This window comes from Ascaphus truei, unplaced genomic scaffold (assembly GCF_040206685.1).
Source record: "Ascaphus truei isolate aAscTru1 unplaced genomic scaffold, aAscTru1.hap1 HAP1_SCAFFOLD_169, whole genome shotgun sequence".
Classification (NCBI taxonomy): Eukaryota; Metazoa; Chordata; class Amphibia; order Anura; family Ascaphidae; genus Ascaphus; species Ascaphus truei.
This window is the reverse complement of record NW_027454584.1, coordinates 312,579-456,757: the sequence shown is the minus strand read 5'-3', so window position 1 is coordinate 456,757 and position 144,179 is coordinate 312,579.

Genomic DNA, 144,179 nt, shown 5'->3' with positions numbered 1-144,179 from the left:
ACACGGCGCATCTCATTACAGGGGCCTTTACACGGCGCATCTCATTACAGGGGCATTTACACTGCGCATCTCATTACAGGGGCATTTACACTGCGCATCTCATTACAGGGGCATTTACACTGCGCATGTCATTACAGGGGCATTTACACTGCGCATGTCATTACAGGGGCATTTACACTGCGCATGTCATAACAGGGGAATTTACACTGTGCATCTTATTACAGGGGCATTTACACTGCGCATCTCATTACAGGGGCATTTACACTGCGCATCTCATTACAGGGGCATTTACACTGCGCATCTCATTACAGGGGCATTTACACTGCGCATCTCATTACAGGGGCTTTACATTGCGCATCTCATTACAGGGGCCTTTACACGGCGCATCTCATTAGAGGGGCCTTTACACGGCGCATCTCATTACAGGGGCCTTTACATGGCGCATCTCATTACAGGGGCCTTTACACAGCACATCTCATTACAGGGGCCTTTACACTGCGCATCTCATTACAGGGGCCTTTACACTGCGCATCTCATTACAAGGGCCTTTACACTGCGCATCTCATTACAGTGGCATTTACACTGCGCATTTCATTACAGGGGCATTTACACTGCGCTTCTCATTACAGGGGCATTTACACTGCGCATCTCATTACAGGGGCATTTACACTGCGCATCTCATTACAGGGGCATTTACACTGCGCATGTCATTACAGGGGCATTTACACTGTGCATCTCATTACGGGGCATTTACACTGCGCATCTCATTACAGGGCATTTACACTGTGCATCTCATTAAGGGGCATTTACACTGGGCATCCCATTACGGGGCATTTACACTGCGCATCTCATTACAGGGGCATTTACATTGCGCATCTCATTACAGGGGCCTTTACACGGCGCATCTCATTACAGGGGCCTTTACACAGCGCATCTCATTACAGGGGCCTTTACACTGCGCATCTCATTACAGGGGCCTTTACATTGCGCATCTCATTTCAAGGGTCTTTACACTGCGCATCTCATTACAGGGGCATTTACACTGCGCATCTCATTACAGGGGCATTTACACTGCGCATCTCATTACAGGGGCATTTACACTGCGCATCTCATTACAGGGGCATTTACACTGCGCATCTCATTACAGGGGCATTTACACTGCGCATCTCATTACAGGGGCATTTACACGGCGCATCTCATTACAGGGGCATTTACACGGCGCATCTCATTACAGGGGCATTTACACTGCGCATCTCATTACAGGGGCATTTACACTGCGCATCTCATTACGGGGCATTTACACTGCGCATCTCATTACAGAGGCATTTACACTGCGCATCTCATTACAGGGGCCTTTACACGGCGCATCTCATTACAGGGTACTTTACACGGCGCATCTCATTACAGGGGCCTTTACACAGCGCATCTCATTACAGGGGCCTTTACACTGCGCATCTCATTACAGGGGCCTTTACATTGCGCATCTCATTACAAGGGTCTTTACACTGCGCATCTCATTACAGGGGCATTTACACTGCGCATCTCATTACAGGGGCATTTACACTGCGCATCTCATTACAGGGGAATTTACACTGAGCATCTCATTACAGGGGCATTTACACTGCGCATCTCATTACAGGGGCATTTACACTGCGCATCTCATTACAGGGGCATTTACACTGCGCATCTCATTACAGGGGCATTTACACTGCGCATCTCATTACAGGGGCATTTACACGGCGCATCTCATTACAGGGGCATTTACACGGCGCATCTCATTACAGGGGCATTTACACTGCGCATCTCATTACAGGGTCATTTACACTGCGCATCTCATTACGGGGCATTTACACTGCGCATCTCATTACAGGGGCATTTACACTGCGCATCTCATTACAGGGGCATTTACACTGCGCATCTCATTACAGGGGCATTTACACTGCGCATCTCATTACAGGGGCATTTACACTGCGCATGTCATTACAGGGGCATTTACACTGCGTATCTCATTACAGGGGCATTTACATTGCGCATCTCATTACAGGGGCCTTTACACTGCGCATCTCATTACAGGGGCCTTTACATTGCGCATCTCATTACAAGGGTCTTTACACTGCGCATCTCATTACAGGGGCATTTACACTGCGCATCTCATTACAGGGGCATTTACACTGCGCATCTCATTACAGGGGCATTTACACTGCGCATCTCATTACAGGGGCATTTACACTGCGCATCTCATTACAGGGGCATTTACACTGCGCATCTCATTACAGGGGCATTTACACTGCGCATCTCATTACAGGGGCATTTACACGGCGCATCTCATTACAGGGGCATTTACACGGCGCATCTCATTACAGGGGCATTTACACGGCGCATCTCATTACAGGGGCATTTACACTGCGCATCTCATTACAGGGGCATTTACACTGCGCATCTCATTACGGGGCATTTACACTGCGCATCTCATTACAGAGGCATTTACACTGCGCATCTCATTACAGGGGCCTTTACACGGCGCATCTCATTACAGGGGCCTTTACACGGCGCATCTCATTACAGGGTCCTTTACACGGCGCATCTCATTACAGGGGCCTTTACACAGCGCATCTCATTACAGGGGCCTTTACACTGCGCATCTCATTACAGGGGCCTTTACATTGCGCATCTCATTACAAGGGTCTTTACACTGCGCATCTCATTACAGGGGCATTTACACTGCGCATCTCATTACAGGGGCATTTACACTGCGCATCTCATTACAGGGGAATTTACACTGAGCATCTCATTACAGGGGCATTTACACTGCGCATCTCATTACAGGGGCATTTACACTGCGCATCTCATTACAGGGGCATTTACACTGCGCATCTCATTACAGGGGCATTTACACTGCGCATCTCATTACAGGGGCATTTACACGGCGCATCTCATTACAGGGGCATTTACACGGCGCATCTCATTACAGGGGCATTTACACTGCGCATCTCTTTACAGGGTCATTTACACTGCGCATCTCATTACGGGGCATTTACACTGCGCATCTCATTACAGGGGCATTTACACTGCGCATCTCATTACAGGGGCATTTACACTGCGCATCTCATTACAGGGGCATTTACACGGCGCATCTCATTACAGGGGCATTTACACTGCGCATCTCATTACAGGGGCATTTACACTGCGCATCTCATTACGGGGCATTTACACTGCGCTTCTCATTACAGAGGCATTTACACTGCGCATCTCATTACAGGGGCCTTTACACGGCGCATCTCATTACAGGGTCCTTTTCACGGCGCATCTCATTACAGGGGCCTTTACACAGCGCATCTCATTACAGGGGCCTTTACACTGCGCATCTCATTACAGGGGCCTTTACATTGCGCATCTCATTACAAGGGTCTTTACACTGCGCATCTCATTACAGGGGCATTTACACTGCGCATCTCATTACAGGGGCATTTACACTGCGCATCTCATTACAGGGGAATTTACACTGAGCATCTCATTACAGGGGCATTTACACTGCGCATCTCATTACAGGGGCATTTACACTGCGCATCTCATTACAGGGGCATTTACACTGCGCATCTCATTACAGGGGCATTTACACTGCGCATCTCATTACAGGGGCATTTACACGGCGCATCTCATTACAGGGGCATTTACACGGCGCATTTCATTACAGGGGCATTTACACTGCGCATCTCATTACAGGGTCATTTACACTGCGCATCTCATTACGGGGCATTTACACTGCGCATCTCATTACAGGGGCATTTACACTGCGCATCTCATTACAGGGGCATTTACACTGCGCATCTCATTACAGGGGCATTTACACTGCGCATCTCATTACAGGGGCATTTACACTGCGCATGTCATTACAGGGGCATTTACACTGCGTATCTCATTACAGGGGCATTTACATTGCGCATCTCATTACAGGGGCCTTTACACTGCGCATCTCATTACAGGGGCCTTTACATTGCGCATCTCATTACAAGGGTCTTTACACTGCGCATCTCATTACAGGGGCATTTACACTGCGCATCTCATTACAGGGGCATTTACACTGCGCATCTCATTACAGGGGCATTTACACTGCGCATCTCATTACAGGGGCATTTACACTGCGCATCTCATTACAGGGGCATTTACACTGCGCATCTCATTACAGGGGCATTTACACGGCGCATCTCATTACAGGGGCATTTACACGGCGCATCTCATTACAGGGGCATTTACACGGCGCATCTCATTACAGGGGCATTTACACTGCGCATCTCATTACAGGGGCATTTACACTGCGCATCTCATTACGGGGCATTTACACTGCGCATCTCATTACAGAGGCATTTACACTGCGCATCTCATTACAGGGGCCTTTACACGGCGCATCTCATTACAGGGTCCTTTACACGGCGCATCTCATTACAGGGGCCTTTACACAGCGCATCTCATTACAGGGGCCTTTACACTGCGCATCTCATTACAGGGGCCTTTACATTGCGCATCTCATTACAAGGGTCTTTACACTGCGCATCTCATTACAGGGGCATTTACACTGCGCATCTCATTACAGGGGCATTTACACTGCGCATCTCATTACAGGGGAATTTACACTGAGCATCTCATTACAGGGGCATTTACACTGCGCATCTCATTACAGGGGCATTTACACTGCGCATCTCATTACAGGGGCATTTACACTGCGCATCTCATTACAGGGGCATTTACACTGCGCATCTCATTACAGGGGCATTTACACGGCGCATCTCATTACAGGGGCATTTACACGGCGCATCTCATTACAGGGGCATTTACACTGCGCATCTCTTTACAGGGTCATTTACACTGCGCATCTCATTACGGGGCATTTACACTGCGCATCTCATTACAGGGGCATTTACACTGCGCATCTCATTACAGGGGCATTTACACTGCGCATCTCATTACAGGGGCATTTACACTGCGCATCTCATTACAGGGGCATTTACACTGCGCATGTCATTACAGGGGCATTTACACTGCGCATCTCATTACAGGGGCATTTACATTGCGCATCTCATTAAGGGGCATTTACACTGGGCATCCCATTACGGGGCATTTACACTGCGCATCTCATTACAGGGGCATTTACATTGCGCATCTCATTACAGGGGCCTTTACACGGCGCATCTCATTACAGGGGCCTTTACACGGCGCATCTCATTACAGGGTCCTTTACACGGCGCATCTCATTACAGGGGCCTTTACACAGCGCATCTCATTACAGGGGCCTTTACACGGCGCATCTCATTACAGGGGCCTTTACACGGCGCATCTCATTACAGGGTCCTTTACACGGCGCATCTCATTACAGGGGCCTTTACACAGCGCATCTCATTACAGGGGCCTTTACACTGAGCATCTCATTACAGGGGCATTTACACTGCGCATCTCATTACAGGGGCATTTACACTGCGCATCTCATTACAGGGGCATTTAAACTGCGCATCTCATTACAGGGGCATTTAAACTGCGCATCTCATTACAGGGGCATTTATACTGCGCATCTCATTACAGGGGCATTTACATTGCGCATCTCATTACAGGGGCCTTTACACGGCGCATCTCATTACAGGGTCCTTTACACGGCGCATCTCAATACAGGGGCATTTACACTGCGCATCTCATTACAGGGGAATTTACACTGAGCATCTCATTACAGGGGCATTTACACTGCGCATCTCATTACAGGGGCCTTTACACTGCGCATCTCATTACAGAGGCATTTACACTGCGCATCTCATTACAGGGGCCTTTACACTGCGCATCTCATTACAGGGGCATTTACACTGCGCATCTCATTACAGGGGCATTTACACTGCGCATCTCATTACAGGGGCATTTACACTGCGCATCTCATTACAGGGGCATTTACACTGCGCATCTCATTACAGGGGCCTTTACACTGCGCATCTCATTACGGGGCTTTTACACTGCGCATCTCATTACAGGGTCCTTTACACTGCGCATCTCATTACGGGGAATTTACACTGCGCATGTCATTACAGGGGCATTTACACTGCGCATGTCATTACAGGGGCATTTACACTGCGCATGTCTTTACAGGGGAATTTACACTGTGCATCTCATTACGGGGCATTAACACTGCGCATCTCATTACAAGGTCCTTTACACTGCGCATCTCATTACGGGGAATTTACACTGCGCATGTCATTACAGGGGCATTTACACTGCGCATGTCATTACAGGGGCATTTACACTGCGCATGTCATTACAGGGGAATTTACACTGTGCATCTCATTACGGGGCATTTACACTGCGCATCTCATTACATGGCATTTACACTGTGCATCTCATTAAGGGCATTTACACTGGGCATCCCATTACGGGGCATTTACACTGCGCATCTCATTACAGGGGCTTTACATTGCGCATCTCATTACAGGGGCCTTTACACGGCACATCTCATTAGAGGGGCCTTTACACGGCGCATCTCATTACAGGGGCCTTTACATGGCGCATCTCATTACAGGGGCCTTTACACGGCACATCTCATTACAGGGGCCTTTACACTGCGCATCTCATTACAGGGGCCTTTACACTGCGCATCTCATTACAAGGGCCTTTACACTGCGCATCTCATTACAGTGGCATTTACACTGCGCATCTCATTACAGGGGCATTTACACTGCGCTTCTCATTACAGGGGCATTTACACTGCGCATCTCATTACAGGGGCATTTACACTGCGCATCTCATTACAGGGGCATTTACACTGCGCATGTCATTACAGGGGCATTTACACTGTGCATCTCATTACGGGGCATTTACACTGCGCATCTCATTACAGGGCATTTACACTGTGCATCTCATTAAGGGGCATTTACACTGGGCATCCCATTACGGGGCATTTACACTGCGCATCTCATTACAGGGGCATTTACATTGCGCATCTCATTACAGGGGCCTTTACACTGCGCATCTCATTACAGGGGCCTTTACATTGCGCATCTCATTACAAGGGTCTTTACACTGCGCATCTCATTACAGGGGACTTTACACTGCGCATCTCATTACAGGGGCATTTACACTGCGCATCTCATTACAGGGGCATTTACACTGCGCATCTCATTACAGGGGCATTTACACTGCGCATCTCATTACAGGGGCATTTACACTGCGCATCTCATTACAGGGGCATTTACTCTGCGCATGTCATTACAGGGGCATTTACACTGCGCATGTCATAACAGGGGAATTTACACTGTGCATCTTATTACAGGGGCATTTACACTGCGCATCTCATTACAGGGGCATTTACACTGCGCATCTCATTACAGGGGCATTTACACTGCGCATCTCATTACAGGGGCATTTACACTGCGCATCTCATTACAGGGGCTTTACATTGCGCATCTCATTACAGGGGCCTTTACACGGCGCATCTCATTAGAGGGGCCTTTACACGGCGCATCTCATTACAGGGGCCTTTACATGGCGCATCTCATTACAGGGGCCTTTACACAGCACATCTCATTACAGGGGCCTTTACACTGCGCATCTCATTACAGGGGCCTTTACACTGCGCATCTCATTACAAGGGCCTTTACACTGCGCATCTCATTACAGTGGCATTTACACTGCGCATTTCATTACAGGGGCATTTACACTGCGCTTCTCATTACAGGGGCATTTACACTGCGCATCTCATTACAGGGGCATTTACACTGCGCATCTCATTACAGGGGCATTTACACTGCGCATGTCATTACAGGGGCATTTACACTGTGCATCTCATTACGGGGCATTTACACTGCGCATCTCATTACAGGGCATTTACACTGTGCATCTCATTAAGGGGCATTTACACTGGGCATCCCATTACGGGGCATTTACACTGCGCATCTCATTACAGGGGCATTTACATTGCGCATCTCATTACAGGGGCCTTTACACGGCGCATCTCATTACAGGGGCCTTTACACAGCGCATCTCATTACAGGGGCCTTTACACTGCGCATCTCATTACAGGGGCCTTTACATTGCGCATCTCATTTCAAGGGTCTTTACACTGCGCATCTCATTACAGGGGCATTTACACTGCGCATCTCATTACAGGGGCATTTACACTGCGCATCTCATTACAGGGGCATTTACACTGCGCATCTCATTACAGGGGCATTTACACTGCGCATCTCATTACAGGGGCATTTACACTGCGCATCTCATTACAGGGGCATTTACACGGCGCATCTCATTACAGGGGCATTTACACGGCGCATCTCATTACAGGGGCATTTACACTGCGCATCTCATTACAGGGGCATTTACACTGCGCATCTCATTACGGGGCATTTACACTGCGCATCTCATTACAGAGGCATTTACACTGCGCATCTCATTACAGGGGCCTTTACACGGCGCATCTCATTACAGGGTCCTTTACACGGCGCATCTCATTACAGGGGCCTTTACACAGCGCATCTCATTACAGGGGCCTTTACACTGCGCATCTCATTACAGGGGCCTTTACATTGCGCATCTCATTACAAGGGTCTTTACACTGCGCATCTCATTACAGGGGCATTTACACTGCGCATCTCATTACAGGGGCATTTACACTGCGCATCTCATTACAGGGGAATTTACACTGAGCATCTCATTACAGGGGCATTTACACTGCGCATCTCATTACAGGGGCATTTACACTGCGCATCTCATTACAGGGGCATTTACACTGCGCATCTCATTACAGGGGCATTTACACTGCGCATCTCATTACAGGGGCATTTACACGGCGCATCTCATTACAGGGGCATTTACACGGCGCATCTCATTACAGGGGCATTTACACTGCGCATCTCATTACAGGGTCATTTACACTGCGCATCTCATTACGGGGCATTTACACTGCGCATCTCATTACAGGGGCATTTACACTGCGCATCTCATTACAGGGGCATTTACACTGCGCATCTCATTACAGGGGCATTTACACTGCGCATCTCATTACAGGGGCATTTACACTGCGCATGTCATTACAGGGGCATTTACACTGCGTATCTCATTACAGGGGCATTTACATTGCGCATCTCATTACAGGGGCCTTTACACTGCGCATCTCATTACAGGGGCCTTTACATTGCGCATCTCATTACAAGGGTCTTTACACTGCGCATCTCATTACAGGGGCATTTACACTGCGCATCTCATTACAGGGGCATTTACACTGCGCATCTCATTACAGGGGCATTTACACTGCGCATCTCATTACAGGGGCATTTACACTGCGCATCTCATTACAGGGGCATTTACACTGCGCATCTCATTACAGGGGCATTTACACTGCGCATCTCATTACAGGGGCATTTACACGGCGCATCTCATTACAGGGGCATTTACACGGCGCATCTCATTACAGGGGCATTTACACGGCGCATCTCATTACAGGGGCATTTACACTGCGCATCTCATTACAGGGGCATTTACACTGCGCATCTCATTACGGGGCATTTACACTGCGCATCTCATTACAGAGGCATTTACACTGCGCATCTCATTACAGGGGCCTTTACACGGCGCATCTCATTACAGGGTCCTTTACACGGCGCATCTCATTACAGGGGCCTTTACACAGCGCATCTCATTACAGGGGCCTTTACACTGCGCATCTCATTACAGGGGCCTTTACATTGCGCATCTCATTACAAGGGTCTTTACACTGCGCATCTCATTACAGGGGCATTTACACTGCGCATCTCATTACAGGGGCATTTACACTGCGCATCTCATTACAGGGGAATTTACACTGAGCATCTCATTACAGGGGCATTTACACTGCGCATCTCATTACAGGGGCATTTACACTGCGCATCTCATTACAGGGGCATTTACACTGCGCATCTCATTACAGGGGCATTTACACTGCGCATCTCATTACAGGGGCATTTACACGGCGCATCTCATTACAGGGGCATTTACACGGCGCATCTCATTACAGGGGCATTTACACTGCGCATCTCTTTACAGGGTCATTTACACTGCGCATCTCATTACGGGGCATTTACACTGCGCATCTCATTACAGGGGCATTTACACTGCGCATCTCATTACAGGGGCATTTACACTGCGCATCTCATTACAGGGGCATTTACACGGCGCATCTCATTACAGGGGCATTTACACTGCGCATCTCATTACAGGGGCATTTACACTGCGCATCTCATTACGGGGCATTTACACTGCGCTTCTCATTACAGAGGCATTTACACTGCGCATCTCATTACAGGGGCCTTTACACGGCGCATCTCATTACAGGGTCCTTTTCACGGCGCATCTCATTACAGGGGCCTTTACACAGCGCATCTCATTACAGGGGCCTTTACACTGCGCATCTCATTACAGGGGCCTTTACATTGCGCATCTCATTACAAGGGTCTTTACACTGCGCATCTCATTACAGGGGCATTTACACTGCGCATCTCATTACAGGGGCATTTACACTGCGCATCTCATTACAGGGGAATTTACACTGAGCATCTCATTACAGGGGCATTTACACTGCGCATCTCATTACAGGGGCATTTACACTGCGCATCTCATTACAGGGGCATTTACACTGCGCATCTCATTACAGGGGCATTTACACTGCGCATCTCATTACAGGGGCATTTACACGGCGCATCTCATTACAGGGGCATTTACACGGCGCATTTCATTACAGGGGCATTTACACTGCGCATCTCATTACAGGGTCATTTACACTGCGCATCTCATTACGGGGCATTTACACTGCGCATCTCATTACAGGGGCATTTACACTGCGCATCTCATTACAGGGGCATTTACACTGCGCATCTCATTACAGGGGCATTTACACTGCGCATCTCATTACAGGGGCATTTACACTGCGCATGTCATTACAGGGGCATTTACACTGCGTATCTCATTACAGGGGCATTTACATTGCGCATCTCATTACAGGGGCCTTTACACTGCGCATCTCATTACAGGGGCCTTTACATTGCGCATCTCATTACAAGGGTCTTTACACTGCGCATCTCATTACAGGGGCATTTACACTGCGCATCTCATTACAGGGGCATTTACACTGCGCATCTCATTACAGGGGCATTTACACTGCGCATCTCATTACAGGGGCATTTACACTGCGCATCTCATTACAGGGGCATTTACACTGCGCATCTCATTACAGGGGCATTTACACGGCGCATCTCATTACAGGGGCATTTACACGGCGCATCTCATTACAGGGGCATTTACACGGCGCATCTCATTACAGGGGCATTTACACTGCGCATCTCATTACAGGGGCATTTACACTGCGCATCTCATTACGGGGCATTTACACTGCGCATCTCATTACAGAGGCATTTACACTGCGCATCTCATTACAGGGGCCTTTACACGGCGCATCTCATTACAGGGTCCTTTACACGGCGCATCTCATTACAGGGGCCTTTACACAGCGCATCTCATTACAGGGGCCTTTACACTGCGCATCTCATTACAGGGGCCTTTACATTGCGCATCTCATTACAAGGGTCTTTACACTGCGCATCTCATTACAGGGGCATTTACACTGCGCATCTCATTACAGGGGCATTTACACTGCGCATCTCATTACAGGGGAATTTACACTGAGCATCTCATTACAGGGGCATTTACACTGCGCATCTCATTACAGGGGCATTTACACTGCGCATCTCATTACAGGGGCATTTACACTGCGCATCTCATTACAGGGGCATTTACACTGCGCATCTCATTACAGGGGCATTTACACGGCGCATCTCATTACAGGGGCATTTACACGGCGCATCTCATTACAGGGGCATTTACACTGCGCATCTCTTTACAGGGTCATTTACACTGCGCATCTCATTACGGGGCATTTACACTGCGCATCTCATTACAGGGGCATTTACACTGCGCATCTCATTACAGGGGCATTTACACTGCGCATCTCATTACAGGGGCATTTACACTGCGCATCTCATTACAGGGGCATTTACACTGCGCATGTCATTACAGGGGCATTTACACTGCGCATCTCATTACAGGGGCATTTACATTGCGCATCTCATTAAGGGGCATTTACACTGGGCATCCCATTACGGGGCATTTACACTGCGCATCTCATTACAGGGGCATTTACATTGCGCATCTCATTACAGGGGCCTTTACACGGCGCATCTCATTACAGGGGCCTTTACACGGCGCATCTCATTACAGGGTCCTTTACACGGCGCATCTCATTACAGGGGCCTTTACACAGCGCATCTCATTACAGGGGCCTTTACACGGCGCATCTCATTACAGGGGCCTTTACACGGCGCATCTCATTACAGGGTCCTTTACACGGCGCATCTCATTACAGGGGCCTTTACACAGCGCATCTCATTACAGGGGCCTTTACACTGAGCATCTCATTACAGGGGCATTTACACTGCGCATCTCATTACAGGGGCATTTACACTGCGCATCTCATTACAGGGGCATTTAAACTGCGCATCTCATTACAGGGGCATTTAAACTGCGCATCTCATTACAGGGGCATTTATACTGCGCATCTCATTACAGGGGCATTTACATTGCGCATCTCATTACAGGGGCCTTTACACGGCGCATCTCATTACAGGGTCCTTTACACGGCGCATCTCAATACAGGGGCATTTACACTGCGCATCTCATTACAGGGGAATTTACACTGAGCATCTCATTACAGGGGCATTTACACTGCGCATCTCATTACAGGGGCCTTTACACTGCGCATCTCATTACAGAGGCATTTACACTGCGCATCTCATTACAGGGGCCTTTACACTGCGCATCTCATTACAGGGGCATTTACACTGCGCATCTCATTACAGGGGCATTTACACTGCGCATCTCATTACAGGGGCATTTACACTGCGCATCTCATTACAGGGGCATTTACACTGCGCATCTCATTACAGGGGCCTTTACACTGCGCATCTCATTACGGGGCTTTTACACTGCGCATCTCATTACAGGGTCCTTTACACTGCGCATCTCATTACGGGGAATTTACACTGCGCATGTCATTACAGGGGCATTTACACTGCGCATGTCATTACAGGGGCATTTACACTGCGCATGTCTTTACAGGGGAATTTACACTGTGCATCTCATTACGGGGCATTAACACTGCGCATCTCATTACAAGGTCCTTTACACTGCGCATCTCATTACGGGGAATTTACACTGCGCATGTCATTACAGGGGCATTTACACTGCGCATGTCATTACAGGGGCATTTACACTGCGCATGTCATTACAGGGGAATTTACACTGTGCATCTCATTACGGGGCATTTACACTGCGCATCTCATTACATGGCATTTACACTGTGCATCTCATTAAGGGCATTTACACTGGGCATCCCATTACGGGGCATTTACACTGCGCATCTCATTACAGGGGCTTTACATTGCGCATCTCATTACAGGGGCCTTTACACGGCACATCTCATTAGAGGGGCCTTTACACGGCGCATCTCATTACAGGGGCCTTTACATGGCGCATCTCATTACAGGGGCCTTTACACAGCACATCTCATTACAGGGGCCTTTACACTGCGCATCTCATTACAGGGGCCTTTACACTGCGCATCTCATTACAAGGGCCTTTACACTGCGCATCTCATTACAGTGGCATTTACACTGCGCATCTCATTACAGGGGCATTTACACTGCGCTTCTCATTACAGGGGCATTTACACTGCGCATCTCATTACAGGGGCATTTACACTGCGCATCTCATTACAGGGGCATTTACACTGCGCATGTCATTACAGGGGCATTTACACTGTGCATCTCATTACGGGGCATTTACACTGCGCATCTCATTACAGGGCATTTACACTGTGCATCTCATTAAGGGGCATTTACACTGGGCATCCCATTACGGGGCATTTACACTGCGCATCTCATTACAGGGGCATTTACATTGCGCATCTCATTACAGGGGCCTTTACACTGCGCATCTCATTACAGGGGCCTTTACATTGCGCATCTCATTACAAGGGTCTTTACACTGCGCATCTCATTACAGGGGACTTTACACTGCGCATCTCATTACAGGGGCATTTACACTGCGCATCTCATTACAGGGGCATTTACACTGCGCATCTCATTACAGGGGCATTTACACTGCGCATCTCATTACAGGGGCATTTACACTGCGCATCTCATTACAGGGGCATTTACTCTGCGCATCTCATTACAGGGGCATTTACACTGCCCATCTCATTACAGGGGCATTTACACGGCGCATCTCATTACAGGGGCATTTACACGGCGCATCTCATTACAGGGGCATTTACACTGCGCATCTCATTACAGGGGCATTTACACTGCGCATCTCATTACGGGGCATTTACACTGCGCATCTCATTACAGAGGCATTTACACTGCGCATCTCATTACAGGGGCCTTTACACGGCGCATCTCATTACAGGGTCCTTTACACGGCGCATCTCATTACAGGGGCCTTTACACAGCGCATCTCATTACAGGGGCCTTTACACTGCGCATCTCATTACAGGGGCCTTTACATTGCGCATCTAATTACAAGGGTCTTTACACTGCGCATCTCATTACAGGGGCATTTACACTGCGCATCTCATTACAGGGGCATTTACACTGCGCATCTCATTACAGGGGAATTTACACTGAGCATCTCATTACAGGGGCATTTACACTGCGCATCTCATTACAGGGGCATTTACACTGCGCATCTCATTACAGGGGCATTTACACTGCGCATCTCATTACAGGGGCATTTACACTGCGCATCTCATTACAGGGGCATTTACACGGCGCATCTCATTACAGGGGCATTTACACGGCGCATCTCATTACAGGGGCATTTACACTGCGCATCTCATTACAGGGTCATTTACACTGCGCATCTCATTACGGGGCATTTACACTGCGCATCTCATTACAGGGGCATTTACACTGCGCATCTCATTACAGGGGCATTTACACTGCGCATCTCATTACAGGGGCATTTACACTGCGCATCTCATTACAGGGGCATTTACACTGCGCATGTCATTACAGGGGCATTTACACTGCGCATCTCATTACAGGGGCATTTACATTGCGCATCTCATTACAGGGGCCTTTACACTGCGCATCTCATTACAGGGGCCTTTACATTGCGCATCTCATTACAAGGGTCTTTACACTGCGCATCTCATTACAGGGGCATTTACACTGCGCATCTCATTACAGGGGCATTTACACTGCGCATCTCATTACAGGGGCATTTACACTGCGCATCTCATTACAGGGGCATTTACACTGCGCATCTCATTACAGGGGCATTTACACTGCGCATCTCATTACAGGGGCATTTACACTGCGCATCTCATTACAGGGGCATTTACACGGCGCATCTCATTACAGGGGCATTTACACGGCGCATCTCATTACAGGGGCATTTACACTGCGCATCTCATTACAGGGGCATTTACACTGCGCATCTCATTACGGGGCATTTACACTGCGCATCTCATTACAGAGGCATTTAGACTGCGCATCTCATTACAGGGGCCTTTACACGGCGCATCTCATTACAGGCTCCTTTACACGGCGCATCTCATTACAGGGGCCTTTACACAGCGCATCTCATTACAGGGGCCTTTACACTGCGCATCTCATTACAGGGGCCTTTACATTGCGCATCTCATTACAAGGGTCTTTACACTGCGCATCTCATTACAGGGGCATTTACACTGCGCATCTCATTACAGGGGCATTTACACTGCGCATCTCATTACAGGGGAATTTACACTGAGCATCTCATTACAGGGCCATTTACACTGCGCATCTCATTACAGGGGCATTTACACTGCGCATCTCATTACAGGGGCATTTACACGGCGCATCTCATTACAGGGGCATTTACACTGCGCATCTTATTACAGGGGCATTTACACTGCGCATCTCATTACAGGGGCATTTACACTGCGCATCTCATTACAGGGGCATTTACACTGCGCATCTCATTACAGGGGCATTTACACTGCGCATCTCATTACAGGGGCATTTACACTGCGCATCTCATTACAGGGGCATTTACACTGCGCATGTCATTACAGGGGCATTTACACTGTGCATCTCATTACGGGGCATTTACACTGCGCATCTCATTACAGGGCATTTACACTGTGCATCTCATTAAGGGGCATTTACACTGGGCATCCCATTACGGGGCATTTACACTGCGCATCTCATTACAGGGGCATTTACATTGCGCATCTCATTACAGGGGCCTTTACACGGCGCATCTCATTACAGGGGCCTTTACACAGCGCATCTCATTACAGGGGCCTTTACACTGCGCATCTCATTACAGGGGCCTTTACATTGCGCATCTCATTACAAGGGTCTTTACACTGCGCATCTCATTACAGGGGCATTTACACTGCGCATCTCATTACAGGGGCATTTACACTGCGCATCTCATTACAGTGGCATTTACACTGCGCATCTCATTACAGGGGCATTTACACTGCGCATCTCATTACAGGGGCATTTACACTGCGCATCTCATTACAGGGGCATTTACACGGCGCATCTCATTACAGGGGCATTTACACGGCGCATCTCATTACAGGGGCATTTACACTGCGCATGTCATTACAGGGGCATTTACACTGCGCATCTCATTACGGGGCATTTACACTGCGCATCTCATTACAGAGGCATTTACACTGCGCATCTCATTACAGGGGCCTTTACACGGCGCATCTCATTACAGGGTCCTTTACACGGCGCATCTCATTACAGGGGCCTTTACACAGCGCATCTCATTACAGGGGCCTTTACACTGCGCATCTCATTACAGGGGCCTTTACATTGCGCATCTCATTACAAGGGTCTTTACACTGCGCATCTCATTACAGGGGCATTTACACTGCGCATCTCATTACAGGGGCATTTACACTGCGCATCTCATTACAGGGGAATTTACACTGAGCATCTCATTACAGGGGCATTTACACTGCGCATCTCATTACAGGGGCATTTACACTGCGCATCTCATTACAGGGGCATTTACACGGCGCATCTCATTACAGGGGCATTTACACGGCGCATCTCATTACAGGGGCATTTACACGGCGCATCTCATTACAGGGGCATTTACACGGCGCATCTCATTACAGGGGCATTTACACTGCGCATCTCATTACAGGGTCATTTACACTGCGCATCTCATTACGGGGCATTTACACTGCGCATCTCATTACGGGGCATTTACACTGCGCATCTCATTACAGGGGCATTTACACTGCGCATCTCATTACAGGGGCATTTACACTGCGCATCTCATTACAGGGGCATTTACACTGCGCATCTCATTACAGGGGCATTTACACTGCGCATCTCATTACAGGGGCATTTACACTGCGCATCTCATTACAGGGGCATTTACACTGCGCATCTCATTACAGGGGCATTTACACTGCGCATCTCATTACAGGGGCATTTACACTGCGCATCTCATTACAGGGGCATTTACACGGCGCATCTCATTACAGGGGCATTTACACGGCGCATCTCATTACAGGGGCATTTACACGGCGCATCTCATTACAGGGGCATTTACACTGCGCATCTCATTACAGGGGCATTTACACTGCGCATCTCATTACAGGGGCATTTACACTGCGCATGTCATTACAGGGGCATTTACACTGCGCATCTCATTACAGGGGCATTTACACTGCGCATCTCATTAAGGGGCATTTACACTGGGCATCCCATTACGGGGCATTTACACTGCGCATCTCATTACAGGGGCATTTACATTGCGCATCTCATTACAGGGGCCTTTACACGGCGCATCTCATTACAGGGGCCTTTACACGGCGCATCTCATTACAGGGTCCTTTACACGGCGCATCTCATTACAGGGGCCTTTACACAGCACATCTCATTACAGGGGCCTTTACACTGCGCATCTCATTACAGGGGCCTTTACATTGCACATCTCATTACAAGGGTCTTTACACTGCGCATCTCATTACAGGGGCATTTACACTGCGCATCTCATTACAGGGGCATTTAAACTGCGCATCTCATTACAGGGGCATTTAAACTGCGCATCTCATTACAGGGGCATTTATACTGCGCATCTCATTACAGGGGCATTTACATTGCGCATCTCATTACAGGGGCCTTTACACGGCGCATCTCATTACAGGGTCCTTTACACGGCGCATCTCATTACAGGGGCATTTACACTGCGCATCTCATTACAGGGGAATTTACACTGAGCATCTCATTACAGGGGCATTTACACTGCGCATCTCATTACAGGGGCCTTTACACTGCGCATCTCATTACAGAGGCATTTACACTGCGCATCTCATTACAGGGGCCTTTACACTGCGCATCTCATTACAGGGGCATTTACACTGCGCATCTCATTACAGGGGCATTTACACTGCGCATCTCATTACAGGGGCATTTACACTGCGCATCTCATTACAGGGGCATTTACACTGCGCATCTCATTACAGGGGCCTTTACACTGCGCATCTCAATACGGGGCTTTTACACTGCGCATCTCATTACAGGGTCCTTTACACTGCGCATCTCATTACGGGGAATTTACACTGCGCATGTCATTACAGGGGCATTTACACTGCGCATGTCATTACAGGGGCATTTACACTGCGCATGTCTTTACAGGGGAATTTACACTGTGCATCTCATTACGGGGCATTTACACTGCGCATCTCATTACAAGGTCCTTTACACTGCGCATCTCATTACGGGGAATTTACACTGCGCATGTCATTACAGGGGCATTTACACTGCGCATGTCATTACAGGGGCATTTACACTGCGCATGTCATTACAGGGGAATTTACACTGTGCATCTCATTACGGGGCATTTACACTGCGCATCTCATTACATGGCATTTACACTGTGCATCTCATTAAGGGCATTTACACTGGGCATCCCATTACGGGGCATTTACACTGCGCATCTCATTACAGGGGCTTTACATTGCGCATCTCATTACAGGGGCCTTTACACGGCGCATCTCATTAGAGGGGCCTTTACACGGCGCATCTCATTACAGGGGCCTTTACACGGCGCATCTCATTACAGGGGCCTTTACACAGCACATCTCATTACAGGGGCCTTTACACTGCGCATCTCATTACAGGGGCCTTTACACTGCGCATCTCATTACAAGGGCCTTTACACTGCGCATCTCATTACAGTGGCATTTACACTGCGCATCTCATTACAGGGGCATTTACACTGCGCTTCTCATTACAGGGGCATTTACACTGCGCATCTCATTACAGGGGCATTTACACTGCGCATCTCATTACAGGGGCATTTACACTGCGCATGTCATTACAGGGGCATTTACACTGTGCATCTCATTACGGGGCATTTACACTGCGCATCTCATTACAGGGCATTTACACTGTGCATCTCATTAAGGGGCATTTACACTGGGCATCCCATTACGGGGCATTTACACTGCGCATCTCATTACAGGGGCATTTACATTGCGCATCTCATTACAGGGGCCTTTACACTGCGCATCTCATTACAGGGGCCTTTACATTGCGCATCTCATTACAAGGGTCTTTACACTGCGCATCTCATTACAGGGGCATTTACACTGCGCATCTCATTACAGGGGCATTTACACTGCGCATCTCATTACAGGGGCATTTACACTGCGCATCTCATTACAGGGGCATTTACACTGCGCATCTCATTACAGGGGCATTTACACTGCGCATCTCATTACAGGGGCATTTACACTGCGCATCTCATTACAGGGGCATTTACACGGCGCATCTCATTACAGGGGCATTTACACTGTAATGAGATGCGCAGTGTAAATGCCCCTGTAATGAAATGCGCAGTGTAAATGCCCCTGTAATGAGATGCGCAGTGTAAATGTCCTGTAATGAGAAGCACAGTGTAAATGCCCCTGTAAAGTGATGCCCAGTATAAATGCCCCTGTAATGAGATGCGCAGTGTAAATGCCCCGTAATGAGATGCGCAGTGTAAAGGACCCTGTAATGAGATGCGCAGTGTAAATGCCCCTGTAATGAGATGCGCAGTGGAAATGCCCCTGTAATGAGATGCGCAGTGTAAATGCCCCTGTAATGAGATGCGCTGTGTAAAGGCCCCTGTAATGAGATGCGCCGTGTAAAGGCCCCTGTAATGAGATGCGCCGTGTAAAGGCCCCTGTAATGAGATGCGCCGTGTAAAGGCCCCTGTAATGAGATGCGCCGTGTAAAGGCCCCTGTAATGAGATGCGCCGTGTAAAGGCCCCTGTAATGAGATGCGCCGTGTAAAGGCCCCTGTAATGAGATGCGCCGTGTAAAGGCCCCTGTAATGAGATGCGCAGTGTAAAGGCCCCTGTAATGAGATGCGCAGTGTAAAGGCCCCTGTAATGAGATGCGCAGTGTAAATGCCCCTGTAATGAGATGCGCAGTGTAAATGCCCCTGTAATGAGATGCGCAGTGTAAATGCCCCTGTAATGAGATGCGCAGTGTAAATGCCCCTGTAATGAGATGCGCAGTGTAAATGCCCCTGTAATGAGATGCGCAGTGTAAATGCCCCTGTAATGAGATGCGCAGTGTAAAGGCCCCTGTAATGAGATGCGCAGTGTAAATGCCCCTGTAATGAGATGCGCAGTGTAAATGCCCCTGTAATGAGATGCGCAGTGTAAATGCCCCGTAATGAGATGCGCAGTGTAAAGGACCCTGTAATGAGATGCGCAGTGTAAAAGCCCCGTAATGAGATGCGCAGTGTAAAGGCCCCTGTAATGACATGCGCAGTGTAAATGCCCCTGTAATGACATGCGCAGTGTAAATGCCCCTGTAATGACATGCGCAGTGTAAATGCCCCTGTAATGACATGCGCAGTGTAAATGCCCCTGTAATGAGATGCGCAGTGTAAATGCCCCTGTAATGAGATGCGCAGTTTAAATGCCCCTGTAATGAGATGCGCAGTGTAAAGGCCCCTGTAATGAGATGCGCAGTGTAAAGGCCCCTGTAATGAGATGCGCAGTGTAAAGGCCCCTGTAATGAGATGCGCAGTGTAAAGGCCCCTGTAATGAGATGCGCAGTGTAAAGGCCCCTGTAATGAGATGCGCAGTGTAAAGGCCCCTGTAATGAGATGCGCAGTGTAAAGGCCCCCGCAATGAGATGCGCAGTGTAAATGCCCCCGTAATGAGATGCGCAGTGTAAATGCCCCCGTAATGAGATGCGCAGTGTAAATGCCCCGTAATGAGATGCGCAGTGTAAATGCCCCGTAATGAGATGCGCAGTGTAAATGCCCCTGTAATGAAATGCGCAGTGTAAATGCCCCTGTAATGAGATGCGCAGTGTAAATGCCCCGTAATGAGATGCGCAGTGTAAATGCCCCGTAATGAGATGCGCAGTGTAAATGCCCCGTAATGAGATGCGCAGTGTAAATGCCCCTGTAATGAGATGCGCAGTGTAAATGCCCCTGTAATGAGATGCGCAGTGTAAATGCCCCTGTAATGAGAAGCGCAGTGTTAATGCCCCGTAATGAGATGCGCAGTGTAAAGGCCCCTGTAATGAGATGCGCAGTGTAAAGGCCCCTGTAATGAGTTGCGCAGTGTAAATGCCCCTGTAATGAGTTGCGCAGTGTAAATGCCCCTGCAATGAGATGCGCAGTGTAAATGCCCCTGTAATGAGATGCGCAGTGTAAATGCCCCGTAATGAGATGCGCAGTGTAAATGCCCCGTAATGAGATGCGCAGTCTAAATGCCCCGTAATGAGATGCGCAGTGTAAATGCCCCGTAATGAGATGCGCAGTGTAAATGCCCCTGTAATGAGATGCGCAGTGTAAATGCCCCTGTAATGAGATGCGCAGTGTAAATGCCCCGTAATGAGATGCGCAGTGTAAATGCCCCGTAATGAGATGCGCAGTGTAAATGCCCCGTAATGAGATGCGCAGTGTAAATGCCCCTGTAATGAGATGCGCAGTGTAAATGCCCCTGTAATGAGATGCGCAGTGTAAATGCCCCTGTAATGAGAAGCGCAGTGTAAATGCCCCGTAATGAGATGCGCAGTGTAAAGGCCCCTGTAATGAGATGCGCAGTGTAAAGGCCCCTGTAATGAGTTGCGCAGTGTAAATGCCCCTGTAATGAGTTGCGCAGTGTAAATGCCCCTGCAATGAGATGCGCAGTGTAAATGCCCCTGTAATGAGATGCGCAGTGTAAATGCCCCGTAATGAGATGCGCAGTGTAAATGCCCCGTAATGAGATGCGCAGTCTAAATGCCCCGTAATGAGATGCGCAGTGTAAATGCCCCTGTAATGAGATGCGCAGTGTAAATGCCCCTGTAATGAGATGCGCAGTGTAAATGCCCCTGTAATGAGATGCGCAGTGTAAATGCCCCTGTAATGAGAAGCGCAGTGTAAATGCCCCGTAATGAGATGCGCAGTGTAAATGCCCCTGTAATGAGATGCGCAGTGTAAATGCCCCTGTAATGAAATGCGCAGTGTAAATGCCCCTGTAATGAGATGCGCAGTGTAAATGTCCTGTAATGAGATGCGCAGTGTATATGCCCCTGTAAAGTGATGCCCAGTATAAATGCCCCTGTAATGAGATGCGCAGTGTAAATGCCCCGTAATGAGATGCGCAGTGTAAAGGACCCTGTAATGAGATGCGCAGTGTAAATGCCCCTGTAATGAGATGCGCAGTGGAAATGCCCCTGTAATGAGATGCGCAGTGTAAATGCCCCTGTAATGAGATGCGCTGTGTAAAGGCCCCTGTAATGAGATGCGCCGTGTAAAGGCCCCTGTAATGAGATGCGCCGTGTAAAGGCCCCTGTAATGAGATGCGCCGTGTAAAGGCCCCTGTAATGAGATGCGCCGTGTAAAGGCCCCTGTAATGAGATGCGCCGTGTAAAGGCCCCTGTAATGAGATGCGCCGTGTAAAGGCCCCTGTAATGAGATGCGCCGTGTAAAGGCCCCTGTAATGAGATGCGCCGTGTAAAGGCCCCTGTAATGAGATGCGCAGTGTAAAGGCCCCTGTAATGAGATGCGCAGTGTATATGCCCCTGTAAAGTGATGCCCAGTATAAATGCCCCTGTAATGAGATGCGCAGTGTAAATGCCCCGTAATGAGATGCGCAGTGTAAAGGACCCTGTAATGAGATGCGCAGTGTAAATGCCCCTGTAATGAGATGCGCAGTGGAAATGCCCCTGTAATGAGATGCGCAGTGTAAATGCCCCTGTAATGAGATGCGCTGTGTAAAGGCCCCTGTAATGAGATGCGCCGTGTAAAGGCCCCTGTAATGAGATGCGCCGTGTAAAGGCCCCTGTAATGAGATGCGCCGTGTAAAGGCCCCTGTAATGAGATGCGCCGTGTAAAGGCCCCTGTAATGAGATGCGCCGTGTAAAGGCCCCTGTAATGAGATGCGCCGTGTAAAGGCCCCTGTAATGAGATGCGCAGTGTAAAGGCCCCTGTAATGAGATGCGCAGTGTAAAGGCCCCTGTAATGAGATGCGCAGTGTAAATGCCCCTGTAATGAGATGCGCAGTGTAAATGCCCCTGTAATGAGATGCACAGTGTAAATGCCCCTGTAATGAGATGCGCAGTGTAAATGCCCCTGTAATGAGATGCGCAGTGTAAATGCCCCTGTAATGAGATGCGCAGTGTAAATGCCCCTGTAATGAGATGCGCAGTGTAAATGCCCCTGTAATGAGATGCGCAGTGTAAAGGCCCCTGTAATGAGATGCGCAGTGTAAATGCCCCTGTAATGAGATGCGCAGTGTAAATGCCCCTGTAATGAGAAGCGCAGTGTAAATGCCCCGTAATGAGATGCGCAGTGTAAAGGCCCCTGTAATGAGATCGCAGTGTAAAGGCCCCTGTAATGAGATGCGCAGTGTAAAGGCCCCTGTAATGAGTTGCGCAGTGTAAATGCCCCTGTAATGAGTTGCGCAGTGTAAATGCCCCTGCAATGAGATGCGCAGTGTAAATGCCCCTGTAATGAGATGCGCAGTGTAAATGCCCCGTAATGAGATGCGCAGTGTAAATGCCCCGTAATGAGATGCGCAGTCTAAATGCCCCGTAATGAGATGCGCAGTGTAAATGCCCCTGTAATGAGATGCGCAGTGTAAATGCCCCTGTAATGAGATGCGCAGTGTAAATGCCCCTGTAATGAGATGCGCAGTGTAAATGCCCCTGTAATGAGAAGCGCAGTGTAAATGCCCCGTAATGAGATGCGCAGTGTAAATGCCCCTGTAATGAGATGCGCAGTGTAAATGCCCCTGTAATGAAATGCGCAGTGTAAATGCCCCTGTAATGAGATGCGCAGTGTAAATGTCCTGTAATGAGATGCGCAGTGTAAATGCCCCTGTAAAGTGATGCCCAGTATAAATGCCCCTGTAATGAGATGCGCAGTGTAAATGCCCCGTAATGAGATGCGCAGTGTAAAGGACCCTGTAATGAGATGCGCAGTGTAAATGCCCCTGTAATGAGATGCGCAGTGGAAATGCCCCTGTAATGAGATGCGCAGTGTAAATGCCCCTGTAATGAGATGCGCTGTGTAAAGGCCCCTGTAATGAGATGCGCCGTGTAAAGGCCCCTGTAATGAGATGCGCCGTGTAAAGGCCCCTGTAATGAGATGCGCCGTGTAAAGGCCCCTGTAATGAGATGCGCCGTGTAAAGGCCCCTGTAATGAGATGCGCCGTGTAAAGGCCCCTGTAATGAGATGCGGCGTGTAAAGGCCCCTGTAATGAGATGCGCCGTGTAAAGGCCCCTGTAATGAGATGCGCAGTGTAAAGGCCCCTGTAATGAGATGCGCAGTGTAAATGCCCCTGTAATGAGATGCGCAGTGTAAATGCCCCTGTAATGAGATGCGCAGTGTAAATGCCCCTGTAATGAGATGCGCAGTGTAAATGCCCCTGTAATGAGATGCGCAGTGTAAATGCCCCTGTAATGAGATGCGCAGTGTAAATGCCCCTGTAATGAGATGCGCAGTGTAAATGCCCCTGTAATGAGATGCGCAGTGTAAATGCCCCTGTAATGAGATGCGCAGTGTAAAGGCCCCTGTAATGAGATGCGCAGTGTAAATGCCCCTGTAATGAGATGCGCAGTGTAAATGCCCCTGTAATGAGATGCGCAGTGTAAATGCCCCGTAATGAGATGCGCAGTGTAAAGGACCCTGTAATGAGATGCGCAGTGTAAAAGCCCCGTAATGAGATGCGCAGTGTAAAGGCCCCTGTAATGACATGCGCAGTGTAAATGCCCCTGTAATGAGATGCGCAGTGTAAATGCCCCTGTAATGACATGCGCAGTGTAAATGCCCCTGTAATGACATGCGCAGTGTAAATGCCCCTGTAATGAGATGCGCAGTGTAAATGCCCCTGTAATGAGATGCGCAGTTTAAATGCCCCTGTAATGAGATGCGCAGTGTAAAGGCCCCTGTAATGAGATGCGCTGTGTAAAGGCCCCTGTAATGAGATGCGCCGTGTAAAGGCCCCTGTAATGAGATGCGCCGTGTAAAGGCCCCTGTAATGAGATGCGCCGTGTAAAGGCCCCTGTAAAGATGCGCAATGTAAATGCCCCTGTAATGAGATGCGCAGTGTAAATGCCCCGTAATGGGATGCCCAGTGTAAATGCCCCTTAATGAGAAGCACAGTGTAAATGCCCTGGAATGAGATGCGCAGTGTAAATGCCCCGTAATGAGATGCGCAGTGTAAATGCCCCTGTAATGAGATGCGCAGTGCAAATGCCCCTGTAATGAGATGCGCAGTGTAAATGCCCCTGTAATGAGATGCGCAGTGTAAAGGCCCCTGTAATGAGTTGCGCAGTGTAAAGGCCCCTGTAATGAGTTGCGCAGTGTAAAGGCCCCTGTAATGAGATGCGCAGTGTAAAGGCCCAAGTAATGAGATGCGCAGTGTAAAGCCCCCTGTAATGAGATGCGCAGTGTAAAGCCCCCTGTAATGAGATGCGCAGTGTAAAGGCCCCTGTAATGAGATGCGCAGTGTAAAGGCCCCTGTAATGAGATGCGCCGTGTAAAGGCCCCTGTAATGAGATGCGCCGTGTAAAGGCCCCTGTAATGAGATGCGCCGTGTAAAGGCCCCTGTAATGAGATGCGCCGTGTAAAGGCCCCTGTAATGAGATGCGCAGTGTAAATGCCCCTGTAATGAGATGCCCAGTGTAAATGCCCCTGTAATGAGATGCGCAGTGTAAATGCCCCGTAATGAGATGCGCAGTGTAAAGGACCCTGTAATGAGATGCGCAGTGTAAAGGACCCTGTAATGAGATGCGCAGTGTAAAAGCCCCGTAATGAGATGCGCAGTGTAAAGGCCCCTGTAATGACATGCGCAGTGTAAATGCCCCTGTAATGCGATGCGCAGTGTAAATGCCCCTGTAATGACATGCGCAGTGTAAATGCCCCTGTAATGAGATGCGCAGTGTAAATGCCCCTGTAATGAGATGCGCAGTGTAAATGCCCCTGTAATGAGATGCGCAGTTTAAATGCCCCTGTAATGAGATGCGCAGTGTAAAGGCCCCTGTAATGAGATGCGCTGTGTAAAGGCCCCTGTAATGATATGCGCCGTGTAAAGGCCCCTGTAATGAGATGCGCCGTGTAAAGGCCCCTGTAAAGATGCGCAATGTAAATGCCCCTGTAATGAGATGCGCAGTGTAAATGCCCCGTAATGGGATGCCCAGTGTAAATGCCCCTTAATGAGAAGCACAGTGTAAATGCCCTGGAATGAGATGCGCAGTGTAAATGCCCCGTAATGAGATGCGCAGTGTAAATGCCCCTGTAATGAGATGCGCAGTGCAAATGCCCCTGTAATGAGATGCGCAGTGTAAATGCCCCTGTAATGAGATGCGCAGTGTAAAGGCCCCTGTAATGAGTTGCGCAGTGTAAAGGCCCCTGTAATGAGTTGCGCAGTGTAAAGGCCCCTGTAATGAGATGCGCAGTGTAAAGGCCCAAGTAATGAGATGCGCAGTGTAAAGCCCCCTGTAATGAGATGCGCAGTGTAAAGCCCCCTGTAATGAGATGCGCAGTGTAAAGGCCCCTGTAATGAGATGCGCAGTGTAAAGGCCCCTGTAATGAGATGCGCCGTGTAAAGGCCCCTGTAATGAGATGCGCCGTGTAAAGGCCCCTGTAATGAGATGCGCCGTGTAAAGGCCCCTGTAATGAGATGCGCCGTGTAAAGGCCCCTGTAATGAGATGCGCAGTGTAAATGCCCCTGTAATGAGATGCCCAGTGTAAATGCCCCTGTAATGAGATGCGCAGTGTAAATGCCCCGTAATGAGATGCGCAGTGTAAAGGACCCTGTAATGAGATGCGCAGTGTAAAGGACCCTGTAATGAGATGCGCAGTGTAAAAGCCCCGTAATGAGATGCGCAGTGTAAAGGCCCCTGTAATGACATGCGCAGTGTAAATGCCCCTGTAATGCGATGCGCAGTGTAAATGCCCCTGTAATGACATGCGCAGTGTAAATGCCCCTGTAATGAGATGCGCAGTGTAAATGCCCCTGTAATGAGATGCGCAGTGTAAATGCCCCTGTAATGAGATGCGCAGTTTAAATGCCCCTGTAATGAGATGCGCAGTGTAAAGGCCCCTGTAATGAGATGCGCTGTGTAAAGGCCCCTGTAATGATATGCGCCGTGTAAAGGCCCCTGTAATGAGATGCGCCGTGTAAAGGCCCCTGTAATGAGATGCGCCGTGTAAAGGCCCCTGTAATGAGATGCGCAATGTAAATGCCCCTGTAATGAGATGCGCAGTGTAAATGCCCCGTAATGGGATGCCCAGTGTAAATGCCCCTTAATGAGATGCACAGTGTAAATGCCCTGGAATTAGATGCGCAGTGTAAATGCCCCGTAATGAGATGCGCAGTGTAAATGCCCCTGTAATGAGATGCGCAGTGTAAATGCCCCTGTAATGAGATGCGCAGTGTAAATACCCCTGTAATGAGATGCGCAGTGTAAATGCCCCTGTAATGAGATGCGCAGTTTAAATGCCCCTGTAATGAGATGCGCAGTGTAAAGGCCCCTGTAATGAGTTGCGCAGTGTAAAGGCCCCTGTAATGAGTTGCGCAGTGTAAAGGCCCCTGTAATGAGATGCGCAGTGTAAAGGCCCCTGTAATGAGATGCGCAGTGTAAAGCCCCCTGTAATGAGATGCGCAGTGTAAAGGCCCCTGTAATGAGATGCGCAGTGTAAAGGCCCCTGTAATGAGATGCGCAGTGTAAAGGCCCCTGTAATGAGTTGCGCAGTGTAAATGCCCCTGTAATGAGATGCGCAGTGTAAATGCCCCTGTAATGAGATGCGCAGTGTAAATGCCCCCGTAATGAGATGCGCAGTGTAAATGCCCCGTAATGAGATGCGCAGTGTAAATGCCCCGTAATGAGATGCGCAGTGTAAATGCCCCGTAATGAGATGCGCAGTGTAAATGCCCCTGTAATGACATGCGCAGTGTAAATGCCCCTGTAATGAGATGCGCAGTGTAAATGCTCCTGTTATGAGATGCGCCGTGTAAATGCCCCTGTAATGAGATGCGCAGTGTAAAGGCCCCTGTAATGAGATGCCCAGTGTAAATGCCCTTGTAATGAGATGTGCAGTGTAAAGGCCCCTGTAATGAGATGCGCAGTGTAAATGCCCCTGTAATGAGATGCGCAGTGTAAATGCCCCTGTAATGAGTTGAGCAGTGTAAATGCCCCTGCAATGAGATGCGCAGTGTAAATGCCCCTGCAATGAGATGCGCAGTGTAAATTTGCCCCTGTAATGAGATGCGCAGTGTAAATGCCCCATAATGAGATGCGCAGTGTAAATGCCCCATAATGAGATGCGCAATTTAAATGCCCCGTAATGAGATGTGCAGTGTAAATGCCCCGTAATGAGTTGCGCAGTGTAAATACCCCGTAATGAAATGCGCAGTGTAAATGCCCTGTAATGAGATGCGCAGTGTAAATGCCCCGTAATGAGATGCGCAGTGTAAATGCCCCGTAATGAGATGTGCAGTGTAAATGCCCCGTAATGAGATGCTCAGTGTAAATTTCCTTTGTAATGAGATGCGCAGTGTAAATGCCCCGTAATGAGATGCGCAGTGTAAATGCCCCTGTAATGAGATGCGCAGTGTAAATGCCCCTGTAATGAGATGCGCAGTTTAAATGCCCCTGTAATGAGATGCGCAGTGTAAAGGCCCCTGTAATGAGATGTGCAGTGTAAATGCCCCGTAATGAGATGCGCAGAGTAAATGCCCCGTAATGAGATGCGCAGTGTAAATGCCCCTGTAATGAGTTTTCAGAATGTGTTCCTAGAACAGCTGCGAGCAACTTTTTTACTCAACGTTAACAACACATCTGAAGCTCAATATTTCTGGGCTGAAGCGGGAAGGACTAGACACAGTGTGCACTGTAAAGGGTAAGTCTGTGGCATTAACAGGAAGGGAGAAAAAGTACTTTCTAACCATTTTTAGGTTCAGCGGTAAAACTGAAGTTTCTATGGAACTGCAGCTCGGCTTGTGACTGTGGTTTTCCCGGTCACACAAAAATGCTGAAATTCGACTTATACAGTGTTTGTGCTTATTAAACTTGATGAATTCTCTCCTCTTGACGGTAGAATAGTGTGTAAAGCAAAGCACATTATAGCACTGACAGATGTAATGAAAGATAAATTAGAAATGATTGAAACATGTTGACCCAAGAAAAAGGAAACTGGGTCTGCCGTCCATCTAACAAAGAGCACTTACTGCAAACAAGACAGGAAGTAACTCTTGTTAGACACACAATAGAGACAATACTTTCAAAAGCATAGTATCATTGTTGCTAGGACAGCTAGTAACAAAATAGTTGTGTCTAGAGAGGGGTGTCCAGCTATTCTAGGATGCCTTTCTGGTCTGTGCTGAAGCAGGGCATTCTGGCGGCCAAGTGGCTTGACCTTTATTAGTGAGCCTGGTTACCCCCTCTCGGAACCACAGACTTTGAAATCGCCAGCTCATATACAGTGCATAAAATATATTTATATATATATACCCTTATACACCATTTTAATAAAAAATCGGGAAGAGTGAAAGACGCGCACGTTCATTTTCAGAGCTCCTAGACCTTCCTATAAGAAGTTAGCCAAAAAGTAGCTGCGAAAAACGCTTACAGTAGGTTAAGTTTCAGAGTTGCTTTTAATGTACCAAAGCTGGACTTAGACATAATTTCACTCTCACAACATTATGGCTGGTTGGAGACAGTCCGAACCACAAGTACCGGGTCCATGGTTCTGGGCGTATACTGGGGGGACGGGGACGACTCCCATTAACCCCTGACTATACCGGGATACGCTTATCACAAAGCCTTTCTGGTCTGTGCTGAAGCAGGGCATTCTGGCAGCCAAGTGGCTTGACCTTTATTAGTGAGCCTGGTTACCCCCTCTCGGAACCACAGACTTAGAAATCGCCAGCTCATATACAGTGCATAAAATATATTTATATATATACCCTTATACACCATTTTAATAAAAAATATCACAAAATTCTTCTAAGTCCCTCGGGAAGAGAGAAAGACGCGCACGTTCATTTTCAGAGCTCCTAGACCTTCCTATAAGAAGTTAGCCAAAAAGTTGCTTCGAAAAACGCTTAGGTTAAGTTTCAGAGTTGCTTCTAATGTACCAAAGCTGGACTTAGACATAATTTCACTCTCACAACATTATGGCTGGTTGGAGAAACTTAACCTACTGTATGCGTTTTTCGCAGCTACTTTTTGGCTAACTTCTTATAGGAAGGTCTAGGAGCTCTGAAAATGAACGTGCGCGTCTTTCACTCTTCCCGATTTTTTATTAAAATGGTGTATAAGGGTATATATATATAAATATATTTTATGCACTGTATATGAGCTGGCGATTTCAAAGTCTGTGGTTCCGAGAGGGGGTAACCAGGCTCACTAATAAAGGTCAAGCCACTTGGCCGCCAGAATGCCCTGCTTCAGCACAGACCAGAAAGGCATCCTAGAATAGCTGGACACCCCTCTCTAGACACAACTATTTTGTTACTAGCTGTCCTAGCAACAATGATACTATGCTTTTGAAAGTATTGTCTCTTTTGTGTGTCTAACAAGAGTTACTTCCTGTCTTGTTTGCAGTAAGTGCTCTTTGTTAGATGGACGGCAGACCCAGTTTCCTTTTTCTTGGGTCAACATGTTTCAATCATTTCTAATTTATCTTTCATTACATCTGTCAGTGCTATAATGTGCTTTGCTTTACACACTATTCTACCGTCAAGAGGAGAGAATTCATCAAGTTTAATAAGCACAAACACTGTATAAGTCGAATTTCAGCATTTTTGTGTGACCGGGAAAACCACAGTCACAAGCCGAGCTGCAGTTCCATAGAAACTTCAGTTTTACCGCTGAACCTAAAAATGGTTAGAAAGTACTTTTTCTCCCTTCCTGTTAATGCCACAGACTTACCCTTTACAGTGCACACTGTGTCTAGTCCTTCCCGCTTCAGCCCAGAAATATTGAGCTTCAGATGTGTTGTTTAACGTTGAGTAAAAAAGTTGCTCGCAGCTGTTCTAGGAACACATTCTGAAAACTCATTACAGGGGCATTTACACTGCGCATCTCATTACGGGGCATTTACTCTGCGCATCTCATTACGGGGCATTTACACTGCACATCTCATTACAGGGGCCTTTACACTGCGCATCTCATTACAGGGGCATTTAAACTGCGCATCTCATTACAGGGGCATTTACACTGCGCATCTCATTACAGGGGCATTTACACTGCGCATCTCATTACGGGGCATTTACACTGCGCATCTCATTACAAAGGAAATTTACACTGAGCATCTCATTACGGGGCATTTACACTGCACATCTCATTACGGGGCATTTACACTGCGCATCTCATTACGGGGCATTTACACTGCGCATCTCATTACGGGGCATTTACACTGCGCATTTCATTACGGGGTATTTACACTGCGCAACTCATTACGGGGCATTTACACTGCACATCTCATTACGGGGCATTTAAATTGCGCATCTCATTATGGGGCATTTACACTGCGCATCTCATTATGGGGCATTTACACTGCGCATCTCATTACAGGGGCAAATTTACACTGCGCATCTCATTGCAGGGGCATTTACACTGCGCATCTCATTGCAGGGGCATTTACACTGCTCAACTCATTACAGGGGCATTTACACTGCGCATCTCATTACAGGGGCATTTACACTGCGCATCTCATTACAGGGGCCTTTACACTGCACATCTCATTACAAGGGCATTTACACTGGGCATCTCATTACAGGGGCCTTTACACTGCGCATCTCATTACAGGGGCATTTACACGGCGCATGTCATTACAGGGGCATTTACACTGCGCATCTCATTATGGGGCATTTACACTGCGCATCTCATTACGGGGCATTTACACTGCGCATCTCATTACGGGGCATTTACACTGCGCATCTCATTACGGGGGCATTTACACTGCGCATCTCATTACAGGGGCATTTACACTGCGCATCTCATTACAGGGGCATTTACACTGCGCAACTCATTACAGGGGCCTTTACACTGCGCATCTCATTACAGGGGCCTTTACACTGCGCATCTCATTACAGGGGCCTTTACACTGCGCATCTCATTACAGGGGGCTTTACACTGCGCATCTCATTACAGGGGCCTTTACACTGCGCATCTCATTACAGGGGCCTTTACACTGCGCAACTCATTACAGGGGCCTTTACACTGCGCAACTCATTACAGGGGCCTTTACACTGCGCATCTCATTACAGGGGCATTTAAACTGCGCATCTCATTACAGGGGCATTTACACTGCGCATCTCATTACAGGGGTATTTACACTGCGCATCTCATTACAGGGGCATTTACACTGCGCATCTCATTACAGGGGCATTTACACTGCGCATCTCATTACGGGGCATTTACACTGCGCATCTCATTCCAGGGCATTTACACTGTGCATCTCATTAAGGGGCATTTACACTGGGCATCCCATTACGGGGCATTTACACTGCGCATCTCATTACAGGGGCATTTACATTGCGCATCTCATTACAGGGGCCTTTACACGGCGCATCTCATTACAGGGGCCTTTACACGGCGCATCTCATTACAGGGGCCTTTACACGGCGCATATCATTACAGGGGCCTTTACACAGCGCATCTCATTACAGGGGCCTTTACACTGCGCATCTCATTACAGGGGCATTTAAACTGCGCATCTCATTACAGGGGCATTTACACTGCGCATCTCATTACAGGGGCATTTACACTGCGCATCTCATTACAGGGGCATTTACACTGCGCATGTCATTACAGGGGCATTTACACTGCGCATCGCATTACAGGGGCATTTACACTGCGCATGTCATTACAGGGGCCTTTACACTGCGCATCTCATTACGGGGCTTTTACACTGCGCATCTCATTACAGGGTCCTTTACACTGCGCATCTCATTACGGGGCATTTACACTGCGCATCTCATTACAGGGGCATTTACACTGGGCATCTCATTACAGGGGTATTTACACTGCGCATCTCATTACAGGGGCCTTTACACTGCGCATCTCATTACGGGGCTTTTACACTGCGCATCTCATTACAGGGGCATTTACACTGCGCATCTCATTACAGGGGCATTTACACTGCGCATCTCATTACAGGGGCATTTACACTGCGCATGTCATTACAGGGGCATTTACACTGCGCATCGCATTACAGGGGCATTTACACTGCGCATGTCATTACAGGGGCCTTTACACTGCGCATCTCATTACGGGGCTTTTACACAGCGCATCTCATTACAGGGTCCTTTACACTGCGCATCTCATTACGGGGCATTTACACTGCGCATCTCATTACAGGGGCATTTACACTGGGCATCTCATTACAGGGGCATTTACACTGCGCATCTCATTACAGGGGCCTTTACACGGCGCATCTCATTACAGGGGCCTTTACACGGCGCATCTCATTACAGGGGCCTTTACACGGCGCATCTCATTACAGGGGCCTTTACACGGCGCATCTCATTACAGGGGCCTTTACACTGCGCATCTCATTACAGGGGCCTTTACACTGCGCATCTCATTACAGGGGGCTTTACACTGCGCATCTCATTACAGGGGCCTTTACACTGCGCATCTCATTACAGGGGCCTTTACACTGCGCAACTCATTACAGGGGCCTTTACACTGCGCAACTCATTACAGGGGCCTTTACACTGCGCATCTCATTACAGGGGCATTTACACTGCGCATCTCATTACAGGGGCATTTGCACTGCGCATCTCATTACAGGGGCATTTACACTGCGCATCTCATTACGGGGCATTTACACTGCGCATCTCATTCCAGGGCATTTACACTGTGCTTCTCATTAAGGGGCATTTACACTGGGCATCCCATTACGGGGCATTTACACTGCGCATCTCATTACAGGGGCATTTACATTGCGCATCTCATTACAGGGGCCTTTACACGGCGCATCTCATTACAGGGGCCTTTACACGGCGCATCTCATTACAGGGGCCTTTACACGGCGCATCTCATTACAGGGGCCTTTACACAGCGCATCTCATTACAGGGGCCTTTACACTGCGCATCTCATTACAGGGGCATTTAAACTGCGCATCTCATTACAGGGGCATTTACACTGCGCATCTCATTACAGGGGCATTTACACTGCGCATGTCATTACAGGGGCATTTACACTGCGCATGTCATTACAGGGGCATTTACACTGCGCATCTCATTACAGGGGCATTTACACTGCGCATGTCATTACAGGGGCCTTTACACTGCGCATCTCATTACGGGGCTTTTACACTGCGCATCTCATTACAGGGTCCTTTACACTGCGCATCTCATTACGGGGCATTTACACTGCGCATCTCATTACAGGGGCATTTACACTGCGCATCTCATTACAGGGGCATTTACACTGCGCATCTCATTACAGGGGCCTTTACACTGCGCATCTCATTACAGGGGCATTTACACTGCGCATCTCATTACAGGGGCATTTACACTGCGCATCTCATTACAGGGGCATTTACACTGCGCATCTCATTACAGGGGCATTTACACTGTGCATCTCATTACAGGGGCATTTACACTGCGCATCTCATTACAGGGGCATTTACACTGCGCATCTCATTACAGGGGCATTTACACTGCGCATCTCATTACAGGGGCCTTTACACTGCGCATCTCATTACAGGGGCCTTTACACTGCGCATCTCATTACAGGGGCCTTTACACGGCGCATCTCATTACAGGGGCCTTTACACGGCGCATCTCATTACAGGGGCCTTTACACGGCGCATCTCATTACAGGGGCCTTTACACGGCGCATCTCATTACAGGGGCCTTTACACGGCGCATCTCATTACAGGGGCCTTTACACGGCGCATCTCATTACAGGGGCCTTTACACAGCGCATCTCATTACAGGGGCATTTACACTGCGCATCTCATTACAGGGGCATTTCCACTGCGCATCTCATTACAGGGGCATTTACACTGCGCATCTCATTACAGGGTCCTTTACACTGCGCATCTCATTACGGGGCATTTACACTGCGCATCTCATTACAGGGGCATTTATACTGGGCATCACTTTACAGGGGCATTTACACTGCGCATCTCATTACAGGACATTTACACTGCGCATCTCATTACAGGGGCATTTACACTGCGCATTTCATTACAGGGGCATTTACACTGCGCATCTCATTACAGGGGCATTTACACTGCGCATCTCATTACGGGGCATTTACACTGCGCTTCTCATTACAGGGACATTTACACTGCGCATCTCATTACAGGGGCATTTACACTGCGCATCTCATTACAGGGGCATTTACACTGCGCATCTCATTACAGGGGCATTTACACTGCGCATCTCATTACGGGGCATTTAGACTGCGCATCTCATTACGGGGCATTTACACTGCGCATCTCATTACGGGGCATTTACACTGCGCATCTCATTACGGGGCATTTACACTGCGCATCTCATTACAGGGGCATTTACACTGCGCATCTCATTACAGGGGCATTTACACTGCGCATCTCATTACAGGGGCATTTACACTGCGCATCTCATTACAGGGGCATTTACACTGCGCATCTCATTACAGGGGCATTTACACTGCGCATCTCATTACAGGGGCCTTTACACTGCGCATCTCATTACAGGGGCCTTTACACTGCGCATCTCATTACAGGGGCCTTTACACGGCGCATCTCATTACAGGGGCCTTTACACGGCGCATCTCATTACAGGGGCCTTTACACGGCGCATCTCATTACAGGGGCCTTTACACGGCGCATCTCATTACAGGGGCCTTTACACGGCGCATCTCATTACAGGGGCCTTTACACGGCGCATCTCATTACAGGGGCCTTTACACAGCGCATCTCATTACAGGGGCATTTACACTGCGCATCTCATTACAGGGGCATTTCCACTGCGCATCTCATTACAGGGGCATTTACACTGCGCATCTCATTACAGGGTCCTTTACACTGCGCATCTCATTACGGGGCATTTACACTGCGCATCTCATTACAGGGGCATTTATACTGGGCATCACTTTACAGGGGCATTTACACTGCGCATCTCATTACAGGACATTTACACTGCGCATCTCATTACAGGGGCATTTACACTGCGCATTTCATTACAGGGGCATTTACACTGCGCATCTCATTACAGGGGCATTTACACTGCGCATCTCATTACAGGGGCATTTACACTGCGCATCTCATTACGGGGCATTTACACTGCGCTTCTCATTACAGGGGCATTTACATTGCGCATCTCATTACAGGGGCCTTTACACGGCGCATCTCATTACAGGGGCCTTTACACGGCGCATATCATTACAGGGGCCTTTACACAGCGCATCTCATTACAGGGGCCTTTACACTGCGCATCTCATTACAGGGGCATTTAAACTGCGCATCTCATTACAGGGGCATTTACACTGCGCATCTCATTACAGGGGCATTTACACTGCGCATCTCATTACAGGGGCATTTACACTGCGCATGTCATTACAGGGGCATTTACACTGCGCATCGCATTACAGGGGCATTTACACTGCGCATGTCATTACAGGGGCCTTTACACTGCGCATCTCATTACGGGGCTTTTACACTGCGCATCTCATTACAGGGTCCTTTACACTGCGCATCTCATTACAGGGTCCTTTACACTGCGCATCTCATTACGGGGCATTTACACTGCGCATCTCATTACAGGGGCATTTACACTGGGCATCTCATTACAGGGGCATTTACACTGCGCATCTCATTACAGGGGCCTTTACACGGCGCATCTCATTACAGGGGCCTTTACACGGCGCATCTCATTACAGGGGCCTTTACACGGCGCATCTCATTACAGGGGCCTTTACACGGCGCATCTCATTACAGGGGCCTTTACACTGCGCATCTCATTACAGGGGCCTTTACACTGCGCATCTCATTACAGGGGGCTTTACACTGCGCATCTCATTACAGGGGCCTTTACACTGCGCATCTCATTACAGGGGCCTTTACACTGCGCAACTCATTACAGGGGCCTTTACACTGCGCAACTCATTACAGGGGCCTTTACACTGCGCATCTCATTACAGGGGCATTTACACTGCGCATCTCATTACAGGGGCATTTGCACTGCGCATCTCATTACAGGGGCATTTACACTGCGCATCTCATTACGGGGCATTTACACTGCGCATCTCATTCCAGGGCATTTACACTGTGCTTCTCATTAAGGGGCATTTACACTGGGCATCCCATTACGGGGCATTTACACTGCGCATCTCATTACAGGGGCATTTACATTGCGCATCTCATTACAGGGGCCTTTACACGGCGCATCTCATTACAGGGGCCTTTACACGGCGCATCTCATTACAGGGGCCTTTACACGGCGCATCTCATTACAGGGGCCTTTACACAGCGCATCTCATTACAGGGGCCTTTACACTGCGCATCTCATTACAGGGGCATTTAAACTGCGCATCTCATTACAGGGGCATTTACACTGCGCATCTCATTACAGGGGCATTTACACTGCGCATGTCATTACAGGGGCATTTACACTGCGCATGTCATTACAGGGGCATTTACACTGCGCATCTCATTACAGGGGCATTTACACTGCGCATGTCATTACAGGGGCCTTTACACTGCGCATCTCATTACGGGGCTTTTACACTGCGCATCTCATTACAGGGTCCTTTACACTGCGCATCTCATTACGGGGCATTTACACTGCGCATCTCATTACAGGGGCATTTACACTGCGCATCTCATTACAGGGGCATTTACACTGCGCATCTCATTACAGGGGCCTTTACACTGCGCATCTCATTACAGGGGCATTTACACTGCGCATCTCATTACAGGGGCATTTACACTGCGCATCTCATTACAGGGGCATTTACACTGCGCATCTCATTACAGGGGCATTTACACTGTGCATCTCATTACAGGGGCATTTACACTGCGCATCTCATTACAGGGGCATTTACACTGCGCATCTCATTACAGGGGCATTTACACTGCGCATCTCATTACAGGGGCCTTTACACTGCGCATCTCATTACAGGGGCCTTTACACTGCGCATCTCATTACAGGGGCCTTTACACGGCGCATCTCATTACAGGGGCCTTTACACGGCGCATCTCATTACAGGGGCCTTTACACGGCGCATCTCATTACAGGGGCCTTTACACGGCGCATCTCATTACAGGGGCCTTTACACGGCGCATCTCATTACAGGGGCCTTTACACGGCGCATCTCATTACAGGGGCCTTTACACAGCGCATCTCATTACAGGGGCATTTACACTGCGCATCTCATTACAGGGGCATTTCCACTGCGCATCTCATTACAGGGGCATTTACACTGCGCATCTCATTACAGGGTCCTTTACACTGCGCATCTCATTACGGGGCATTTACACTGCGCATCTCATTACAGGGGCATTTATACTGGGCATCACTTTACAGGGGCATTTACACTGCGCATCTCATTACAGGACATTTACACTGCGCATCTCATTACAGGGGCATTTACACTGCGCATTTCATTACAGGGGCATTTACACTGCGCATCTCATTACAGGGGCATTTACACTGCGCATCTCATTACGGGGCATTTACACTGCGCTTCTCATTACAGGGGCATTTACACTGCGCATCTCATTACAGGGGCATTTACACTGCGCATCTCATTACAGGGGCATTTACACTGCGCATCTCATTACAGGGGCATTTACACTGCGCATCTCATTACGGGGCATTTAGACTGCGCATCTCATTACGGGGCATTTACACTGCGCATCTCATTACGGGGCATTTACACTGCGCATCTCATTACAGGGGCATTTACACTGCGCATCTCATTACAGGGGCATTTACACTGTGCATCTCATTACAGGGGCATTTACACTGTGCATCTCATTACAGGGGCATTTACACTGCGCATCTCATTACAGGGGCATTTACACTGCGCATCTCATTACAGGGGCCTTTACACTGCGCATCTCATTACAGGGGCCTTTACACTGCGCATCTCATTACAGGGGCCTTTACACGGCGCATCTCATTACAGGGGCCTTTACACGGCGCATCTCATTACAGGGGCCTTTACACGGCGCATCTCATTACAGGGGCCTTTACACGGCGCATCTCATTACAGGGGCCTTTACACGGCGCATCTCATTACAGGGGCCTTTACACGGCGCATCTCATTACAGGGGCCTTTACACAGCGCATCTCATTACAGGGGCATTTACACTGCGCATCTCATTACAGGGGCATTTCCACTGCGCATCTCATTACAGGGGCATTTACACTGCGCATCTCATTACAGGGTCCTTTACACTGCGCATCTCATTACGGGGCATTTACACTGCGCATCTCATTACAGGGGCATTTATACTGGGCATCACTTTACAGGGGCATTTACACTGCGCATCTCATTACAGGACATTTACACTGCGCATCTCATTACAGGGGCATTTACACTGCGCATTTCATTACAGGGGCATTTACACTGCGCATCTCATTACAGGGGCATTTACACTGCGCATGTCATTACGGGGCATTTACACTGCGCTTCTCATTACAGAGGCATTTACACTGCGCATCTCATTACAGGGGCATTTACACTGCGCATCTCATTACAGGGGCATTTACACTGCGCATCTCATTACAGGGGCATTTACACTGCGCATCTCATTACGGGGCATTTAGACTGCGCATCTCATTACGGGGCATTTACACTGCGCATCTCATTACGGGGCATTTACACTGCGCATCTCATTACAGGGGCATTTACACTGCGCATCTCATTGCAGGGGCATTTACACTGCGCAACTCATTACAGGGGCATTTACACTGCGCAACTCATTACAGGGGCCTTTACACTGCGCATCTCATTACAGGGGCCTTTACACTGCGATCTCATTACAGGGGCCTTTACACTGCGCATCTCATTACGGGGCATTTACACTGCGCTTCTCATTACAGGGGCATTTACACTGCGCATCTCATTACAGGGGCATTTACACTGCGCATCTCATTACAGGGGCCTTTACACTGCGCATCTCATTACAGGGGCATTTACACTGCGCATCTCATTACAGGGGCATTTACACTGCGCATCTCATTACAGGGGCATTTACACTGCGCATCTCATTACAGGGGCATTTACACTGCGCATCTCATTACAGGGGCATTTACACTGCGCATCTCATTACAGGGGCATTTACACTGCGCATCTCATTACAGGGGCCTTTACACTGCGCATCTCATTACAGGGGCCTTTACACTGCGCATCTCATTACAGGGGCCTTTACACGGCGCATCTCATTACAGGGGCCTTTACACGGCGCATCTCATTACAGGGGCCTTTACACGGCGCATCTCATTACAGGGGCCTTTACACGGCGCATCTCATTACAGGGGCCTTTACACGGCGCATCTCATTACAGGGGCCTTTACACGGCGCATCTCATTACAGGGGCCTTTACACAGCGCATCTCATTACAGGGGCATTTACACTGCGCATCTCATTACAGGGGCATTTCCACTGCGCATCTCATTACAGGGGCATTTACACTGCGCATCTCATTACAGGGTCCTTTACACTGCGCATCTCATTACGGGGCATTTACACTGCGCATCTCATTACAGGGGCATTTATACTGGGCATCACTTTACAGGGGCATATACACTGCGCATCTCATTACAGGACATTTACACTGCGCATCTCATTACAGGGGCATTTACACTGCGCATTTCATTACAGGGGCATTTACACTGCGCATCTCATTACAGGGGCATTTACACTGCGCATCTCATTACGGGGCATTTACACTGCGCTTCTCATTACAGGGGCATTTACACGCGCATCTCATTACAGGGGCATTTACACTGCGCATCTCATTACAGGGGCATTTACACTGCGCATCTCATTACAGGGGCATTTACACTGCGCATCTCATTACGGGGCATTTAGACTGCGCATCTCATTACGGGGCATTTACACTGCGCATCTCATTACGGGGCATTTACACTGCGCATCTCATTACAGGGGCATTTACACTGCGCATCTCATTGCAGGGGCATTTACACTGCGCAACTCATTACAGGGGCATTTACACTGTGCAACTCATTACAGGGGCCTTTACACTGCGCATCTCATTACAGGGGCCTTTACACTGCGATCTCATTACAGGGGCCTTTACACTGCGCATCTCATTACGGGGCATTTACACTGCGCTTCTCATTACAGGGGCATTTACACTGCGCATCTCATTACAGGGGCATTTACACTGCGCATCTCATTACAGGGGCATTTACACTGCGCATCTCATTACGGGGCATTTACACTGCGCATCTCATTACGGGGCATTTACACTGCGCATCTCATTACGGGGCATTTACACTGCGCATCTCATTACAGGGGCATTTACACTGCGCATCTCATTACAGGGGCATTTACACTGCGCATTTCATTACGGGGCATTTACACTGCGCATCTCATTACGGGGCATTTACACTGCGCATCTCATTACGGGGGCATTTACACTGCGCATCTCATTACGGGGGCATTTACACTGCGCATCTCATTGCGGGGGCCTTTACACTGCGCATCTCATTACAGGGGCCTTTACACTGCGCATCTCATTACAGGGGCCTTTACACTGCGCATCTCATTACAGGGGCCTTTACACTGCGCATCTCATTACAGGGGCCTTTACACTGCGCATCTCATTACAGGGGCCTTTACACTGCGCATCTCATTACAGGGGCCTTTACACTGCGCATCTCATTACAGGGGCATTTAAACTGCGCATCTCATTACAGGGGCATTTACACTGCGCATCTCATTACGGGGCATTTACACTGCGCATGTCATTACGGGGCATTTACACTGCGCATCTCATTACAGGGGCATTTACACTGCGCATCTCATTGCAGGGGCATTTACACTGCGCAACTCATTACAGGGGCATTTACACTGTGCAACTCATTACAGGGGCCTTTACACTGCGCATCTCATTACAGGGGCCTTTACACTGCGATCTCATTACAGGGGCCTTTACACTGCGCATCTCATTACGGGGCATTTACACTGCGCTTCTCATTACAGGGGCATTTACACTGCGCATCTCATTACAGGGGCATTTACACTGCGCATCTCATTACAGGGGCATTTACACTGCGCATCTCATTACGGGGCATTTACACTGCGCATCTCATTACGGGGCATTTACACTGCGCATCTCATTACGGGGCATTTACACTGCGCATCTCATTACAGGGGCATTTACACTGCGCATCTCATTACAGGGGCATTTACACTGCGCATTTCATTACGGGGCATTTACACTGCGCATCTCATTACGGGGCATTTACACTGCGCATCTCATTACGGGGGCATTTACACTGCGCATCTCATTACGGGGGCATTTACACTGCGCATCTCATTGCGGGGGCCTTTACACTGCGCATCTCATTACAGGGGCCTTTACACTGCGCATCTCATTACAGGGGCCTTTACACTGCGCATCTCATTACAGGGGCCTTTACACTGCGCATCTCATTACAGGGGCCTTTACACTGCGCATCTCATTACAGGGGCCTTTACACTGCGCATCTCATTACAGGGGCCTTTACACTGCGCATCTCATTACAGGGGCATTTAAACTGCGCATCTCATTACAGGGGCATTTACACTGCGCATCTCATTACGGGGCATTTACACTGCGCATCTCATTACGGGGCATTTACACTGCGCATCTCATTACAGGGGCATTTACACTGCGCATCTCATTGCAGGGGCATTTACACTGCGCAACTCATTACAGGGGCATTTACACTGTGCAACTCATTACAGGGGCCTTTACACTGCGCATCTCATTACAGGGGCCTTTACACTGCGATCTCATTACAGGGGCCTTTACACTGCGCATCTCATTACGGGGCATTTACACTGCGCTTCTCATTACAGGGGCATTTACACTGCGCATCTCATTACAGGGGCATTTACACTGCGCATCTCATTACAGGGGCATTTACACTGCGCATCTCATTACGGGGCATTTACACTGCGCATCTCATTACGGGGCATTTACACTGCGCATCTCATTACGGGGCATTTACACTGCGCATCTCATTACAGGGGCATTTACACTGCGCATCTCATTACAGGGGCATTTACACTGCGCATTTCATTACGGGGCATTTACACTGCGCATCTCATTACGGGGCATTTACACTGCGCATCTCATTACGGGGGCATTTACACTGCGCATCTCATTACGGGGGCATTTACACTGCGCATCTCATTGCGGGGGCCTTTACACTGCGCATCTCATTACAGGGGCCTTTACACTGCGCATCTCATTACAGGGGCCTTTACACTGCGCATCTCATTACAGGGGCCTTTACACTGCGCATCTCATTACAGGGGCCTTTACACTGCGCATCTCATTACAGGGGCCTTTACACTGCGCATCTCATTACAGGGGCCTTTACACTGCGCATCTCATTACAGGGGCATTTAAACTGCGCATCTCATTACAGGGGCATTTACACTGCGCATCTCATTACAGGGGCATTTACACTGCGCATGTCATTACAGGGGCATTTACACTGCGCATGTCATTACAGGGGCATTTACACTGCGCATGTCATTACAGGGGCATTTACACTGCGCATGTCATTACAGGGGCCTTTACACTGCGCATCTCATTACGGGGCTTTTACACTGCGCATCTCATTACAGGGTCCTTTACACTGCGCATCTCATTACGGGGCATTTACACTGCGCATCTCATTACAGGGGCATTTACACTGCGCATCTCATTACAGGGGCATTTACACTGCGCATCTCATTACAGGGGCCTTTACACTGCGCATCTCATTACAGGGGCATTTACACTGCGCATCTCATTACAGGGGCATTTACACTGCGCATCTCATTACAGGGGCATTTACACTGCGCATCTCATTACAGGGGCATTTACACTGCGCATCTCATTACAGGGGCATTTACACTGCGCATCTCATTACAGGGGCATTTACACTGCGCATCTCATTACAGGGGCCTTTACACTGCGCATCTCATTACAGGGGCCTTTACACTGCGCATCTCATTACAGGGGCCTTTACACGGCGCATCTCATTACAGGGGCCTTTACACGGCGCATCTCATTACAGGGGCCTTTACACGGCGCATCTCATTACAGGGGCCTTTACACGGCGCATCTCATTACAGGGGCCTTTACACGGCGCATCTCATTACAGGGGCCTTTACACGGCGCATCTCATTACAGGGGCCTTTACACAGCGCATCTCATTACAGGGGCATTTACACTGCGCATCTCATTACAGGGGCATTTCCACTGCGCATCTCATTACAGGGGCATTTACACGGCGCATCTCATTACAGGGTCCTTTACACTGCGCATCTCATTACGGGGCATTTACACTGCGCATCTCATTACAGGGGCATTTATACTGGGCATCACTTTACAGGGGCATTTACACTGCGCATCTCATTACAGGACATTTACACTGCGCATCTCATTACAGGGGCATTTACACTGCGCATTTCATTACAGGGGCATTTACACTGCGCATCTCATTACAGTGTAAATGCCCCTGTAATGAGATGCGCCGTGTAAATGCCCCTGTAATGAGATGCGCAGTGTAAATGCCCCTGTAATGAGATGCGCAGTGTAAATGCCCCTGTAATGAGATGCGCAGTGTAAATGCCCCTGTAATGAGATGCGCAGTGTAAATGCCCCTGTAATGAGATGCGCAGTGTAAATGCCCCTGTAATGAGATGCGCAGTGTAAATGCCCCTGTAATGAGATGCGCAGTGTAAATGCCCCTGTAATGAGATGCGCAGTGTAAAGACCCTTGTAATGAGATGCGCAATGTAAAGGCCCCTGTAATGAGATGCGCAGTGTAAAGGCCCCTGTAATGAGATGCGCAATGTAAATGCCCCTGTAATGAGATGCGCAGTGTAAATGCCCCGTAATGGGATGCCCAGTGTAAATGCCCCTTAATGAGATGCACAGTGTAAATGCCCTGTAATGAGATGCGCAGTGTAAATGCCCCGTAATGAGATGCACAGTGTAAATGCCCCTGTAATGACATGCGCAGTGTAAATGCCCCTGTAATGAGATGCGCAGTGTAAATGCCCCTGTAATGAGATGCGCAGTGTAAATGCCCCTGTAATGAGAAGCGCAGTGTAAATGCCCCTGTAATGAGATGCGCAGTGTAAATGCCACTCTAATGACATGCGCAGTGTAAATGCCCCTGTAATGACATGCGCAGTGTAAATTCCCCGTAATGAGATGCGCAGTGTAAAGGACCTTGTAATGAGATGCGCAGTGTAAATGCCCCGTAATGAGATGCACAGTGTAAATTCCCCTGTAAAGACATGCGCAGTGTAAATGCCCCTGTAATGACATGCGCAGTGTAAATGCCCCTGTAATGACATGCGCAGTGTAAATTCCCCGTAATGAGATGCGCAGTGTAAAGGACCCTGTAATGAGATGCGCAGTGTAAAAGCCCCGTAATGAGATGCGCAGTGTAAAGGCCCCTGTAATGAGATGCGCAGTGTAAATGCCCCTGTAATGAGATGCGCAGTGTAAATGCCCCTGTAATGAGATGCGCAGTGTAAATGCCCCTGTAATGAGATGCGCAGTGTAAATGCCCCTGTAATGAGATGCGCAGTGTAAAGGCCCCTGTAATGAGATGCGCAGTGTAAATGCCTCTGTAATGAGATGCGCAGTGTAAAGGCCCCTGTAATGAGATGCGCAGTGTAAATGCCCCTGTAATGAGATGCTCAGTGTAAATTCCCCTGTAATGAGATGCGCAGTGTAAATGCCCCTGTAATGAGATGCGCCGTGTAAAGGACCCTGTAATGAGATGCGCCGTGTAAAGGCCCCTGTAATGAGATGCGCAATGTAAATGCCCCTGTAATGAGATGCGCAGTATAAATGCCCCTGTAATGAGATGCGCAGTTTAAATGCCCCTGTAATGAGATGCGCAGTTTAAATGCCCCTGTAATGAGATGCGCAGTGTAAATGCCCCTGTAATGAGATGCGCAGTGTAAAGACCCTTGTAATGAGATGTGCAATGTAAAGGCCCCTGTAATGAGATGCGCAGTGTAAAGGCCCCTGTAATGAGATGTGCTGTGTAAAGGCCCCTGTAATGAGATGCGCCGTGTAAAGGACCCTGTAATGAGATGCGCCGTGTAAAGGCCCCTGTAATGAGATGCGCCGTGTAAAGGCCCCTGTAATGAGATGCGCAATGTAAATGCCCCTGTAATGAGATGCGCAGTGTAAATGCCCCGTAATGGGATGCCCAGTGTAAATGCCCCTTAATGAGATGCGCAGTGTAAATGCCCCTGTAATGAGATGCGCAGTGTAAATGCCCCTGTAATGACATGCGCAGTGTAAATGCCCCTGTAATGAGATGCGCAGTGTAAATGCCCCTGTAATGAGATGCGCAGTGTAAATGCCCCTGTAATGAGATGCGCCGTGTAAATGCCCCTGTAATGAGATGCGCCGTGTAAATGCCCCTGTAATGAGATGCGCAGTGTAAATGCCCCTGTAATGAGATGCGCAGTGTAAATGCCCCTGTAATGAGATGCGCAGTGTAAATGCCCCTGTAATGAGATGCGCAGTGTAAATGCCCCTGTAATGAGATGCGCAGTGTAAATGCCCCTGTAATGAGATGCGCAGTGTAAATGCCCCTGTAATGAGATGCGCAGTGTAAATGCCCCTGTAATGAGATGCACAGTGTAAATGCCCCTGTAATGAGATGCGCAGTGTAAATGCCCCGTAATGAGATGCGCAGTGTAAATGACCCTGTAATGAGATGCGCAGTGTAAATGCCCCTGTAATGAGATGCGCCGTGTAAATGCCCCTGTAATGAGATGCGCCGTGTAAATGCCCCTGTAATGAGATGCGCCGTGTAAATGCCCCTGTAATGAGATGCGCCGTGTAAATGCCCCTGTAATGAGATGCGCAGTGTAAATGCCCCTGTAATGAGATGCGCAGTGTAAATGCCCCTGTAATGAGATGCTCAGTGTAAATTCCCCTGTAATGAGATGCGCAGTGTAAATGCCCCTGTAATGAGATGCGCAGTGTAAATGCCCCTGTAATGAGATGCGCAGTGTAAAGACCCTTGTAATGAGATGCGCAATGTAAAGGCCCCTGTAATGAGATGCGCAGTGTAAAGGCCCCTGTAATGAGATGCGCTGTGTAAAGGCCCCTGTAATGAGATGCGCCGTGTAAAGGACCCTGTAATGAGATGCGCCGTGTAAAGGCCCCTGTAATGAGATGCGCAGTGTAAATGCCTCTGTAATGAGATGCGCAGTGTAAATGCCCCGTAATGAGATGCGCAGTGTAAATGCCCCTGTAATGACATGCGCAGTGTAAATGCCCCTGTAATGAGATGCGCCGTGTAAATGCCCCTGTAATGAGATGCGCCGTGTAAATGCCCCTGTAATGAGATGCGCAGTGTAAATGCCCCTGTAATGAGATGCGCAGTGTAAATGCCCCTGTAATGAGATGCGCAGTGTAAATGCCACTGTAATGAGATGCGCAGTGTAAATGCCCCTGTAATGAGATGCGCAGTGTAAATGCCCCTGTAATGAGATGCGCAGTGTAAAGACCCTTGTAATGAGATGCGCAATGTAAAGGCCCCTGTAATGAGATGCGCAGTGTAAAGGCCCCTGTAATGAGATGCGCTGTGTAAAGGCCCCTGTAATGAGATGCGCCGTGTAAAGGCCCCTGTAATGAGATGCGCAATGTAAATGCCCCTGTAATGAGATGCGCAGTGTAAATGCCCCGTAATGGGATGCCCAGTGTAAATGCCCCTTAATGAGATGCACAGTGTAAATGCCCTGTAATGAAATGCGCAGTGTAAATGCCCCGTAATGAGATGCACAGTGTAAATGCCCCTGTAATGACATGCGCAGTGTAAATGCCCCTGTAATGAGATGCGCAGTGTAAATGCCCCTGTAATGAGATGCGCAGTGTAAATGCCCCTGTAATGAGAAGCGCAGTGTAAATGCCCCTGTAATGAGATGCGCAGTGTAAATGCCACTGTAATGAGATGCGCAGTGTAAAGGCCCTTGTAATGAGATGCGCAGTGTAAATGCCCCTGTAATGAGATGCGCAGTGTAAATGCCCCTGTAATGAGATGCGCAGTGTAAATGCCCCTGTAATGAGATGCGCAGTGTAAATGCCCCTGTAATAAGATGCGCAGTGTAAATGCCCCTGTAATGAGATGCGCCGTGTAAATGCCCCTGTAATGAGATGCGCAGTGTAAATGCCCCTGTAATGAGATGCGCAGTGTAAATGGCCCTGTAATGAGATGCTCAGTGTAAATTCCCCTGTAATGAGATGCGCAGTGTAAATGCCCCTGTAATGAGATGCGCAGTGTAAATGCCCCTGTAATGAGATGCGCAGTGTAAAGACCCTTGTAATGAGATGCGCAATGTAAAGGCCCCTGTAATGAGATGCGCAGTGTAAAGGCCCCTGTAATGAGATGCGCTGTGTAAAGGCCCCTGTAATGAGATGCGCCGTGTAAAGGAGCCTGTAATGAGATGCGCCGTGTAAAGGCCCCTGTAATGAGATGCGCAGTCTAAATGCCTCTGTAATGAGATGCGCAGTGTAAATGCCCCGTAATGAGATGCGCAGTGTAAATGCCCCTGTAATGAGATGCGCAGTGTAAATGCCCCTGTAATGAGATGCGCCGTGTAAATGCCCCTGTAATGAGATGCGCCGTGTAAATGCCCCTGTAATGAGATGCGCAGTGTAAATGCCCCTGTAATGAGATGCGCAGTGTAAATGCCCCTGTAATGAGATGCGCAGTGTAAATGCCCCTGTAATGAGATGCGCAGTGTAAATGCCCCTGTAATGAGATGCGCAGTGTAAATGCCCCTGTAATGAGATGCGCAGTGTAAATGCCCCTGTAATGAGATGCGCAGTGTAAAGACCCTTGTAATGAGATGCGCAATGTAAAGGCCCCTGTAATGAGATGCGCAGTGTAAAGGCCCCTGTAATGAGATGCGCAATGTAAATGCCCCTGTAATGAGATGCGCAGTGTAAATGCCCCTGTAATGACATGCGCAGTGTAAATGCCCCTGTAATGAGATGCGCAGTGTAAATGCCCCTGTAATGAGATGCGCAGTGTAAATGCCCCTGTAATGAGATGCGCAGTGTAAATGCCCCTGTAATGAGATGCGCAGTGTAAATGCCCCGTAATGAGATGCGCAGTGTAAATGACCCTGTAATGAGATGCGCAGTGTAAATGCCCCTGTAATGAGATGCGCCGTGTAAATGCCCCTGTAATGAGATGCGCCGTGTAAATGCCCCTGTAATGAGATGCGCAGTGTAAATGCCCCTGTAATGAGATGCGCAGTGTAAATGCCCCTGTAATGAGATGCGCAGTGTAAATGCCCCTGTAATGAGATGCGCAGTGTAAATGCCCCTGTAATGAGATGCTCAGTGTAAATTCCCCTGTAATGAGATGCGCAGTGTAAATGCCCCTGTAATGAGATGCGCAGTGTAAATGCCCCTGTAATGAGATGCGCAGTGTAAAGACCCTTGTAATTAGATGCGCAATGTAAAGGCCCCTGTAATGAGATGCGCAGTGTAAAGGCCCCTGTAATGAGATGCGCTGTGTAAAGGCCCCTGTAATGAGATGCGCCGTGTAAAGGACCCTGTAATGAGATGCGCCGTGTAAAGGCCCCTGTAATGAGATGCGCAGTGTAAATGCCTCTGTAATGAGATGCGCAGTGTAAATGCCCCGTAATGAGATGCGCAGTGTAAATGCCCCTGTAATGAGATGCGCAGTGTAAATGCCCCTGTAATGAGATGCGCCGTGTAAATGCCCCTGTAATGAGATGCGCCGTGTAAATGCCCCTGTAATGAGATGGGCAGTGTAAATGCCCCTGTAATGAGATGCGCAGTGTAAATGCCCCTGTAATGAGATGCGCAGTGTAAATGCCCCTGTAATGAGATGCGCAGTGTAAATGCCCCTGTAATGAGATGCGCAGTGTAAATGCCCCTGTAATGAGATGCGCAGTGTAAATGCCCCTGTAATGAGATGCGCAGTGTAAATGCCCCTGTAATGAGATGCGCAGTGTAAAGACCCTTGTAATGAGATGCGCAATGTAAAGGCCCCTGTAATGAGATGCGCAGTGTAAAGGCCCCTGTAATGAGATGCGCAATGTAAATGCCCCTGTAATGAGATGCGCAGTGTAAATGCCCCGTAATGGGATGCCCAGTGTAAATGCCCCTTAATGAGATGCACAGTGTAAATGCCCTGTAATGAGATGCGCAGTGTAAATGCCCCGTAATGAGATGCACAGTGTAAATGCCCCTGTAATGACATGCGCAGTGTAAATGCCCCTGTAATGAGATGCGCAGCGTAAATGCCCCTGTAATGAGATGCGCAGTGTAAATGCCCCTGTAATGAGAAGCGCAGTGTAAATGCCCCTGTAATGAGATGCGCAGTGTAAATGCCACTGTAATGAGATGCGCAGTGTAAAGGCCCTTGTAATGAGATGCGCAGTGTAAAGGCCCCTGTAATGAGATGCGCAGTGTAAAGGCCCCTGTAATGAGATGTGCTGTGTAAAGGCCCCTGTAATGAGATGCGCCATGTAAAGGCCCCTGTAATGAGATGCGCCGTGTAAAGGCCCCTCTAATGAGATGCGCCGTGTAAAGGCCCCTGTAATGAGATGCGCAATGTAAAGCCCCTGTAATGAGATGCGCAGTGTAAATGCCCCGTAATGGGATGCCCAGTGTAAATGCCCTTAATGAGATGCACAGTGTAAATGCCATGTAATGAGATGCGCAGTGTAAATGCCCCGTAATGAGATGCACAGTGTAAATTCCCCTGTAATGACATGCGCAGTGTAAATGCCCCTGTAATGACATGCGCAGTGTAAATTCCCCGTAATGAGATGCGCAGTGTAAAGGACCTTGTAATGAGATGCGCAGTGTTAATGCCCCGTAATGAGATGCACAGTGTAAATTCCCCTGTAAAGACATGCGCAGTGTAAATGCCCCTGTAATGACATGCGCAGTGTAAATGCCCCTGTAATGACATGCGCAGTGTAAATACCCCGTAATGACATGCGCAGTGTAAAGGACCCTGTAATGAGATGCGCAGTGTAAAAGCCCCGTAATGAGATGCGCAGTGTAAAGGCCCCTGTAATGAGATGCGCAGTGTAAATGCCCCTGTAATGAGATGCGCAGTGTAAATGCCCCTGTAATGAGATGCGCAGTGTAAATGCCCCTGTAATGAGATGCGCAGTGTAAATGCCCCTGTAATGAGATGCGCAGTGTAAAGGCCCCTGTAATGAGATGCGCAGTGTAAATGCCTCTGTAATGAGATGCGCAGTGTAAAGGCCCCTGTAATGAGATGCGCAGTGTAAATGCCCCTGTAATGAGATGCTCAGTGTAAATTCCCCTGTAATGAGATGCGCAGTGTAAATGCCCCTGTATTGAGATGCGCCGTGTAAAGGACCCTGTAATGAGATGCGCCGTGTAAAGGCCCCTGTAATGAGATGCGCAATGTAAATGCCCCTGTAATGAGATGCGCAGTATAAATGCCCCTGTAATGAGATTCGCAGTTTAAATGCCCCTGTAATGAGATGCGCAGTTTAAATGCCCCTGTAATGAGATGCGCAGTGTAAATGCCCCTGTAATGAGATGCGCAGTGTAAATGCCCCTGTAATGAGATGCTCAGTGTAAAGGCCCCTGTAATGAGATGCGCTGTGTAAAGGCCCCTGTAATGAGATGCGCCGTGTAAAGGACCCTGTAATGAGATGCGCCGTGTAAAGGCCCCTGTAATGAGATGCGCCGTGTAAAGGCCCCTGTAATGAGATGCGCTGTGTAAAGGCCCCTGTAATGAGATGCGCCGTGTAAAGGACCCTGTAATGAGATGCGCCGTGTAAAGGCCCCTGTAATGAGATGCGCCGTGTAAAGGCCCCTGTAATGAGATGCGCAATGTAAATGCCCCTGTAATGAGATGCGCAGTGTAAATGCCCCGTAATGGGATGCCCAGTGTAAATGCCCCTTAATGAGATGCGCAATGTAAATGCCCCTGTAATGAGATGCGCAGTGTAAATGCCCCTGTAATGACATGCGCAGTGTAAATGCCCCTGTAATGAGATGCGCAGTGTAAATGCCCCTGTAATGAGATGCGCAGTGTAAATGCCCCTGTAATGAGATGCGCAGTGTAAATGCCCCTGTAATGAGATGCGCAGTGTAAATGCCCCGTAATGAGATGCGCAGTGTAAATGACCCTGTAAAGAGATGCGCAGTGTAAATGCCCCTGTAATGAGATGCGCCGTGTAAATGCCCCTGTAATGAGATGCGCCGTGTAAATGCCCCTGTAATGAGATGCGCAGTGTAAATGCCCCTGTAATGAGATGCGCAGTGTAAATGCCCCTGTAATGAGATGCGCAGTGTAAATGCCCCTGTAATGAGATGCGCAGTGTAAATGCCCCTGTAATGAGATGCTCAGTGTAAATTCCCCTGTAATGAGATGCGCAGTGTAAATGCCCCTGTAATGAGATGCGCAGTGTAAATGCCCCTGTAATGAGATGCGCAGTGTAAAGACCCTTGTAATGAGATGCGCAATGTAAAGGCCCCTGTAATGAGATGCGCAGTGTAAAGGCCCCTGTAATGAGATGCGCTGTGTAAAGGCCCCTGTAATGAGATGCGCCGTGTAAAGGACCCTGTAATGAGATGCGCCGTGTAAAGGCCCCTGTAATGAGATGCGCAGTGTAAATGCCTCTGTAATGAGATGCGCAGTGTAAATGCCCCGTAATGAGATGCGCAGTGTAAATGCCCCTGTAATGAGATGCGCAGTGTAAATGCCCCTGTAATGAGATGCGCCGTGTAAATGCCCCTGTAATGAGATGCGCCGTGTAAATGCCCCTGTAATGAGATGCGCCGTGTAAATGCCCCTGTAATGAGATGCGCAGTGTAAATGCCCCTGTAATGAGATGCGCAGTGTAAATGCCCCTGTAATGAGATGCGCAGTGTAAATGCCCCTGTAATGAGATGCGCAGTGTAAATGCCCCTGTAATGAGATGCGCAGTGTAAATGCCCCTGTAATGAGATGCGCAGTGTAAATGCCCCTGTAATGAGATGCGCAGTGTAAAGACCCTTGTAATGAGATGCGCAATGTAAAGGCCCCTGTAATGAGATGCGCAGTGTAAAGGCCCCTGTAATGAGATGCGCAATGTAAATGCCCCTGTAATGAGATACGCAGTGTAAATGCCCCTGTAATGACATGCGCAGTGTAAATGCCCCTGTAATGAGATGCGCAGTGTAAATGCCCCTGTAATGAGATGCGCAGTGTAAATGCCCCTGTAATGAGATGCGCAGTGTAAATGCCCCTGTAATGAGATGCGCAGTGTAAATGCCCCGTAATGAGATGCGCAGTGTAAATGACCCTGTAATGAGATGCGCAGTGTAAATGCCCCTGTAATGAGATGCGCCGTGTAAATGCCCCTGTAATGAGATGCGCCGTGTAAATGCCCCTGTAATGAGATGCGCAGTGTAAATGCCCCTGTAATGAGATGCGCAGTGTAAATGCCCCTGTAATGAGATGCGCAGTGTAAATGCCCCTGTAATGAGATGCGCAGTGTAAATGCCCCTGTAATGAGATGCTCAGTGTAAATTCCCCTGTAATGAGATGCGCAGTGTAAATGCCCCTGTAATGAGATGCGCAGTGTAAATGCCCCTGTAATGAGATGCGCAGTGTAAAGACCCTTGTAATGAGATGCGCAATGTAAAGGCCCCTGTAATGAGATGCGCAGTGTAAAGGCCCCTGTAATGAGATGCGCTGTGTAAAGGCCCCTGTAATGAGATGCGCCGTGTAAAGGACCCTGTAATGAGATGCGCCGTGTAAAGGCCCCTGTAATGAGATGCGCAGTGTAAATGCCTCTGTAATGAGATGCGCAGTGTAAATGCCCCGTAATGAGATGCGCAGTGTAAATGCCCCTGTAATGAGATGCGCAGTGTAAATGCCCCTGTAATGAGATGCGCCGTGTAAATGCCCCTGTAATGAGATGCACAGTGTAAATGCCCCTGTAATGAGATGCGCAGTGTAAATGCCCCTGTAATGAGATGCGCAGTGTAAATGCCCCGTAATGAGATGCGCAGTGTAAATGACCCTGTAAAGAGATGCGCAGTGTAAATGCCCCTGTAATGAGATGCGCCGTGTAAATGCCCCTGTAATGAGATGCGCCGTGTAAATGCCCCTGTAATGAGATGCGCAGTGTAAATGCCCCTGTAATGAGATGCGCAGTGTAAATGCCCCTGTAATGAGATGCGCAGTGTAAATGCCCCTGTAATGAGATGCGCAGTGTAAATGCCCCTGTAATGAGATGCTCAGTGTAAATTCCCCTGTAATGAGATGCGCAGTGTAAATGCCCCTGTAATGAGATGCGCAGTGTAAATGCCCCTGTAATGAGATGCGCAGTGTAAAGACCCTTGTAATGAGATGCGCAATGTAAAGGCCCCTGTAATGAGATGCGCAGTGTAAAGGCCCCTGTAATGAGATGCGCTGTGTAAAGGCCCCTGTAATGAGATGCGCCGTGTAAAGGACCCTGTAATGAGATGCGCCGTGTAAAGGCCCCTGTAATGAGATGCGCAGTGTAAATGCCTCTGTAATGAGATGCGCAGTGTAAATGCCCCGTAATGAGATGTGCAGTGTAAATGCCCCTGTAATGAGATGCGCAGTGTAAATGCCCCTGTAATGAGATGCGCCGTGTAAATGCCCCTGTAATGAGATGCGCCGTGTAAATGCCCCTGTAATGAGATGCGCCGTGTAAATGCCCCTGTAATGAGATGCGCAGTGTAAATGCCCCTGTAATGAGATGCGCAGTGTAAATGCCCCTGTAATGAGATGCGCAGTGTAAATGCCCCTGTAATGAGATGCGCAGTGTAAATGCCCCTGTAATGAGATGCGCAGTGTAAATGCCCCTGTAATGAGATGCGCAGTGTAAAGACCCTTGTAATGAGATGCGCAATGTAAAGGCCCCTGTAATGAGATGCGCAGTGTAAAGGCCCCTGTAATGAGATGCGCAATGTAAATGCCCCTGTAATGAGATACGCAGTGTAAATGCCCCTGTAATGACATGCGCAGTGTAAATGCCCCTGTAATGAGATGCGCAGTGTAAATGCCCCTGTAATGAGATGCGCAGTGTAAATGCCCCTGTAATGAGATGCGCAGTGTAAATGCCCCTGTAATGAGATGCGCAGTGTAAATGCCCCGTAATGAGATGCGCAGTGTAAATGACCCTGTAATGAGATGCGCAGTGTAAATGCCCCTGTAATGAGATGCGCCGTGTAAATGCCCCTGTAATGAGATGCGCCGTGTAAATGCCCCTGTAATGAGATGCGCAGTGTAAATGCCCCTGTAATGAGATGCGCAGTGTAAATGTCCCTGTAATGAGATGCGCAGTGTAAATGCCCCTGTAATGAGATGCGCAGTGTAAATGCCCCTGTAATGAGATGCTCAGTGTAAATTCCCCTGTAATGAGATGCGCAGTGTAAATGCCCCTGTAATGAGATGCGCAGTGTAAATGCCCCTGTAATGAGATGCGCAGTGTAAAGACCCTTGTAATGAGATGCGCAATGTAAAGGCCCCTGTAATGAGATGCGCAGTGTAAAGGCCCCTGTAATGAGATGCGCTGTGTAAAGGCCCCTGTAATGAGATGCGCCGTGTAAAGGACCCTGTAATGAGATGCGCCGTGTAAAGGCCCCTGTAATGAGATGCGCAGTGTAAATGCCTCTGTAATGAGATGCGCAGTGTAAATGCCCCGTAATGAGATGCGCAGTGTAAATGCCCCTGTAATGAGATGCGCAGTGTAAATGCCCCTGTAATGAGATGCGCCGTGTAAATGCCCCTGTAATGAGATGCGCAGTGTAAATGCCCCTGTAATGAGATGCGCAGTGTAAATGCCCCTGTAATGAGATGCGCAGTGTAAATGCCCCGTAATGAGATGCGCAGTGTAAATGACCCTGTAAAGAGATGCGCAGTGTAAATGCCCCTGTAATGAGATGCGCCGTGTAAATGCCCCTGTAATGAGATGCGCCGTGTAAATGCCCCTGTAATGAGATGCGCAGTGTAAATGCCCCTGTAATGAGATGCGCAGTGTAAATGCCCCTGTAATGAGATGCGCAGTGTAAATGCCCCTGTAATGAGATGCGCAGTGTAAATGCCCCTGTAATGAGATGCTCAGTGTAAATTCCCCTGTAATGAGATGCGCAGTGTAAATGCCCCTGTAATGAGATGCGCAGTGTAAATGCCCCTGTAATGAGATGCGCAGTGTAAAGACCCTTGTAATGAGATGCGCAATGTAAAGGCCCCTGTAATGAGATGCGCAGTGTAAAGGCCCCTGTAATGAGATGCGCTGTGTAAAGGCCCCTGTAATGAGATGCGCCGTGTAAAGGACCCTGTAATGAGATGCGCCGTGTAAAGGCCCCTGTAATGAGATGCGCAGTGTAAATGCCTCTGTAATGAGATGCGCAGTGTAAATGCCTCGTAATGAGATGCGCAGTGTAAATGCCCCTGTAATGAGATGCGCAGTGTAAATGCCCCTGTAATGAGATGCGCCGTGTAAATGCCCCTGTAATGAGATGCGCCGTGTAAATGCCCCTGTAATGAGATGCGCCGTGTAAATGCCCCTGTAATGAGATGCGCAGTGTAAATGCCCCTGTAATGAGATGCGCAGTGTAAATGCCCCTGTAATGAGATGCGCAGTGTAAATGCCCCTGTAATGAGATGCGCAGTGTAAATGCCCCTGTAATGAGATGCGCAGTGTAAATGCCCCTGTAATGAGATGCGCAGTGTAAATGCCCCTGTAATGAGATGCGCAGTGTAAAGACCCTTGTAATGAGATGCGCAATGTAAAGGCCCCTGTAATGAGATGCGCAGTGTAAAGGCCCCTGTAATGAGATGCGCAATGTAAATGCCCCTGTAATGAGATACGCAGTGTAAATGCCCCTGTAATGACATGCGCAGTGTAAATGCCCCTGTAATGAGATGCGCAGTGTAAATGCCCCTGTAATGAGATGCGCAGTGTAAATGCCCCTGTAATGAGATGCGCAGTGTAAATGCCCCTGTAATGAGATGCGCAGTGTAAATGCCCCGTAATGAGATGCGCAGTGTAAATGACCCTGTAATGAGATGCGCAGTGTAAATGCCCCTGTAATGAGATGCGCCGTGTAAATGCCCCTGTAATGAGATGCGCCGTGTAAATGCCCCTGTAATGAGAAGCGCAGTGTAAATGCCCCTGTAATGAGATGCGCAGTGTAAATGCCCCTGTAATGAGATGCGCAGTGTAAATGCCCCTGTAATGAGATGCGCAGTGTAAATGCCCCTGTAATGAGATGCGCAGTGTAAATGCCCCTGTAATGAGATGCGCAGTGTAAAGACCCTTGTAATGAGATGCGCAATGTAAAGGCCCCTGTAATGAGATGCGCAGTGTAAAGGCCCCTGTAATGAGATGCGCCGTGTAAATGCCCCTGTAATGAGATGCGCAGTGTAAAGACCCTTGTAATGAGATGCGCAGTGTAAATGCCCCTGTAATGAGATGCGCAGTGTAAATGCCCCTGTAATGAGATGCGCAGTGTAAATGCCCCTGTAATGAGATGCGCAGTGTAAATGCCCCTGTAATGAGATGCGCAGTGTAAATGCCCCTGTAATGAGATGCGCAGTGTAAAGACCCTTGAAATGAGATGCGCAATGTAAAGGCCCCTGTAATGAGATGCGCAGTGTAAAGGCCCCTGTAATGAGATGCGCTGTGTAAAGGCCCCTGTAATGAGATGCGCCGTGTAAAGGCCCCTGTAATGAGATGCGCAATGTAAATGCCCCTGTAATGAGATGCGCAGTGTAAATGCCCCGTAATGGGATGCCCAGTGTAAATGCCCCTTAATGAGATGCACAGTGTAAATGCCCTGTAATGAGATGCGCAGTGTAAATGCCCCGTAATGAGATGCACAGTGTAAATGCCCCTGTAATGACATGCGCAGTGTAAATGCCCCTGTAATGAGATGCGCAGTGTAAATGCCCCTGTAATGAGATGCGCAGTGTAAATGCCCCTGTAATGAGAAGCGCAGTGTAAATGCCCCTGTAATGAAATGCGCAGTGTAAATGCCACTGTAATGAGATGCGCAGTGTAAAGGCCCTTGTAATGAGATGCGCAGTGTAAAGGCCCCTGTAATGAGATGCGCAGTGTAAAGGCCCCTGTAATGAGATGTGCTGTGTAAAGGCCCCTGTAATGAGATGCGCCATGTAAAGGCCCCTGTAATGAGATGCGCCGTGTAAAGGCCCCTCTAATGAGATGCGCCGTGTAAAGGCCCCTGTAATGAGATGCGCAATGTAAAGCCCCTGTAATGAGATGCGCAGTGTAAATGCCCCTGTAATGAGATGCGCAGTGTAAATGCCCCTGTAATGAGATGCGCAGTGTAAATGCCCCTGTAATGAGATGCGCAGTGTAAATGCCCCTGTAATAAGATGCACAGTGTAAATTCCCCTGTTATGACATGCGCAGTGTAAATGCCCCTGTAATGACATGCGCAGTGTAAATGCCCCTGTAATGACATGCGCAGTGTAAATGCCCCTGTAATGAGATGCGCAGTGTAAATGCCCCTGTAATGAGATGCGCAGTGTAAATGCCCCTGTAATGAGATGCGCAGTGTAAAGGCCCCTGTAATGAGATGCGCCGTGTAAAGGCCCCTCAAATGAGATGCGCCGTGTAAAGGCCCCTGTAATGAGATGCGCAATGTAAATGCCCCTGTAATGAGATGCGCAGTGTAAATGCCCCGTAATGGGATGCCCAGTGTAAATGCCCCTTAATGAGATGCACAGTGTAAATGCCCTTTAATGAGATGCGCAGTGTAAATGCCCCGTAATGAGATGCACAGTGTAAATTCCCCTGTAATGACATGCGCAGTGTAAATGCCCCTGTAATGAGATGTGCAGTGTAAATGCCCCTGTAATGAGATGCGCAGTGTAAATGCCCCTGTAATGAGATGCGCAGTGTAAATGCCCCTGTAATGAGATGCGCAGTGTAAATGCCCCGTAATGAGATGCGCAGTGTAAATGCCCCTGTAATGAGATGCGCAGTGTAAATGCCCCGTAATGAGATGCGCAGTGTAAATGCCCCTGTAATGAGATGCGCAGTGTAAATGCCCCTGTAATGAGATGCGCAGTGTAAATGCCCCTGTAATGAGATGCCCAGTGTAAATGCCCCTGTAATGAGATGCACAGTGTAAATGCACCGTAATGAGATGCGCAGTGTAAAGGACCCTGTAATGAGATGCGCAGTGTAAATGCCCCTGTAATGAGATGCGCAGTGTAAATGCCCCTGTAATGAGATGCGCAGTGTAAATGCCCCTGTTATGAGATGCGCAGTTTAAATGCCCCTATAATGAGATGCGCCGTGTAAAGGCCCCTGTAATGAGATGCGCAATGTAAATGCCCCTGTAATGAGATGCGCAGTGTAAATGCCCCGTAATGGGATGCCCAGTGTAAATGCCCCTTAATGAGATGCACATTGTAAATGCCCTGTAATGAGATGCGCAGTGTAAATGCCCCGTAATGAGATGCACAGTGTAAATTCCCCTGTAATGACATGCGCAGTGTAAATGCCCCTGTAATGAGATGTGCAGTGTAAATGCCCCTGTAATGAGATGCGCAGTGTAAATGCCCCGTAATGAGATGTGCAGTGTAAATGCCCCTCTAATGAGATGCGCAGTGTAAATGCCCCGTAATGAGATGCGCAGTGTAAATGCCCCTGTAATGAGATGCGCAGTGTAAATGCCCCGTAATGAGATGCGCAGTGTAAATGCACCTGTAATGAGATGCGCAGTGTAAATGCCCCTGTAATGAGATGCGCAGTGTAAATGCCCCTGTAATGAGATGCCCAGTGTAAATGCCCCTGTAATGAGATGCACAGTGTAAATGCACCGTAATGAGATGCGCAGTGTAAAGGACCCTGTAATGAGATGCGCAGTGTAAATGCCCCTGTAATGAGATGCGCAGTGTAAATGCCCCTGTAATGAGATGCGCAGTGTAAATGCCCCTGTTATGAGATGCGCAGTTTAAATGCCCCTGTAATGAGATGCGCCGTGTAAAGGCCCCTGTAATGAGAAGCGCAATGTAAATGCCCCTGTAATGAGATGCGCAGTGTAAATGCCCCGTAATGGGATGCCCAGTGTAAATGCCCCTTAATGAGATGCACATTGTAAATGCCCTGTAATGAGATGCGCAGTGTAAATGCCCCGTAATGAGATGCACAGTGTAAATTCCCCTGTAATGACATGCGCAGTGTAAATGCCCCTGTAATGAGATGTGCAGTGTAAATGCCCCTGTAATGAGATGCGCAGTGTAAATGCCCCTCTAATGAGATGAGCAGTGTAAATGCCCCTGTAATGAGATGCGCAGTGTAAATGCCCCGTAATGAGATGCGCAGTGTAAATGCCCCTGTAATGAGATGCGCAGTGTAAATGCCCCTGTAATGAGATGCGCAGTGTAAATGCCCCTGTAATGAGATGCCCAGTGTAAATGCCCCTGTAATGAGATGCACAGTGTAAATGCCCCGTAATGAGATGCGCAGTGTAAAGGACCCTGTAATGAGATGCGCAGTGTAAATGCCCCTGTAATGAGATGTGCAGTGTAAATGCCCCTGTAATGAGATGCGCAGTGTAAATGCCCCTGTAATGAGATGCGCAATGTAAATGCCCCTGTAATGAGATGCGCAGTGTAAATGCCCCTGTTATGAGATGCGCAGTTTAAATGCCCCTGTAATGAGATGCGCAGTGTAAATGCCACTTTAATGAGATGCGCAGTGTAAAGACCCTTGTAATGAGATGCGCAATGTAAAGGCCCCTGTAATGAGATGCGCAGTGTAAAGGCCCCTGTAATGAGATGCGCTGTGTAAAGGCCCCTGTAATGAGATGCGCCGTGTAAAGGCCCCTGTAATGAGATGCGCCGTGTAAAGGCCCCTGTAATGAGATGCGCCGTGTAAAGGCCCCTGTAATGAGATGCGCAATGTAAATGCCCCTGTAATGAGATGCGCAGTGTAAATGCCCCGTAATGGGATACCCAGTGTAAATGCCCCTTAATGAGATGCGCCATGTAAAGGCCCCTGTAATGAGATGCGCCGTGTAAAGGCACCTGTAATGAGATGCGCAGTGTAAATGCCCCGTAATGGGATGCTCAGTGTAAATGTCCCTTAATGAGATGCACAGTGTAAATGCCCTGTAATGAGATGCGCAGTGTAAATGCCCCGTAATAAGATGCACAGTGTAAATTCCCCTGTTATGACATGCGCAGTGTAAATGCCCCTGTAATGACATGCGCAGTGTAAATGCCCCTGTAATGACATGCGCAGTGTAAATGCCCCTGTAATGAGATGCGCAGTGTAAATGCCCTTGTAATGAGATGCGCAGTGTAAATGCCCCTGTAATGAGATGCGCAGTGTAAATGCCCCTGTAATGAGATGCGCAGTGTAAATGCCCCGTAATGAGATGCGCAGTGTAAATGCCCCTGTAAGGAGATGCGCAGTGTAAATGCCCCTGTAATGAGATGCGCAGTGTAAATGCCCCTGTAATGAGATGCGCAGTGTAAATGCCCCTGTAAGGAGATGCGCAGTGTAAATGCCCCTGTAATGAGATGCGCAGTGTAAATGCCCCTGTAATGAGATGCGCAGTGTAAAGGCCCCTGTAATGAGATGCCCAGTGTAAATGCCCCTGTAATGAGATGCGCAGTGTAAATGCCCCGTAATGATATGCGCAGTGTAAAGGACCCTGTATTGAGATGCGCAGTGTAAAAGCCCCGTAATGAGATGCGCAGTGTAAATGCCCCTGTAATGAGATGCGCAGTGTAAATGCCCCTGTAATGAGATGCGCAGTGTAAATGCCCCTGTAATGAGATGCGCAGTGTAAATGCCCCTGTAATGAGATGCGCAGTGTAAATGCCCCTGTAATGAGATGCGCAGTTTAAATGCCCCTGTAATGAGATGTGCAGTGTAAAGGCCCCTGTAATGAGATGCGCAGTGTAAAGGCCCCTGTAATGAGTTGCGCAGTGTAAAGGCCCCTGTAATGAGATGCGCAGTGTAAAGGCCCCTGTAATGAGATGCGCAGTGTAAAGGCCCCTGTAATGAGATGCGCAGTGTAAAGGCCCCTGTAATGAGATGCGCAGTGTAAAGGCCCCTGTAATGAGATGCGCAGTGTAAAGGCCCCCGCAATGAGATGCGCAGTGTAAATGCCCCCGTAATGAGATGCGCAGTGTAAATGCCCCCGTAATGAGATGCGCATTGTAAATGACCCGTAATGAGATGCGCAGTGTAAATGCCCCGTAATGAGATGCGCAGTGTAAATGCCCCGTAATGAGATGCGCAGTGTAAATGCCCCTGTAATGAGATGCGCAGTGTAAATGCCCCTGTAATGAGATGCGCAGTGTAAATGCCCCTGTAATGAGATGTGCTGTGTAAAGGCCCCTGTAATGAGATGCGCCGTGTAAATGCCCCGTAATGAGATGCGCAGTGTAAATGCCCCTGTAATGAGATGCGCAGTGTAAATGCCCCTGTAATGAGATGCGCAGTGTAAATGCCCCGTAATGGGATGCCCAGTGTAAATGCCCCTTAATGAGATGCACAGTGTAAATGCCCTGTAATGAGATGCGCAGTGTAAATGCCCCGTAATGAGATGCACAGTGTAAATGCCCCTGTAATGAGATGCGCTGTGTAAAGGCCCCTGTAATGAGATGCGCCGTGTAAAGGCCCCTGTAATGAGATGCGCAATGTAAATGCCCCTGTAATGAGATGCGCAGTGTAAATGCCCCGTAATGGGATGCCCAGTGTAAATGCCCTGTAATGAGATGCGCAGTGTAAATGCCCCTGTAATGAGATGCGCAGTGGAAATGCCCCTGTAATGAGATGCGCAGTGTAAATGCCCCTGTAATGAGAAGCGCAGTGTAAATGCCCCGTAATGAGATGCGCAGTGTAAATGCCCCTGTAATGAGATGCGCAGTGTAAATGCCCCTGTAATGAAATGCGCAGTGTAAATGCCCCTGTAATGAGATGCGCAGTGTAAATGCACCTGTAATGAGATGCGCAGTGTAAATGCCCCTGTAATGAGATGCGCCGTGTAAATGCCCCTGTAATGAAATGCGCAGTGTAAATGCCCCTGTAATGAGATGCGCAGTGTAAATGCACCTGTAATGAGATGCTCAGTGTAAATGCCCCTGTAAAGTGATGCCCAGTATAAATGCCCCTGTAATGAGATGCGCAGTGTAAATGCCCCGTAATGAGATGCGCCGTGTAAAGGCCCCTGTAATGAGATGCGCCGTGTAAAGGCCCCTGTAATGAGATGCGCCGTGTAAAGGCCCCTGTAATGAGATGCGCCGTGTAAAGGCCCCTGTAATGAGATGCGCCGTGTAAAGGCCCCTGTAATGAGATGCGCAGTGTAAAGGCCCCTGTAATGAGATGCGCAGTGTAAAGGCACCTGTAATGAGATGCGCAGTTTAAATGCCCCTGTAATGAGATGCGCAGTGTAAAGGCCCCTGTAATGAGTTGCGCAGTGTAAAGGCCCCTGTAATGAGTTGCGCAGTGTAAAGGCCCCTGTAATGAGATGCGCAGTGTAAAGGCCCCTGTAATGAGATGCGCAGTGTAAAGGCCCCTGTAATGAGATGCGCAGTGTAAAGGCCCCTGTAATGAGATGCGCAGTGTAAAGGCCCCTGTAATGAGATGCGCAGTGTAAATGCCCCGTAATGAGATGCGCAGTGTAAAAGCCCCGTAATGAGATGCGCAGTGTAAAGGCCCCTGTAATGAGATGCGCAGTGTAAATGCCCCTGTAATGAGATGCGCAGTGTAAATGCTACCTGTAATGAGATACGCAGTGTAAATGCCCCTGTAATGAGATGCGCAGTGTAAATACCCCTGTAATGAGATGCGCAGTGTAAATGCCCCTGTAATGAGATGCGCAGTGGAAATGCCCTTGTAATGAGATGCGCAGTGTAAATGCCCCTGTAATGAGATGTGCTGTGTAAAGGCCCCTGTAATGAGATGCGCCGTGTAAAGGCCCCTGTAATGAGATGCGCCATTTACACTGCGCATCTCATTACAGGGTCATTTACACTGCGCATCTCATTACGGGGCATTTACACTGCGCATCTCATTACAGGGGCATTTACACTGCGCATCTCATTACAGGGGCATTTACACTGCGCATCTCATTACAGGGGCATTTACACTGCGCATCTCATTACAGGGGCATTTACACTGCGCATGTCATTACAGGGGCATTTACACTGCGCATCTCATTACAGGGGCATTTACATTGCGCATCTCATTACAGGGGCCTTTACACTGCGCATCTCATTACAGGGGCCTTTACATTGCGCATCTCATTACAAGGGTCTTTACACTGCGCATCTCATTACAGGGGCATTTACACTGCGCATCTCATTACAGGGGCATTTACACTGCGCATCTCATTACAGGGGCATTTACACTGCGCATCTCATTACAGGGGCATTTACACTGCGCATCTCATTACAGGGGCATTTACACTGCGCATCTCATTACAGGGGCATTTACACTGCGCATCTCATTACGGGGCATTTACACTGCGCATCTCATTACAGGGGCATTTACACGGCGCATCTCATTACAGGGGCATTTACACGGCACATCTCATTACAGGGGCATTTACACTGCGCATCTCATTACAGGGGCATTTACACTGCGCATCTCATTACGGGGCATTTACACTGCGCATCTCATTACAGAGGCATTTACACTGCGCATCTCATTACAGGGGCCTTTACACGGCGCATCTCATTACAGGGTCCTTTACACGGCGCATCTCATTACAGGGGCCTTTACACGGCGCATCTCATTACAGGGGCCTTTACACTGCGCATCTCATTACAGGGGCCTTTACATTGCGCATCTCATTACAAGGGTCTTTACACTGCGCATCTCATTACAGGGGCATTTACACTGCGCATCTCATTACAGGGGCATTTACACTGCGCATCTCATTACAGGGGAATTTACACTGAGCATCTCATTACAGGGGCATTTACACTGCGCATCTCATTACAGGGGCATTTACACTGCGCATCTCATTACAGGGGCATTTACACGGCGCATCTCATTACAGGGGCATTTACACTGCGCATCTTATTACAGGGGCATTTACACTGCGCATCTCATTACAGGGGCATTTACACTGCGCATCTCATTACAGGGGCATTTACACTGCGCATCTCATTACAGGGGCATTTACACTGCGCATCTCATTACAGGGGCTTTACATTGCGCATCTCATTACAGGGGCTTTACATTGCGCATCTCATTACAGGGGCCTTTACACGGCGCATCTCATTAGAGGGGCCTTTACACGGCGCATCTCATTACAGGGGCCTTTACATGGCGCATCTCATTACAGGGGCCTTTACACAGCACATCTCATTACAGGGGCCTTTACACTGCGCATCTCATTACAGGGGCCTTTACACTGCGCATCTCATTACAAGGGCCTTTACACTGCGCATCTCATTACAGTGGCATTTACACTGCGCATCTCATTACAGGGGCATTTACACTGCGCTTCTCATTACAGGGGCATTTACACTGCGCATCTCATTACAGGGGCATTTACACTGCGCATCTCATTACAGGGGCATTTACACTGCGCATGTCATTACAGGGGCATTTACACTGTGCATCTCATTACGGGGCATTTACACTGCGCATCTCATTACAGGGCATTTACACTGTGCATCTCATTAAGGGGCATTTACACTGGGCATCCCATTACGGGGCATTTACACTGCGCATCTCATTACAGGGGCATTTACACTGCGCATCTCATTACAGGGGCATTTACACGGCGCATCTCATTACAGGGGCATTTACACTGCGCATCTTATTACAGGGGCATTTACACTGCGCATCTCATTACAGGGGCATTTACACTGCGCATCTCATTACAGGGGCATTTACACTGCGCATCTCATTACAGGGGCATTTACACTGCGCATCTCATTACAGGGGCTTTACATTGCGCATCTCATTACAGGGGCCTTTACACGGCGCATCTCATTAGAGGGGCCTTTACACGGCGCATCTCATTACAGGGGCCTTTACATGGCGCATCTCATTACAGGGGCCTTTACACAGCACATCTCATTACAGGGGCCTTTACACTGCGCATCTCATTACAGGGGCCTTTACACTGCGCATCTCATTACAAGGGCCTTTACACTGCGCATCTCATTACAGTGGCATTTACACTGCGCATCTCATTACAGGGGCATTTACACTGCGCTTCTCATTACAGGGGCATTTACACTGCGCATCTCATTACAGGGGCATTTACACTGCGCATCTCATTACAGGGGCATTTACACTGCGCATGTCATTACAGGGGCATTTACACTGTGCATCTCATTACGGGGCATTTACACTGCGCATCTCATTACAGGGCATTTACACTGTGCATCTCATTAAGGGGCATTTACACTGGGCATCCCATTACGGGGCATTTACACTGCGCATCTCAATACAGGGGCATTTACATTGCGCATCTCATTACAGGGGTCTTTACACGGCGCATCTCATTACAGGGGCCTTTACACAGCGCATCTCATTACAGGGGCCTTTACACTGCGCATCTCATTACAGGGGCCTTTACATTGCGCATCTCATTACAAGGGTCTTTACACTGCGCATCTCATTACAGGGGCATTTACACTGCGCATCTCATTACAGGGGCATTTACACTGCGCATCTCATTACAGGGGCATTTACACTGCGCATCTCATTACAGGGGCATTTACACTGCGCATCTCATTACAGGGGCATTTACACTGCACATCTCATTACAGGGGCATTTACACTGCGCATCTCATTACAGGGGCATTTACACGGCGCATCTCATTACAGGGGCATTTACACGGCGCATCTCATTACAGGGGCATTTACACTGCGCATCTCATTACAGAGGCATTTACACTGCGCATCTCATTACGGGGCATTTACACTGCGCATCTCATTACAGAGGCATTTACACTGCGCATCTCATTACAGGGGCCTTTACACGGCGCATCTCATTACAGGGTCCTTTACACGGCGCATCTCATTACAGGGGCCTTTACACAGCGCATCTCATTACAGGGGCCTTTACACTGCGCATCTCATTACAGGGGCCTTTACATTGCGCATCTCATTACAAGGGTCTTTACACTGCGCATCTCATTACAGGGGCATTTACACTGCGCATCTCATTACAGGGGCATTTACACTGCGCATCTCATTACAGGGGAATTTACACTGAGCATCTCATTACAGGGGCATTTACACTGCGCATCTCATTACAGGGGCATTTACACTGCGCATCTCATTACAGGGGCATTTACACGGCGCATCTCATTACAGGGGCATTTACACGGCGCATCTCATTACAGGGGCATTTACACAGCGCATCTCATTACAGGGGCATTTACACTGCGCATCTCATTACGGGGCATTTACACTGCGCATCTCATTACAGAGGCATTTACACTGCGCATCTCATTACAGGGGCCTTTACACGGCGCATCTCATTACAGGGTCCTTTACACGGCGCATCTCATTACAGGGGCCTTTACACAGCGCATCTCATTACAGGGGCCTTTACACTGCGCATCTCATTACAGGGGCCTTTACATTGCGCATCTCATTACAAGGGTCTTTACACTGCGCATCTCATTACAGGGGCATTTACACTGCGCATCTCATTACAGGGGCATTTACACTGCGCATCTCATTACAGGGGAATTTACACTGAGCATCTCATTACAGGGGCATTTACACTGCGCATCTCATTACAGGGGCATTTACACTGCGCATCTCATTACAGGGGCATTTACACTGCGCATCTCATTACAGGGGCATTTACACTGCGCATCTCATTACAGGGGCATTTACACTGCGCATCTCATTACAGGGGCATTTACACTGCGCATCTCATTACAGGGGCATTTACACGGCGCATCTCATTACAGGGGCATTTACACGGCGCATCTCATTACAGGGGCATTTACACTGCGCATCTCATTACAGGGTCATTTACACTGCGCATCTCATTACGGGGCATTTACACTGCGCATCTCATTACAGGGGCATTTACACTGCGCATCTCATTACAGGGGCATTTACACTGCGCATCTCATTACAGGGGCATTTACACTGCGCATGTCATTACAGGGGCATTTACACTGCGCATCTCATTACAGGGGCATTTACACTGCGCATCTCATTAAGGGGCATTTACACTGGGCATCCCATTACGGGGCATTTACACTGCGCATCTCATTACAGGGGCATTTACACTGCGCATCTCATTACAGGGGCATTTACATTGCGCATCTCATTACAGGGGCCTTTACACGGCGCATCTCATTACAGGGGCCTTTACACGGCGCATCTCATTACAGGGTCCTTTACACGGCGCATCTCATTACAGGGGCCTTTACACAGCGCATCTCATTACAGGGGCCTTTACACTGCGCATCTCATTACAGGGGCCTTTACATTGCACATCTCATTACAAGGGTCTTTACACTGCGCATCTCATTACAGGGGCATTTACACTGCGCATCTCATTACAGGGGCATTTAAACTGCGCATCTCATTACAGGGGCATTTAAACTGCGCATCTCATTACAGGGGCATTTATACTGCGCATCTCATTACAGGGGCATTTACATTGCGCATCTCATTACAGGGGCCTTTACACGGCGCATCTCATTACAGGGTCCTTTACACGGCGCATCTCATTACAGGGGCATTTACACTGCGCATCTCATTACTGGGGAATTTACACTGAGCATCTCATTACAGGGGCATTTACACTGCGCATCTCATTACAGGGGCCTTTACACTGCGCATCTCATTACAGAGGCATTTACACTGCGCATCTCATTACAGGGGCCTTTACACTGCGCATCTCATTACAGGGGCATTTACACTGCGCATCTCATTACAGGGGCATTTACACTGCGCATCTCATTACAGGGGCATTTACACGGCGCATCTCATTACAGGGGCATTTACACTGCGCATCTCATTACAGGGGCCTTTACACTGCGCATCTCATTACGGGGCTTTTACACTGCGCATCTCATTACAGGGTCCTTTACACTGCGCATCTCATTACGGGGAATTTACACTGCGCATGTCATTACAGGGGCATTTACACTGCGCATGTCATTACAGGGGCATTTACACTGCGCATGTCTTTACAGGGGAATTTACACTGTGCAGCTCATTACGGGGCATTTACACTGCGCATCTCATTACAAGGTCCTTTACACTGCGCATCTCATTACGGGGAATTTACACTGCGCATGTCATTACAGGGGCATTTACACTGCGCATGTCATTACAGGGGCATTTACACTGCGCATGTCATTACAGGGGAATTTACACTGTGCATCTCATTACGGGGCATTTACACTGCGCATCTCATTACATGGCATTTACACTGTGCATCTCATTAAGGGCATTTACACTGGGCATCCCATTACGGGGCATTTACACTGCGCATCTCATTACAGGGGCTTTACATTGCGCATCTCATTACAGGGGCCTTTACACGGCGCATCTCATTACAGGGGCCTTTACACAGCGCATCTCATTACAGGGGCCTTTACACTGCGCATCTCATTACAGGGGCCTTTACATTGCGCATCTCATTACAAGGGTCTTTACACTGCGCATCTCATTACAGGGGCATTTACACTGCGCATCTCATTACAGGGGCATTTACACTGCGCATCTCATTACAGGGGCATTTACACTGCGCATCTCATTACAGGGGCATTTACACTGCGCATCTCATTACAGGGGCATTTACACTGCGCATCTCATTACAGGGGCATTTACACTGCGCATCTCATTACAGGGGCATTTACACTGCGCATCTCATTACAGGGGCATTTACACTGCGCATCTCATTACAGGGGCATTTACACGGCGCATCTCATTACAGGGGCATTTACACGGCGCATCTCATTACAGGGGCATTTACACTGCGCATCTCATTACAGGGGCATTTACACTGCGCATCTCATTACGGGGCATTTACACTGCGCATCTCATTACAGAGGCATTTACACTGCGCATCTCATTACAGGGGCCTTTACACGGCGCATCTCATTACAGGGTCCTTTACACGACGCATCTCATTACAGGGGCCTTTACACAGCGCATCTCATTACAGGGGCCTTTACACTGCGCATCTCATTACAGGGGCCTTTACATTGCGCATCTCATTACAAGGGTCTTTACACTGCGCATCTCATTACAGGGGCATTTACACTGCGCATCTCATTACAGGGGCATTTACACTGCGCATCTCATTACAGGGGAATTTACACTGAGCATCTCATTACAGGGGCATTTACACTGCGCATCTCATTACAGGGGCATTTACACTGCGCATCTCATTACAGGGGCATTTACACTGCGCATCTCATTACAGGGGCATTTACACTGCGCATCTCATTACAGGGGCATTTACACAGCGCATCTCATTACAGGGGCATTTACACGGCGCATCTCATTACAGGGGCATTTACACTGCGCATCTCATTACAGGGTCATTTACACTGCGCATCTCATTACGGGGCATTTACACTGCGCATCTCATTACAGGGGCATTTACACTGCGCATCTCATTACAGGGGCATTTACACTGCGCATCTCATTACAGGGGCATTTACACTGCGCATCTCATTACAGGGGCATTTACACTGCGCATGTCATTACAGGGGCATTTACACTGCGCATCTCATTACAGGGGCATTTACACTGCGCATCTCATTAAGGGGCATTTACACTGGGCATCCCATTACGGGGCATTTACACTGCGCATCTCATTACAGGGGCATTTACATTGCGCATCTCATTACAGGGGCCTTTACACGGCGCATCTCATTACAGGGGCCTTTACACGGCGCATCTCATTACAGTGTCCTTTACACGGCGCATCTCATTACAGGGGCCTTTACACAGCGCATCTCATTACAGGGGCCTTTACACTGCGCATCTCATTACAGGGTCATTTACACTGCGCATCTCATTACGGGGCATTTACACTGCGCATCTCATTACAGGGGCATTTACACTGCGCATCTCATTACAGGGGCATTTACACTGCGCATCTCATTACAGGGGCATTTACACTGCGCATCTCATTACAGGGGCATTTACACTGCGCATGTCATTACAGGGGCATTTACACTGCGCATCTCATTACAGGGGCATTTACATTGCGCATCTCATTACAGGGGCCTTTACACTGCGCATCTCATTACAGGGGCCTTTACATTGCGCATCTAATTACAAGGGTCTTTACACTGCGCATCTCATTACAGGGGCATTTACACTGCGCATCTCATTACAGGGGCATTTACACTGCGCATCTCATTACAGGGGCATTTACACTGCGCATCTCATTACAGGGGCATTTACACTGCGCATCTCATTACAGGGGCATTTACACTGCGCATCTCATTACAGGGGCATTTACACTGCGCATCTCATTACAGGGGCATTTACACTGCGCATCTCATTACAGGGGCATTTACACAGCGCATCTCATTACAGGGGCATTTACACGGCGCATCTCATTACAGGGGCATTTACACTGCGCATCTCATTACGGGGCATTTACACTGCGCATCTCATTACAGAGGCATTAACACTGCGCATCTCATTACAGGGGCCTTTACACGGCGCATCTCATTACAGGGTCCTTTACACGGCGCATCTCATTACAGGGGCCTTTACACAGCGCATCTCATTACAGGGGCCTTTACACTGCGCATCTCATTACAGGGGCCTTTACATTGCGCATCTCATTACAAGGGTCTTTACACTGCGCATCTCATTACAGGGGCATTTACACTGCGCATCTCATTACAGGGGCATTTACACTGCGCATCTCATTACAGGGGAATTTACACTGAGCATCTCATTACAGGGGCATTTACACTGCGCATCTCATTACAGGGGCATTTACACTGCGCATCTCATTACAGGGGCATTTACACTGCGCATCTCATTACAGGGGCATTTACACTGCGCATCTCATTACAGGGGCATTTACACGGCGCATCTCATTACAGGGGCATTTACACGGCGCATCTCATTACAGGGGCATTTACACTGCGCATCTCATTACAGGGTCATTTACACTGCGTATCTCATTACGGGGCATTTACACTGCGCATCTCATTACAGGGGCATTTACACTGCGCATCTCATTACAGGGGCATTTACACTGCGCATCTCATTACAGGGGCATTTACACTGCGCATCTCATTACAGGGGCATTTACACTGCGCATGTCATTACAGGGGCATTTACACTGCGCATCTCATTACAGGGGCATTTACACTGCGCATCTCATTAAGGGGCATTTACACTGGGCATCCCATTACGGGGCATTTACACTGCGCATCTCATTACAGGGGCATTTACATTGCGCATCTCATTACAGGGGCCTTTACACGGCGCATCTCATTACAGGGTCCTTTACACGGCGCATCTCATTACAGGGGCCTTTACACAGCGCATCTCATTACAGGGGCCTTTACACTGCGCATCTCATTACAGGGGCCTTTACATTGCACATCTCATTACAAGGGTCTTTACACTGCGCATCTCATTACAGGGGCATTTACACTGCGCATCTCATTACAGGGGCATTTAAACTGCGCATCTCATTACAGGGGCATTTAAACTGCGCATCTCATTACAGGGGCATTTATACTGCGCATCTCATTACAGGGGCATTTACACTGCGCATCTCATTACAGGGGCATTTACATTGCGCATCTCATTACAGGGGCCTTTACACTGCGCATCTCATTACAGGGGCATTTAAACTGCGCATCTCATTACAGGGGCATTTACACTGCGCATCTCATTACAGGGGCATTTACACGGCGCATCTCATTACAGGGGCATTTACACTGCGCATCTTATTACAGGGGCATTTACACTGCGCATCTCATTACAGGGGCATTTACACTGCGCATCTCATTACAGGGGCATTTACACTGCGCATCTCATTACAGGGGCATTTACACTGCGCATCTCATTACAGGGGCTTTACATTGCGCATCTCATTACAGGGGCCTTTACACGGCGCATCTCATTAGAGGGGCCTTTACACGGCGCATCTCATTACAGGGGCCTTTACATGGCGCATCTCATTACAGGGGCCTTGACACAGCACATCTCATTACAGGGGCCTTTACACTGCGCATCTCATTACAGGGGCCTTTACACTGCGCATCTCATTACAAGGGCCTTTACACTGCGCATCTCATTACAGTGGCATTTACACTGCGCATCTCATTACAGGGGCATTTACACTGCGCTTCTCATTACAGGGGCATTTACACTGCGCATCTCATTACAGGGGCATTTACACTGCGCATCTCATTACAGGGGCATTTACACTGCGCATGTCATTACAGGGGCATTTACACTGTGCATCTCATTACGGGGCATTTACACTGCGCATCTCATTACAGGGCATTTACACTGTGCATCTCATTAAGGGGCATTTACACTGGGCATCCCATTACGGGGCATTTACACTGCGCATCTCATTACAGGGGCATTTACATTGCGCATCTCATTACAGGGGCCTTTACACGGCGCATCTCATTACAGGGGCCTTTACACAGCGCATCTCATTACAGGGGCCTTTACACTGCGCATCTCATTACAGGGGCCTTTACATTGCGCATCTCATTACAAGGGTCTTTACACTGCGCATCTCATTACAGGGGCATTTACACTGCGCATCTCATTACAGGGGCATTTACACTGCGCATCTCATTACAGGGGCATTTACACTGCACATCTCATTACAGGGGCATTTACACGGCGCATCTCATTACAGGGGCATTTACACGGCGCATCTCATTACAGGGGCATTTACACTGCGCATCTCATTACAGGGGCATTTACACTGCGCATCTCATTACGGGGCATTTACACTGCGCATCTCATTACAGAGGCATTTACACTGCGCATCTCATTACAGGGGCCTTTACACGGCGCATCTCATTACAGGGTCCTTTATACGGCGCATCTCATTACAGGGGCCTTTACACAGCGCATCTCATTACAGGGGCCTTTACACTGCGCATCTCATTACAGGGGCCTTTACATTGCGCATCTCATTACTAGGGTCTTTACACTGCGCATCTCATTACAGGGGCATTTACACTGCGCATCTCATTACAGGGGCATTTACACTGCGCATCTCATTACAGGGGCATTTACACTGCGCATCTCATTACAGGGGAATTTACACTGAGCATCTCATTACAGGGGCATTTACACTGCGCATCTCATTACAGGGGCATTTACACTGCGCATCTCATTACAGGGGCATTTACACTGCGCATCTCATTACAGGGGCATTTACACTGCGCATCTCATTACAGGGGCATTTACACGGCGCATCTCATTACAGGGGCATTTACACGGCGCATCTCATTACAGGGGCATTTACACTGCGCATCTCATTACAGGGTCATTTACACTGCGCATCTCATTACGGGGCATTTACACTGCGCATCTCATTACAAGGGCATTTACACTGCGCATCTCATTACAGGGGCATTTACACTGCGCATCTCATTACAGGGGCATTTACACTGCGCATCTCATTACAGGGGCATTTACACTGCGCATGTCATTACAGGGGCATTTACACTGCGCATCTCATTACAGGGGCATTTACATTGCGCATCTCATTACAGGGGCCTTTACACTGCGCATCTCATTACAGGGGCATTTACACGGCGCATCTCATTACAGGGGCATTTACACTGCGCATCTCATTACAGGGTCATTTACACTGCGCATCTCATTACGGGGCATTTACACTGCGCATCTCATTACAGGGGCATTTACACTGCGCATCTCATTACAGGGGCATTTACACTGCGCATCTCATTACAGGGGCATTTACACTGCGCATCTCATTACAGGGGCATTTACACTGCGCATCTCATTACAGGGGCATTTACACTGCGCATCTCATTACAGGGGCATTTACACGGCGCATCTCATTACAGGGGCATTTACACGGCGCATCTCATTACAGGGGCATTTACACTGCGCATCTCATTACAGGGGCATTTACATTGCGCATCTCATTACAGGGGCCTTTACACGGCGCATCTCATTACAGGGGCCTTTACACGGCGCATCTCATTACAGGGTCCTTTACACGGCGCATCTCATTACAGGGGCCTTTACACAGCGCATCTCATTACAGGGGCCTTTACACTGCGCATCTCATTACAGGGGCCTTTACATTGCACATCTCATTACAAGGGTCTTTACACTGCGCATCTCATTACAGGGGCATTTACACTGCGCATCTCATTACAGGGGCATTTAAACTGCGCATCTCATTACAGGGGCATTTAAACTGCGCATCTCATTACAGGGGCATTTATACTGCGCATCTCATTACAGGGGCATTTACACTGCGCATCTCATTACAGGGGCATTTACATTGCGCATCTCATTACAGGGGCCTTTACACTGCGCATCTCATTACAGGGGCATTTAAACTGCGCATCTCATTACAGGGGCATTTACACTGCGCATCTCATTACAGGGGCATTTACACGGCGCATCTCATTACAGGGGCATTTACACTGCGCATCTTATTACAGGGGCATTTACACTGCGCATCTCATTACAGGGGCATTTACACTGCGCATCTCATTACAGGGGCATTTACACTGCGCATCTCATTACAGGGGCATTTACACTGCGCATCTCATTACAGGGGCTTTACATTGCGCATCTCATTACAGGGGCCTTTACACGGCGCATCTCATTAGAGGGGCCTTTACACGGCGCATCTCATTACAGGGGCCTTTACATGGCGCATCTCATTACAGGGGCCTTGACACAGCACATCTCATTACAGGGGCCTTTACACTGCGCATCTCATTACAGGGGCCTTTACACTGCGCATCTCATTACAAGGGCCTTTACACTGCGCATCTCATTACAGTGGCATTTACACTGCGCATCTCATTACAGGGGCATTTACACTGCGCTTCTCATTACAGGGGCATTTACACTGCGCATCTCATTACAGGGGCATTTACACTGCGCATCTCATTACAGGGGCATTTACACTGCGCATCTCATTACAGGGGCATTTACACTGTGCATCTCATTACGGGGCATTTACACTGCGCATCTCATTACAGGGCATTTACACTGTGCATCTCATTAAGGGGCATTTACACTGGGCATCCCATTACGGGGCATTTACACTGCGCATCTCATTACAGGGGCATTTACATTGCGCATCTCATTACAGGGGCCTTTACACGGCGCATCTCATTACAGGGGCCTTTACACAGCGCATCTCATTACAGGGGCCTTTACACTGCGCATCTCATTACAGGGGCCTTTACATTGCGCATCTCATTACAAGGGTCTTTACACTGCGCATCTCATTACAGGGGCATTTACACTGCGCATCTCATTACAGGGGCATTTACACTGCGCATCTCATTACAGGGGCATTTACACTGCACATCTCATTACAGGGGCATTTACACGGCGCATCTCATTACAGGGGCATTTACACGGCGCATCTCATTACAGGGGCATTTACACTGCGCATCTCATTACAGGGGCATTTACACTGCGCATCTCATTACGGGGCATTTACACTGCGCATCTCATTACAGAGGCATTTACACTGCGCATCTCATTACAGGGGCCTTTACACGGCGCATCTCATTACAGGGTCCTTTATACGGCGCATCTCATTACAGGGGCCTTTACACAGCGCATCTCATTACAGGGGCCTTTACACTGCGCATCTCATTACAGGGGCCTTTACATTGCGCATCTCATTACAAGGGTCTTTACACTGCGCATCTCATTACAGGGGCATTTACACTGCGCATCTCATTACAGGGGCATTTACACTGCGCATCTCATTACAGGGGCATTTACACTGCGCATCTCATTACAGGGGAATTTACACTGAGCATCTCATTACAGGGGCATTTACACTGCGCATCTCATTACAGGGGCATTTACACTGCGCATCTCATTACAGGGGCATTTACACTGCGCATCTCATTACAGGGGCATTTACACTGCGCATCTCATTACAGGGGCATTTACACGGCGCATCTCATTACAGGGGCATTTACACGGCGCATCTCATTACAGGGGCATTTACACTGCGCATCTCATTACAGGGTCATTTACACTGCGCATCTCATTACGGGGCATTTACACTGCGCATCTCATTACAAGGGCATTTACACTGCGCATCTCATTACAGGGGCATTTACACTGCGCATCTCATTACAGGGGCATTTACACTGCGCATCTCATTACAGGGGCATTTACACTGCGCATGTCATTACAGGGGCATTTACACTGCGCATCTCATTACAGGGGCATTTACATTGCGCATCTCATTACAGGGGCCTTTACACTGCGCATCTCATTACAGGGGCCTTTACATTGCGCATCTCATTACAAGGGTCTTTACACTGCGCATCTCATTACAGGGGCATTTACACTGCGCATCTCATTACAGGGGCATTTACACTGCGCATCTCATTACAGGGGCATTTACACTGCGCATCTCATTACAGGGGCATTTACACTGCGCATCTCATTACAGGGGCATTTACACTGCGCATCTCATTACAGGGGCATTTACACTGCGCATCTCATTACAGGGGCATTTACACTGCGCATCTCATTACAGGGGCATTTACACGGCGCATCTCATTACAGGGGCATTTACACGGCGCATCTCATTACAGGGGCATTTACACTGCGCATCTCATTACAGGGGCATTTACACTGCGCATACCATTACGGGGCATTTACACTGCGCATCTCATTACAGAGGCATTTACACTGCGCATCTCATTACAGGGGCCTTTACACGGCGCATCTCATTACAGGGTCCTTTACACGGCGCATCTCATTACAGGGGCCTTTACACAGCGCATCTCATTACAGGGGCCTTTACACTGCGCATCTCATTACAGGGGCCTTTACATTGCGCATCTCATTACAAGGGTCTTTACACTGCGCATCTCATTACAGGGGCATTTACACTGCGCATCTCATTACAGGGGCATTTACACTGCGCATCTCATTACAGGGGAATTTACACTGAGCATCTCATTACAGGGGCATTTACACTGCGCATCTCATTACAGGGGCATTTACACTGCGCATCTCATTACAGGGGCATTTACACTGCGCATCTCATTACAGGGGCATTTACACTGCGCATCTCATTACAAGGTCCTTTACACTGCGCATCTCATTACGGGGAATTTACACTGCGCATGTCATTACAGGGGCATTTACACTGCGCATGTCATTACAGGGGCATTTACACTGCGCATGTCATTACAGGGGAATTTACACTGTGCATCTCATTACGGGGCATTTACACTGCGCATCTCATTACATGGCATTTACACTGTGCATCTCATTAAGGGCATTTACACTGGGCATCCCATTACGGGGCATTTACACTGCGCATCTCATTACAGGGGCCTTTACATTGCGCATCTCATTACAAGGGTCTTTACACTGCGCATCTCATTACAGGGGCATTTACACTGCGCATCTCATTACAGGGGCATTTACACTGCGCATCTCATTACAGGGGAATTTACACTGAGCATCTCATTACAGGGGCATTTACACTGCGCATCTCAATACAGGGGCATTTACACTGCGCATCTCATTACAGGGGCATTTACACTGCGCATCTCATTACAGGGGCATTTACACTGCGCATCTCATTACAAGGTCCTTTACACTGCGCATCTCATTACGGGGAATTTACACTGCGCATGTCATTACAGGGGCATTTACACTGCGCATGTCATTACAGGGGCATTTACACTGCGCATGTCATTACAGGGGAATTTACACTGTGCATCTCATTACGGGGCATTTACACTGCGCATCTCATTACATGGCATTTACACTGTGCATCTCATTAAGGGCATTTACACTGGGCATCCCATTACGGGGCATTTACACTGCGCATCTCATTACAGGGGCTTTACATTGCGCATCTCATTACAGGGGCCTTTACACGGCGCATCTCATTAGAGGGGCCTTTACACGGCGCATCTCATTACAGGGGCCTTTACATGGCGCATCTCATTACAGGGGCCTTTACACAGCACATCTCATTACAGGGGCCTTTACACTGCGCATCTCATTACAGGGGCCTTTACACTGCGCATCTCATTACAAGGGCCTTTACACTGCGCATCTCATTACAGTGGCATTTACACTGCGCATCTCATTACAGTGGCATTTACACTGCGCATCTCATTACAGGGGCATTTACATTGCGCTTCTCATTACAGGGGCATTTACACTGCGCATCTCATTACAGGGGCATTTACACTGCGCATCTCATTACAGGGGCATTTACACTGCGCATGTCATTACAGGGGCATTTACACTGGCATCTCATTACGGGGCATTTACACTGCGCATCTCATTACAGGGCATTTACACTGTGCATCTCATTAAGGGGCATTTACACTGGGCATCCCATTACGGGGCATTTACACTGCGCATCTCATTACAGGGGCATTTACATTGCGCATCTCATTACAGGGGCCTTTACACTGCGCATCTCATTACAGGGGCCTTTACATTGCGCATCTCATTACAAGGGTCTTTACATTGCGCATCTCATTACAGGGGCATTTACACTGCGCATCTCATTACAGGGGCATTTACACTGCGCATCTCATTACAGGGGCATTTACACTGCGCATCTCATTACAGGGGCATTTACACTGCGCATCTCATTACAGGGGCATTTACACTGCGCATCTCATTACAGGGGCATTTACACTGCGCATCTCATTACAGGGGCATTTACACTGCGCATCTCATTACAGGGGCATTTACACGGCGCATCTCATTACAGGGGCATTTACACGGCGCATCTCATTACAGGGGCATTTACACTGCGCATCTCATTACAGGGGCATTTACACTGCGCATCTCATTACGGGGCATTTACACTGCGCATCTCATTACAGAGGCATTTACACTGCGCATCTCATTACAGGGGCCTTTACACGGCGCATCTCATTACAGGGTCCTTTACACGGCGCATCTCATTACAGGGGCCTTTACACAGCGCATCTCATTACAGGGGCCTTTACACTGCGCATCTCATTACAGGGGCCTTTACATTGCGCATCTCATTACAAGGGTCTTTACACTGCGCATCTCATTACAGGGGCATTTACACTGCGCATCTCATTACAGGGGCATTTACACTGCGCATCTCATTACAGGGGCATTTACACTGAGCATCTCATTACAGGGGCATTTACACTGCGCATCTCATTACAGGGGCATTTACACTGCGCATCTCATTACAGGGGCATTTACACTGCGCATCTCATTACAGGGGCATTTACACTGCGCATCTCATTACAGGGGCATTTACACGGCGCATCTCATTACAGGGGCATTTACACGGCGCATCTCATTACAGGGGCATTTACACTGCGCATCTCATTACAGGGTCATTTACACTGCGCATCTCATTACGGGGCATTTACACTGCGCATCTCATTACAGGGGCATTTACACTGCGCATCTCATTACAGGGGCATTTACACTGCGCATCTCATTACAGGGGCATTTACACTGCGCATCTCATTACAGGGGCATTTACACTGCGCATGTCATTACAGGGGCATTTACACTGCGCATCTCATTACAGGGGCATTTACATTGCGCATCTCATTACAGGGGCCTTTACACTGCGCATCTCATTACAGGGGCCTTTACATTGCGCATCTCATTACAAGGGTCTTTACACTGCGCATCTCATTACAGGGGCATTTACACTGCGCATCTCATTACAGGGGCATTTACACTGCGCATCTCATTACAGGGGGATTTACACTGCGCATCTCATTACAGGGGCATTTACACTGCGCATCTCATTACAGGGGCATTTACACTGCGCATCTCATTACAGGGGCATTTACACTGCGCATCTCATTACAGGGGCATTTACACTGCGCATCTCATTACAGGGGCATTTACACTGCGCATCTCATTACAGGGGCATTTACACTGCGCATCTCATTACAGGGGCATTTACACTGCGCATCTCATTACAGGGGCTTTACATTGCGCATCTCATTACAGGGGCCTTTACACGGCGCATCTCATTAGAGGGGCCTTTACACGGCGCATCTCATTACAGGGGCCTTTACATGGCGCATCTCATTACAGGGGCCTTGACACAGCACATCTCATTACAGGGGCCTTTACACTGCGCATCTCATTACAGGGGCCTTTACACTGCGCATCTCATTACAAGGGCCTTTACACTGCGCATCTCATTACAGTGGCATTTACACTGCGCATCTCATTACAGGGGCATTTACACTGCGCTTCTCATTACAGGGGCATTTACACTGCGCATCTCATTACAGGGGCATTTACACTGCGCATCTCATTACAGGGGCATTTACACTGCGCATGTCATTACAGGGGCATTTACACTGTGCATCTCATTACGGGGCATTTACACTGCGCATCTCATTACAGGGCATTTACACTGTGCATCTCATTAAGGGGCATTTACACTGGGCATCCCATTACGGGGCATTTACACTGCGCATCTCATTACAGGGGCATTTACATTGCGCATCTCATTACAGGGGCCTTTACACGGCGCATCTCATTACAGGGGCCTTTACACAGCGCATCTCATTACAGGGGCCTTTACACTGCGCATCTCATTACAGGGGCCTTTACATTGCGCATCTCATTACAAGGGTCTTTACACTGCGCATCTCATTACAGGGGCATTTACACTGCGCATCTCATTACAGGGGCATTTACACTGCGCATCTCATTACAGGGGCATTTACACTGCACATCTCATTACAGGGGCATTTACACGGCGCATCTCATTACAGGGGCATTTACACGGCGCATCTCATTACAGGGGCATTTACACTGCGCATCTCATTACAGGGGCATTTACACTGCGCATCTCATTACGGGGCATTTACACTGCGCATCTCATTACAGAGGCATTTACACTGCGCATCTCATTACAGGGGCCTTTACACGGCGCATCTCATTACAGGGTCCTTTATACGGCGCATCTCATTACAGGGGCCTTTACACAGCGCATCTCATTACAGGGGCCTTTACACTGCGCATCTCATTACAGGGGGCTTTACATTGCGCATCTCATTACAAGGGTCTTTACACTGCGCATCTCATTACAGGGGCATTTACACTGCGCATCTCATTACAGGGGCATTTACACTGCGCATCTCATTACAGGGGCATTTACACTGCGCATCTCATTACAGGGGAATTTACACTGAGCATCTCATTACAGGGGCATTTACACTGCGCATCTCATTACAGGGGCATTTACACTGCGCATCTCATTACAGGGGCATTTACACTGCGCATCTCATTACAGGGGCATTTACACTGCGCATCTCATTACAGGGGCATTTACACGGCGCATCTCATTACAGGGGCATTTACACGGCGCATCTCATTACAGGGGCATTTACACTGCGCATCTCATTACAGGGTCATTTACACTGCGCATCTCATTACGGGGCATTTACACTGCGCATCTCATTACAAGGGCATTTACACTGCGCATCTCATTACAGGGGCATTTACACTGCGCATCTCATTACAGGGGCATTTACACTGCGCATCTCATTACAGGGGCATTTACACTGCGCATGTCATTACAGGGGCATTTACACTGCGCATCTCATTACAGGGGCATTTACATTGCGCATCTCATTACAGGGGCCTTTACACTGCGCATCTCATTACAGGGGCCTTTACATTGCGCATCTCATTACAAGGGTCTTTACACTGCGCATCTCATTACAGGGGCATTTACACTGCGCATCTCATTACAGGGGCATTTACACTGCGCATCTCATTACAGGGGCATTTACACTGCGCATCTCATTACAGGGGCATTTACACTGCGCATCTCATTACAGGGGCATTTACACTGCGCATCTCATTACAGGGGCATTTACACGGCGCATCTCATTACAGGGGCATTTACACGGCGCATCTCATTACAGGGGCATTTACACTGCGCATCTCATTACAGGGGCATTTACACTGCGCATACCATTACGGGGCATTTACACTGCGCATCTCATTACAGAGGCATTTACACTGCGCATCTCATTACAGGGGCCTTTACACGGCGCATCTCATTACAGGGTCCTTTACACGGCGCATCTCATTACAGGGGCCTTTACACAGCGCATCTCATTACAGGGGCCTTTACACTGCGCATCTCATTACAGGGGCCTTTACATTGCGCATCTCATTACAAGGGTCTTTACACTGCGCATCTCATTACAGGGGCATTTACACTGCGCATCTCATTACAGGGGCATTTACACTGCGCATCTCATTACAGGGGAATTTACACTGAGCATCTCATTACAGGGGCATTTACACTGCGCATCTCATTACAGGGGCATTTACACTGCGCATCTCATTACAGGGGCATTTACACTGCGCATCTCATTACAGGGGCATTTACACTGCGCATCTCATTACAAGGTCCTTTACACTGCGCATCTCATTACGGGGAATTTACACTGCGCATGTCATTACAGGGGCATTTACACTGCGCATGTCATTACAGGGGCATTTACACTGCGCATGTCATTACAGGGGAATTTACACTGTGCATCTCATTACGGGGCATTTACACTGCGCATCTCATTACATGGCATTTACACTGTGCATCTCATTAAGGGCATTTACACTGGGCATCCCATTACGGGGCATTTACACTGCGCATCTCATTACAGGGGCCTTTACATTGCGCATCTCATTACAAGGGTCTTTACACTGCGCATCTCATTACAGGGGCATTTACACTGCGCATCTCATTACAGGGGCATTTACACTGCGCATCTCATTACAGGGGAATTTACACTGAGCATCTCATTACAGGGGCATTTACACTGCGCATCTCAATACAGGGGCATTTACACTGCGCATCTCATTACAGGGGCATTTACACTGCGCATCTCATTACAGGGGCATTTACACTGCGCATCTCATTACAAGGTCCTTTACACTGCGCATCTCATTACGGGGAATTTACACTGCGCATGTCATTACAGGGGCATTTACACTGCGCATGTCATTACAGGGGCATTTACACTGCGCATGTCATTACAGGGGAATTTACACTGTGCATCTCATTACGGGGCATTTACACTGCGCATCTCATTACATGGCATTTACACTGTGCATCTCATTAAGGGCATTTACACTGGGCATCCCATTACGGGGCATTTACACTGCGCATCTCATTACAGGGGCTTTACATTGCGCATCTCATTACAGGGGCCTTTACACGGCGCATCTCATTAGAGGGGCCTTTACACGGCGCATCTCATTACAGGGGCCTTTACATGGCGCATCTCATTACAGGGGCCTTTACACAGCACATCTCATTACAGGGGCCTTTACACTGCGCATCTCATTACAGGGGCCTTTACACTGCGCATCTCATTACAAGGGCCTTTACACTGCGCATCTCATTACAGTGGCATTTACACTGCGCATCTCATTACAGGGGCATTTACACTGCGCTTCTCATTACAGGGGCATTTACACTGCGCATCTCATTACAGGGGCATTTACACTGCGCATCTCATTACAGGGGCATTTACACTGCGCATGTCATTACAGGGGCATTTACACTGTGCATCTCATTACGGGGCATTTACACTGCGCATCTCATTACAGGGCATTTACACTGTGCATCTCATTAAGGGGCATTTACACTGGGCATCCCATTACGGGGCATTTACACTGCGCATCTCATTACAGGGGCATTTACATTGCGCATCTCATTACAGGGGCCTTTACACTGCGCATCTCATTACAGGGGCCTTTACATTGCGCATCTCATTACAAGGGTCTTTACATTGCGCATCTCATTACAGGGGCATTTACACTGCGCATCTCATTACAGGGGCATTTACACTGCGCATCTCATTACAGGGGCATTTACACTGCGCATCTCATTACAGGGGCATTTACACTGCGCATCTCATTACAGGGGCATTTACACTGCGCATCTCATTACAGGGGCATTTACACTGCGCATCTCATTACAGGGGCATTTAAACTGCGCATCTCATTACAGGGGCATTTACACGGCGCATCTCATTACAGGGGCATTTACACGGCGCATCTCATTACAGGGGCATTTACACTGCGCATCTCATTACAGGGGCATTTACACTGCGCATCTCATTACGGGGCATTTACACTGCGCATCTCATTACAGAGGCATTTACACTGCGCATCTCATTACAGGGGCCTTTACACGGCGCATCTCATTACAGGGTCCTTTACACGGCGCATCTCATTACAGGGGCCTTTACACAGCGCATCTCATTACAGGGGCCTTTACACTGCGCATCTCATTACAGGGGCCTTTACATTGCGCATCTCATTACAAGGGTCTTTACACTGCGCATCTCATTACAGGGGCATTTACACTGCGCATCTCATTACAGGGGCATTTACACTGCGCATCTCATTACAGGGGCATTTACACTGAGCATCTCATTACAGGGGCATTTACACTGCGCATCTCATTACAGGGGCATTTACACTGCGCATCTCATTACAGGGGCATTTACACTGCGCATCTCATTACAGGGGCATTTACACTGCGCATCTCATTACAGGGGCATTTACACGGCGCATCTCATTACAGGGGCATTTACACGGCGCATCTCATTACAGGGGCATTTACACTGCGCATCTCATTACAGGGGCATTTACACTGCGCATCTCATTACGGGGCATTTACACTGCGCATCTCATTACAGAGGCATTTACACTGCGCATCTCATTACAGGGGCCTTTACACGGCGCATCTCATTACAGGGTCCTTTACACGGCGCATCTCATTACAGGGGCCTTTACACAGCGCATCTCATTACAGGGGCCTTTACACTGCGCATCTCATTACAGGGGCCTTTACACGGCGCATCTCATTACAGGGTCCTTTACACGGCGCATCTCATTACAGGGGCCTTTACACAGCGCATCTCATTACAGGGGCCTTTACACTGCGCATCTCATTACAGGGGCCTTTACATTGCGCATCTCATTACAAGGGTCTTTACACTGCGCATCTCATTACAGGGGCATTTACACTGCGCATCTCATTACAGGGGCATTTACACTGCGCATCTCATTACAGGGGAATTTACACTGAGCATCTCATTACAGGGGCATTTACACTGCGCATCTCATTACAGGGGCATTTACACTGCGCATCTCATTACAGGGGCATTTACACTGCGCATCTCATTACAGGGGCATTTACACTGCGCATCTCATTACAAGGTCCTTTACACTGCGCATCTCATTACGGGGAATTTACACTGCGCATGTCATTACAGGGGCATTTACACTGCGCATGTCATTACAGGGGCATTTACACTGCGCATGTCATTACAGGGGAATTTACACTGTGCATCTCATTACGGGGCATTTACACTGCGCATCTCATTACATGGCATTTACACTGTGCATCTCATTAAGGGCATTTACACTGGGCATCCCATTACGGGGCATTTACACTGCGCATCTCATTACAGGGGCCTTTACATTGCGCATCTCATTACAAGGGTCTTTACACTGCGCATCTCATTACAGGGGCATTTACACTGCGCATCTCATTACAGGGGCATTTACACTGCGCATCTCATTACAGGGGAATTTACACTGAGCATCTCATTACAGGGGCATTTACACTGCGCATCTCAATACAGGGGCATTTACACTGCGCATCTCATTACAGGGGCATTTACACTGCGCATCTCATTACAGGGGCATTTACACTGCGCATCTCATTACAAGGTCCTTTACACTGCGCATCTCATTACGGGGAATTTACACTGCGCATGTCATTACAGGGGCATTTACACTGCGCATGTCATTACAGGGGCATTTACACTGCGCATGTCATTACAGGGGAATTTACACTGTGCATCTCATTACGGGGCATTTACACTGCGCATCTCATTACATGGCATTTACACTGTGCATCTCATTAAGGGCATTTACACTGGGCATCCCATTACGGGGCATTTACACTGCGCATCTCATTACAGGGGCTTTACATTGCGCATCTCATTACAGGGGCCTTTACACGGCGCATCTCATTAGAGGGGCCTTTACACGGCGCATCTCATTACAGGGGCCTTTACATGGCGCATCTCATTACAGGGGCCTTTACACAGCACATCTCATTACAGGGGCCTTTACACTGCGCATCTCATTACAGGGGCCTTTACACTGCGCATCTCATTACAAGGGCCTTTACACTGCGCATCTCATTACAGTGGCATTTACACTGCGCATCTCATTACAGGGGCATTTACACTGCGCTTCTCATTACAGGGGCATTTACACTGCGCATCTCATTACAGGGGCATTTACACTGCGCATCTCATTACAGGGGCATTTACACTGCGCATGTCATTACAGGGGCATTTACACTGTGCATCTCATTACGGGGCATTTACACTGCGCATCTCATTACAGGGCATTTACACTGTGCATCTCATTAAGGGGCATTTACACTGGGCATCCCATTACGGGGCATTTACACTGCGCATCTCATTACAGGGGCATTTACATTGCGCATCTCATTACAGGGGCCTTTACACTGCGCATCTCATTACAGGGGCCTTTACATTGCGCATCTCATTACAAGGGTCTTTACATTGCGCATCTCATTACAGGGGCATTTACACTGCGCATCTCATTACAGGGGCATTTACACTGCGCATCTCATTACAGGGGCATTTACACTGCGCATCTCATTACAGGGGCATTTACACTGCGCATCTCATTACAGGGGCATTTACACTGCGCATCTCATTACAGGGGCATTTACACTGCGCATCTCATTACAGGGGCATTTAAACTGCGCATCTCATTACAGGGGCATTTACACGGCGCATCTCATTACAGGGGCATTTACACGGCGCATCTCATTACAGGGGCATTTACACTGCGCATCTCATTACAGGGGCATTTACACTGCGCATCTCATTACGGGGCATTTACACTGCGCATCTCATTACAGAGGCATTTACACTGCGCATCTCATTACAGGGGCCTTTACACGGCGCATCTCATTACAGGGTCCTTTACACGGCGCATCTCATTACAGGGGCCTTTACACAGCGCATCTCATTACAGGGGCCTTTACACTGCGCATCTCATTACAGGGGCCTTTACATTGCGCATCTCATTACAAGGGTCTTTACACTGCGCATCTCATTACAGGGGCATTTACACTGCGCATCTCATTACAGGGGCATTTACACTGCGCATCTCATTACAGGGGCATTTACACTGAGCATCTCATTACAGGGGCATTTACACTGCGCATCTCATTACAGGGGCATTTACACTGCGCATCTCATTACAGGGGCATTTACACTGCGCATCTCATTACAGGGGCATTTACACTGCGCATCTCATTACAGGGGCATTTACACGGCGCATCTCATTACAGGGGCATTTACACGGCGCATCTCATTACAGGGGCATTTACACTGCGCATCTCATTACAGGGGCATTTACACTGCGCATCTCATTACGGGGCATTTACACTGCGCATCTCATTACAGAGGCATTTACACTGCGCATCTCATTACAGGGGCCTTTACACGGCGCATCTCATTACAGGGTCCTTTACACGGCGCATCTCATTACAGGGGCCTTTACACAGCGCATCTCATTACAGGGGCCTTTACACTGCGCATCTCATTACAGGGGCCTTTACACGGCGCATCTCATTACAGGGTCCTTTACACGGCGCATCTCATTACAGGGGCCTTTACACAGCGCATCTCATTACAGGGGCCTTTACACTGCGCATCTCATTACAGGGGCCTTTACATTGCGCATCTCATTACAAGGGTCTTTACACTGCGCATCTCATTACAGGGGCATTTACACTGCGCATCTCATTACAGGGGCATTTACACTGCGCATCTCATTACAGGGGAATTTACACTGAGCATCTCATTACAGGGGCATTTACACTGCGCATCTCATTACAGGGGCATTTACACTGCGCATCTCATTACAGGGGCATTTACACTGCGCATCTCATTACAGGGGCATTTACACTGCGCATCTCATTACAAGGTCCTTTACACTGCGCATCTCATTACGGGGAATTTACACTGCGCATGTCATTACAGGGGCATTTACACTGCGCATGTCATTACAGGGGCATTTACACTGCGCATGTCATTACAGGGGAATTTACACTGTGCATCTCATTACGGGGCATTTACACTGCGCATCTCATTACATGGCATTTACACTGTGCATCTCATTAAGGGCATTTACACTGGGCATCCCATTACGGGGCATTTACACTGCGCATCTCATTACAGGGGCCTTTACATTGCGCATCTCATTACAAGGGTCTTTACACTGCGCATCTCATTACAGGGGCATTTACACTGCGCATCTCATTACAGGGGCATTTACACTGCGCATCTCATTACAGGGGAATTTACACTGAGCATCTCATTACAGGGGCATTTACACTGCGCATCTCAATACAGGGGCATTTACACTGCGCATCTCATTACAGGGGCATTTACACTGCGCATCTCATTACAGGGGCATTTACACTGCGCATCTCATTACAAGGTCCTTTACACTGCGCATCTCATTACGGGGAATTTACACTGCGCATGTCATTACAGGGGCATTTACACTGCGCATGTCATTACAGGGGCATTTACACTGCGCATGTCATTACAGGGGAATTTACACTGTGCATCTCATTACGGGGCATTTACACTGCGCATCTCATTACATGGCATTTACACTGTGCATCTCATTAAGGGCATTTACACTGGGCATCCCATTACGGGGCATTTACACTGCGCATCTCATTACAGGGGCTTTACATTGCGCATCTCATTACAGGGGCCTTTACACGGCGCATCTCATTAGAGGGGCCTTTACACGGCGCATCTCATTACAGGGGCCTTTACATGGCGCATCTCATTACAGGGGCCTTTACACAGCACATCTCATTACAGGGGCCTTTACACTGCGCATCTCATTACAGGGGCCTTTACACTGCGCATCTCATTACAAGGGCCTTTACACTGCGCATCTCATTACAGTGGCATTTACACTGCGCATCTCATTACAGGGGCATTTACACTGCGCTTCTCATTACAGGGGCATTTACACTGCGCATCTCATTACAGGGGCATTTACACTGCGCATCTCATTACAGGGGCATTTACACTGCGCATGTCATTACAGGGGCATTTACACTGTGCATCTCATTACGGGGCATTTACACTGCGCATCTCATTACAGGGCATTTACACTGTGCATCTCATTAAGGGGCATTTACACTGGGCATCCCATTACGGGGCATTTACACTGCGCATCTCATTACAGGGGCATTTACATTGCGCATCTCATTACAGGGGCCTTTACACTGCGCATCTCATTACAGGGGCCTTTACATTGCGCATCTCATTACAAGGGTCTTTACATTGCGCATCTCATTACAGGGGCATTTACACTGCGCATCTCATTACAGGGGCATTTACACTGCGCATCTCATTACAGGGGCATTTACACTGCGCATCTCATTACAGGGGCATTTACACTGCGCATCTCATTACAGGGGCATTTACACTGCGCATCTCATTACAGGGGCATTTACACTGCGCATCTCATTACAGGGGCATTTAAACTGCGCATCTCATTACAGGGGCATTTACACGGCGCATCTCATTACAGGGGCATTTACACGGCGCATCTCATTACAGGGGCATTTACACTGCGCATCTCATTACAGGGGCATTTACACTGCGCATCTCATTACGGGGCATTTACACTGCGCATCTCATTACAGAGGCATTTACACTGCGCATCTCATTACAGGGGCCTTTACACGGCGCATCTCATTACAGGGTCCTTTACACGGCGCATCTCATTACAGGGGCCTTTACACAGCGCATCTCATTACAGGGGCCTTTACACTGCGCATCTCATTACAGGGGCCTTTACATTGCGCATCTCATTACAAGGGTCTTTACACTGCGCATCTCATTACAGGGGCATTTACACTGCGCATCTCATTACAGGGGCATTTACACTGCGCATCTCATTACAGGGGCATTTACACTGAGCATCTCATTACAGGGGCATTTACACTGCGCATCTCATTACAGGGGCATTTACACTGCGCATCTCATTATAGGGGCATTTACACTGCGCATCTCATTACAGGGGCATTTACACTGCGCATCTCATTACAGGGGCATTTACACGGCGCATCTCATTACAGGGGCATTTACACGGCGCATCTCATTACAGGGGCATTTACACTGCGCATCTCATTACAGGGTCATTTACACTGCGCATCTCATTACGGGGCATTTACACTGCGCATCTCATTACAGGGGCATTTACACTGCGCATCTCATTACAGGGGCATTTACACTGCGCATCTCATTACAGGGGCATTTACACTGCGCATCTCATTACAGGGGCATTTACAGTGCGCATGTCATTACAGGGGCATTTACACTGCGCATCTCATTACAGGGGCATTTACATTGCGCATCTCATTACAGGGGCCTTTACACTGCGCATCTCATTACAGGGGCCTTTACATTGCGCATCTCATTACAAGGGTCTTTACACTGCGCATCTCATTACAGGGGCATTTACACTGCGCATCTCATTACAGGGGCATTTACACTGCGCATCTCATTACAGGGGCATTTACACTGAGCATCTCATTACAGGGGCATTTACACTGCGCATCTCATTACAGGGGCATTTACACTGCGCATCTCATTACAGGGGCATTTACACTGCGCATCTCATTACAGGGGCATTTACACTGCGCATCTCATTACAGGGGCATTTACACGGCGCATCTCATTACAGGGGAATTTACACGGCGCATCTCATTACAGGGGCATTTACACTGCGCATCTCATTACAGGGGCATTTACACTGCGCATCTCATTACGGGGCATTTACACTGCGCATCTCATTACAGAGGCATTTACACTGCGCATCTCATTACAGGGTCCTTTACACGGCGCATCTCATTACAGGGGCCTTTACACAGCGCATCTCATTACAGGGGCCTTTACACTGCGCATCTCATTACAGGGGCCTTTACATTGCGCATCTCATTACAAGGGTCTTTACACTGCGCATCTCATTACAGGGGCATTTACACTGCGCATCTCATTACAGGGGCATTTACACTGCGCATCTCATTACAGGGGCATTTACACTGCGCATCTCATTACAGGGGCATTTACATTGCGCATCTCATTACAGGGGCATTTACACTGCGCATCTCATTACAGGGGCATTTACACGGCGCATCTCATTACAGGGGCATTTACACGGCGCATCTCATTACAGGGGCATTTACACTGCGCATCTCATTACAGGGTCATTTACACTGCGCATCTCATTACGGGGCATTTACACTGCGCATCTCATTACAGGGGCATTTACACTGCGCATCTCATTACAGGGGCATTTACACTGCGCATCTCATTACAGGGGCATTTACACTGCGCATCTCATTACAGGGGCATTTACACTGCGCATGTCATTACAGGGGCATTTACACTGCGCATCTCATTACAGGGGCATTTACACTGCGCATCTCATTAAGGGGCATTTACACTGGGCATCCCATTACGGGGCATTTACACTGCGCATCTCATCACAGGGGCATTTACATTGCGCATCTCATTACAGGGGTCTTTACACGGCGCATCTCATTACAGGGGCCTTTACACGGCGCATCTCATTACAGGGTCCTTTACACGGCGCATCTCATTACAGGGGCCTTTACACAGCGCATCTCATTACAGGGGCCTTTACACTGCGCATCTCATTACAGGGGCCTTTACATTGCACATCTCATTACAAGGGTCTTTACACTGCGCATCTCATTACAGGGGCATTTACACTGCGCATCTCATTACAGGGGCATTTAAACTGCGCATCTCATTACAGGGGCATTTAAACTGCGCATCTCATTACAGGGGCATTTATACTGCGCATCTCATTACAGGGGCATTTACACTGCGCATCTCATTACAGGGGCATTTACACTGCGCATCTCATTACAGGGGCCTTTACACTGCGCATCTCATTACAGAGGCATTTACACTGCGCATCTCATTACAGGGGCATTTACACTGCGCATCTCATTACAGGGGCATTTACACGGCGCATCTCATTACAGGGGCATTTACACTGCGCATCTTATTACAGGGGCATTTACACTGCGCATCTCATTACAGGGGCATTTACACTGCGCATCTCATTACAGGGGCATTTACACTGCGCATCTCATTACAGGGGCATTTACACTGCGCATCTCATTACAGAGGCTTTACATTGCGCATCTCATTACAGGGGCCTTTACACGGCGCATCTCATTAGAGGGGCCTTTACACGGCGCATCTCATTACAGGGGCCTTTACACGGCGCATCTCATTACAGGGGCCTTTACACAGCACATCTCATTACAGGGGCCTTTACACTGCGCATCTCATTACAGGGGCCTTTACACTGCGCATCTCATTACAAGGGCCTTTACACTGCGCATCTCATTACAGTGGCATTTACACTGCGCATCTCATTACAGGGGCATTTACACTGCGCTTCTCATTACAGGGGCATTTACACTGCGCATCTCATTACAGGGGCATTTACACTGCGCATCTCATTACAGGGGCATTTACACTGCGCATGTCATTACAGGGGCATTTACACTGTGCATCTCATTACGGGGCATTTACACTGCGCATCTCATTACAGGGCATTTACACTGTGCATCTCATTAAGGGGCATTTACACTGGGCATCCCATTACGGGGCATTTACACTGTGCATCTCATTACAGGGGCATTTACATTGCGCATCTCATTACAGGGGCCTTTACACGGCGCATCTCATTACAGGGGCCTTTACACAGCGCATCTCATTACAGGGGCCTTTACACTGCGCATCTCATTACAGGGGCCTTTACATTGCGCATCTCATTACAAGGGTCTTTACACTGCGCATCTCATTACAGGGGCATTTTCACTGCGCATCTCATTACATGGGCATTTACACTGCGCATCTCATTACAGGGGCATTTACACTGCGCATCTCATTACAGGGGCATTTACACTGCGCATCTCATTACAGGGGCATTTACACTGCGCATCTCATTACAGGGGCATTTACACGGCGCATCTCATTACAGGGGCATTTACACGGCGCATCTCATTACAGGGGCATTTACACGGCGCATCTCATTACAGGGGCATTTACACGGCGCATCTCATTACAGGGGCATTTACACTGCGCATCTCATTACGGGGCATTTACACTGCGCATCTCATTACAGAGGCATTTACACTGCGCATCTCATTACAGGGGCCTTTACACGGCGCATCTCATTACAGGGTCCTTTACACAGCGCATCTCATTACAGGGGCCTTTACACTGCGCATCTCATTACAGGGGCCTTTACATTGCGCATCTCATTACAAGGGTCTTTACACTGCGCATCTCATTACAGGGGCATTTACACTGCGCATCTCATTACAGGGGAATTTACACTGAGCATCTCATTACAGGGGCATTTACACTGCGCATCTCATTACAGGGGCATTTACACTGCGCATCTCATTACAGGGGCATTTACACTGCGCATCTCATTACAGGGGCATTTACACTGCGCATCTCATTACAGGGGCATTTACACGGCGCATCTCATTACAGGGGCATTTACACGGCGCATCTCATTACAGGGGCATTTACACTGCGCATCTCATTACAGGGTCATTTACACTGCGCATCTCATTACAGGGGCATTTACACTGCGCATCTCATTACAGGGGAATTTACACTGAGCATCTCATTACAGGGGCATTTACACTGCGCATCTCATTACAGGGGCATTTACACTGCGCATCTCATTACAGGGGCATTTACACTGCGCATCTCATTACAGGGGCATTTACACTGCGCATCTCATTACAGGGGCATTTACACGGCGCATCTCATTACAGGGGCATTTACACGGCGCATCTCATTACAGGGGCATTTACACTGCGCATCTCATTACAGGGGCATTTACACTGCGCATCTCATTACAGGGGCATTTACACTGCGCATCTCATTAAGGGGCATTTACACTGGGCATCCCATTACGGGGCATTTACACTGCGCATCTCATTACAGGGGAATTTACACTGAGCATCTCATTACAGGGGCATTTACACTGCGCATCTCATTACAGGGGCATTTACACTGCGCATCTCATTACAGGGGCATTTACACTGCGCATCTCATTACAGGGGCATTTACACTGCGCATCTCATTACAGGGGCATTTACACGGCGCATCTCATTACAGGGGCATTTACACGGCGCATCTCATTACAGGGGCATTTACACTGCGCATCTCATTACAGGGTCATTTACACTGCGCATCTCATTACGGGGCATTTACACTGCGCATCTCATTACAGGGGCATTTACACTGCGCATCTCATTACAGGGGCATTTACACTGCGCATCTCATTACAGGGGCATTTACACTGCGCATCTCATTACAGGGGCATTTACACTGCGCATCTCATTACAGGGGCATTTACACTGCGCATGTCATTACAGGGGCATTTACACTGCGCATCTCATTACAGGGGCATTTACACTGCGCATGTCATTACAGGGGCATTTACACTGCGCATCTCATTACAGGGGCATTTACACTGCGCATCTCATTACAGGGGCATTTACACTGCGCATCTCATTAAGGGGCATTTACACTGGGCATCCCATTACGGGGCATTTACACTGCGCATCTCATTACAGGGGCATTTACATTGCGCATCTCATTACAGGGGCCTTTACACGGCGCATCTCATTACAGGGGCCTTTACACGGCGCATCTCATTACAGGGTCCTTTACACGGCGCATCTCATTACAGGGGCCTTTACACGGCGCATCTCATTACAGGGGCCTTTACACTGCGCATCTCATTACAGGGGCCTTTACATTGCACATCTCATTACAAGGGTCTTTACACTGCGCATCTCATTACAGGGGCATTTACACTGCGCATCTCATTACAGGGGCATTTACACTGCGCATCTCATTACAGGGGAATTTACACTGAGCATCTCATTACAGGGGCATTTACACTGCGCATCTCATTACAGGGGCATTTACACTGCACATCTCATTACAGGGGCATTTACACTGCGCATCTCATTACAGGGGCATTTACACTGCGCATCTCATTACAGGGGCATTTACACGGCGCATCTCATTACAGGGGCATTTAGACGGCGCATCTCATTACAGGGGCATTTACACTGCGCATCTCATTACAGGGTCATTTACACTGCGCATCTCATTACGGGGCATTTACACTGCGCATCTCATTACAGGGGCATTTACACTGCGCATCTCATTACAGGGGCATTTACACTGCGCATCTCATTACAGGGGCATTTACACTGCGCATCTCATTACAGGGGCATTTACACTGCGCATGTCATTACAGGGGCATTTACACTGCGCATCTCATTACAGGGGCATTTACATTGCGCATCTCATTACAGGGGCCTTTACACTGCGCATCTCATTACAGGGGCCTTTACATTGCGCATCTAATTACAAGGGTCTTTACACTGCGCATCTCATTACAGGGGCATTTACACTGCGCATCTCATTACAGGGGCATTTACACTGCGCATCTCATTACAGGGGCATTTACACTGCGCATCTCATTACAGGGGCATTTACACTGCGCATCTCATTACAGGGGCATTTACACTGCGCATCTCATTACAGGGGCATTTACACTGCGCATCTCATTACAGGGGCATTTACACTGCGCATCTCATTACAGGGGCATTTACACGGCGCATCTCATTACAGGGGCATTTACACGGCGCATCTCATTACAGGGGCATTTACACTGCGCATCTCATTACGGGGCATTTACACTGCGCATCTCATTACAGAGGCATTTACACTGCGCATCTCATTACAGGGGCCTTTACACGGCGCATCTCATTACAGGGTCCTTTACACGGCGCATCTCATTACAGGGGCCTTTACACAGCGCATCTCATTACAGGGGCCTTTACACTGCGCATCTCATTACAGGGGCCTTTACATTGCGCATCTCATTACAAGGGTCTTTACACTGCGCATCTCATTACAGGGGCATTTACACTGCGCATCTCATTACAGGGGCATTTACACTGCGCATCTCATTACAGGGGCATTTACACTGCGCATCTCATTACAGGGGCATTTACACGGCGCATCTCATTACAGGGGCATTTAGACGGCGCATCTCATTACAGGGGCATTTACACTGCGCATCTCATTACAGGGTCATTTACACTGCGCATCTCATTACGGGGCATTTACACTGCGCATCTCATTACAGGGGCATTTACACTGCGCATCTCATTACAGGGGCATTTACACTGCGCATCTCATTACAGGGGCATTTACACTGCGCATCTCATTACAGGGGCATTTACACTGCGCATGTCATTACAGGGGCATTTACACTGCGCATCTCATTACAGGGGCATTTACATTGCGCATCTCATTACAGGGGCCTTTACACTGCGCATCTCATTACAGGGGCCTTTACATTGCGCATCTAATTACAAGGGTCTTTACACTGCGCATCTCATTACAGGGGCATTTACACTGCGCATCTCATTACAGGGGCATTTACACTGCGCATCTCATTACAGGGGCATTTACACTGCGCATCTCATTACAGGGGCATTTACACTGCGCATCTCATTACAGGGGCATTTACACTGCGCAGATCATTACAGGGGCATTTACACTGCGCATCTCATTACAGGGGCATTTACACTGCGCATCTCATTACAGGGGCATTTACACGGCGCATCTCATTACAGGGGCATTTACACGGCGCATCTCATTACAGGGGCATTTACACTGCGCATCTCATTACGGGGCATTTACACTGCGCATCTCATTACAGAGGCATTTACACTGCGCATCTCATTACAGGGGCCTTTACACGGCGCATCTCATTACAGGGTCCTTTACACGGCGCATCTCATTACAGGGGCCTTTACACAGCGCATCTCATTACAGGGGCCTTTACACTGCGCATCTCATTACAGGGGCCTTTACATTGCGCATCTCATTACAAGGGTCTTTACACTGCGCATCTCATTACAGGGGCATTTACACTGCGCATCTCATTACAGGGGCATTTACACTGCGCATCTCATTACAGGGGAATTTACACTGAGCATCTCATTACAGGGGCATTTACACTGCGCATCTCATTACAGGGGCATTTACACTGCGCATCTCATTACAGGGGCATTTACACTGCGCATCTCATTACAGGGGCATTTACACTGCGCATCTCATTACAGGGGCATTTACACGGCGCATCTCATTACAGGGGCATTTACACGGCGCATCTCATTACAGGGGCATTTACACTGCGCATCTCATTACAGGGTCATTTACACAGCGCATCTCATTACGGGGCATTTACACTGCGCATCTCATTACAGGGGCATTTACACTGCGCATCTCATTACAGGGGCATTTACACTGCGCATCTTTTACAGGGGCATTTACACTGCGCATCTCATTACAGGGGCATTTACACTGCGCATGTCATTACAGGGGCATTTACACTGCGCATCTCATTACAGGGGCATTTACACTGCGCATCTCATTAAGGGGCATTTACACTGGGCATCCCATTACGGGGCATTTACACTGCGCATCTCATTACAGGGGCATTTACATTGCGCATCTCATTACAGGGGCCTTTACACGGCGCATCTCATTACAGGGGCCTTTACACGGCGCATCTCATTACAGGGTCCTTTACACGGCGCATCTCATTACAGGGGCCTTTACACAGCGCATCTCATTACAGGGGCCTTTACACTGCGCATCTCATTACAGGGGCCTTTACATTGCACATCTCATTACAAGGGTCTTTACACTGCGCATCTCATTACAGGGGCATTTACACTGCGCATCTCATTACAGGGGCATTTAAACTGCGCATCTCATTACAGGGGCATTTACACTGCGCATCTCATTACAGGGGCATTTACACTGCGCATCTCATTACAGGGGCATTTACACTGCGCATCTCATTACAGGGGCCTTTACACTGCGCATCTCATTACAGGGGCATTTACACTGCGCATCTCATTACAGGGGCATTTATACTGCGCATCTCATTACAGGGGCATTTACACGGCGCATCTCATTACAGGGGCATTTACACTGCGCATCTCATTACAGGGGCATTTACACTGCGCATATCATTACAGGGGCATTTACACTGCGCATCTCATTACAGGGGCATTTACACTGCGCATCTCATTACAGGGGCTTTACATTGCGCATCTCATTACAGGGGCCTTTACACGGCGCATCTCATTAGAGGGGCCTTTACACGGCGCATCTCATTACAGGGGCCTTTACATGGCGCATCTCATTACAGGGGCCTTTACACAGCACATCTCATTACAGGGGCCTTTACACTGCGCATCTCATTACAGGGGCCTTTACACTGCGCATCTCATTACAAGGGCCTTTACACTGCGCATCTCATTACAGTGGCATTTACACTGCGCATCTCATTACAGGGGCATTTACACTGCGCATCTCATTACAGGGGCATTTACACTGCGCTTCTCATTACAGGGGCATTTACACTGCGCATCTCATTACAGGGGCATTTACACTGCGCATCTCATTACAGGGGCATTTACACTGCGCATGTCATTACAGGGGCATTTACACTGTGCATCTCATTACGGGGCATTTACACTGCGCATCTCATTACAGGGCATTTACACTGTGCATCTCATTAAGGGGCATTTACACTGGGCATCCCATTACGGGGCATTTACACTGCGCATCTCATTACAGGGGCATTTACATTGCGCATCTCATTACAGGGGCCTTTACACGGCGCATCTCATTACAGGGGCCTTTACACAGCGCATCTCATTACAGGGGCCTTTACACGGCGCATCTCATTACAAGGGCCTTTACACAGCGCATCTCATTACAGGGGCCTTTACACTGCGCATCTCATTACAGGGGCCTTTACATTGCGCATCTCATTACAAGGGTCTTTACACTGCGCATCTCATTACAGGGGCATTTACACTGCGCATCTCATTACAGGGGCATTTACACTGCGCATCTCATTACAGGGGCATTTACACTGCGCATCTCATTACAGGGGCATTTACACTGCGCATCTCATTACAGGGGCATTTACACTGCGCATCTCATTACAGGGGCATTTACACGGCGCATCTCATTACAGGGGCATTTACACGGCGCATCTCATTACAGGGGCATTTACACTGCGCATCTCATTACAGGGGCATTTACACTGCGCATCTCATTACGGGGCATTTACACTGCGCATCTCATTACAGAGGCATTTACACTGCGCATCTCATTACAGGGGCCTTTACATGGCGCATCTCATTACAGGGTCCTTTACACGGCGCATCTCATTACAGGGGCCTTTCTACAGCGCATCTCATTACAGGGGCCTTTACACTGCGCATCTCATTACAGGGGCCTTTACATTGCGCATCTCATTACAAGGGTCTTTACACTGCGCATCTCATTACAGGGGCATTTACACTGCGCATCTCATTACAGGGGCATTTACACTGCGCATCTCATTACAGGGGAATTTACACTGAGCATCTCATTACAGGGGCATTTACACTGTTCATCTCATTACAGGGGCATTTACACTGCGCATCTCATTACAGGGGCATTTACACTGCGCATCTCATTACAGGGGCATTTACACTGCGCATCTCATTACAGGGGCATTTACACGGCGCATCTCATTACAGGGGCATTTACACGGCGCATCTCATTACAGGGGCATTTACACTGCGCATCTCATTACAGGGTCATTTACACTGCGCATCTCATTACGGGGCATTTACACTGCGCATCTCATTACAGGGGCATTTACACTGCGCATCTCATTACAGGGGCATTTACACTGCGCATCTCATTACAGGGGCATTTACACTGCGCATCTCATTACAGGGGCATTTACACTGCGCATGTCATTACAGGGGCATTTACACTGCGCATCTCATTACAGGGGCATTTACATTGCGCATCTCATTACAGGGGCCTTTACACTGCGCATCTCATTACAGGGGCCTTTACATTGCGCATCTCATTACAAGGGTCTTTACACTGCGCATCTCATTACAGGGGCATTTACACTGCGCATCTCATTACAGGGGCATTTACACTGCGCATCTCATTACAGGGGCATTTACACTGCGCATCTCATTACAGGGGCATATACACTGCGCATCTCATTACAGGGGCATTTACACTGCGCATCTCATTACAGGGGCATTTACACTGCGCATCTCATTACAGGGGCATTTACACTGCGCATCTCATTACAGGGGCATTTACACGGCGCATCTCATTACAGGGGCATTTACACGGCGCATCTCATTACAGGGGCATTTACACTGCGCATCTCATTACAGGGGCATTTACACTGCGCATCTCATTACGGGGCATTTACACTGCGCATCTCATTACAGAGGCATTTACACTGCGCATCTCATTACAGGGGCCTTTACACGGCGCATCTCATTACAGGGTCCTTTACACGGCGCATCTCATTACAGGGGCCTTTACACAGCGCATCTCATTACAGGGGCCTTTACACTGCGCATCTCATTACAGGGGCCTTTACATTGCGCATCTCATTACAAGGGTCTTTACACTGCGCATCTCATTACAGGGGCATTTACACTGCGCATCTCATTACAGGGGCATTTACACTGCGCATCTCATTACAGGGGAATTTACACTGAGCATCTCATTACAGGGGCATTTACACTGCGCATCTCATTACAGGGGCATTTACACTGCGCATCTCATTACAGGGGCATTTACACTGCGCATCTCATTACAGGGGCATTTACACTGCGCATGTCATTACAGGGGCATTTACACTGCGCATGTCATTACAGGGGCATTTACACTGCGCATCTCATTACAGTGGCATTTACACTGCGCATCTCATTACAGGGGCATTTACACTGCGCTTCTCATTACAGGGGCATTTACACTGCGCATCTCATTACAGGGGCATTACACTGCGCATCTCATTACAGGGGCATTTACACTGCGCATGTCATTACAGGGGCATTTACACTGTGCATCTCATTACGGGGCATTTACACTGCGCATCTCATTACAGGGTATTTACACTGTGCATCTCATTAAGGGGCATTTACACTGGGCATCCCATTACGGGGCATTTACACTGCGCATCTCATTACAGGGGCATTTACATTGCGCATCTCATTACAGGGGCATTTACACTGCGCATCTCATTACAGGGGCATTTACACTGCGCATCTCATTACAGGGGCATTTACACTGCGCATCTCATTACAGGGGCATTTACACTGCGCATCTCATTACAGGGGCATTTACACTGCGCATCTCATTACAGGGGCATTTACACGGCGCATCTCATTACAGGGGCATTTACACGGCGCATCTCATTACAGGGGCATTTACACTGCGCATCTCATTACAGGGGCATTTACACTGCGCATCTCATTACGGGGCATTTACACTGCGCATCTCATTACAGAGGCATTTACACTGCGCATCTCATTACAGGGGCCTTTACACGGCGCATCTCATTACAGGGTCCTTTACACGGCGCATCTCATTACAGGGGCCTTTACACAGCGCATCTCATTACAGGGGCCTTTACACTGCGCATCTCATTACAGGGGCCTTTACATTGCGCATCTCATTACAAGGGTCTTTACACTGCGCATCTCATTACAGGGGCATTTACACTGCGCATCTCATTACAGGGGCATTTACACTGCGCATCTCATTACAGGGGAATTTACACTGAGCATCTCATTACAGGGGCATTTACACTGCGCATCTCATTACAGGGGCATTTACACTGCGCATCTCATTACAGGGGCATTTACACTGCGCATCTCATTACAGGGGCATTTACACTGCGCATCTCATTACAGGGGCATTTACACGGCGCATCTCATTACAGGGGCATTTACACGGCGCATCTCATTACAGGGGCATTTACACTGCGCATCTCATTACAGGGTCATTTACACTGCGCATCTCATTACGGGGCATTTACACTGCGCATCTCATTACAGGGGCATTTACACTGCGCATCTCATTACAGGGGCATTTACACTGCGCATCTCATTACAGGGGCATTTACACTGCGCATCTCATTACAGGGGCATTTACACTGCGCATGTCATTACAGGGGCATTTACACTACGCATCTCATTACAGGGGCATTTACATTGCGCATCTCATTACAGGGGCCTTTACACTGCGCATCTCATTACAGGGGCCTTTACATTGCGCATCTCATTACAAGGGTCTTTACACTGCGCATCTCATTACAGGGGCATTTACACTGCGCATCTCATTACAGGGGCATTTACACTGCGCATCTCATTACAGGGGCATTTACACTGCGCATCTCATTACAGGGGCATTTACACTGCGCATCTCATTACAGGGGCATTTACACTGCGCATCTCATTACAGGGGCATTTACACTGCGCATCTCATTACAGGGGCATTTACACTGCGCATCTCATTACAGGGGCATTTACACGGCGCATCTCATTACAGGGGCATTTACACGGCGCATCTCATTACAGGGGCATTTACACGGCGCATCTCATTACAGGGGCATTTACACTGCGCATCTCATTACAGGGGCATTTACACTGCGCATCTCATTACGGGGCATTTACACTGCGCATCTCATTACAGGGGCATTTACACTGCGCATCTCATTACAGGGGCATTTACACTGCGCATCTCATTACAGGGGCATTTACACTGCGCATCTCATTACAGGGGCATTTACACTGCGCATCTCATTACAGGGGCATTTACACTGCGCATCTCATTACAGGGGCATTTACACGGCGCATCTCATTACAGGGGCATTTACACGGCGCATCTCATTACAGGGGCATTTACACTGCGCATCTCATTACAGGGTCATTTACACTGCGCATCTCATTACGGGGCATTTACACTGCACATCTCATTACAGGGGCATTTACACTGCGCATCTCATTACAGGGGCATTTACACTGCGCATCTCATTACAGGGGCATTTACACTGCGCATCTCATTACAGGGGCATTTACACTGCGCATGTCATTACAGGGGCATTTACACTGCGCATCTCATTACAGGGGCATTTACACTGCGCATCTCATTAAGGGGCATTTACACTGCGCATCTCATTACAGGGGCCTTTACACGGCGCATCTCATTACAGGGTCCTTTACACGGCACATCTCATTACAGGGGCCTTTACACAGCGCATCTCATTACAGGGGCCTTTACACTGCGCATCTCATTACAGGGGCCTTTACATTGCGCATCTCATTACAAGGGTCTTTACACTGCGCATCTCATTACAGGGGCATTTACACTGCGCATCTCATTACAGGGGCATTTACACTGCGCATCTCATTACAGGGGAATTTACACTGAGCATCTCATTACAGGGGCATTTACACTGCGCATCTCATTACAGGGGCATTTACACTGCGCATCTCATTACAGGGGCATTTACACTGCGCATCTCATTACAGGGGCATTTACACTGCGCATCTCATTACAGGGGCATTTACACGGCGCATCTCATTACAGGGGCATTTACACTGCGCATCTCATTACAGGGGCATTTACACTGCGCATCTCATTACAGGGGCATTTACACTGCGCATCTCATTACAGGGGCATTTACACGGCGCATCTCATTACAGGGGCATTTACACGGCGCATCTCATTACAGGGGCATTTACACTGCGCATCTCATTACAGGGTCATTTACACTGCGCATCTCATTACAGGGGCATTTACACTGCGCATCTCATTACAGGGGCATTTACACTGCGCATCTCATTACAGGGGCATTTACACTGCGCATCTCATTACAGGGGCATTTACACTGCGCATGTCATTACAGGGGCATTTACACTGCGCATCTCATTACAGGGGCATTTACACTGCGCATCTCATTAAGGGGCATTTACACTGGGCATCCCATTACGGGGCATTTACACTGCGCATCTCATTACAGGGGCATTTACATTGCGCATCTCATTACAGGGGCCTTTACACGGCGCATCTCATTACAGGGGCCTTTACACGGCGCATCTCATTACAGGGGCCTTTACACGGCGCATCTCATTACAGGGTCCTTTACACGTTGCATCTCATTACAGGGGCCTTTACACAGCGCATCTCATTACAGGGGCCTTTACACTGCGCATCTCATTACAGGGGCCTTTACATTGCACATCTCATTACAAGGGTCTTTACACTGCGCATCTCATTACAGGGGCATTTACACTGCGCATCTCATTACAGGGGCATTTAAACTGCGCATCTCATTACAGGGGCATTTAAACTGCGCATCTCATTACAGGGGCATTTATACTGCGCATCTCATTACAGGGGCATTTACACTGCGCATCTCATTACAGGGGCCTTTACACTGCGCATCTCATTACAGGGGCATTTACACTGCGCATCTCATTACAGGGGCATTTACACTGCGCATCTCATTACAGGGGCATTTACACTGCGCATCTCATTACAGGGGCATTTACACGGCGCATCTCATTACAGGGGCATTTACACTGCGCATCTTATTACAGGGGCATTTACACTGCGCATCTCATTACAGGGGCATTTACACTGCGCATCTCATTACAGGGGCATTTACACTGCGCATCTCATTACAGGGGCATTTACACTGCGCATCACATTACAGGGGCATTTACACTGCGCATCTCATTACAGGGGCTTTACATTGCGCATCTCATTACAGGGGCCTTTACACGGCGCATCTCATTAGAGGGGCCTTTACACGGCGCATCTCATTACAGGGGCCTTTACATGGCGCATCTCATTACAGGGGCCTTTACACAGCACATCTCATTACAGGGGCCTTTACACTGCGCATCTCATTACAGGGGCCTTTACACTGCGCATCTCATTACAAGGGCCTTTACACTGCGCATCTCATTACAGTGGCATTTACACTGCGCATCTCATTACAGGGGCATTTACACTGCGCTTCTCATTACAGGGGCATTTACACTGCGCATCTCATTACAGGGGCATTTACACTGCGCATCTCATTACAGGGGCATTTACACTGCGCATGTCATTACAGGGGCATTTACACTGTGCATCTCATTACGGGGCATTTACACTGCGCATCTCATTACAGGGCATTTACACTGTGCATCTCATTAAGGGGCATTTACACTGGGCATCCCATTACGGGGCATTTACACTGCGCATCTCATTACAGGGGCATTTACATTGCGCATCTCATTACAGGGGCCTTTACACGGCGCATCTCATTACAGGGGCCTTTACACAGCGCATCTCATTACAGGGGCCTTTACACTGCGCATCTCATTACAGGGGCCTTTACATTGCGCATCTCATTACAAGGGTCTTTACACTGCGCATCTCATTACAGGGGCATTTACACTGCGCATCTCATTACAGGGGCATTTACACGGCGCATCTCATTACAGGGGCATTTACACGGCGCATCTCATTACAGGGGCATTTACACTGCGCATCTCATTACAGGGGCATTTACACTGCGCATCTCATTACGGGGCATTTACACTGCGCATCTCATTACAGAGGCATTTACACTGCGCATCTCATTACAGGGGCCTTTACACGGCGCATCTCATTACAGGGTCCTTTACACGGCGCATCTCATTACAGGGGCCTTTACACAGCGCATCTCATTACAGGGGCCTTTACACTGCGCATCTCATTACAGGGGCCTTTACATTGCGCATCTCATTACAAGGGTCTTTACACTGCGCATCTCATTACAGGGGCATTTACACTGCGCATCTCATTACAGGGGCATTTACACTGCGCATCTCATTACAGGGGCATTTACACTGCGCATCTCATTACAGGGGCATTTACACTGCGCATCTCATTACAGGGGCATTTACACTGCGCATCTCATTACAGGGGCATTTACACTGCGCATCTCATTACAGGGGCATTTACACGGCGCATCTCATTACAGGGGCATTTACACGGCGCATCTCATTACAGGGGCATTTACACTGCGCATCTCATTACAGGGTCATTTACACTGCGCATCTCATTACGGGGCATTTACACTGCGCATCTCATTACAGGGGCATTTACACTGCGCATCTCATTACAGGGGCATTTACACTGCGCATCTCATTACAGGGGCATTTACACTGCGCATCTCATTACAGGGGCATTTACACTGCGCATGTCATTACAGGGGCATTTACACTGCGCATCTCATTACAGGGGCATTTACACTGCGCATCTCATTAAGGGGCATTTACACTGGGCATCCCATTACGGGGCATTTACACTGCGCATCTCATTACAGGGGCATTTACATTGCGCATCTCATTACAGGGGCCTTTACACGGCGCATCTCATTACAGGGGCCTTTACACGGCGCATCTCATTACAGGGTCCTTTACACGGCGCATCTCATTACAGGGGCCTTTACACAGCGCATCTCATTACAGGGGCCTTTACACTGCGCATCTCATTACAGGGGCCTTTACATTGCACATCTCATTACAAGGGTCTTTACACTGCGCATCTCATTACAGGGGCATTTACACTGCGCATCTCATTACAGGGGCATTTAAACTGCGCATCTCATTACAGGGGCATTTAAACTGCGCATCTCATTACAGGGGCATTTATACTGCGCATCTCATTACAGGGGCATTTACACTGCGCATCTCATTACAGGGGCCTTTACACTGCGCATCTCATTACAGGGGCATTTACACTGCGCATCTCATTACAGGGGCATTTACACTGCGCATCTCATTACAGGGGCATTTACACTGCGCATCTCATTACAGGGGCATTTACACGGCGCATTTCATTACAGGGGCATTTACACTGCGCATCTTATTACAGGGGCATTTACACTGCGCATCTCATTACAGGGGCATTTACACTGCGCATCTCATTACAGGGGCATTTACACTGCGCATCTCATTACAGGGGCATTTACACTGCGCATCTCATTACAGGGGCTTTACATTGCGCATCTCATTACAGGGGCCTTTACACGGCGCATCTCATTAGAGGGGCCTTTACACGGCGCATCTCATTACAGGGGCCTTTACATGGCGCATCTCATTACAGGGGCCTTTACACAGCACATCTCATTACAGGGGCCTTTACACTGCGCATCTCATTACAGGGGCCTTTACACTGCGCATCTCATTACAAGGGCCTTTACACTGCGCATCTCATTACAGTGGCATTTACACTGCGCATCTCATTACAGGGGCATTTACACTGCGCTTCTCATTACAGGGGCATTTACACTGCGCATCTCATTACAGGGGCATTTACACTGCGCATCTCATTACAGGGGCATTTACACTGCGCATCTCATTACAGGGGCATTTACACTGCGCATGTCATTACAGGGGCATTTACACTGTGCATCTCATTACGGGGCATTTACACTGCGCATCTCATTACAGGGCATTTACACTGTGCATCTCATTAAGGGGCATTTACACTGGGCATCCCATTACGGGGCATTTACACTGCGCATCTCATTACAGGGGCATTTACATTGCGCATCTCATTACAGGGGCCTTTACACGGCGCATCTCATTACAGGGGCCTTTACACAGCGCATCTCATTACAGGGGCCTTTACACTGTGCATCTCATTACAGGGGCCTTTACATTGCGCATCTCATTACAAGGGTCTTTACACTGCGCATCTCATTACAGGGGCATTTACACTGCGCATCTCATTACAGGGGCATTTACACTGCGCATCTCATTACAGGGGCATTTACACTGCGCATCTCATTACAGGGGCATTTACACTGCGCATCTCATTACAGGGGCATTTACACGGCGCATCTCATTACAGGGGCATTTACACGGCGCATCTCATTACAGGGGCATTTACACTGCGCATCTCATTACAGGGGCATTTACACTGCGCATCTCATTACGGGGCATTTACACTGCGCATCTCATTACAGAGGCATTTACACTGCGCATCTCATTACAGGGGCCTTTACACGGCGCATCTCATTACAGGGTCCTTTACACGGCGCATCTCATTACAGGGGCCTTTACACAGCGCATCTCATTACAGGGGCCTTTACACTGCGCATCTCATTACAGGGGCCTTTACATTGCGCATCTCATTACAAGGGTCTTTACACTGCGCATCTCATTACAGGGGCATTTACACTGCGCATCTCATTACAGGGGCATTTACACTGCGCATCTCATTACAGGGGAATTTACACTGAGCATCTCATTACAGGGGCATTTACACGGCGCATCTCATTACAGGGGCATTTACACTGCGCATCTCATTACAGGGGCATTTACACTGCGCATCTCATTACAGGGGCATTTACACTGCGCATCTCATTACAGGGGCATTTACACGGCGCATCTCATTACAGGGGCATTTACACGGCGCATCTCATTACAGGGGCATTTACACTGCGCATCTCATTACAGGGTCATTTACACTGCGCATCTCATTACGGGGCATTTACACTGCGCATCTCATTACAGGGGCATTTACACTGCGCATCTCATTACAGGGGCATTTACACTGCGCATCTCATTACAGGGGCATTTACACTGCGCATCTCATTACAGGGGCATTTACACTGCGCATGTCATTACAGGGGCATTTACACTGCGCATCTCATTACAGGGGCATTTACATTGCGCATCTCATTACAGGGGCATTTACATTGCGCATCTCATTACAGGGGCCTTTACATTGCGCATCTCATTACAAGGGTCTTTACACTGCGCATCTCATTACAGGGGCATTTACACTGCGCATCTCATTACAGGGGCATTTACACTGCGCATCTCATTACAGGGGCATTTACACTGCGCATCTCATTACAGGGGCATTTACACTGCGCATCTCATTACAGGGGCATTTACACTGCGCATCTCATTACAGGGGCATTTACACTGCGCATCTCATTACAGGGGCATTTACACTGCGCATCTCATTACAGGGGCATTTACACGGCGCATCTCATTACAGGGGCATTTACACGGCGCATCTCATTACAGGGGCATTTACACTGCGCATCTCATTACAGGGGCATTTACACTGCGCATCTCATTACGGGGCATTTACACTGCGCATCTCATTACAGAGGCATTTACACTGCGCATCTCATTACAGGGGCCTTTACACGGCGCATCTCATTACAGGGTCCTTTACACGGCGCATCTCATTACAGGGGCCTTTACACAGCGCATCTCATTACAGGGGCCTTTACACTGCGCATCTCATTACAGGGGCCTTTACATTGCGCATCTCATTACAAGGGTCTTTACACTGCGCATCTCATTACAGGGGCATTTACACTGCGCATCTCATTACAGGGGCATTTACACTGCGCATCTCATTACAGGGGCATTTACACTGCGCATCTCATTACAGGGGAATTTACACTGAGCATCTCATTACAGGGGCATTTACACTGCGCATCTCATTACAGGGGCATTTACACTGCGCATCTCATTACAGGGGCATTTACACTGCGCATCTCATTACAGGGGCATTTACACTGCGCATCTCATTACAGGGGCATTTACACGGCGCATCTCATTACAGGGGCATTTACACGGCGCATCTCATTACAGGGGCATTTACACTGCGCATCTCATTACAGGGTCATTTACACTGCGCATCTCATTACGGGGCATTTACACTGCGCATCTCATTACAGGGGCATTTACACTGCGCATCTCATTACAGGGGCATTTACACTGCGCATCTCATTACAGGGGCATTTACACTGCGCATCTCATTACAGGGGCATTTACACTGCGCATGTCATTACAGGGGCATTTACACTGCGCATCTCATTACAGGGGCATTTACACTGCGCATCTCATTAAGGGGCATTTACACTGGGCATCCCATTACGGGGCATTTACACTGCGCATCTCATTACAGGGGCATTTACATTGCGCATCTCATTACAGGGGCCTTTACACGGCGCATCTCATTACAGGGGCCTGTACACGGCGCATCTCATTACAGGGTCCTTTACACGGCGCATCTCATTACAGGGGCCTTTACACAGCGCATCTCATTACAGGGGCCTTTACACTGCGCATCTCATTACAGGGGCCTTTACATTGCACATCTCATTACAAGGGTCTTTACACTGCGCATCTCATTACAGGGGCATTTACACTGCGCATCTCATTACAGGGGCATTTAAACTGCGCATCTCATTACAGGGGCATTTAAACTGCGCATCTCATTACAGGGGCATTTATACTGCGCATCTCATTACAGGGGCATTTATACTGCGCATCTCATTACAGGGGCATTTACACTGCGCATCTCATTACAGGGGCATTTACACTGCGCATCTCATTACAGGGGCCTTTACACTGCGCATCTCATTACAGGGGCATTTACACTGCGCATCTCATTACAGGGGCATTTACACTGCGCATCTCATTACAGGGGCATTTACACGGCGCATCTCATTACAGGGGCATTTACACTAAGCATCTTATTACAGGGGCATTTACACTGCACATCTCATTACAGGGGCATTTACACTGCGCATCTCATTACAGGGGCATTTACACTGCGCATCTCATTACAGGGGCATTTACACTGCGCATGTCATTACAAGGGCCTTTACACTGCGCATCTCATTACAGTGGCATTTACACTGCGCATCTCATTACAGGGGCATTTACACTGCGCTTCTCATTACAGGGGCATTTACACTGCGCATCTCATTACAGGGGCATTTACACTGCGCATCTCATTACAGGGGCATTTACACTGCGCATGTCATTACAGGGGCATTTACACTGCGCATGTCATTACAGGGGCATTTACCTGTGCATCTCATTACGGGGCATTTACACTGCGCATCTCATTACAGGGCATTTACACTGTGCATCTCATTAAGGGGCATTTACACTGGGCATCCCATTACGGGGCATTTACACTGCGCATCTCATTACAGGGGCATTTACATTGCGCATCTCATTACAGGGGCATTTACACGGCGCATCTCATTACAGCGGCCTTTACACGGCGCATCTCATTACAGGGGCCTTTACACGGCGCATCTCATTACAGGGGCCTTTACACGGCGCATCTCATTACAGGGGCCTTTACACTGCGCATCTCATTACAGGGGCCTTTACACTGCGCATCTCATTACAGGGGCATTTACACTGCGCATCTCATTACAGGGGCATTTACACTGTGTATCTCATTACAGGGGCCTTTACACTGTGTATCTCATTACAGGGGCCTTTACACTGCGCATCTCATTATGGGGCCTTTACACTGCGCATCTCATTACAGGGGCCTTTACACTGCGCATCTCATTACGGGGCATTTACACTGCGCATCTCTTTACAGGGGCATTTACACTGCGCATCTCATTACAGGGGCCTTTACACTGCGCATCTCATTACAGGGACATTTACACTGCGCATCTCATTACAGGGGCATTTACACTGCGCATCTCATTACAGGGGCCTTTACACTGCGCATCTCATTACAGGGGCATTTACACTGCTCATCTCATTACAGGGGCCTTTACACTGCGCATCTCATTACGGGGCTTTTACACTGCACATCTCATTACAGGGTCCTTTACACTGCGCATCTCATTACGGGGCATTTACACTGCGCATCTCATTACAGGGGCATTTACACTGCGCATCTCATTACAGGGGCATTTACACTGCGCATCTCATTAAAGGGGCATTTACACTGCGCATCTCATTACAGGGGCCTTTACACTGCGCATCTCATTACAGGGGCATTTACACTGCGCATCTCATTACAGGGGCATTTACACTGTGCATCTCATTACAGGGGCCTTTACACGGCGCATCTCATTACAGGGGCCTTTACACGGCGCATCTCATTACAGGGGCCTTTACACGGCGCATCTCATTACAGGGGCCTTTACACGGCGCATCTCATTACAGGCTCCTTTACACGGCGCATCTCATTACAGGGGCCTTTACACAGCGCATCTCATTACAGCGGCCTTTACACTGCGCATCTCATTACAGGGGCTTTTACACTGCGCATCTCATTACAAGGCCCTTTACACTGCGCATCTCATTACAGTGGCATTTACACTGCGCATCTCATTACAGGGGCATTTACACTGCGCATCTCATTACAGGGGCAATAACACGGCGCATCTCATTACAGGGGCATTTACACATTTTGCCATTTGTGATATTTTTTATTAATATGGTGTATAAGGGTATATATATAAATATATTTTATGCACTGTATATGAGCTGGCGATTTCTAAGTCTGTGGTTCCGAGAGGGGGTAACCAGGCTCACTAATAAAGGTCAAGCCAGACCTTTGGCTGCCAGAATGCCCTGCTTCAGCACAGACCAGAAAGGCATTGTGATAAGCGTATCCCCGGTATAGTCAGGGGTTAATGGGAGTCGTCCCCGTCCCCCCAGTATACGGCCAGAACCATGGACCCGGTACTTGTGGTTCGGACTGTCTCCAACCAGCCATAATGTTGTGAGAGTGAAATTATGTCTAAGTTCAGTTTTGGTACATTAGAAGTAACTCTGAAACTTAACCTAAGCGTTTTTCGAAGCAACTTTTTGGCTAACTTCTTATAGGAAGGTCTAGGAGCTCTGAAAATGAACGTGCGCGTCTTTCACTCTTCCCGAGGGACTTAGAAGAATTTTGTGATATTTTTTATTAAAATGGTGTATAAGGGTATATATATAAATATATTTTATGCACTGTATATGAGCTGGCGATTTCTAAGTCTGTGGTTCCGAGAGGGGGTAACCAGGCTCACTAATAAAGGTCAAGCCACTTGGCTGCCAGAATGCCCTCTTTCAGCACAGACCAGAAAGGCATTGTGATAAGCGTATCCCCGTTATAGTCAGGGGTTAATGGGAGTCGTCCCCGTCCCCCCAGTATACGGCCAGAACCATGGAACCGGTACTTGTGGTTCGGACTGTCTCCAACCAGCCATAATGTTGTGAGAGTGAAATTATGTCTAAGTCCCACTTTGGTACAATAGAAGCAACTCTGAAACTTAACCTAAGCGTTTATCGAAGCTACTTTTTGGCTAACTTCTTATAGTAAGGTCTAAGAGCTCTGAAAATGAACGTGCGCGTCTTTCACTCTTCCCGATCGACTTAGAAGAATTTTGTGATATTTTTTTATTAAAATGGTGTATAAGGGTATATATATAAATATATTTTATGCACTGTATATGAGCTGGCGATTTCTAAGTCTGTGGTTCCGAGAGGGGGTAACCAGGCTCACTAATAAAGGTCAAGCCACTTGGCTGCCAGAATGCCCTCCTTCAGCCAGACCAGAAAGGCATTGTGATAAGCGTATCCCCGGTATAGTCAGGGGTTAACACATAGCAATGTATTGTGCTTTGCTTAACACACTATTCTACCGTCAAGAGGAGAGAATTCATCAAGGTTAATAAGCACAAACACTGTATAAGTCGAATTTCAGCATTTATGTGTGACCGGGAAAAGCAGAGTCACAAGCCGAACTGCAGTTCCATAGAAACTTCAGTTTTACCGCTGAACCTAAAAATGGGTAGAAAGTACTTTTTCTCCCTTCCTGTTAATGCCACAGACTTCCCCTTTACCGTGCACACTGTGTCTAATCCTCCCCGCTTCAGCCCAGAAATATTGAGCTTCAGATGTGTTGTTAACGTTGAGTAAAAAAGTTGCTCGCAGCTGTTCTAGGAACACATTCTGAAATCGCGTATATCTTTGCTTCTACACATAGCAATGTATTGTGCTTTGCTTTACACACTATTCTACCGTCAAGAGGAGAGAATTCATCAAGGTTAATAAGCACAAACACTGTATAAGTCTAATATCAGCATTTTTGTGTGACCGGGAAAACCACAGTCACAAGCCGAGCTGCAGTTCCATAGAAACTTCAGTTTTACCGCTGAACCTAAAAATGGGTAGAAAGTACTTTTTCTCCCTTCCTGTTAATGCCACAGACTTCCCCTTTACAGTACACACTGTGTCTAATCCTCCCCGCTTCAGCCCAGAAATATTGAGCTTCAGATGTGTTGTTAACGTTGAGTAAAAAAGTTGCTCGCAGCTGTTCTAGGAACACATTCTGAAATCGCGTATATCTTTGCTTCTACACATAGCAATGTATTGTGCTTTGCTTTACACACTATTCTACCGTCAAGAGGAGAGAATTCATCAAGGTTAATAAGCACAAACACTGTATAAGTCGAATTTCAGAATTTTTGTGTGACCGGGAAAACCACCGTCACAAGCCGATCTGCAGTTCCATAGAAACTTCAGTTTTACCGCTGAACCTAAAAATGGGTAGAAAGTACTTTTTCTCCCATCCTGTTAATGCCACAGACTTCCCCTTTACAGTGCACACTGTCTAATCCTCCCCGCTTCAGCCCAGAAATATTGAGCTTCAGATGTGTTGTTAACGTTGAGTAAAAAAGTTGCTCGCAGCTGTTCTAGGAACACATTCTGAAATCGCGTATATCTTTGCTTCTACACATAGCAATGTATTGTGCTTTGCTTTACACACTATTCTACCGTCAAGAGGAGAGAATTCATCAAGGTTAATAAGCACAAACACTGTATAAGTCGAATTTCAGCATTTATGTGTGACCGGGAAAAGCAGAGTCACAAGCCGAACTGCAGTTCCATAGAAACTTCAGTTTTACCGCTGAACCTAAAAATGGGTAGAAAGTACTTTTTCTCCCTTCCTGTTAATGCCACAGACTTCCCCTTTACCGTGCACACTGTGTCTAATCCTCCCCGCTTCAGCCCAGAAATATTGAGCTTCAGATGTGTTGTTAACGTTGAGTTAAAAAGTTGCTCGCAGCTGTTCTAGGAACACATTCTGAAATCGCGTATATCTTTGCTTCTACACATAGCAATGTATTGTGCTTTGCTTTACACACTATTCTACCGTCAAGAGGAGAGATTTCATCAAGGTTAATAAGCACAAACACTGTATAAGTCGAATTTCAGAATTTTTGTGTGACCGGGAAAACCACCGTCACAAGCCGATCTGCAGTTCCATAGAAACTTCAGTTTTACCGCTGAACCTAAAAATGGGTAGAAAGTACTTTTTCTCCCATCCTGTTAATGCCACAGACTTCCCCTTTACAGTGCACACTGTCTAATCCTCCCCGCTTCAGCCCAGAAATATTGAGCTTCAGATGTGTTGTTAACGTTGAGTAAAAAAGTTGCTCGCAGCTGTTCTAGGAACACATTCTGAAATCGCGTATATCTTTGCTTCTACACATAGCAATGTATTGTGCTTTGCTTTACACACTATTCTACCGTCAAGAGGAGAGAATTCATCAAGGTTAATAAGCACAAACACTGTATAAGTCGAATTTCAGCATTTTAGTGTGACCGGGAAAACCACAGTCACAAGACGATCTGCAGTTCCATAGAAACTTCAGTTTTACCGCTGAACATAAAAATGGGTAGAAAGTACTTTTTCTCCCTTCCTGTTAATGCCACAGACTTCCCCTTTACAGTGCACACTGTGTCTAATCCTCCCCGCTTCAGCCCAGAAATATTGAGCTTCAGATGTGTTGTTAACGTTGAGTAAAAAAGTTGCTCGCAGCTGTTCTAGGAACACATTCTGAAATCGCGTATATCTTTGCTTCTACACATAGCAATGTATTGTGCTTTGCTTTACACGCTATTCTACCGTCAAGAGGAGAGAATTCATCAAGGTTAATAAGCACAAACACTGTATAAGTCGAATTTCAGCATTTTTGTGTGACCGGGAAAACCACAGTCACAAGCCGAGCTGCAGTTCCATAGAAACGTCAGTTTTACCGCTGAACCTAAAAATGGGTAGAAAGTACTTTTTCTCCCTTCCTGTTAATGCCACAGACTTCCCCTTTACAGTGCACACTGTGTCTAATCCTCCCCGCTTCTGCCCAGAAATATTGAGCTTCAGATGTGTTGTTAACGTTGAGTAAAAAAGTTGCTCGCAGCTGTTCTAGGAACACATTCTGAAATCGCGTATATCTTTGCTTCTACACATAGCAATGTATTGTGCTTTGCTTTACACACTATTCTACCGTCAAGAGGAGAGAATTCATCAAGGTTAATAAGCACAAACACTGTATAAGTCGAATTTCAGCATTTTTGTGTGACCGGGAAAACCACAGTCACAAGACGAGTTGTAGTTCCATAGAAACTTCAGTTTTACCGCTGAACATAAAAATGGGTAGAAAGTACTTTTTCTCCCTTCCTGTTAATGCCACAGACTTCCCCTTTACAGTGCACACACTGTCTAATCCTCCCCGCTTCAGCCCAGAAATATTGAGCTTCAGATGTGTTGTTAACGTTGAGTAAAAAAGTTGCTCGCAGCTGTTCTAGGAACACATTCTGAAATCGCGTATATCTTTGCTTCTACACATAGCAATGTATTGTGCTTTGCTTTACACACTATTCTACCGTCAAGAGGAGAGAATTCATCAAGGTTAATAAGCACAAACACTGTATAAGTCGAATTTCAGCATTTTTGTGTGACCGGGAAAACCACAGTCACAAGCCGAGTTGCAGTTCCATAGAAACTTCAGTTTTACCGCTGAACATAAAAATGGGTAGATAGTACTTTTTCTCCCTTCCTGTTAATGCCACAGACTTCCCCTTTACAGTGCACACTGTGTCTAATCCTCCCCGCTTCAGCCCAGAAATATTGAGCTTCAGATGTGTTGTTAACGTTGAGTAAAAAAGTTGCTCGCATCTGTTCTAGGAACACATTCTGAAATCGCGAATATCTTTGCTTCTACACATAGCAATGTATTGTGCTTTGCTTAACACACTATTCTACCGTCAAGAGGAGAGAATTCATCAAGGTTAATAAGCACAAACACTGTATAAGTCGAATTTCAGCATTTATGTGTGACCGGGAAAAGCAGAGTCACAAGCCGAACTGCAGTTCCATAGAAACTTCAGTTTTACCGCTGAACCTAAAAATGGGTAGAAAGTACTTTTTCTCCCTTCCTGTTAATGCCACAGACTTCCCCTTTACCGTGCACACTGTGTCTAATCCTCCCCGCTTCAGCCCAGAAATATTGAGCTTCAGATGTGTTGTTAACGTTGAGTAAAAAAGTTGCTCGCAGCTGTTCTAGGAACACATTCTGAAATCGCGTATATCTTTGCTTCTACACATAGCAATGTATTGTGCTTTGCTTTACACACTATTCTACCGTCAAGAGGAGAGAATTCATCAAGGTTAATAAGCACAAACACTGTATAAGTCTAATATCAGCATTTTTGTGTGACCGGGAAAACCACAGTCACAAGCCGAGCTGCAGTTCCATAGAAACTTCAGTTTTACCGCTGAACCTAAAAATGGGTAGAAAGTACTTTTTCTCCCTTCCTGTTAATGCCACAGACTTCCCCTTTACAGTACACACTGTGTCTAATCCTCCCCGCTTCAGCCCAGAAATATTGAGCTTCAGATGTGTTGTTAACGTTGAGTAAAAAAGTTGCTCGCAGCTGTTCTAGGAACACATTCTGAAATCGCGTATATCTTTGCTTCTACACATAGCAATGTATTGTGCTTTGCTTTACACACTATTCTACCGTCAAGAGGAGAGAATTCATCAAGGTTAATAAGCACAAACACTGTATAAGTCGAATTTCAGAATTTTTGTGTGACCGGGAAAACCACCGTCACAAGCCGATCTGCAGTTCCATAGAAACTTCAGTTTTACCGCTGAACCTAAAAATGGGTAGAAAGTACTTTTTCTCCCATCCTGTTAATGCCACAGACTTCCCCTTTACAGTGCACACTGTCTAATCCTCCCCGCTTCAGCCCAGAAATATTGAGCTTCAGATGTGTTGTTAACGTTGAGTAAAAAAGTTGCTCGCAGCTGTTCTAGGAACACATTCTGAAATCGCGTATATCTTTGCTTCTACACATAGCAATGTATTGTGCTTTGCTTTACACACTATTCTACCGTCAAGAGGAGAGAATTCATCAAGGTTAATAAGCACAAACACTGTATAAGTCGAATTTCAGCATTTTAGTGTGACCGGGAAAACCACAGTCACAAGACGATCTGCAGTTCCATAGAAACTTCAGTTTTACCGCTGAACATAAAAATGGGTAGAAAGTACTTTTTCTCCCTTCCTGTTAATGCCACAGACTTCCCCTTTACAGTGCACACTGTGTCTAATCCTCCCCGCTTCAGCCCAGAAATATTGAGCTTCAGATGTGTTGTTAACGTTGAGTGAAAAAGTTGCTCGCAGCTGTTCTAGGAACACATTCTGAAATCGCGTATATCTTTGCTTCTACACATAGCAATGTATTGTGCTTTGCTTTACACGCTATTCTACCGTCAAGAGGAGAGAATTCATCAAGGTTAATAAGCACAAACACTGTATAAGTCGAATTTCAGCATTTTTGTGTGACCGGGAAAACCACAGTCACAAGCCGAGCTGCAGTTCCATAGAAACTTCAGTTTTACCGCTGAACCTAAAAATGGGTAGAAAGTACTTTTTCTCCCTTCCTGTTAATGCCACAGACTTCCCCTTTACAGTGCTCACTGTGTCTAATCCTCCCCGCTTCAGCCCAGAAATATTGAGCTTCAGATGTGTTGTTAACGTTGAGTAAAAAAGTTGCTCGCAGCTGTTCAAGGAACACATTCTGAAATCGCGTATATCTTTGCTTCTACACATAGCAATGTATTGTGCTTTGCTTTACACGCTATTCTACCGTCAAGAGGAGAGAATTCATCAAGGTTAATAAGCACAAACACTGTATAAGTCGAATTTCAGCATTTTTGTGTGACCGGGAAAACCACAGTCACAAGCCGAGTTGTAGTTCCATAGAAACTTCAGTTTTACCGCTGAACATAAAAATGGGTAGAAAGTACTTTTTCTCCCTTCCTGTTAATGCCACAGACTTCCCCTTTACAGTGCACACTGTGTCTAATCCTCCCCGCTTCAGCCCAGAAATATTGAGCTTCAGATGTGTTGTTAACGTTGAGTAAAAAAGTTGCTCGCAGCTGTTCTAGGAACACATTCTGAAATCGCGTATATCTTTGCTTCTACACATAGCAATGTATTGTGCTTTGCTTTACACACTATTCTACCGCCAAGAGGAGAGAATTCATCAAGGTTAATAAGCACAAACACTGTATAAGTCGAATTTCAGAATTTTTGTGTGACCGGGAAAACCACCGTCACAAGCTGATCTGCAGTTCCATAGAAACTTCAGTTTTACCGCTGAACCTAAAAATGGGTAGAAAGTACTTTTTCTCCCTTCCTGTTAATGCCACAGACTTCCCCTTTACAGTGCACACTGTGTCTAATCCTCCCCGCTTCAGCCCAGAAATATTGAGCTTCAGATGTGTTGTTAACGTTGAGTAAAAAAGTTGCTCGCAGCTGTTCTAGGAACACATTCTGAAATCGCGTATATCTTTGCTTCTACACATAGCAATGTATTGTGCTTTGCTTTACACACTATTCTACCGTCAAGAGGAGAGAATTCATCAAGGTTAATAAGCACAAACACTGTATAAGTCGAATTTCAGCATTTTTGTGTGACCGGGAAAAGCAGAGTCACAAGCCGAACTGCAGTTCCATAGAAACTTCAGTTTTACCGCTGAACCTAAAAATGGGTAGAAAGTACTTTTTCTCCCTTCCTGTTAATGCCACAGACTTCCCCTTTACCATGCACACTGTGTCTAATCCTCCCCGCTTCAGCCCAGAAATATTGAGCTTCAGATGTGTTGTTAACGTTGAGTAAAAAAGTTGCTCGCAGCTGTTCTAGGAACACATTCTGAAATCGCGTATATCTTTGCTTCTACACATAGCAATGTATTGTGCTTTGCTTTACACACTATTCTACCGTCAAGAGGAGAGAATTCATCAAGGTTAATAAGCACAACCACTGTATAAATCGAATTTCAGCATTTTTGTGTGACCGGGAAAAGCAGAGTCACAAGCCGAGCTGCAGTTCCATAGAAACTTCAGTTTTACCGCTGAACCTAAAAATGGGTAGAAAGTACTTTTTCTCCCTTCCTGTTAATGCCACAGACTTCCCCTTTACAGTGCACACTGTGTCTAATCCTCCCCGCTTCAGCCCAGAAATATTGAGCTTCAGATGTGTTGTTAACGTTGAGTAAAAAAGTTGCTCGCAGCTGTTCTAGGAACACATTCTGAAATCGCGTATATCTTTGCTTCTACACATAGCAATGTATTGTGCTTTGCTTTACACACTATTCTACCGCCAAGAGGAGAGAATTCATCAAGGTTAATAAGCACAAACACTGTATAAGTCGAATTTCAGAATTTTTGTGTGACCGGGAAAACCACCGTCACAAGCTGATCTGCAGTTCCATAGAAACTTCAGTTTTACCGCTGAACCTAAAAATGGGTAGAAAGTACTTTTTCTCCCTTCCTGTTAATGCCACAGACTTCCCCTTTACCATGCACACTGTGTCTAATCCTCCCCGCTTCAGCCCAGAAATATTGAGCTTCAGATGTGTTGTTAACGTTGAGTAAAAAAGTTGCTCGCAGCTGTTCTAGGAACACATTCTGAAATCGCGTATATCTTTGCTTCTACACATAGCAATGTATTGTGCTTTGCTTTACACACTATTCTACCGTCAAGAGGAGAGAATTCATCAAGGTTAATAAGCACAACCACTGTATAAATCGAATTTCAGCATTTTTGTGTGACCGGGAAAAGCAGAGTCACAAGCCGAGCTGCAGTTCCATAGAAACTTCAGTTTTACCGCTGAACCTAAAAATGGGTAGAAAGTACTTTTTCTCCCTTCCTGTTAATGCCACAGACTTCCCCTTTACAGTGCACACTGTGTCTAATCCTCCCCGCTTCAGCCCAGAAATATTGAGCTTCAGATGTGTTGTTAACGTTGAGTAAAAAAGTTGCTCGCAGCTGTTCTAGGAACACATTCTGAAATCGCGTATATCTTTGCTTCTACACATAGCAATGTATTGTGCTTTGCTTTACACACTATTCTACCGTCAAGAGGAGAGAATTCATCAAGGTTAATAAGCACAAACACTGTATAAGTCGAATTTCAGCATTTTTGTGTGACCGGGAAAACCACAGTCACAAGCCGAGTTGCAGTTCCATAGAAACTTCAGTTTTACCGCTGAACATAAAAATGGGTAGAAAGTACTTTTTCTCCCTTCCTGTTAATGCCACAGACTTCCCCTTTACAGTGCACACTGTGTCTAATCCTCCCCGCTTCAGCCCAGAAATATTGAGCTTCAGATGTGTTGTTAACGTTGAGTAAAAAAGTTGCTCGCAGCTGTTCTAGGAACACTTTCTGAAATCGCGTATATCTTTGCTTCTACACATAGCAATGTATTGTGCTTTGCTTTACACACTATTCTACCGTCAAGAGGAGAGAATTCATCAAGGTTAATAAGCACAAACACTGTATAAGTCGAATTTCAGAATTTTTGTGTGACCGGGAAAACCACCGTCACAAGCCGAGCTGCAGTTCCATAGAAACTTCAGTTTTACCGCTGAACCTAAAAATGGGTAGAAGGTACTTTTTCTCCCTTCCTGTTAATGCCACAGACTTCCCCTTTACAGTGCACACTGTGTCTAATCCTCCCCGCTTCAGCCCAGAAATATTGAGCTTCAGATGTGTTGTTAACGTTGAGTAAAAAAGTTGCTCGCAGCTGTTCTAGGAACACATTCTGAAATCGCGTATATCTTTGCTTCTACACATAGCAATGTATTGTGCTTTGCTTTACACACTATTCTACCGTCAAGAGGAGAGAATTCATCAAGGTTAATAAGCACAAACACTGTATAAGTCGAATTTCAGCATTTATGTGTGACCGGGAAAACCACAGTCACAAGCCGAGCTGCAGTTCCATAGAGCCTGGTTACCCCCTCTCGGAACCACAGACTTAGAAATCGCCAGCTCATATACAGTGCATAAAAAATATTTATATATATACCCTTATACACCATTTTAATAAAAAATATCACAAAATTCTTCTAAGTCCCTCAGGAAGAGTGAAAGACGCGCACGTTCATTTTCAGATCTCCTACACCTTCCTATAAGAAGTTAGCCAAAAAGTAGTTTCGAAAAACGCTTAGGTTAAGTTTCAGAGTTGCTTCTAATGTACCAAAGCTGGACTTAGACATAATTTCACTCTCACAACATTATGGCTGGTTGGAGAGAGTCCGAACCACAAGTACCGGGTCCATGGTTCTGGCCGTATACTGGGGGGACGGGGACGACTCCCATTAACCCCTGACTATACCGGGGATACGCTTATCACAATGCCTTTCTGGTCTGTGCTGAAGCAGGGCATTCTGGCAGCCAAGTGGCTTGACCTTTATTAGTGAGCCTGGTTACCCCCTCTCGGAACCACAGACTTAGAAATCGCCAGCTCATATACAGTGCATAAAATATATTTATATATATACCCTTATACACCATTTTAATAAAAAATATCACAAATTTCTTCTAAGTCCCTCCGGAAGAGTGGAAGACGCGCACGTTCATTTTCAGAGCTCCTAGACCTTCCTATAAGAAGTTAGCCAAAAAGTAGCTTCGAAAAACGCTTAGGTTAAGTTTCAGAGTTGCTTCTAATGTACCAAAGCTGGATTTAGACATAATTTCACTCTCACAACATTATGGCTGGTTGGAGACAGTCCGAACCACAAGTACCGGGTCCATGGTTCCGTATACTGGGGGGACGGGGACGACTCCCATTAACCCCTGACTATACCGGGGATACGCTTATCACAATGCCTTTCTGGTCTGTGCTGAAGCACGGCATTCTGGCAGCCAAGTGGCTTGACCTTTATTAGTGAGCCTGGTTACCCCCTCTCGGAACCACAGACTTAGAAATCGCCAGCTCATATACAGTGCATAAAATATATTTATATATATACCCTTATACACCATTTTAATAAAAAATATCACAAAATTCTTCTAAGTCCCTCGGGAAGAGTGAAAGACGCGCACGTTCATTTTCAGAGCTCCTAGACCTTCCTATAAGAAGTTAGCCAAAAAGTAGCTTCGAAAAACGCTTAGGTTAAGTTTCAGAGTTGCTTCTAATGTACCAAAGCTGGACTTAGACATAATTTCACTCTCACAACATTATGGCTGGTTGGAGACAGTCCGAACCACAAGTACCGGGTCCATGGTTCTGGCCGTATACTGGGGGGACGGGGACGACTCCCATTAACCCCTGACTATACCGGGGATACGCTTATCACAATGCCTTTCTGGTCTGTGCTGAAGCACGGCATTCTGGCAGCCAAGTGGCTTGACCTTTATTAGTGAGCCTGGTTACCCCCTCTCGGAACCACAGACTTAGAAATCGCCAGCTCATATACAGTGCATAAAATATATTTATATATATACCCTTATACACCATTTTAATAAAAAATATCACAAAATTCTTCTAAGTCCCTCGGGAAGAGTGAAAGACGCGCACGTTCATTTTCAGAGCTCCTAGACCTTCCTATAAGAAGTTAGCCAAAAAGTAGCTTCGAAAAACGCTTAGGTTAAGTTTCAGAGTTGCTTCTAATGTACCAAAGCTGGACTTAGACATAATTTCACTCTCACAACATTATGGCTGGTTGGAGACAGTCCGAACCACAAGTACCGGGTCCATGGTTCTGGCCGTATACTGGGGGGACGGGGACGACTCCCATTAACCCCTGACTATACCGGGGATACGCTTATCACAATGCCTTTCTGGTCTGTGCTGAAGCAGGGCATTCTGGCAGCCAAGTGGCTTGACCTTTATTAGTGAGCCTGGTTACCCCCTCTCGGAACCACAGACTTAGAAATCGCCAGCTCATATACAGTGCATAAAAAATATTTATATATATACCCTTATACACCATTTTAATAAAAAATATCACAAAATTCTTCTAAGTCCCTCGGGAAGAGTGAAAGACGCGTACGTTCATTTTCAGATCTCCTACACCTTCCTATAAGAAGTTAGCCAAAAAGTAGTTTCGAAAAACGCTTAGGTTAAGTTTCAGAGTTGCTTCTAATGTACCAAAGCTGGTCTTAGACATAATTTCACTCTCACAACATTATGGCTGGTTGGAGAGAGTCCGAACCACAAGTACCGGGTCCATGGTTCTGGCCGTATACTGGGGGGACGGGGACGACTCCCATTAACCCCTGACTATACCGGGGATACGCTTATCACAATGCCTTTCTGGTCTGTGCTGAAGCAGGGCATTCTGGCAGCCAAGTGGCTTGACCTTTATTAGTGAGCCTGGTTACCCCCTCTCGGAACCACAGACTTAGAAATCGCCAGCTCATATACAGTGCATAAAATATATTTATATATATACCCTTATACACCATTTAATAAAAAATATCACAAAATTCTTCTAAGTCCCTCGGGAAGAGTGAAAGACGCGCACGTTCATTTTCAGAGCTCCTAGACCTTCCTATAAGAAGTTAGCCAAAAAGTAGCTTCGAAAAACGCTTAGGTTAAGTTTCAGAGTTGCTTCTAATGTACCAAAGCTGGACTTAGACATAATTTCACTCTCACAACATTATGGCTGGTTGGAGACAGTCCGAACCACAAGTACCGGGTCCATGGTTCTGGCCGTATACTGGGGGGACGGGGACGACTCCCATTAACCCCTGACTATACCGGGGATACGCTTATCACAATGCCTTTCTGGTCTGTGCTGAAGCAGGGCATTCTGGCAGCCAAGTGGCTTGACCTTTATTAGTGAGCCTGGTTACCCCCTCTCGGAACCACAGACTTAGAAATCGCCAGCTCATATACAGTGCATAAAATATATTTATATATATACCCTTATACACCATTTTAATAAAAAATATCACAAAATTCTTCTAAGTCCCTCGGGAAGATTGAAAGACGCGCACGTTCATTTTCAGAGCTCCTAGACCTTCCTATAAGAAAGCCAAAAAGTAGCTTCGAAAAACGCTTAGGTTAAGTTTCAGAGTTGCTTCTAATGTACCAAAGCTGGACTTAGACATAATTTCACTCTCACAACATTATGGCTGGTTGGAGAGAGTCCGAACCACAAGTACCGGGTCCATGGTTCTGGCCGTATACTGGGGGGACGGGGACGACTCCCATTAACCCCTGACTATACCGGGGATACGCTTATCACAATGCCTTTCTGGTCTGTGCTGAAGCAGGGCATTCTGGCAGCCAAGTGGCTTGACCTTTATTAGTGAGCCTGGTTACCCCCTCTCGGAACCACAGACTTAGAAATCGCCAGCTCAGATACAGTGCATAAAAAATATTTATATATATACCCTTATACACCATTTTAATAAAAAATATCACAAAATTCTTCTAAGTCCCTCGGGAAGAGTGAAAGACGCGCACGTTCATTTTCAGATCTCCTACACCTTCCTATAAGAAGTTAGCCAAAAAGTAGTTTCGAAAAACGCTTAGGTTAAGTTTCAGAGTTGCTTCTAATGTACCAAAGCTGGACTTAGACATAATTTCACTCTCACAACATTATGGCTGGTTGGAGAGAGTCCGAACCACAAGTACCGGGTCCATGGTTCTGGCCGTATACTGGGGGGACGGGGACGACTCCCATTAACCCCTGACTATACCGGGGATACGCTTATCACAATGCCTTTCTGGTCTGTGCTGAAGCAGGGCATTCTGGCAGCCAAGTGGCTTGACCTTTATTAGTGAGCCTGGTTACCCCCTCTCGGAACCACAGACTTAGAAATCGCCAGCTCATATACAGTGCATAAAATATATTTATATATATACCCTTATACACCATTTTAATAAAAAATATCACAAAATTCTTCTAAGTCCCTCGGGAAGATTGAAAGACGCGCACGTTCATTTTCAGAGCTCCTAGACCTTCCTATAAGAAAGCCAAAAAGTAGCTTCGAAAAACGCTTAGGTTAAGTTTCAGAGTTGCTTCTAATGTACCAAAGCTGGACTTAGACATAATTTCACTCTCACAACATTATGGCTGGTTGGAGAGAGTCCGAACCACAAGTACCGGGTCCATGGTTCTGGCCGTATACTGGGGGGACGGGGACGACTCCCATTAACCCCTGACTATACCGGGGATACGCTTATCACAATGCCTTTCTGGTCTGTGCTGAAGCAGGGCATTCTGGCAGCCAAGTGGCTTGACCTTTATTAGTGAGCCTGGTTACCCCCTCTCGGAACCACAGACTTAGAAATCGCCAGCTCATATACAGTGCATAAAAAATATTTATATATATACCCTTATACACCATTTTAATAAAAAATATCACAAAATTCTTCTAAGTCCCTCGGGAAGAGTGAAAGACGCGCACGTTCATTTTCAGATCTCCTACACCTTCCTATAAGAAGTTAGCCAAAAAGTAGTTTCGAAAAACGCTTAGGTTAAGTTTCAGAGTTGCTTCTAATGTACCAAAGCTGGACTTAGACATAATTTCACTCTCACAACATTATGGCTGGTTGGAGAGAGTCCGAACCACAAGTACCGGGTCCATGGTTCTGGCCGTATACTGGGGGGACGGGGACGACTCCCATTAACCCCTGACTATACCGGGGATACGCTTATCACAATGCCTTTCTGGTCTGTGCTGAAGCAGGGCATTCTGGCAGCCAAGTGGCTTGACCTTTATTAGTGAGCCTGGTTACCCCCTCTCGGAACCACAGACTTAGAAATCGCCAGCTCATATACAGTGCATAAAATATATTTATATATATACCCTTATACACCATTTTAATAAAAAATATCACAAATTTCTTCTAAGTCCCTCCGGAAGAGTGGAAGACGCGCACGTTCATTTTCAGAGCTCCTAGACCTTCCTATAAGAAGTTAGCCAAAAAGTAGCTTCGAAAAACGCTTAGGTTAAGTTTCAGAGTTGCTTCTAATGTACCAAAGCTGGACTTAGACATAATTTCACTCTCACAACATTATGGCTGGTTGGAGACAGTCCGAACCACAAGTACCGGGTCCATGGTTCCGTATACTGGGGGGACGGGGACGACTCCCATTAACCCCTGACTATACCGGGGATACGCTTATCACAATGCCTTTCTGGTCTGTGCTGAAGCACGGCATTCTGGCAGCCAAGTGGCTTGACCTTTATTAGTGAGCCTGGTTACCCCCTCTCGGAACCACAGACTTAGAAATCGCCAGCTCATATACAGTGCATAAAATATATTTATATATATACCCTTATACACCATTTTAATAAAAAATATCACAAAATTCTTCTAAGTCCCTCGGGAAGAGTGAAAGACGCGCACGTTCATTTTCAGAGCTCCTAGACCTTCCTATAAGAAGTTAGCCAAAAAGTAGCTTCGAAAAACGCTTAGGTTAAGTTTCAGAGTTGCTTCTAATGTACCAAAGCTGGACTTAGACATAATTTCACTCTCACAACATTATGGCTGGTTGGAGACAGTCCGAACCACAAGTACCGGGTCCATGGTTCTGGCCGTATACTGGGGGGACGGGGACGACTCCCATTAACCCCTGACTATACCGGGGATACGCTTATCACAATGCCTTTCTGGTCTGTGCTGAAGCAGGGCATTCTGGCAGCCAAGTGGCTTGACCTTTATTAGTGAGCCTGGTTACCCCCTCTCGGAACCACAGACTTAGAAATCGCCAGCTCATATACAGTGCATAAAATATATTTATATATATACCCTTATACACCATTTTAATAAAAAATATCACAAAATTCTTCTAAGTCCCTCGGGAAGATTGAAAGACGCGCACGTTCATTTTCAGAGCTCCTAGACCTTCCTATAAGAAAGCCAAAAAGTAGCTTCGAAAAACGCTTAGGTTAAGTTTCAGAGTTGCTTCTAATGTACCAAAGCTGGACTTAGACATAATTTCACTCTCACAACATTATGGCTGGTTGGAGAGAGTCCGAACCACAAGTACCGGGTCCATGGTTCTGGCCGTATACTGGGGGGACGGGGACGACTCCCATTAACCCCTGACTATACCGGGGATACGCTTATCACAATGCCTTTCTGGTCTGTGCTGAAGCAGGGCATTCTGGCAGCCAAGTGGCTTGACCTTTATTAGTGAGCCTGGTTACCCCCTCTCGGAACCACAGACTTAGAAATCGCCAGCTCATATACAGTGCATAAAATATATTTATATATATACCCTTATACACCATTTTAATAAAAAATATCACAAATTTCTTCTAAGTCCCTCCGGAAGAGTGGAAGACGCGCACGTTCATTTTCAGAGCTCCTAGACCTTCCTATAAGAAGTTAGCCAAAAAGTAGCTTCGAAAAACGCTTAGGTTAAGTTTCAGAGTTGCTTCTAATGTACCAAAGCTGGACTTAGACATAATTTCACTCTCACAACATTATGGCTGGTTGGAGACAGTCCGAACCACAAGTACCGGGTCCATGGTTCCGTATACTGGGGGGACGGGGACGACTCCCATTAACCCCTGACTATACCGGGGATACGCTTATCACAATGCCTTTCTGGTCTGTGCTGAAGCACGGCATTCTGGCAGCCAAGTGGCTTGACCTTTATTAGTGAGCCTGGTTACCCCCTCTCGGAACCACAGACTTAGAAATCGCCAGCTCATATACAGTGCATAAAATATATTTATATATATACCCTTATACACCATTTTAATAAAAAATATCACAAAATTCTTCTAAGTCCCTCGGGAAGAGTGAAAGACGCGCACGTTCATTTTCAGAGCTCCTAGACCTTCCTATAAGAAGTTAGCCAAAAAGTAGCTTCGAAAAACGCTTAGGTTAAGTTTCAGAGTTGCTTCTAATGTACCAAAGCTGGACTTAGACATAATTTCACTCTCACAACATTATGGCTGGTTGGAGACAGTCCGAACCACAAGTACCGGGTCCATGGTTCTGGCCGTATACTGGGGGGACGGGGACGACTCCCATTAACCCCTGACTATACCGGGGATACGCTTATCACAATGCCTTTCTGGTCTGTGCTGAAGCAGGGCATTCTGGCAGCCAAGTGGCTTGACCTTTATTAGTGAGCCTGGTTACCCCCTCTCGGAACCACAGACTTAGAAATCGCCAGCTCATATACAGTGCATAAAATATATTTATATATATACCCTTATACACCATTTTAATAAAAAATATCACAAAATTCTTCTAAGTCCCTCGGGAAGATTGAAAGACGCGCACGTTCATTTTCAGAGCTCCTAGACCTTCCTATAAGAAAGCCAAAAAGTAGCTTCGAAAAACGCTTAGGTTAAGTTTCAGAGTTGCTTCTAATGTACCAAAGCTGGACTTAGACATAATTTCACTCTCACAACATTATGGCTGGTTGGAGAGAGTCCGAACCACAAGTACCGGGTCCATGGTTCTGGCCGTATACTGGGGGGACGGGGACGACTCCCATTAACCCCTGACTATACCGGGGATACGCTTATCACAATGCCTTTCTGGTCTGTGCTGAAGCAGGGCATTCTGGCAGCCAAGTGGCTTGACCTTTATTAGTGAGCCTGGTTACCCCCTCTCGGAACCACAGACTTAGAAATCGCCAGCTCATATACAGTGCATAAAAAATATTTATATATATACCCTTATACACCATTTTAATAAAAAATATCACAAAATTCTTCTAAGTCCCTCGGGAAGAGTGAAAGACGCGCACGTTCATTTTCAGATCTCCTACACCTTCCTATAAGAAGTTAGCCAAAAAGTAGTTTCGAAAAACGCTTAGGTTAAGTTTCAGAGTTGCTTCTAATGTACCAAAGCTGGACTTAGACATAATTTCACTCTCACAACATTATGGCTGGTTGGAGAGAGTCCGAACCACAAGTACCGGGTCCATGGTTCTGGCCGTATACTGGGGGGACGGGGACGACTCCCATTAACCCCTGACTATACCGGGGATACGCTTATCACAATGCCTTTCTGGTCTGTGCTGAAGCAGGGCATTCTGGCAGCCAAGTGGCTTGACCTTTATTAGTGAGCCTGGTTACCCCCTCTCGGAACCACAGACTTAGAAATCGCCAGCTCATATACAGTGCATAAAATATATTTATATATATACCCTTATACACCATTTTAATAAAAAATATCACAAAATTCTTCTAAGTCCCTCGGGAAGATTGAAAGACGCGCACGTTCATTTTCAGAGCTCCTAGACCTTCCTATAAGAAAGCCAAAAAGTAGCTTCGAAAAACGCTTAGGTTAAGTTTCAGAGTTGCTTCTAATGTACCAAAGCTGGACTTAGACATAATTTCACTCTCACAACATTATGGCTGGTTGGAGAGAGTCCGAACCACAAGTACCGGGTCCATGGTTCTGGCCGTATACTGGGGGGACGGGGACGACTCCCATTAACCCCTGACTATACCGGGGATACGCTTATCACAATGCCTTTCTGGTCTGTGCTGAAGCAGGGCATTCTGGCAGCCAAGTGGCTTGACCTTTATTAGTGAGCCTGGTTAACCCCTCTCGGAACCACAGACTTAGAAATCGCCAGCTCATATACAGTGCATAAAAAATATTTATATATATACCCTTATACACCATTTTAATAAAAAATATCACAAAATTCTTCTAAGTCCCTCGGGAAGAGTGAAAGACGCGCACGTTCATTTTCAGATCTCCTACACCTTCCTATAAGAAGTTAGCCAAAAAGTAGTTTCGAAAAACGCTTAGGTTAAGTTTCAGAGTTGCTTCTAATGTACCAAAGCTGGACTTAGACATAATTTCACTCTCACAACATTATGGCTGGTTGGAGAGAGTCCGAACCACAAGTACCGGGTCCATGGTTCTGGCCGTATACTGGGGGGACGGGGACGACTCCCATTAACCCCTGACTATACCGGGGATACGCTTATCACAATGCCTTTCTGGTCTGTGCTGAAGCAGGGCATTCTGGCAGCCAAGTGGCTTGACCTTTATTAGTGAGCCTGGTTACCCCCTCTCGGAACCACAGACTTAGAAATCGCCAGCTCATATACAGTGCATAAAATATATTTATATATATACCCTTATACACCATTTTAATAAAAAATATCACAAATTTCTTCTAAGTCCCTCCGGAAGAGTGGAAGACGCGCACGTTCATTTTCAGAGCTCCTAGACCTTCCTATAAGAAGTTAGCCAAAAAGTAGCTTCGAAAAACGCTTAGGTTAAGTTTCAGAGTTGCTTCTAATGTACCAAAGCTGGACTTAGACATAATTTCACTCTCACAACATTATGGCTGGTTGGAGACAGTCCGAACCACAAGTACCGGGTCCATGGTTCCGTATACTGGGGGGACGGGGACGACTCCCATTAACCCCTGACTATACCGGGGATACGCTTATCACAATGCCTTTCTGGTCTGTGCTGAAGCACGGCATTCTGGCAGCCAAGTGGCTTGACCTTTATTAGTGAGCCTGGTTACCCCCTCTCGGAACCACAGACTTAGAAATCGCCAGCTCATATACAGTGCATAAAATATATTTATATATATACCCTTATACACCATTTTAATAAAAAATATCACAAAATTCTTCTAAGTCCCTCGAGAAGAGTGAAAGACGCGCACGTTCATTTTCAGAGCTCCTAGACCTTCCTATAAGAAGTTAGCCAAAAAGTAGCTTCGAAAAACGCTTAGGTTAAGTTTCAGAGTTGCTTCTAATGTACCAAAGCTGGACTTAGACATAATTTCACTCTCACAACATTATGGCTGGTTGGAGACAGTCCGAACCACAAGTACCGGGTCCATGGTTCTGGCCGTATACTGGGGGGACGGGGACGACTCCCATTAACCCCTGACTATACCGGGGATACGCTTATCACAATGCCTTTCTGGTCTGTGCTGAAGCAGGGCATTCTGGCAGCCAAGTGGCTTGACCTTTATTAGTGAGCCTGGTTACCCCCTCTCGGAACCACAGACTTAGAAATCGCCAGCTCATATACAGTGCATAAAAAATATTTATATATATACCCTTATACACCATTTTAATAAAAAATATCACAAAATTCTTCTAAGTCCCTCGGGAAGAGTGAAAGACGCGCACGTTCATTTTCAGATCTCCTACACCTTCCTATAAGAAGTTAGCCAAAAAGTAGTTTCGAAAAACGCTTAGGTTAAGTTTCAGAGTTGCTTCTAATGTACCAAAGCTGGACTTAGACATAATTTCACTCTCACAACATTATGGCTGGTTGGAGAGAGTCCGAACCACAAGTACCGGGTCCATGGTTCTGGCCGTATACTGGGGGGACGGGGACGACTCCCATTAACCCCTGACTATACCGGGGATACGCTTATCACAATGCCTTTCTGGTCTGTGCTGAAGCAGGGCATTCTGGCAGCCAAGTGGCTTGACCTTTATTAGTGAGCCTGGTTACCCCCTCTCGGAACCACAGACTTAGAAATCGCCAGCTCATATACAGTGCATAAAAAATATTTATATATATACCCTTATACACCATTTTAATAAAAAATATCACAAAATTCTTCTAAGTCCCTCGGGAAGAGTGAAAGACGCGCACGTTCATTTTCAGATCTCCTACACCTTCCTATAAGAAGTTAGCCAAAAAGTAGTTTCGAAAAACGCTTAGGTTAAGTTTCAGAGTTGCTTCTAATGTACCAAAGCTGGACTTAGACATAATTTCACTCTCACAACATTATGGCTGGTTGGAGAGAGTCCGAACCACAAGTACCGGGTCCATGGTTCTGGCCGTATACTGGGGGACGGGGACGACTCCCATTAACCCCTGACTATACCGGGGATACGCTTATCACAATGCCTTTCTGGTCTGTGCTGAAGCAGGGCATTCTGGCAGCCAAGTGGCTTGACCTTTATTAGTGAGCCTGGTTACCCCCTCTCGGAACCACAGACTTAGAAATCGCCAGCTCATATACAGTGCATAAAATATATTTATATATATACCCTTATACACCATTTTAATAAAAAATATCACAAAATTCTTCTGTCCCTCGGGAAGAGTGAAAGACGCGCACGTTCATTTTCAGAGCTCCTAGACCTTCCTATAAGAAGTTAGCCAAAAAGTAGCTTCGAAAAACGCTTAGGTTAAGTTTCAGAGTTGCTTCTAATGTACCAAAGCTGGACTTAGACATAATTTCACTCTCACAACATTATGGCTGGTTGGAGACAGTCCGAAGCACAAGTACCGGGTCCATGGTTCTGGCCGTATACTGGGGGGACGGGGACGACTCCCATTAACCCCTGACTATACCGGGGATACGCTTATCACAATGCCTTTCTGGTCTGTGCTGAAGCAGGGCATTCTGGCAGCCAAGTGGCTTGACCTTTATTAGTGAGCCTGGTTACCCCCTCTCGGAACCACAGACTTAGAAATCGCCAGCTCATATACAGTGAATAAAAAATATTTATATATATACCCTTATACACCATTTTAATAAAAAATATCACAAAATTCTTCTAAGTCCCTCGGGAAGAGTGAAAGACGCGCACGTTCATTTTCAGATCTCCTACACCTTCCTATAAGAAGTTAGCCAAAAAGTAGTTTCGAAAAACGCTTAGGTTAAGTTTCAGAGTTGCTTCTAATGTACCAAAGCTGGACTTAGACATAATTTCACTCTCACAACATTATGGCTGGTTGGAGAGAGTCCGAACCACAAGTACCGGGTCCATGGTTCTGGCCGTATACTGGGGGGACGGGGACGACTCCCATTAACCCCTGACTATACCGGGGATACGCTTATCACAATGCCTTTCTGGTCTGTGCTGAAGCAGGGCATTCTGGCAGCCAAGTGGCTTGACCTTTATTAGTGAGCCTGGTTACCCCCTCTCGGAACCACAGACTTAGAAATCGCCAGCTCATATACAGTGCATAAAAAATATTTATATATATACCCTTATACACCATTTTAATAAAAAATATCACAAAATTCTTCTAAGTCCCTCGGGAAGAGTGAAAGACGCGCACGTTCATTTTCAGATCTCCTACACCTTCCTATAAGAAGTTAGCCAAAAAGTAGTTTCGAAAAACGCTTAGGTTAAGTTTCAGAGTTGCTTCTAATGTACCAAAGCTGGACTTAGACATAATTTCACTCTCACAACATTATGGCTGGTTGGAGAGAGTCCGAACCACAAGTACCGGGTCCATGGTTCTGGCCGTATACTGGGGGACGGGGACGACTCCCATTAACCCCTGACTATACCGGGGATACGCTTATCACAATGCCTTTCTGGTCTGTGCTGAAGCAGGGCATTCTGGCAGCCAAGTGGCTTGACCTTTATTAGTGAGCCTGGTTACCCCCTCTCGGAACCACAGACTTAGAAATCGCCAGCTCATATACAGTGCATAAAATATATTTATATATATATATCCTTATACACCATTTTAATAAAAAATATCACAAAATTCTTCTAAGTCCCTCGGGAAGAGTGAAAGACGCGCACGTTCATTTTCAGAGCTCCTAGACCTTCCTATAAGAAGTTAGCCAAAAAGTAGCTTCGAAAAACGCTTAGGTTAAGTTTCAGAGTTGCTTCTAATGTACCAAAGCTGGACTTAGACATAATTTCACTCTCACAACATTATGGCTGGTTGGAGAGAGTCCGAACCACAAGTACCGGGTCCATGATTCTGGCCGTATACTGGGGGGACAGGGACGACTCCCATTAACCCCTGACTATACCGGGGATACGCTTATCACAATGCCTTTCTGGTCTGTGCTGAAGCAGGGCATTCTGGCAGCCAAGTGGCTTGACCTTTATTAGTGAGCCTGGTTACCCCCTCTCGGAACCACAGACTTAGAAATCGCCAGCTCATATACAGTGCATAAAATATATTTATATATATACCCTTATACACCATTTTAATAAAAAATATCACAAAATTCTTCTGTCCCTCGGGAAGAGTGAAAGACGCGCACGTTCATTTTCAGAGCTCCTAGACCTTCCTATAAGAAGTTAGCCAAAAAGTAGCTTCGAAAAACGCTTAGGTTAAGTTTCAGAGTTGCTTCTAATGTACCAAAGCTGGACTTAGACATAATTTCACTCTCACAACATTATGGCTGGTTGGAGACAGTCCGAACCACAAGTACCGGGTCCATGGTTCTGGCCGTATACTGGGGGGACGGGGACGACTCCCATTAACCCCTGACTATACCGGGGATACGCTTATCACAATGCCTTTCTGGTCTGTGCTGAAGCAGGGCATTCTGGCAGCCAAGTGGCTTGACCTTTATTAGTGAGCCTGGTTACCCCCTCTCGGAACCACAGACTTAGAAATCGCCAGCTCATATACAGTGCATAAAAAATATTTATATATATACCCTTATACACCATTTTAATAAAAAATATCACAAAATTCTTCTAAGTCCCTCGGGAAGAGTGAAAGACGCGCACGTTCATTTTCAGATCTCCTACACCTTCCTATAAGAAGTTAGCCAAAAAGTAGTTTCGAAAAACGCTTAGGTTAAGTTTCAGAGTTGCTTCTAATGTACCAAAGCTGGACTTAGACATAATTTCACTCTCACAACATTATGGCTGGTTGGAGAGAGTCCGAACCACAAGTACCGGGTCCATGGTTCTGGCCGTATACTGGGGGGACGGGGACGACTCCCATTAACCCCTGACTATACCGGGGATACGCTTATCACAATGCCTTTCTGGTCTGTGCTGAAGCAGGGCATTCTGGCAGCCAAGTGGCTTGACCTTTATTAGTGAGCCTGGTTACCCCCTCTCGGAACCACAGACTTAGAAATCGCCAGCTCATATACAGTGCATAAAAAATATTTATATATATACCCTTATACACCATTTTAATAAAAAATATCACAAAATTCTTCTAAGTCCCTCGGGAAGAGTGAAAGACGCGCACGTTCATTTTCAGATCTCCTACACCTTCCTATAAGAAGTTAGCCAAAAAGTAGTTTCGAAAAACGCTTAGGTTAAGTTTCAGAGTTGCTTCTAATGTACCAAAGCTGGACTTAGACATAATTTCACTCTCACAACATTATGGCTGGTTGGAGAGAGTCCGAACCACAAGTACCGGGTCCATGGTTCTGGCCGTATACTGGGGGGACGGGGACGACTCCCATTAACCCCTGACTATACCGGGGATATGCTTATCACAATGCCTTTCTGGTCTGTGCTGAAGCAGGGCATTCTGGCAGCCAAGTGGCTTGACCTTTATTAGTGAGCCTGGTTACCCCCTCTCGGAACCACAGACTTAGAAATCGCCAGCTCATATACAGTGCATAAAATATATTTATATATATACCCTTATACACCATTTTAATAAAAAATATCACAAAATTCTTCTAAGTCTCTCGGGAAGAGTGAAAGACGCGCACGTTCATTTTCAGAGCTCCTAGACCTTCCTATAAGAAGTTAGCCAAAAAGTAGCTTCGAAAAACGCTTAGGTTAAGTTTCAGAGTTGCTTCTAATGTACCAAAGCTGGACTTAGACATAATTTCACTCTCACAACAGTATGGCTGGTTGGAGAGAGTCCGAACCACAAGTACCGGGTCCATGGTTCTGGCCGTATACTGGGGGACAGGGACGACTCCCATTAACCCCTGACTATACCGGGGATACGCTTATCACAATGCCTTTCTGGTCTGTGCTGAAGCAGGGCATTCTGGCAGCCAAGTGGCTTGACCTTTATTAGTGAGCCTGGTTACCCCCTCTCGGAACCACAGACTTAGAAATCGCCAGCTCATATACAGTGCATAAAATATATTTATATATATACCCTTATACACCATTTTAATAAAAAATATCACAAAATTCTTCTGTCCCTCGGGAAGAGTGAAAGACGCGCACGTTCATTTTCAGAGCTCCTAGACCTTCCTATAAGAAGTTAGCCAAAAAGTAGCTTCGAAAAACGCTTAGGTTAAGTTTCAGAGTTGCTTCTAATGTACCAAAGCTGGACTTAGACATAATTTCACTCTCACAACATTATGGCTGGTTGGAGACAGTCCGAACCACAAGTACCGGGTCCATGGTTCTGGCCGTATACTGGGGGGACGGGGACGACTCCCATTAACCCCTGACTATACCGGGGATACGCTTATCACAATGCCTTTCTGGTCTGTGCTGAAGCAGGGCATTCTGGCAGCCAAGTGGCTTGACCTTTATTAGTGAGCCTGGTTACCCCCTCTCGGAACCACAGACTTAGAAATCGCCAGCTCATATACAGTGCATAAAAAATATTTATATATATACCCTTATACACCATTTTAATAAAAAATATCACAAAATTCTTCTAAGTCCCTCGGGAAGAGTGAAAGACGCGCACGTTCATTTTCAGATCTCCTACACCTTCCTATAAGAAGTTAGCCAAAAAGTAGTTTCGAAAAACGCTTAGGTTAAGTTTCAGAGTTGCTTCTAATGTACCAAAGCTGGACTTAGACATAATTTCACTCTCACAACATTATGGCTGGTTGGAGAGAGTCCGAACCACAAGTACCGGGTCCATGGTTCTGGCCGTATACTGGGGGGACGGGGACGACTCCCATTAACCCCTGACTATACAGGGGATACGCTTATCACAATGCCTTTCTGGTCTGTGCTGAAGCAGGGCATTCTGGCAGCCAAGTGGCTTGACCTTTATTAGTGAGCCTGGTTACCCCCTCTCGGAACCACAGACTTAGAAATCGCCAGCTCATATACAGTGCATAAAAAATATTTATATATATACCCTTATACACCATTTTAATAAAAAATATCACAAAATTCTTCTAAGTCCCTCGGGAAGAGTGAAAGACGCGCACGTTCATTTTCAGATCTCCTACACCTTCCTATAAGAAGTTAGCCAAAAAGTAGTTTCGAAAAACGCTTAGGTTAAGTTTCAGAGTTGCTTCTAATGTACCAAAGCTGGACTTAGACATAATTTCACTCTCACAACATTATGGCTGGTTGGAGAGAGTCCGAACCACAAGTACCGGGTCCATGGTTCTGGCCGTATACTGGGGGGACGGGGACGACTCCCATTAACCCCTGACTATACCGGGGATATGCTTATCACAATGCCTTTCTGGTCTGTGCTGAAGCAGGGCATTCTGGCAGCCAAGTGGCTTGACCTTTATTAGTGAGCCTGGTTACCCCCTCTCGGAACCACAGACTTAGAAATCGCCAGCTCATATACAGTGCATAAAATATATTTATATATATACCCTTATACACCATTTTAATAAAAAATATCACAAAATTCTTCTAAGTCCCTCGGGAAGAGTGAAAGACGCGCACGTTCATTTTCAGAGCTCCTAGACCTTCCTATAAGAAGTTAGCCAAAAAGTAGCTTCGAAAAACGCTTAGGTTAAGTTTCAGAGTTGCTTCTAATGTACCAAAGCTGGACTTAGACATAATTTCACTCTCACAACAGTATGGCTGGTTGGAGAGAGTCCGAACCACAAGTACCGGGTCCATGGTTCTGGCCGTATACTGGGGGACAGGGACGACTCCCATTAACCCCTGACTATACCGGGGATACGCTTATCACAATGCCTTTCTGGTCTGTGCTGAAGCAGGGCATTCTGGCAGCCAAGTGGCTTGACCTTTATTAGTGAGCCTGGTTACCCCCTCTCGGAACCACAGACTTAGAAATCGCCAGCTCATATACAGTGCATAAAATATATTTATATATATACCCTTATACACCATTTTAATAAAAAATATCACAAAATTCTTCTAAGTCCCTCGGGAAGAGTGAAAGACGCGCACGTTCATTTTCAGAGCTCCTAGACCTTCCTATAAGAAGTTAGCCAAAAAGTAGCTTCGAAAAACGCTTAGGTTAAGTTTCAGAGTTGCTTCTAATGTACCAAAGCTGGACTTAGACATAATTTCACTCTCACAACATTATGGCTGGTTGGAGACAGTCCGAACCACAAGTACCGGGTCCATGGTTCTGGCCGTATACTGGGGGGACGGGGACGACTCCCATTAACCCCTGACTATACCGGGGATACGCTTATCACAATGCCTTTCTGGTCTGTGCTGAAGCAGGGCATTCTGGCAGCCAAGTGGCTTGACCTTTATTAGTGAGCCTGGTTACCCCCTCTCGGAACCACAGACTTAGAAATCGCCAGCTCATATACAGTGCATAAAAAATATTTATATATATACCCTTATACACCATTTTAATAAAAAATATCACAAAATTCTTCTAAGTCCCTCGGGAAGAGTGAAAGACGCGCACGTTCATTTTCAGATCTCCTACACCTTCCTATAAGAAGTTAGCCAAAAAGTAGTTTCGAAAAACGCTTAGGTTAAGTTTCAGAGTTGCTTCTAATGTACCAAAGCTGGACTTAGACATAATTTCACTCTCACAACATTATGGCTGGTTGGAGAGAGTCCGAACCACAAGTACCGGGTCCATGGTTCTGGCCGTATACTGGGGGGACGGGGACGACTCCCATTAACCCCTGACTATACCGGGGATACGCTTATCACAATGCCTTTCTGGTCTGTGCTGAAGCAGGGCATTCTGGCAGCCAAGTGGCTTGACCTTTATTAGTGAGCCTGGTTACCCCCTCTCGGAACCACAGACTTAGAAATCGCCAGCTCATATACAGTGCATAAAAAATATTTATATATATACCCTTATACACCATTTTAATAAAAAATATCACAAAATTCTTCTAAGTCCCTCGGGAAGAGTGAAAGACGCGCACGTTCATTTTCAGATCTCCTACACCTTCCTATAAGAAGTTAGCCAAAAAGTAGTTTCGAAAAACGCTTAGGTTAAGTTTCAGAGTTGCTTCTAATGTACCAAAGCTGGACTTAGACATAATTTCACTCTCACAACATTATGGCTGGTTGGAGAGAGTCCGAACCACAAGTACCGGGTCCATGGTTCTGGCCGTATACTGGGGGACGGGGACGACTCCCATTAACCCCTGACTATACCGGGGATACGCTTATCACAATGCCTTTCTGGTCTGTGCTGAAGCAGGGCATTCTGGCAGCCAAGTGGCTTGACCTTTATTAGTGAGCCTGGTTACCCCCTCTCGGAACCACAGACTTAGAAATCGCCAGCTCATATACAGTGCATAAAATATATTTATATATATATCCTTATACACCATTTTAATAAAAAATATCACAAAATTCTTCTAAGTCCCTCGGGAAGAGTGAAAGACGCGCACGTTCATTTTCAGAGCTCCTAGACCTTCCTATAAGAAGTTAGCCAAAAAGTAGCTTCGAAAAACGCTTAGGTTAAGTTTCAGAGTTGCTTCTAATGTACCAAAGCTGGACTTAGACATAATTTCACTCTCACAACATTATGGCTGGTTGGAGAGAGTCCGAACCACAAGTACCGGGTCCATGGTTCTGGCCGTATACTGGGGGGACAGGGACGACTCCCATTAACCCCTGACTATACCGGGGATACGCTTATCACAATGCCTTTCTGGTCTGTGCTGAAGCAGGGCATTCTGGCAGCCAAGTGGCTTGACCTTTATTAGTGAGCCTGGTTACCCCCTCTCGGAACCACAGACTTAGAAATCGCCAGCTCATATACAGTGCATAAAATATATTTATATATATACCCTTATACACCATTTTAATAAAAAATATCACAAAATTCTTCTGTCCCTCGGGAAGAGTGAAAGACGCGCACGTTCATTTTCAGAGCTCCTAGACCTTCCTATAAGAAGTTAGCCAAAAAGTAGCTTCGAAAAACGCTTAGGTTAAGTTTCAGAGTTGCTTCTAATGTACCAAAGCTGGACTTAGACATAATTTCACTCTCACAACATTATGGCTGGTTGGAGACAGTCCGAAGCACAAGTACCGGGTCCATGGTTCTGGCCGTATACTGGGGGGACGGGGACGACTCCCATTAACCCCTGACTATACCGGGGATACGCTTATCACAATGCCTTTCTGGTCTGTGCTGAAGCAGGGCATTCTGGCAGCCAAGTGGCTTGACCTTTATTAGTGAGCCTGGTTACCCCCTCTCGGAACCACAGACTTAGAAATCGCCAGCTCATATACAGTGAATAAAAAATATTTATATATATACCCTTATACACCATTTTAATAAAAAATATCACAAAATTCTTCTAAGTCCCTCGGGAAGAGTGAAAGACGCGCACGTTCATTTTCAGATCTCCTACACCTTCCTATAAGAAGTTAGCCAAAAAGTAGTTTCGAAAAACGCTTAGGTTAAGTTTCAGAGTTGCTTCTAATGTACCAAAGCTGGACTTAGACATAATTTCACTCTCACAACATTATGGCTGGTTGGAGAGAGTCCGAACCACAAGTACCGGGTCCATGGTTCTGGCCGTATACTGGGGGGACGGGGACGACTCCCATTTACCCCTGACTATACCGGGGATACGCTTATCACAATGCCTTTCTGGTCTGTGCTGAAGCAGGGCATTCTGGCAGCCAAGTGGCTTGACCTTTATTAGTGAGCCTGGTTACCCCCTCTCGGAACCACAGACTTAGAAATCGCCAGCTCATATACAGTGCATAAAAAATATTTATATATATACCCTTATACACCATTTTAATAAAAAATATCACAAAATTCTTCTAAGTCCCTCGGGAAGAGTGAAAGACGCGCACGTTCATTTTCAGATCTCCTACACCTTCCTATAAGAAGTTAGCCAAAAAGTAGTTTCGAAAAACGCTTAGGTTAAGTTTCAGAGTTGCTTCTAATGTACCAAAGCTGGACTTAGACATAATTTCACTCTCACAACATTATGGCTGGTTGGAGAGAGTCCGAACCACAAGTACCGGGTCCATGGTTCTGGCCGTATACTGGGGGACGGGGACGACTCCCATTAACCCCTGACTATACCGGGGATACGCTTATCACAATGCCTTTCTGGTCTGTGCTGAAGCAGGGCATTCTGGCAGCCAAGTGGCTTGACCTTTATTAGTGAGCCTGGTTACCCCCTCTCGGAACCACAGACTTAGAAATCGCCAGCTCATATACAGTGCATAAAATATATTTATATATATATATCCTTATACACCATTTTAATAAAAAATATCACAAAATTCTTCTAAGTCCCTCGGGAAGAGTGAAAGACGCGCACGTTCATTTTCAGAGCTCCTAGACCTTCCTATAAGAAGTTAGCCAAAAAGTA